Source organism: Bombyx mori, chromosome 10 (genome assembly GCF_030269925.1).
Source record: "Bombyx mori chromosome 10, ASM3026992v2".
Classification (NCBI taxonomy): Eukaryota; Metazoa; Arthropoda; class Insecta; order Lepidoptera; family Bombycidae; genus Bombyx; species Bombyx mori.
The window spans coordinates 8,791,315-8,905,675 of record NC_085116.1 but is presented as its reverse complement, the minus strand read 5'-3'; the positions used below and the strand labels follow the sequence as shown (position 1 = coordinate 8,905,675).

General features: G+C 36.4%; 9 protein-coding genes and 2 long non-coding RNA genes across 45 annotated transcripts; 4 read left to right on the top strand and 7 right to left on the bottom strand.

Moving 5' to 3' along the window:
* Window positions 1-957: 957 nt before the first annotated feature.
* CREB (cAMP responsive element binding protein) lies at window positions 958-22,381 on the bottom strand. Of its 27 annotated transcripts, XM_062670322.1 has the most exons (8): window positions 22,136-22,381; window positions 11,158-11,306; window positions 10,685-10,852; window positions 10,373-10,522; window positions 9,966-10,131; window positions 6,570-6,641; window positions 3,099-3,221; window positions 958-3,002 (listed from the first exon to the last, which is right to left on the bottom strand). In XM_062670322.1, the coding sequence occupies exons 3-8, from the start codon at window positions 10,835-10,837 to the stop codon at window positions 2,800-2,802; spliced, it is 867 nt and encodes a 288-aa protein (XP_062526306.1). In that variant the 5' UTR covers window positions 10,838-10,852; window positions 11,158-11,306; window positions 22,136-22,381; the 3' UTR covers window positions 958-2,799.
* LOC119629036 (uncharacterized) lies at window positions 13,904-16,342 on the bottom strand. 2 transcript variants are annotated; one of them, XM_062670595.1, is made up of 2 exons: window positions 15,661-16,342; window positions 13,904-15,208 (listed from the first exon to the last, which is right to left on the bottom strand). In XM_062670595.1, the coding sequence occupies exon 2, from the start codon at window positions 15,141-15,143 to the stop codon at window positions 14,241-14,243; it is 903 nt and encodes a 300-aa protein (XP_062526579.1). In that variant the 5' UTR covers window positions 15,144-15,208; window positions 15,661-16,342; the 3' UTR covers window positions 13,904-14,240. The 2 variants fall into 2 exon arrangements, with proteins under 2 accessions (XP_062526579.1, XP_037869408.2); XM_038013480.2 differs by having other exon boundaries at window positions 15,615-16,335.
* Window positions 21,303-34,174, top strand: LOC101741057 (glutathione S-transferase LANCL1). The gene is made up of 11 exons (XM_004924794.5): window positions 21,303-21,325; window positions 22,634-22,702; window positions 23,560-23,630; window positions 26,600-26,637; window positions 27,443-27,622; window positions 27,944-28,101; window positions 28,176-28,314; window positions 28,913-29,053; window positions 31,221-31,406; window positions 31,533-31,679; window positions 33,714-34,174. The coding sequence occupies exons 1-11, from the start codon at window positions 21,303-21,305 to the stop codon at window positions 33,894-33,896; spliced, it is 1,335 nt and encodes a 444-aa protein (XP_004924851.3). The 3' UTR covers window positions 33,897-34,174.
* Window positions 34,175-34,252: 78 nt separating this feature from the next.
* On the bottom strand, window positions 34,253-49,616 carry LOC101740915 (actin-binding protein IPP). 2 transcript variants are annotated; one of them, XM_004924793.5, is made up of 10 exons: window positions 49,261-49,616; window positions 48,617-48,761; window positions 47,140-47,278; window positions 42,533-42,698; window positions 41,663-41,842; window positions 39,969-40,132; window positions 38,636-38,771; window positions 38,351-38,561; window positions 37,648-37,868; window positions 34,253-36,655 (listed from the first exon to the last, which is right to left on the bottom strand). In XM_004924793.5, the coding sequence occupies exons 1-10, from the start codon at window positions 49,456-49,458 to the stop codon at window positions 36,419-36,421; spliced, it is 1,797 nt and encodes a 598-aa protein (XP_004924850.1). In that variant the 5' UTR covers window positions 49,459-49,616; the 3' UTR covers window positions 34,253-36,418. The 2 variants fall into 2 exon arrangements, with proteins under 2 accessions (XP_004924850.1, XP_037869215.1); XM_038013287.2 differs by lacking the exon at window positions 49,261-49,616 and adding an exon at window positions 48,937-49,077.
* A 1,757-nt stretch (window positions 49,617-51,373) lies between these two features.
* Window positions 51,374-56,120, top strand: LOC101740582 (lys-63-specific deubiquitinase BRCC36). The gene is made up of 6 exons (XM_004924790.5): window positions 51,374-51,611; window positions 52,260-52,470; window positions 54,217-54,314; window positions 54,451-54,561; window positions 55,737-55,883; window positions 55,957-56,120. Exons 1-6 carry the CDS (start codon window positions 51,510-51,512, stop codon window positions 56,080-56,082), a joined length of 795 nt encoding a protein of 264 aa, XP_004924847.1. The 5' UTR covers window positions 51,374-51,509; the 3' UTR covers window positions 56,083-56,120.
* On the bottom strand, window positions 54,342-59,158 carry LOC105841433 (uncharacterized). Its single transcript, XM_038013332.2, has 7 exons — window positions 58,797-59,158; window positions 58,463-58,697; window positions 58,065-58,224; window positions 57,648-57,752; window positions 57,011-57,163; window positions 56,170-56,325; window positions 54,342-55,326 (listed from the first exon to the last, which is right to left on the bottom strand). Exons 1-7 carry the CDS (start codon window positions 58,973-58,975, stop codon window positions 55,274-55,276), a joined length of 1,041 nt encoding a protein of 346 aa, XP_037869260.2. The 5' UTR covers window positions 58,976-59,158; the 3' UTR covers window positions 54,342-55,273.
* A 2,702-nt stretch (window positions 59,159-61,860) lies between these two features.
* On the top strand, window positions 61,861-85,952 carry LOC101740449 (4-aminobutyrate aminotransferase, mitochondrial). The gene is made up of 9 exons (XM_004924789.3): window positions 61,861-62,121; window positions 71,925-72,034; window positions 73,687-73,854; window positions 73,928-74,206; window positions 75,576-75,736; window positions 83,216-83,366; window positions 83,452-83,609; window positions 83,707-83,975; window positions 84,956-85,952. The coding sequence occupies exons 1-9, from the start codon at window positions 62,082-62,084 to the stop codon at window positions 85,072-85,074; spliced, it is 1,455 nt and encodes a 484-aa protein (XP_004924846.1). The 5' UTR covers window positions 61,861-62,081; the 3' UTR covers window positions 85,075-85,952.
* On the bottom strand, window positions 67,392-69,368 carry LOC134199524 (uncharacterized). Its single transcript, XR_009974048.1, has 2 exons — window positions 68,482-69,368; window positions 67,392-67,500 (listed from the first exon to the last, which is right to left on the bottom strand). It is a non-coding gene; the product is annotated as an uncharacterized LOC134199524 (long non-coding RNA).
* Window positions 85,953-87,665: 1,713 nt separating the features above from the next.
* Window positions 87,666-102,766, top strand: DnaJ-4 (DnaJ (Hsp40) homolog 4). Of its 6 annotated transcripts, none has more exons than XM_012689201.4 (7): window positions 87,666-90,076; window positions 94,309-94,405; window positions 96,196-96,305; window positions 96,568-96,705; window positions 97,414-97,596; window positions 99,678-99,930; window positions 101,028-102,766. In XM_012689201.4, the coding sequence occupies exons 2-7, from the start codon at window positions 94,341-94,343 to the stop codon at window positions 101,125-101,127; spliced, it is 849 nt and encodes a 282-aa protein (XP_012544655.1). In that variant the 5' UTR covers window positions 87,666-90,076; window positions 94,309-94,340; the 3' UTR covers window positions 101,128-102,766.
* LOC134199523 (uncharacterized) lies at window positions 88,952-91,587 on the bottom strand. The gene is made up of 2 exons (XR_009974047.1): window positions 90,571-91,587; window positions 88,952-90,140 (listed from the first exon to the last, which is right to left on the bottom strand). It is a non-coding gene; the product is annotated as an uncharacterized LOC134199523 (long non-coding RNA).
* Window positions 102,767-104,233: 1,467 nt separating the features above from the next.
* LOC732914 (F-box only protein 21) lies at window positions 104,234-113,502 on the bottom strand. Of its 2 annotated transcripts, none has more exons than XM_012689217.3 (10): window positions 113,484-113,502; window positions 112,332-112,466; window positions 111,374-111,520; window positions 110,537-110,723; window positions 110,097-110,315; window positions 108,661-108,962; window positions 107,624-107,759; window positions 107,015-107,095; window positions 106,303-106,534; window positions 104,234-104,524 (listed from the first exon to the last, which is right to left on the bottom strand). In XM_012689217.3, the coding sequence occupies exons 2-10, from the start codon at window positions 112,349-112,351 to the stop codon at window positions 104,307-104,309; spliced, it is 1,542 nt and encodes a 513-aa protein (XP_012544671.1). In that variant the 5' UTR covers window positions 112,352-112,466; window positions 113,484-113,502; the 3' UTR covers window positions 104,234-104,306.
* Between the last annotated feature and the right edge of the window lie 859 nt (window positions 113,503-114,361).

Sequence of the window (114,361 nt, the reverse complement as noted above, 5' to 3'; positions counted from 1 at the left end):
AAAAGCACCGTTAGTGGATCGGGAGGATCCGAGATGACGTGTTTTGGGCGACGTCGACTGCTTTCCATTCTGTCCGCAGGATCGGGAATGTAGTTACCGGCGGCCACGATGAGAGGGTTCTCGTGTCGTGCCGCTTTATCGAAGTGGCGCATGGACGCCGACTGCAGATACTTACTGATGGACTCTAAGTCCAGGTCGTCATGGAGGTCGACATTCCTGACGAACCACGGGGCTCCGACGGCTATCCTGCAAAAACGGGATTGAATGATTTGAAAGGATTTTAAGTGTATGCGGGCCGCGTGAGCGAACACTACACTTGCATAGGTCATGACGGGGCGTATGCAAGTTTTGTAGAGTGTCACCTTATTTCTAAGGGACATTTTACTTCGCCTACATATCATCGGGTAGAGACGTCCTAGGATGAAGGCGGCACGGTCGCGTACCGTCTTGATGTGGGGGCGGAATGTCATCCTACTGTCGAGGGTGACGCCTAAATATTTGACCTTCGGGGCCCACGGTATGGGCTGGTCGAACATCGTGATTGGGCGAACGGCGGGGGCGGGGGTGTTGACGCGCCTAGTCGGGAGAGGGATGCTCAGCGTGGTGTGCGGAGGGCGACCCCTTTTGAAGAGCACCGCTGTGCTTTTCGTGGGGTTAATGTCGATGCGCCACTTCCGGAACCACTGTCCCATGGTGGTAGCTGCGGTCTGAAGTCGTGTACTTAACTAATTATCAAACATAACCCCGTTATGGTGTGTGAAAACTCTTTAGCGGTTTAGTATGCACGTTACTTTTATATTTTAATCTTGAGATTTGAAGTTAAAAATACATAAATATAGGTATATATTACAGAATTTGCGTAAAAATTATATTGAAACACCGCAATGATGGTGTGACGTCGTAGGACGTGTTTATAAATTATATTAGGGAATTTCCGTTTTTAATATAACTCGAATGAACAGAAACAATGATTTAATATCTTTATTTAGTATTTTCCGGCACTTTATAGAGTATAATAGCTATTGATGGCGTTGACTATTTCTCACTTGTCGAGTAGTCGACGGCGACGTTCCCAAGAATAGTTTGTCAATTAGAACATTGATGTAAAATATTGTTTGACCTACAGCTAATTGCAAGTTGAAGATCATATGAAATCAAGAAAGGTACTATTAAAATGAACAAACAACGGGCATATTTACGTCAAACAGTTAATATTATTATTTATAAATAGCATTAAGTTAACATACAGCTATGTTGGTATAAACTTTATTCTTTCTAATTCAAAGGCACTTTCCACAATTTCTATAAATTATTTAATCTACACGTCCTATCATGGATGATGTGTATGCGGTTTAATTATATAATTACCGTTAACAAAAAAAAATCATGTAAACGAAATAGATTATTTAATGTAATACAAAACGTAAATCATAATCTGTATGGCTCCTACCGCAAAATACATCAACCATGATAAGGATAAAATCTTATATAACTCTCGATTGTTAAAATAAAAATTACCCTTTCTCATTTTCTATAAACTTAACAAAACATGTAGTGGTTCCACATTCTTTTACGTAGACATTTGATGATTTATAACGAGAGGTCGTTCAAGTATTACATAGGGCAGCAGACATAGACAATCAAATATATTCTATATACACAATGGTATCTATTTAACGCAAAAGTCAAGAAACCTTTTGAAAATCAGTTTTACGTTTTTGTTATTTTACTGATACAGCAGAAGAACAGAGTTAATGAAGAGTCTGCTCACTTAATACTTGAACGCTCATTGAATTAAAGAACAATGAGCAAAAATGCTAGTCATTCACAGACACGATAAAATTAAATTTTGAAATCGTCTCGTGAAATACAACAAGTTCTAAAACAGCTATTTTTTTAAATGATTAAAATTTTATACATTAAAAATACAAATTTCGTAATATCACTATTACGCGCTGTCCACTTTCTTCAGTAAAAATATATTTATGTACAATTTCTCTTTTATACAATCTAAAATTCTCTTTATTTCTACAACATGTACAAAAAATACCAATGTCTCTGAAAATCATAAGCGAGACGCACAGCAGAAAATAACTGTACATTACAATGTTGGTATTGCACAAAAATAACTAAAATATTAACTTTGGCTTATCCATTACCAACACCCTGAGTGGTGGTGAAACACTAGACTTACATAGTGTAACATCTATCACTTCAGCATCATAATCACAGTCAACGTGTGACATACACCAACTAAACATCCCGACAAGAACAAAAGCAACAAATCAATAAAATAACCATGCAAGCACAACAGCAAAGTCGGTTTCAATCAATATTGAAGTTTCATTAGAGATTGTTTTGGAAATGGCACCGAAATAATAAATACATGTTTATTATTATACATCTGGAATGGTAAATAAAGCTGTTTTGACTATATTTCATATTTATGATCTCATCAGAAACAAGTTTCTTTTTTTTTTAAAACACCAAGACATACTGGTTGATTTGCCAATAGTATCAAAATCGACTAAACTGATAAAATAACAACAGAAAATAATAAACTAACAAAAAAAAACATTATCAAATCTAACAATACTTTAAGAAAAATATTTTCTGGACCGTCCATGCTTAGTTTTTAAGTGATTTTATTTACAATACAGTTAATAACGAACAGCTTCGTAATTCGTGTTCGGGATTCGAACGAATCGATAATTAATTGTGAATTTTAATACAAGACTCAAAATGTGCCGCTGGCTCTTATCGGCCGGGTAACGGCACACCCAGTTAGCCAGCTTGACCTCATTCCGTTTTCTGTTGGCAATATAATTCCTTTAATGTCTTCAACTCTTCTATTAGCGCTTTATTTTGGTTTTCAAGGACTGCAACTCTGTTTTCAAGGCACTTGATGTACTCCTTTTTCTTTCTGCGGCATTCCCTAGCGGCTTCTCGGTTTTTCATTAGTCGTAGTTCTCGTTTGCGCGTTTGGTCTTCTAGTATGGGACCTACAAAGTCAGTACGTTTATTCATTTTAATTTTTACAAATACCTAATAATTGTATGTTTTTAAAGTTGTAATTATTTACAGGTTACGACACTAACCCGGTACATAGAATTGTCCATCTTGATTCGCTGCATACTGCACTATGGCTCCGCCCCCCGCCGCTCCGGACACGGCCAACGTGTGCAATCCGCTGTCAGTTTGTATAGTTCCAGCTGGAATGACTATACAGAAATAATCATTAGTAAAATCTGAATGCCAAATCGTTTGTTTGTAGATTATGACACTACATAGTGTTTGTTACTTTTTGGGGAAAATGCAAAGACTTTCTAACTAGACGTGTATACAATGCAGACGATAGCCATAGACCAGTCGCATTATAACAATAGTCCATCTATTTATGAACGATGGACGATTCTTCACTGATTTATGGAGTATTTTAAGAGATCTAAGTGGAATTTAATTGTACTGAATCGAAACAATCCCGTTCTAGAAGAAATCGTAAACAAAAGCACATTAACTGCAGTATTTACCATTTTATTTTTTATTTCTTTTATTTCGAGCCATAAAGCTCTCAGATCATTACTTGTACTAACAGAGGCCAGCGACAGCTATCACTCTTACGAAAGTACAAGATCAACAGTACAGTTAATTTTACATTAAACTAGTTGTCGCGTGTTACGAACCATTCAACAGGCAATAACATATTCCGTGCAAAAGAACCTGCTCTAAAAACTGAATTACATTATGTATTTTTTGTGTTAAAAAGACACCGAAAGCATATTGGTCACAAAAGTACAATGTTACACGCGACCTGCATACATACATACGTGCATACGTACATATCCTCTATTTTATAATGGTATTACTCGTAAATAATGCAGTAATCTGTATCGCACTTAAATTAAGAAATTTTTAAAACGCTAATCTGTTGACCATAACCGTACTACTTACAATTTTTTTCATTTTGCGATTTTTTATTGCGTGCTTTTAAGACTTTAATTTCTATTTCTTATCGTAATAATGATTTTGTAAATTAAGGTGAAACCCAACAACAGTAGTGTTCGGTGTTCCCTTTAATATCCTAAGTATTGTCGCAAATTCTGAGAAGAAGAATTCAACAAATTGACACTACTGCGGACAGATTGAAGTCCGCTGCGAAATCTACGTTGTGGTCTCTGGGCTCGTAATCGCTTTATGAGATGGAAGCGTGAGCTTCGTCTGTGAGCGACAAATGTTTACAGATAAGTGAGCACTTTTCTGTTGAAGGTTCTTTAGTTTAATGGATACTAATTTTGTAAGCCCTATCTCCTGAGGATGAGTGTTTGGATTGTCTCAGTAACTATTTGAAACATTATTAATTTTATGAAATAATATACAACTTTAAGTACAAATTAGAAATTTTAAACGAGTAAGACTCTAATATAAAGTAGCTTTGTTATTTAACAACAAATTTATTTGTTGGTATGTTCGTTTGTTAGTCTTCGTTCTCGTTCATGCGCAGTACATCTAATTGAGTGAAACTTTTTTCTTTCTCTTAATTTATATTGCGAGCCGACTTAACCTAATAGGTGTATGACTCTAATAAAGAATAAAAAAAAATATATATATATATATATTGCATACAAAAAGTACAATTATAAAAAAAATCATACAATTGTTGGTATTACGCACAATCACTAAACGTTAAAAAAATGCATATAAAATTAAAAGCAGATGTTCCTTGTTTTGTCATACAACTTTGACAAGGAAAAAAAATTTTTTTTTAATTAAGTGCCTGACTCGAATAGTCTTTCATTAATGCACCTCCCTGACTGCTGCCGTTATTGATATCAGAATCCCTGATAAACATGAGCACTACGATTCATACATTCTAACTCGACGCAGAAGGGATTGCTGGCAAAGTGTTAATTGTCAATCGGTCTTAGGACCGCATAAGATTAAGGTTAAGACTTTTTTTTGTCCTACCTAAGCTGATGGTCTAGAGAGACCATATCAGCGTAACCTTAACTAGTAGGTGAGCTCATGGGGCTCAAACCTGACGATGTTGCTAACACGAACCCTAGCAAGAGCCGTGCTTGAGAAGCGTGCACTGAGAAGATCCGGCGAGAAACTCAGTGAGCTGGGTTTGTGGGTTAATTTACTCGCCGAGCCCTTCGTCGCAAGCGACGGGTTCGACGAGAACGGTAACCTGTGCTTGAAGTGCCTAAAAGAACCGATAGTGGATCGGGAGGATACGAAATGACGTGTTTTGGGCGACGTCGACTATTTACCATTTGATCCGCAGGATCGGCTATGTAGTTTCCGGCAGGCATGATGATTTCTAAATCCAATAAAAAGAGACAAAACATAGTATAAATAATAAAATTCCCTACTATGTACGTTACGCAATGTTTATTAATAAAGCCCTTTGTTTTGTATTAAATTCTCAAGATCGGTGATTCACAAATCTAACTATGAATCATAAATTTGATTCATCAAATTAACTTATTTTATGTTTTTATGTATTGATTAACTTTTAACTCTTTGAGGTGCAGTGTTCATACGTATTGAACATATTAATATAGTCTTACATTACATTAGCCTTAGGACAGCAGCCCTCGTCCGGTTACGCTGATATAGCCTTCAAGGCTATCAGCTTACTGAGCTAAGGTAGGAAAAAAAAAGGCAGCAAATGGTTAATAAAATTTAAAGAATTTGCTTTTTTTTATTTTCTTAAGTTTATTCGTTGATTTAAAGAAACAATAAAATTTATTATAACTTAAAACCAAAATTCATATTATGTATACGCAATATAATTTAAAATATCAAGAATCAAAATTTAGTACAAAGAAATACGCATTTCGAGACATTACGTCATTGTATGTCGTCGACCGGTTACGTCATCGGACCGGCTGGAATAACAAACAAGGCTTCGCGGTTTTCTAAATGACTTAGTTACATGTTTTGTTCGACATGTATTTTCAACATTTTATATTTAATTGTAATTGGCAGAAAACCCGAAAATAGTATAGACGCCGATGTTAGTTAACGTTTCAATGATTTAAACACACAACTAGTCACTACAAAAAAAAAACAAATATGGTCGGTTTATTATCATGTGATATTAATAAAATTATGACTATTGTGTGAATATGAAATTTAACTAAACACACCTTTCCAAATTATGTAAAAAAACAACACAGTTGCTCAACAAGTTTACATCGTCATCAAAATTTTATTCGAATTAGGTACATTCTGTCGATTGTTGCAAACCTTATTGATTTTAGAATTAACAAATTTGAATATCTTGAATATTCTATCTTTGATTTGTATTTTGATTATATATCGAATGTGCTAAGCTATAACTTGTTAACCAAAGGGTCACAACACATAAAACCAATTCAAGTCTTAACGACTCACAAAGTTTAATGATCTCAGAAAAATGGTTGGAAACGTTTGAAAAATGATCACTCCTAAAGGTGGTTAGGCGCCTAATTTCAATGGTCAGTTACTATGAGGTGTCGTAAGTAGTTAGTGACACATGTTGCACACAGAAACATATATTGTCCACGATGGTACATTTAACTGACCTGGTGCAAAAGATAAAGAAGGTGACAGCGACACTTCAGTCTCACATCCTGGTCTAGATCCCATGCGATTGTCTGCAACGTTATTAGCATCTTATATTTGGATTGCTATCTAGTTCAATATCGAAGACCTCTGTTACCTCCGTACTAAATCATATTTAATGCTAGTTGCATTGAAAAGAATAATCGGACATTAAACACAGCAAAGATTATTTTTATGTTGAAATCATGAATTTCGAATAAGTTTAACGGCACAGTTTTCACTCTCATTAATTTTGCAATTTAATTATACTATTTCAATTTAATTTTATTATTTTTGCAGTAAACAGGCCCTGTATTATTTATATTGTTCATTAGGTGAACCGATAGTCGAACCCGAACGCGATTGTTGTAAGTTTGTATATAGGTCTATTCTCAGTCTTACACGATTTACACAATAATTAGTGGACGCGCGGGAACTAAGGTATCGAAGGGACGCAGAGCAAGCACCTCTAACAGCAGTTTTCGCGTTATATTTCTTGTAGCACACGGCCTACCTGTTGTTCAGCGGTTAGCGGACCCCAAAGACAGGCCATCCAACTGAGACATGAAACTTTGTCTCAATTGAATAGTGTAATCGATACTACTGAACGGTCGGTTCGTTCTTTTGTCATCTATTTTATGTATATGTGAGAACGTTCAATTCGTTCCTTGTCGTCTGGTTCATGTCAGTCTTTTAGGAAGTCAAAAGAAGTACTGGCTGCTGCTAGTCACGTGCGTCCTCGTTCCATTTCTCTCTTTATTTTTGAATTCTTGTCAAGTGTCTATCTGAGTCTGTGTCTATGTCTAGTCGTTGTAGGTCTTATGTCCTGTCAAAAAGGTTGCACGCCACGACAACTACCCTTCAAATCGTTCTGCATTCTTCAAACTGCGTTCCGTGTTACTGCTTTGCGGCTGAAATAGGCAGGGTATTGGTACGTGCTCGTGCGGCGCTACAAAAAACTAGTAATCATGCAAATTATAATGATTCCGGGTTCGATTTTTCTATACACGATGCTATTTCTTTATCGTGGAAGTAATTCCTGAACATATGTTAAGTACGTATATCATTAGAATGATTGGTAACTGGTTGCTAATTGGCTGGTTGGAAATTGAAGACCGACACAGTCGCATCACTCGATAGGAGATATACATCAGGCGTCGTAACGTTTCGTTTTTAAAGACACGTCCTTAAAATGTGAACTCAAAACAAATATAATAAATATTAAAAAAAGAAATGAATTAATCGCCAATTCATGTTACTAGTCATCTGGTGATGAATGTTATTTTCTGACTATGGAGTGATGCAGAGTATTTTACAATCAATTTATTTATTTTGTAGGTAACTTAATTATCATTTTATAATGGTTAGTAATTTTTTAATTATAATAATCCAGTAAAGTTTATACTCAGTATTATGAAAATTAATTTTCACTTTTTATTTCGGCTACAAGAGTGGAAAAGTATAAAAAGTTCATAGTACCTATAAAAAGGTCAATAACCATTTCTATGCTATTATTTATTTCAAGCAATTCATGTACAATCTTACATATTATTATATTCCCCGTGGACGGTAATCGTGCCAGATTTTAATTTGTTTTACGGTCTATGCTAGTTTCATTTTAATAAAATTATATAATTTAGAAGTAGATGAAACTTAGACTACGATTAAGACTGCTATTTGCAAATACCTTAGTATTATTATCCTGAATGTAAAAAAGTTTCAACTCAATCAGATCATTTGGAACAAAAAAAAAACTTGCATACTTATACAATGAAGATATTTTTATTTAGTATCAAGATATTATTTCGTTAATTATTTTTATTTTGAGAGCTAAATTGGTTAAATTTGTAAGTTGTATTAATGAACAAGATTTCCTACCAGAGTAATGTTTGAAAGTAAAAATTATTAAACTCAAATTATTCAAGTTTTATTTTTGGATACAAATGGAATGACATTAAATTTAAAGTTTTCAATTTATTGGTCTTTCAGGAGTTTTTTTTAAATTATTTCATTAATGACACAATAAAAGTGAAAAGTATCGTTGTCTAAATGGACTGACCGATTGCCCAACAATTGCAAAAGAAGAAACGGTTACAGCTTACTTCAAGCGTTTTGGTTAGCTTCACATTTAAAAACTTACTGAACAAAATTTGTAGATCATATATTATTTTTTATATACTGTACATACACATGTGTGGAAATTGACAAAGAGTATTAACGAAACTATTATATTTTACTTGTAATTGTATTTTTTTTATCTACATTAACAATTAATAGAGGTGCTAACTCCACTAATGAGTGAAGTTAAATCCTCACCTCACCTCCAAATTTAATGCATTAAGAATTTAGCCAGGCTCAAAATATATAATAATAAGAGAATTAGATTGTAATATATATAAAAAGCCTAATGATATCTTAAGTCAGAGAAATCAGTTTCGTCTTAAATACAAGAATTGGTATCTTTAAGCTACTGCCAGTAATTTCCACCACTTTAAGTAATATCTTGGAGCTCCACAGTGGGAGTGACTTGGTTCTGGCTTTGGTTTTTCTGATATCAATAAACAGCATATAAAACCCTCTTTAATTTTAAATTTGGAATACCATGAGCCCTCACATGGGTATCAGTATTGTACCTATTTCTAGTGAAAAATAATAATGTGTCCGGTTTGACCAAAGGTGGTCATTGTATTAATGCAAAATATTGAACATCATAATCCAATCTCATTCACATTGCAGTTTCTATGAGCTCCAGTTGTCGTTTTATAATATGTAGGCCTTGAGCAAAGTAATGTCAGCAGACAACCAAGGAGGTGGACTGACGATATGGTCAAAATAGCTAGTAAGTACTGGATGTAGATGGAGAAAGGCAAGAGACTGAAGGGAATTGAGTGCATGTGAAGAGAACTACACTCAGTATTAAGTGGACATGGGTTGAAAAAGAGGGGTTGTGGGCCCATCTTAGTATAGAAATATTACTACTAGCTTTTTCGGTGCTATGAAACATTAGTACTAGCGACAATTAACTGTGCCAATTTAGTAGCATATTGATTGATAATAACCAATTTTAATTAAAAATATTTAGTCATTGTGATCAAATTATGATTATTATTGAAAGACAAAATATGACATTGTTATCATAATTATTGCATCTTCATTACTACTGCAGTATTATTAACAGCAATACATTTGATAAATTAGTGCTTTTTCCATATTATTACATTGGTAGCTGATCCAATGACAAAAAATGTAATGATTGATTTAGGTGAATCAAGTTTGCATAATTTATTATTGAGCAGACTATTATTCGCACAATGCACAGCACTACATCTATCACAAGTCTTTATTATACACCAAAACAGTAAACATAGAAACTGTACCTGCAATTTCTGCTCCTCCAAGGTCATTTAAAATTTTTCGATAAGACGGACGTCTAGTCAACATTTCTCTATATTTACGTTTGGGACTTTCATCACCACTGCCACAGCTTTCATCACTACATGACTGACCTTGTGTATTCACAAGTGTATTAGGTTCTGGTTTTATCTAAAATAAGAAATAGGAATAAAAAAAATTTGAAACTTTTGTCTGTTTTAGATATTTAGTATGATTTTATGAAAATTTACAATTGAACCATACTCTAGTTATTGCTTATTTTGGTCATTAAATATGCTATAAAGTTTGATTTCAAAAAATGTTTTTATCCTAACCAAAAAATTAGGCAATGATGGCTTTCCTCAACACTATTGAGTGAATTACTGTAAAGATTAGAGAATATTTAATTTACCTGTAACGTTTGTAATGTCCCTTGCGTAGTGTGTATTACAGAACTGGGTTTACTAACAAGTATAACATTTCCCTTTGGTATCTGTACAGATTGGATATTGGATGCTGTTTGTATCACTGATTGTTGATTAGGTTGAATAACAGACTGCACCTGCAAAAAATTTAAATGATTTATATGTACTATCTAGTCTTAATATTTGTAAACAAAACAAACAGTTTACTGATATTATTGAAAAGGTCCCCTTTTAACTATAATATTAAAATTTTATATTAATTTGATTCACTCAACAATACATATAGATGGAATTCACACCTGTGCAGAGGGAGCCTGACTGGGTAGAGTAAGTTGTACTATACTGGTGACAACATGAGGAGTGGAACCCGGTGTCGAAGAGCTCGCGCTGGCCAGTGGATCCGTCGTGCCAGCACCGCCTGTGGTGCCGTTCTCTTCAACCATCCCTTCCATGCCAACTAAGGTCACCTAAAATTCAAGGTCAACTCTCTATGCATTCTTCATTACTAGGTTTTTATGCGTATTGCAAAACCAATTTGTTTAGCTTGGCTCTATCGTTGCAAGGTTGTTCACGGGATATCCTAAAACGGCATCATCACGTCATAGCCAAAACGCGGTATTTCTTAACAACGCGTTTCATGTAAATGACACAGATTATCTCTGTGTTTGGAACATTTTGAGTGATTTTATCATCATATGGAACATACATTATTTGCGATTCCAAATATATGCGACCGTGACAGGTCGCAAGTTTAGTCTTCACAAGCACTCACCAGTTACGTATTCCTCGTCACCGTCTATGCTGCGTCCGGAGTGGGTGAACGGGAAGGTACGTAGTAGCCACGTCAACTGCGAGAAGACTCGTCACTGGCGGAGACCTATGATCTTGTATGCGTCATCACAATATGGCCGAATTCTTTAACTGGATAGCGCATGCGTTAAAAATTCTCAATTTACAATAACTGTCAGTAATGGATGTTATAAACTTTGAAATTACAATAAAAAATTGTGTTCATAATATGTCTAGGTACATAATCATTGTTTTCGTTTTTTGATTATCATCACTTACACGACATTTATGCATGTTAAAAATATTGTACAAGAAAAAATATTTTTAACTGTCCATATTTTTTTAAATTTCGCAAACAACTTAGTCCATAAATAATCAATGAATTTTAAAATAAATAATGAACCAAAGAAAACACCATTTTGGAGTAACCAGTTATAGTGATTATATACTCTTTGGGAGTAACTTTCTGTGTTGAAGCAATTTTATACTCCCTAAATCCTATGTGGTATATGATGACGTCAGTCACGTGGCTGCATATGCAAGCTACTTTTGCCTACATTGTATCTTCTTATTGTGTCACATATTGCAAGTGTCACGACTTTTTCAATGTAACTGTCACAAAACAAAACTCAAAATCAAACATATTTTTTTTTTTTTTTTTTTTTTCCTTTATGGCAATAGTTTTAACTTTATGCCAGTTTCAAGTGAAAGGTAGGGAAACTACCCGCGACAAAGTCATCAAAAGGAAACAAAAGGATAAGCTAGTTAAAAACAAGACATGAAAAATAATTAATAAAAATAAATTAAATATATTAAATAATAAATAAACATATTAGAGATCTGAAGAGGAGGAAGTCTGCGGCTAAGACTAAGTATAAGTTGCGCCCAACCGAGTTTAACCGAACACGTTATGTTAAGATCAGAAATCGTTGCAATATGGTGTGTAGAGACGCTCAAAGACGTCACATTCATGATTCCGTTAAAGTTGAGGATCCAGCAAAAGTCTGGAAATTTCTAAGGTCATTAGGAGTTGGTAAATCTCGTCAAGAGTGTAATTCTACAAACATTAACATTGATCAGATGAACATTTTCTTTACTTCTTCGTCTTTATTAGATGACGTTGTTAAGTCATCTACCATTAATTCTCTTTCTAACATTACCGCTCCTGACCATTCTTCTTTTAAATTTCGTCAATTCACAGCTTGTGATGTTCGAAGGAGTATCCTTTCTATAGCGTCCAATGCTATCGGAACAGATAGTATAAGTCGTAATATGGTCATCCCATTAGTTGATATCCTGCTTCCTATTCTTTGCCACATCCTTAATTTTTCAATTTCCAACTGTGTGTTTCCTTCTGTTTGGAAAGAAGCACAGATAATACCTCTGCCAAAAAAACCTAACCCTAAATCCTTTTCCGACTATCGACCTATATCCATTCTTCCTTTCCTATCTAAAGTCCTCGAACGCCTTATCCATAACCAGTTGAGTTCGTTCCTTAATAGTCATGATCTCCTGAACCCCTTTCAGTCCGGTTTTCGTCCTGGCCATAGTACAGTCACTGCTCTGGTAAAAATCACCGACGACATACGTCTGGGTATGGAAAACGGTCAGTTAACTGTGTTGACACTGCTGGACTTCAGCAATGCATTCAATACGGTTGATTTTGACATACTACTTGCCGTTCTTCGCTCCTTCAACATATCTCCAACTGTGATTGAATGGTTTCGTAATTACCTGTACGGACGCCGACAGTGTGTTCGCCTTGGTGAATCGATTTCATCTTGGTGCAATACATCTGCCGGAGTGCCTCAGGGTGGCGTTTTATCTCCTCTTTTGTTTTCTCTTTTCATTAATTCAATATCTTGTAATCTCACTTCGTCCTACCACCTTTATGCAGACGATCTTCAGCTGTATTGTCAAGCTCCACTTCCTCAGTTACATGATGCTATTCGAACTATGAATAGCGACTTACGCGTCTTATCTGAGTGGAGTAACGCGTACGGCCTTAAACTGAATCCAACAAAAACGCAGTGTATAATTGTTGGCAGCCAAAGGACATGCAGTAAGATAGAGTGGACACATCTTCCCCAATTGTCTCTTGACGGGATAAACATCCCGTTTAGTGACACCGTTAAAAATCTTGGTGTTATCATTGACCGCAGTTTGTCATGGGGACCACAACTGGTGTCAGTCAGTCGCAAACTATTTTCCTCTGCAGGTTCCTTACGTAGGTTGCGTAATTTTCTTCCAACATCTACTAAAATTGCACTTGCACAGTCTCTGTTACTCCCCATTATTGATTATGCCGACGCCAGCTATCTTGATCTAACCGAGGCCCAGCTAAATAAACTTGAGCGGCTTCAAAATTTTATCATAAGGTTTATATTTGGTTTACGCAAATATGACCACGTCTCTGAGTATCGAGTTAAGCTCAAGTGGCTTCCTATTCGTTATCGCCGGAATGTTCATATATTGTCTCTTCTTTACAGTGTCCTGTTTAATTCCTCGTCCCCGCGCTACCTTCAGGAACGTTTTGATTTCCTACATACTGCAAGCTCTCATTCACTCAGGTCATCGGAGAATTTAATGCTGAAGTTTCCGGCTCACGGGACGTCATTTTATGACCATTCCTTTGCGGTTGAGGCTGTCCGTTTATGGAATGCGTTACCCTTAAGCGTTAAACTATCTTCCTCGCCGGAAATTTTCAAGTCCAGATTGAAATCGCACTACTTTGCTTCTATGATATAACTGTATAAGTTCCTACTTCTTTTGTATTTTATCTTGTATATTTTTAGTATTTATTTGTATTTAATCGTATGTAAGTTTATCTTATATGGTATTTATTTTTCACATGTGTATTTAAGTATATATTTTTATGTAAGTTTATTAAGATATAGCACCGTCCAGTTAACTTATTCCTCTCCCTGCAAGGTTGCCTGGAAGAGATCGCTTTCAGCGATAAGGCCGCCGATTTATATACCGACTTTTGTTTTGTTACTTTACTGTGTACATATTAAGGTGTTATATAAATAAAGAGTTATTATTATTATTATTATTATTATTATATTAAATCTTAATATTATTATTGATTATGAAAGAGGATAATACATTATAATACAATAAAGGATAAAGCAAAAGGCAGGAGATTTTAGTCGGAAACGGAACCTGTAGTAATTGTAAGGAATTCATAAAGGAGGTGCGGTCATATTGGGAACAAGAAAAGAAAATATGGTCGAGATCACCAATATCTTCTCCACACTCACAAATATTGCTATCAACAATACGAAGCCTTGCTAAATGATGAGGTGTACATACATGTCCTAAACGCATTCTGGAAATGATAGAAGTGACAATTTTAGAACTTTTAGCTTTAAAGAACCATGGTTTACTGGAAATCGTGGGTTGAATTTCAGCATAAAGTTTGCCTTTGAACTTGCTGCTTCTCAACCAAACATCATTCCATGACTCCCAAAGATAGGTTTTGGGAAGAGCAGTCAAATCATGACAATAATTAATGTATGGGACTATGTCTCCATCCTTTATAGCTTCTTTGGCAAGCTGATCGGCTTTCTCGTTCCCTTTAATCCCACAGTGACTTGGAATCCATGCAAAGATAATGGTGTGATTTCTTTGAGAACATATCAAAAGCTTATCACGTATTTCGCAAATAATAGGATACCAAGGTTTCATTTGGAATGGAAATTTTTCAATAGTTCGTAGTGCACTTTTTGAGTCGGAAAATATGATTGTTCTTTTAGATTTTAATAAAATAACTAGTTCTACAGCTTTTAAAAGAGCAAAACACTCTCCAGTAAAAACAGAGGATTCAGGAGGAAGTTTAATCTTTTGTATTATTTTATGTTGCCAATGAACTAGACCGACTCCAACACAATCATCAATAGAGATTTTAGAGGCATCTGTAAAAATATAATCACATCCACTCCAATTTTGTTCCTCAACGCTACTCATGAAACGAATATTTGTCTCCAGAATATCTTGTTTACCGACACCTATATCATATCTTATATCCGGAGCTAGAATTAAAGAATTGAATTGTGTCATAAATATGGATAATGATGGAGATCGATGAATGTGGCTGTGTATTGTTAAAAATTTACGAAAGCTTTTTATTAGACATGGTAACGATTTGTGACGCCAATAACGGGATGTCTGAATAATATTGTTCAATTCATGCAGTTTTCCATGAAGAGTATGGTCAGAAAACTGCATAGATTTGAACAAGTATCGATCGCTTAGAAATTGCCTTCTTAATTTTAAAGGAGGATCGCAGCATTCTACTTGTAATGCATTGGTTGGGCAAGATTTCATCACTCCTGTCACAATTCTCAAAGCTTTTGACTGAATGACATCAAGTTTTTTACTCCCCAAGACACTTCCACCATCTAATAGAAATGTGCCATAATCTAGAACAGATCTTACAAGAGCGTTATACACAAGTTTCATAGAAAACGGATGAGCACCCCACCATACACCTGAGAGGCATTTCATGATATTAAGTAGCTGTGCACACTTCATATCAATATGTTCATAATGGGCAAGTCCAGACAATTTTGAATCTAATATAACTCCTAAAAATTTAATTTTTGTTTTATATGGCAAAGATTGACCATTGAAGGTCACATTTATGACAGGAGTTGTACGTTTTTTAGAAAATACGACTATTGAACTTTTGGATACGGATAAATTTAAGTCATTTTTAACCAACCACACATTTAAACTATTAAGTGAATTAGACATGAAATTGCAAGCGATATCTATAGATTTATTTACGGAATAAAAAAGCAGATCATCTGCATATTGTAGCACATTTATGTGGGAATATAAAGATGATTCTAAATCATATGTATAAATGTTATATAAAAGTGGGCTAAGTACTGAACCTTGGGGAAGGCCTTTAAAAACTGTACGCTTTAACTCAGTAGTATTACCGTCTTTCTGAACGACTAATGATATGTATCTGCAGGATAGTAAATTGATGATAAAATGTATTAATAATGTAGGAACCTGTAGCTCTAATAATTTGCGTTGTAAAATAGAAATGTTCACATTATCATAAGCGGCAGCGATGTCCAAAAAGGCAGCTACAATGTCTTCATCGCGCGAAAAAGCTAAGCGAATATCTGTGGTTAATATAGCTAAATTGTCTATTGTAGTAGACATGCGCAAAACATCACTTCCCAATGTAATGTGATATGACATCACTTTTACAGACAGGTGATATTACTCGAAAACATTACACATCACTCATAACATTACTCGGTGCGTTCAATAGATACTGTGACGACGAATACATTGTATCTATACACCCGAATCATTACTTAAGTGATGTGTTGATACACATCACTTAGGTAATGATTCGGGTGTGTCATTACAGTAGTGTATTACAATACAAAGTATGAACTTTGTATTGTAATACACTGTTATATTACTTGACAGAGATTGACTTACTTAATAATATAATCATTTTATTTTTTACTTAATATAATTTATTGTGGGATGAACGGATTTCATATGGCGACTTAGACTGCAAATTGAGCTCGACAATAATGTTAATTAATATATTATACGAGAGCAGTAGATGCATTGTTTCGGCGCGATATCTTCAAAGTGCATCCAAGGAGGACTGTACTTTCATTTAGACGCCGTTATTTCTTTCACTTATTAAACACGCATTAAAACAAATAATAAAACTATCTTCAAACAAGTGCTTAAGTAATTCAAATCAAACACAAAAATTAATATGAAATATTACTAAACAATTACGAGCGACTAGCGATTTTACAAAAGTTGCGAATAAAAAATTAAGTAACTACTTGCGGGGAACTACCGGCTGGCCGCATGAAAAATATAAACACAAATATAATAACCGGCAAACTTCTTGAGCATTTGTTGACGTAGTGGGGGTAAGTTTGCGCATGGTACACTCACGTGCAAAAACATTACTTACTCTGCGTCATAATGCTATTAAATTATTAAAATCAACATATGTATTTATTTATATATTTATTAGAACATCAACAAAACATATAGGTTAATAATTGTAATAATTTAATCTTGGGGTAAAATAGATATTCCTTCTATTAAGTCAAAACTAGAGCTGTTGCCAGGTCTTGGTTCAGTTGAAGCGAAGCTGGTATTTGTAATTTTTTTTTCGTTATCATAATCTTGACCATCATCATCATCACTGTTTTCATCACCCGAGTCGCTATCATCGTGATGACTCGAAATAGGGCTCATCGGCGTAGTTTACAACTCGGTCGATTCGGTCTTCTTTTTTGTCTATAATTAATTATTTTTTGAAGATATTCGATTCGTAGTAATCGAATGTTACTTTTTTCATTTACCAGCTTCCGATTATTTTCTGTTCTTTTTTTCCATCTGAAGCCTAGCTCTTTCATAATTCGTCGTAAGCTTCATTCCGAGCCATTAAAATTTATATCTTCTTTAAAATTTTCGAAGCCTTTCTACGGTACGGAGTTTCGCTGCTTGTTATGTAGTTATTATGATTACATCTTTTTATTACAGATTGAACGAAACTATCCATTCCGGTAACTTTCTTCTTCCCTGATCTTTTCTTACCCGGAGTCCGAAACACGACGAGCAAGCCAGAGCCTTTAGCTTCGTTAATAATGCACCTAACAGTACTCACTGATGTTTTTGTTGCTTCCGAAGTCTGTTTTACTTTTTCCATATCATTCTTCCCCTGTTTTATAATGAAGCAATATACGTCGTACACCAAATTTCTACTCTTTCTTTTAAGTACTACACCAGTTTGTCACGGCATAATGTATGTTTTATAAAAAATCAACAAACACTCAACAAATAGCAATGGCAACAAAGTCCACAAGCAATTATAACAAATAACTTAACGATTAATAACGATAGACTTTCCACTGTACGCAAGCGTACTTTTGGGAGCAAGCGGAATGAGGGCGCGGTGCGGGACGCAAGGTTCGACTGATCTACCAATAACGCGCTCGATACGATTTCCCCTGCCGTCGCGCCTCACCCTCACCACCAAAGTGATCTAAAATTCGGTTCTGCGCAGTCAAGGTCATTTGCTCAAGAAGTTTGCCGATTACTATACCTATATTAAAATTCAGACGTACCATAGGTATAAAAATGTACCTAGCGGCCAGGGCATACGGTTCAAAATCACTAGGAATAATTCCGTGTCTCTTGCTCATTTATTTTGCGTCGATCGGTCTGTCTCGCTCGCTCGGTTCCGTTCGTGTATTATGGAACATTACACGACAAAGAAAGAAACATGTTGGGTGATAGTGTGATGTTTGTTTCCTTCGCGTAATGTGTGATGTTGCATTACATCGTAGGGTAATATTACCCGAGTAATATCACTCGCATTACTTACACATGTCTATATTGTAGATTTTGACTTCCGGAAACCGTATTGACTATTGGCTATGAAATTATTGTTTTCAATAAACCATTCCAAACGATTCTTCACAAGATGTTCAGCAACCTTAGTTAAAACAGAGGACAGCGCAATAGGCCTATATGAGGCAACATCATTGGTAGGTTTGTTAGGTTTTTTAATCGCTATAACTTCTTGAGACTTCCATGTTTCAGGAATATTACCTGTGACCATGACTGAATTTATTAAATTTAAAAAATACAATAAAGCACTATTACCAAGATGAGATAAAAATGAGTACATAATACCATCCTGACCTGGAGATGAATCTTTAACATGTGAAAGCACACCTTTTAATTCATGTAGTGAAAAAGGAGAGTTTAAAGAGGAAGAGTCATCTGTCAAAGATGATTCTAAAGGAAAGTAGATCGATTCATCAACTGATGGAGGAGCTAATCTGTCTAAAAAGGCATTTGTTAAAGAAGGGGGAAGTGAAGATGATGATAAAGATTCTTTGAAAGCAGACCGAAATCGTTTAATACTGCGCCAAACTTCTGTAGGGCACGTAGAAGGAGATAAAGAAGTACAAAATGTTTTCCAGCCTTCCTGCTTTTTATCTCTGAGGAATTTACGTGTAATACAAATAACTTCATTGAGCATATCTAAGTTTTCATTGGACATGTCCTCAGCATAGACTCTCTCAGCTACCTTTCTTTTACTTACAGCATCCATACATTCTCTATCCCACCATGGAGGATATGGAATCTTATTAGATGGATTTCGTTTAACAGAAAAAATCTGATCGGCAGATTCTATTAAACATGTAGCCAAAGCTCTAGAAGAATTGGTCTCACCACCGCTAACTAATTCAGGCAAATCTTTTATTTTAGATTCGACAAGGTTCTTAAATGCAGACCAATCAGCATTATTTAATTTATATTTCACACGAGGTTCTCGTTTTTGATAAGGAGGGCGTCTAATAGGAGAGGATATGATAATCGGGAAATGATCACTGCCAAAAGTAGATGATGAGGTGTACCAAGAATGAGAAGAAGCAAGATCTGGAGTACAAATTGATAAGTCAACTGCACTAGGCTTCTCATTAGGCTTTGTGCGTCTGGTTGGTGAGCCAGTATTAAGTAAACACAAGTTTTGTAAATCTAATATTTCTACTAAATGTACACCATTGGTGTCAGTGGTGCCACAACCAAACATTTGGTGATGACAGTTAAAGTCACCTAATAGTAGGAATGGATCACTAAGAGAAGAGAGTAAATTATTAAAGTAAATTATTAATGCTATTGAGAATAATAAAAGAGGAACGAGCGAGATAAATGGAAACTATAGAAATATTATAAATTTTGATGCCGACAATATTAATGGCATCATTAGAGATTAATGAAGAAAACGATATTCTAGAAAAATCAATTGAGTTCCTGACGAGTAATGCTACACCACCATAGCCATCGTATCTATCATCACGTAAGCAGGTATATCCAGGGACCTTAAATAGGTATCCTGGCTTTAACCACGTCTCGGATAATGCGACAACAACAGGAGAATGTTTATTTAACAAATATATTAAATCATGTTTCTTTGGAACAATACTCCTGCAATTCCATTGAATTATTTTGCAATCCATTATTTTTATTAACATTAATTGATTTTATTTTTTCATTAATAGAGGCAACGTGGGACGGTTTTAGTAAGTTTGAGTTTATTAAAGTACTTAATAAAGCTAGTATCATTTCTAAGACATCAGACTTTTCTTCCTCTTTACTTTTATCTACTAGAGCACAGCCATTTTTAGGCTCTGAAACCTGGAAATCTTTTAATAAATTTTTATGAACAACACGATCATAACCATATTGATGCTTAGGAGGAGAGCGAGGTTTTAAAAATACTGTCTTTTTATAAGATGAATTAGTAAAATTGTTACGAGATGCAGACTTCGGTGTGGGAACATATGCAGGTTTCGGTACTTCTGGAATTGTTGAGCTTAGTGCATCTGCGTATGAAGGCTTAACAGAAGGAAAACATTTACTAGCTTCTGCGTAAGACATGCAGCTCTGAGCCATTTTAAGTTTGATTTCTGTCTGTCTCACAAACTCTGGACATGACTTGTCTATCGCTGAATGAGACCCTTCAACTTTACACATTACACAGTATAGAGGATCTTCATCTGACCTGTCACATGAGACACCTGCATGTTGACCTCCACAGTTATAACATATTGGAGTCTTAGAACGACATTGTACTTTGGTATGACCATAACGACAGCATTTATAGCATTGTATTGTAGGAAAAATATATATCTCTACTGGAAGAGCATTATAGCACATAAAAATCCGTTTTGGTAAAACTTGCCCATCAAACGTTATTACAACGGATTCAGAGGGTTTCCAAGAAACCGAGTCATTAATTTTCACCTTGCGATTCAAACGTCTTATTTTAAGTATTTTGCCGCAGCCTATAGGAACGGATACATTTCGTTGAACTTCCTCTACACTCCAATCTACAGGGACCCCACGAACTAGCCCCATTCTTGTTATGTTGAAAGTCGGAATGAAGGCTTTTAACTTTTTCGTTTCTAAAAGATTGCAGTTAAGAAAGTTATTGGCGTCTTTGTAATCGGAAAAGCCAACTACGCACCTATTTCTTCCTATACGCTTTACACTACCGGGAATAATATTTTCAAATTTGTTCTGCTTTAAAAAATTGCCGAAAGTTATAGGATGGAGAACGGTCCCGTCATCAGGTGAACTTTGTATACGTTGAACGTGTATCAAATAAGGGGAAACATCAGTAAGAACATATTCAGTCCGGCCGATCCAACGGGAGTCTGTATTGGTTACTGTAGTTTTCGTGTTATTTGAATTTCCCGCGTTAGAGTCTTGAGAGATATTTGAATTTCCTGCGTTAGAGTCTTGAGAGATATTTGAATTTTCCGTATAAGATGTTGATGGTTGAGAGGACGTTTTATGTGAGTTAATATTATTTTGCGAGTGTGAAGATGACGTCGATTGAGATATAGGTTTAGAATTTTTAGAAGTAATCTTTTTTATTAAAATTGACTCATCTTCCATATTGCATAAACTTTCGCACTGACAGTAATCACCGCTAGAACCACCTTTCTTATTTCTCCTTTTCGTACACTGCCGACAAAGGCGTAGATAACGTGTTCGTTTACGACTTCCTTCACCTGTCTGAGATGATAACGAACAATCCGTATCCATTTTATCAAATTCATCTTGTGAAACAACAGTTACATATGATCCCACGGGGAGATTCAGGCCAACATAGCCATCATCCCCCCGATCGAGATCGGGGGGCTCGTTCATACAATATTTACAAAAATTACAAAAACTTACCAACTATACGATGACACTATACACAAATATGATACAAAGATTACATATATTACAAAAACTTACACTACCAGCTTATCCTACGCGTTTTAACTATAAAATTAAATTAAATTTTCACCACCGCGAAAAATACGTCTACCATAAACGAAGTTTCCCGCGCTTTTCTCAAACATATTTATTTTATAGAGGTAGGTACCTACCTACTATGAAGGGTAGAGGTAAGGAGAACCGTCTCATATGGGAGAAGCTTGAAAGTGTCCCACTTTCAACACTAAATAACAGTTCAAAAATCCTCCAGAATGGAGCTAGCATAGGCACAGGGTATGATATGAATTGAGCAGTTGTTACCTGATTGAAGTACGCTGAGTTAGGAAATTTAATGTATTTAATGACTAGAGTAGTTAGTGACAGTGTAATATACAAGACCTCACATGATTACGTAGTCCAAACTAATTTCGTCAATATAACCTAGAATTACTGCTGTGGTAAAACGCGGAGATATCGATTGCATTTTCTTATCAGCTTTAAGTAAAATACTTTTTGTGATTTTGTAGTGCTTAGAGTTCTTTCGTCCTTTTTTATTTCTCTATCTTATTTTAATAACTTTCAGCGCCGTTTTTTAAAATTTACCCGGCTGCTACTGTAACGCCTCCTTTATTTAGCAGATTTTAACGGACACTTTTTCACACGCAGAGACGGTTCTCCTTACTTCTACCCTCCATACTATCTACCTACAGTGGCAAGCTTAGACCTTCTAAATGTCGAGGGTAAGGAGCTTAATTTCTGTATAAAAAGTGTCTGTAGAGTAGCGACCCTGTAGCAATTTTATTTTTGATATCCGTATCTCACTCCGTTTTTAATTATTATTGCTACATTTGTATCACACTGATAAAAAATAGTTATATACAGTGACGCTATTATAATGGGTTTTCTCATCATACGAGACTACTTGTCGAACCGTTCGTTCCGATATCGAGTCGAGGGAACGCGATCCCGCCCCCGTCACGTCACAGCCGGAGTCCCGCAAGGGTCCGCCCTCTCCCCGTTATTATTCAATTTGTATATCAATGATATACCCCGGTCTCCGGAGACCCATCTAGCGCTCTTCGCCGATGACACCGCCATCTACTACTCGTGTAGGAAGAAGGCGTTGCTTCATCGGCGACTACAGACCGCAGCTACCACCATGGGACAGTGGTTCTGGAAGTGGCGCATCGACATCAACCCTACGAAAGCACAGCGGTGCTCTTCAAAAGGGGTCGCCCTCCGAACACCACGCTGAGCATCCCTCTCCCGTCTAGGCGCGTCGACACTTCTGCCTCCGCCATTCGCCCAATTATGATGTTCGACCAGCCCATACCGTGGGCCCCGAATATTTAGGCGTCACCCTCGACAGAAGGATGACATTCCGCCCTCATATTAAGACGGTACGCGACCGTGCCGCCTTCATTCTAGGACGTCTCTACCCGATGATATGCAAGCGAAGTAAAATGTCCCTTAGAAATAAGGTGACACTCTACAAAACTTGCATACGCCCCGTCATGACCCATGCAAGTGTAGTGTTCGCTCACGCGGCCCGCACTCACCTAAAATCATTTCAAATTATCCAATCCCGTTTTTGCAGGATAGCCGTCGGAGCCCCATGGTTCGTCAGGAACGTCGACCTCCATGACGACCTGGACTTAGAGTCCACCAGTAAGTGTATGCAGTCGGCGTCGATGCGCCACTTCGACAAAGCGGCACGACACGAGAACCCTCTCATCGTGGCCGCCGGTAACTACATTCCCGATCCCGCGGACAGAATGGAAAGCAGTCGACGTCGCCCAAAACACGTCATCTCGGATCCTCCCGATCCACTAACGGTGCTTCTAGGTACTTCAAGCACCGGTCACCGTTCTCGTCAAACCCGTCGCTTGCGACGAAGGGCTCGACGAGTAAATTAACTCTCAGACACAGCCCACTGAGTTTCTCGCCGGATCTTCTCAGTGGGTCGCGTTTCCGATCCGGTGGTAGATTCTGCGAAGCACGACTCTTGCTAGTAACCTTGCTTTAACCCAAGTATTTTATTTTATTATTACATTCTGTTATTATATGGAAAATTATAGGAAGAAAAATGAAATAAAGTTGATTAATACGAAACCAGAGGCGGATTTACCTATGGTGCAAGGTGTGCAAGGGAGCGTTGCGCCATTACCTAGTCAGGTCATAAGTATTGTCACACAGTAAAAACTTTTCTTTTAGAATGCTGGCCACAAAAAAGTTTATTGAATTCGAATTTCGAATTGTTCATGAAAATAAAAATGTATACTTTTAGAATTTTACTCATTTTTAAATATGGAGTGGACGCTTAAAGAAGACCGTGTTGCAGTTATTGCGTTGCATCGTTGCGGTTACGCGCCAATTCAAATTTTTAACATACTGAAAAATTTGAATATAACCAAAAGATTCGTTTATCGTACCATCAAACGATACAATGAAGACTCTAGTGTAGATGACAGGTCAAGAAGTGGTCGCCCTCGGCCTGTTAAGACTCCAGCAGTGATAAAAGCTGTGAAGGCGCGATTTCAAAGAAATCCCAAACGTAAGCAGAAACTGTTGGCCCTTCAGATGGGGTTAAGCAGAACCACGGTGAAAAGGGTGTTAAATGAAGACTTAGGGCTTCGGGCATATCGAAGAAAAACAGGACATCGTTTGAATGCTCGTCTAATGGACCGGAGACTGAAGAGATGCCGCGCTTTGTTGAAGCGGTACGCGGGAAAAAAATATCGGGAAATTCTTTTTTCGGATGAAAAAAATTTTACCGTAGAAGAGAGCTACAACAAACAAAATGATAAGGTGTACGCACACAGTAGTGAAGAAGCGAGCAACCGTATTCCGCGTGTCCAACGAAGTCATTTTCCATCCTCGCTCATGGTATGGTTGGGAGTTTCTTATTGGGGCTTAACAGAGGTACATTTTTGTGAGAAAGGTATAAAAACGAATGCAGTTGTGTATCAAAATACAGTCCTGACGAACCTTGTGGAACCTGTTTCTCATACCCTGTTCAATAACAGGCACTGGGTATTCCAACAAGATTCGGCGCCAGCTCATAGAGCGAAGAGCACACAAGACTGGCTGGCGGCGCGTGAAATCGACTTCATCCGGCACGAAGACTGGCCCTCCTCCAGTCCACATTTGAATCCGTTAGATTACAAGATATGGCAACACTTGGAGGAAAAGGCGTGCTCAAAGTCTCATCCCAATTTGGAGTCACTCAAGACATCCTTGATTAAGGCAGCCGCCGATATTGACATGGACCTCGTTCGTGCTGCGATAGACGACTGGCCGCGCAGATTGAAGGCCTGTATTCAAAATCACGGAGGTCATTTTGAATAAACTTTAGTGTCATAAGAATCTATGTTTTGTTAAGTTCATTTTGGTATATGAATGGTTACATAATGAATAAACTTGTTTCAATTATTTTACATTAAACATGTGACAGAATTTATGACCTGACTAGGTATGTGGCACCTCTACACTTTAAATGAACTTTTTACATTTGTACTTATTCCATTTTGACCGCGCGCTTACTAAAGGGCACTCGGGTACTGATTGCATACAGGCGCTTCACGCAATAGGGATGCCTTCTTTTTAAGACTGTAATCAATTGGTATGAAATTTATTGAAACGTGATGAGACGGAATGAAGTAATGTTGCAGTAAAATGGTAGTTGCAGGTTTGGGAAGAGCCTCTCTAGCTTCACGGCTTAGTCAGTTTGAAATCAGAAAAATGAAAAAAAGCCACTGGACGTAACTTCTCGGGATCCTCCAAAAAGTCCACTGAAAAATCTCAGTAAATGACCACCATTTTACTGAGATTATATTTCATCCCATATCATCTCATCTCATTTGATTTAATTTCATCCCAGTTGATTAATGTCTCAAATTAATCATCTTCATTTCATTTCATTTCATTTAAAGTTTTTCATAAAAATATTAATATAATTAAAATAAGGCATGACTTAAAAGTCTTAGCTACCAGGTCATAAAATCCCTTAAAAAAACTCTTTGGCGGGAACGCGATGAATGAAGTTGTGTGATTTGTTTTATTTTGTGTATTTAGTGTTTCTTCAGGTTTAAATTTGTAATAATGGTGGTTTATTGACTGTTTAGTATCTGTGAAAATGACCAAATGTGGGAAAATGAAACAAAGCCGCTGGAGGTAACTTCTCGGGGTCTTCCACAAAGTCCACTGGAAAAAACTCATTAAATTACCACCGTTTTACTGAGATTATATTTCATCCCAGTAGATCAATGTCTCAAATTATACATCTTCATTTCATTTCATTTTACTCTTATAATTTTTAATAAATATAAGAATATAAATTATAATAAGAGATGACCTAAAGGTCTTAGTTACCAGATCATAAACTTAAAAACATAATTTTTGTGTTTGTTGAAGCTGTTGTTGTTTTGTAAAATATGTACGGTACTGTAAAAAAATTAACTTTTTCTACATAATACACTTTGTTCCTAATTATTCATATCGGAGTACCGATTGTATTGCCTTCTATTAATAGTTCGGTCTCCGTAATTATTATCCAAAAATTATAAAATTAAAATAAAGTACACCTGAAATGGCACCGAGGGGAGCTTTTGATAATCAATATGATGATTATTCTCCAGATAGTGCCGCTAATGTTCTGGACGAATCTGGTGAACAGGTAAGTAAATACATTGATCTAAACAGCTTCTTTTACATCCCCTTGACCACCAGTTGGAATACAGTTTCACCAACTTTAAGAACCGGAAAGATATTCAGTACTTGCTGTTTTATAAATTTCATACAGAACATTAATGAAATGTTGTTAAATCAGTACAAATAACAGGGATGACAATAGAAGTCTTCAATACCGAGGTCTGCTTATAAATCTAGCTGCACTGTTGCTGTATGGAGCACAAATTATGTCTTATATAGTGATAAAAAATATACTAAGGAGGTAAAATTCCTAGAGCAGTTACTAATGTTTTTAGTAAAAATGTATCATATTTTAACTGTCAACGAGCATAATTTAAAATTGTTTGTATTAAAGTTGATAAGAAAATGAACCCAGGCAATTGAATTGTTTTGGCTGTTTACTTGTTTCCTAATTTGTCTGACTTAAAATAAGCAGATCTAGAAGCTACAATCAGAATTATAATTTTCTACGACCATGACTTTTTGCCCCATAGCATTTAAAGATTAAGACATGTATTTAGAAATATAATTGAATCTTGGATTTGGTATTCATATTGTAGTGTCTATGCGATTTAATAAGTTTAATATTAGATGGGCCATGGGTGATGTCTGCCAATCCATTTAATTGGACTGGGAGATATTGAAGCCAAAATGAATAATATCAACTTAAAATTAATTTTTGGAATAATCTCTACATAACCTGTATTTTCCAGATCAAATTGCTAGTCATTTCTGCCATTACTTATTGTGTTAATCGATAAATAATAATTATAGTAAATTACTGTTTTTAGATTTCGCAAAAATTTAAACTAAAATTAGAAAAGTTCAAGGCTGTAAAGTTACAAACTTTATTATCAAAAATAGAATCTGATATATTTTATGACCACACAGTGTATACAGGTTCTGCTGGTATGGCCTTATATTATTATACAAGCTCTTTGAAAATGAATGACCCCAGTAAAGAATTGCAGGTAAAAAATAACATCTACAGAATAAGGTATGTTAGAATGAACTAATTATTAATGCAGTGAGTCAATAAATGAGTAATGAAATAAATGAAAGAATGGGTGTAGAATTGAAATAAATCAAAGTAGATGAATGTATAATAATTACTTCCTTTAGTTTTATAGTCAAAAACTAAAAAGGCTCCCTTTTACGAAGGTTCCCTTCTAGGAAATGTTTTCTGATATGTTACATTCATTTTTTTAACAGACTATTGTAACTAATACTATAAATTTAATATTGTTATGTCACTATGAGTACATTATATTTTTTATGTAAAAATATTTCAGGCTGCTTTAAAATACATACATTTGGAAGAATTAAAAGGGAAAAGAATAAGTTTTCTCTGTGGAGACGCAGGTCCATTAGCTCTTGCAACTGTCATCTCGTATCGGCTAGGTAACAAGAGACCTGACAATTTACCTGATTACAAATCCTTAGCACAAAGGTATGAATGGTATTTTTATGAAATGAAACAGGATTTTGTGAAATGAGTAATTGTGACAGATTTTTTATTCCCAGGTTAATGAATTTAATTTCATTATTAAATGAAGCACCTGATGAGCTGTTGTATGGAAAATCAGGATACCTATATGCACTTTTATTTGTCAATAAGCACATTCCGGGAAAAGAAATTATTCCTGCTAATCACATTGAAAAGGTATGTCCTCAAAACAAGTTTATTTGTTCACAATCAATTCATTTTTTAATCAGTTTGTGGATCCGCCAATTGTTGTATATTGTGTCTACTCGAACATATATCTTCATTTTTGTTATTTACCACATACCCGCAAAACAGCCATTCATTCCAGGTAGAAGGTTAGGACAACTGTTGCACTATACAATTAGGATTTTGTTACCACACACACAGCCCACTAATATAGACAAAAAAAAACGTTAATATATTTTCTTCTTCTTCTTCTCTGTCGTTTCCTCATTGCTGAGGGTCGTGACCACCTTGGTCCAGTTTTTGCACCAGCTTTCTCCAATGCTGCCTGCATTCGGCCTGCTTAATGGCGCCCGGGACGCTGGTGTTTGTGGCCTCCTTGATAATGTCCGTCCACCTGGTTGGCAATCTTCCTCGACTTCTCTTTCCTTCCACGTGACCTACAACTATTAATTTTTCCAAGTTCTCGGGATTTTGTCGGGCCACGTGTCCGAAGTACTTGAGGAGACGCTGCATGCAGATTGTAGATAGACGGGTCTTGACGTTTAGCTCCTCGAGAATTGATTTATTTACTATATGCAATATTTTCCAGGTTATCAACAGTATTTTGAAATCTGGAAAACAACTGTCGCAGCAAACAAAATGTTCAAGTCCATTGTTGTGGCAATGGCATGATAAAATATATTTTGGTGCTGCTCACGGAATTGCTGGCATACTATATATGCTATTACAGGTAAGTGATTATTCGCCGACGTGTTTTTTTATTATTGCCCTTGTAGGCATACGGCCCACCAGATGGTGAGTGGTTAGTGGCGTTGCCCATGGACGTCAGCAATGCTAGGGGCACAACTAAAGTGCTGCCCACCTTAAATTAAATAAGTAAAGTTAAGTGTTTATCGGCGCCACGATCAGCGGGCCTGACAACACGTGGCCTGTTACTGCAAGACTGCGCTACACCTCTGGTGGCGCTCGGGAGAGATAGCTCGGTTTCCATTTGTGCGCTCCACCCACGCTAGGCTTTGCTGCGCCGTGTCCAAGTCACATACACAATCTTAGCACTCTGCCGTCGGCTCAGCTCGGACACGGTGCAGGCACTCTCCGGAGAAAACGTTCTCGGTCAACACCTGGACCAGTCGGTATATGAGGTGAAGTCGGAATGTGAGGTCAACTGTAGCTGTGGTTATTATCATTGATTCTTTATGAATTATTCACGCCCTTACTATCGTCATTTTGTTCATTAATGGCGCGACGCATAATACAGGGTGGCCCATAAGTCCTTTGAAAAGTAAAATTTGAATAAAACGAACAGGGCGCGCGTGAGCGGTGCAGGGGAAGCGGGGGGAGTAACTTCGGTTTCTGGGAATTTAGTCGCGATGGAGCGTTTTACCGGAGCGGACCGTGCGTTTTGTGTGCGCGAGTTTTATAAAAACGACAATTCGGCAACCGTTGCGGGGCGTAAATTTCGAGAACACAAAGGTTTACACAACTTTGACGACACTCCAACTCTTCAAACGATTAAGAACTGGGTTGCTAAGTTCGAGGAGACCGGTTCGACGTTAGATAAACCGCGGTTGGTTCGCCCAAGGACGTCACGTACGGAACAAAACATAGACACAGTGACACAGTCTATTCGCGAAAATCCGACACAGTCAACTCGTAAGCGCGCCAGAGCATTAAACGTATCCAGGACATCGTTACAACGGATTTTGAAGAAAGATTTACATATGCACCCTTACAAAATTCAGTTGGTTCAAGAATTAAAGGAAACTGACGGTATTCAAAGACAAAATTATGCGAATGAAATGTTGAATCGGTTTACTTCCTTCAATAACATAATGTTCTCTGACGAGGCTCATTTCCATCTTAACGGGCACGTTAGTAAACAAAATTGCCGCTATTGGAGCCCCATCAATCCAAAACTTAAGCATCAGAAGCCCTTACATAGTCCGAAAGTGACTGTTTGGGCCGCTATGTCAGCCCATGGTATCCTAGGGCCTTACTTCTTTGAGGATGGCAGAGGGCGCGCAGTTACTGTTACGTCGGAGCGATATGTGGCTATGATCGAAGAGTTTTTCATACCAGAATTGCAAAACTTTTCAGGCTTTAATGCCAGGACGTGGTTTCAACAGGATGGGGCCACTTCTCACACCTCTAACACTGCTATGCCCGTTATCCGTCAACTTTTTCCTGGCAAAGTTATCTCTAAGAGAGGAGACATTTCCTGGCCTCCACATAGTCCAGATCTGACCCCGATGGATTTTTTTTTGTGGGGCTACCTTAAGGCTAAAGTATACGACACAAACCCGCGGTCAATTGAGGCCCTAAAAGAAAACATCCGCAGAGAAATGACAAGCATTTCAGCAGTGACGTGCCGCGCAGTCATCGACAATTTTAGACGTCGTTTGCAAGAGTGCCGTGATCGCAACGGATTACATTTAGGAGATGTTATTTTCAAAAAATAATTCCCGTTTTTTAAGCTTTTTATGTAAATAAAAATTTAATTCATAATGTAATTAGTTTTATTTTAATAAAAAATTTTTCATATCAAAGGACTTATGGGCCACCCTGTACAATATAAATACACATTAACTATCGCTAATTACTTCAACTGTATTGCCTAATAATTTTGTTCCAGTAATTAAAATCTATTTGAGTATATTTAGTGTCAACTAAATAATATTCAAAATAAGATTTACGCATAGCATTTCGAGGTTCTGAAATTGTTGGCAAAGAATATTGTGAGCCCATAAGCGTCGTTACCAGCGTCATCTATTTTTGTTGTTGGGCTTATTGTTTCCAAGAAAGCCTTGGAAACAGTATGCAATAACGACGTTTTCTATCGTGTTTCTTTAAGTACTTTCCAAATGAATATAAAATCTTTCAATTTTTCTATGTTTAAGGCTCGCTTGTTCGTGAACATTGTCGAGATTCGACGATTCATAAAACCCACACTGGATTGGTTGTTGAGTCAACAGTTTCCGAGTGGAAATTTTCCGTCGTCTTTGAACAGTAGCAACGGAGACAAGTTGGTCCAGTGGTGTCATGGGGCTCCTGGTTTCGTGCCGTTATGCATATTAGCCTATCAGGTACTTGCTGTACTAAACTGTTACTTACACACTGTAAACAAATTAATAATGTCCTTCTCATCCTTCCGATTCCTGAGTTGCGTTCTCGCCCGCGGATATTTTATAAATATTGCTTAAAATTTACAGGTATTTGAAGATGAAAAATATTTAAAAATCGCTTTGCATTGTGGAGAGGTTATATGGCAACGTGGACTCTGTACAAAAGGTTACAGTCTTTGTCATGGAGTCAGTGGAAATGCCTACGCTTTCATTCAACTGTTTCAAGCCACTAAGGTATATATATATTTTATTGCTTAGATGGGTGGACGAGCTCACAGCACACCTGGTGTTAAGTGGTTACTGGAGCCCATAGATATCTACGACGTAAATGCGCCACCCACCTTGAGATATAAGTTCTAAGATCTCAGTATAGTTACAAGGGCTGCCCCACTCTTCAAACCGAAACGCATTACTGCCTCACCTAGAAATAGGCAGGGCGGTGGTACCTAACCCCGCGCGGACTCACAGGAGGTCCTACCACCAGTAATTACGCAAATTATAATTTGAAGGGTGATAGGCTATTTGGTTTAAGCGACATTTATCTTTGTAATTAAAGTTAAGTTTTATTTGGTATTAGCATCAATAGTTGGATGTTTTTAATTGAACTTCAATTAAGTTGACTCCATTCAAATAACTAAATAAGTTTTTTGTTATGGTGTTTTTTCCAAATTTTAAACTATAACTGGTTCTCGTGTAAAGTTACGAAAATGTTCAAACCAAATTGCCTTTCACTCATCGTTAAGATTGTTGTTTTCACGCTAGGAGTATAATAAATTTGTCTCATAAATTTTCAAATGACAGTGATGTCAAGTCGCGAATGTTCCATAGACCTATATAGTAGGGTCACGACATATTGTTCTATACGTACAATTGCTTATATAAATAGCACCCATTTTTAAGGCACACACATAAACATATCTATCTCGTTCTTACTCAGCACTTTAACTCGCAGGAAAACAATATAACAGTATTTCAGTGCGTACATAAAATGAAACATGAATATACGTAAATGTCTCCGTCTCCGTCTAATGAGGCCGAAAATTCGCCATGTTTAGCGCACCAAATGTCATTGTCACGTCAGTTCGAACGTCTGTTTTGGGTTGTACGTTATTTATTGACTTTGATATCGATTTAATATAATTGCTTACCTATATAAAATTTCTTATTTTATCATGCTTAAAACATACAAAAATAATAATTAAAACATATTTTATAGGATCTCAAGAAAGTCGATGCCCCAAAACTATTATCTATATATATTTAAATTCATTATGGAGCCCTCATCCGAAAAATCGGACACCATTTTTCGGTCGGAATCTATTGATCATGACACTAATCATAAATACCTCTTTAAAATATGTCATCAAAACATATTTAGACATTATGTTTAGACATTTCGGGAAAAAGGCTACCGACAAAATCTCTTCGGAACTATTTAAATAAAATAGTTTTATTCCGCAGTGAGTAAAACACTATTGTAAATTCGTTAAATATTTAATAATTAAGTGATTTTAGAGAGGAAGTCACAAGGAATGACGTTTGTAATTAATAAATAAATGTTCTGTAGGTTTTTTTTTCACGCAGTCCCTTAATAAGTCTAAAATTTGAATCACTCTCAAGTGAAAGTGATTCAAATGGTGCGGCGCACCTTCTTTGAGGTGCGCTGCGGCAGTGTGTTACGGACTTTAGAGTCAGCAAAACAATTAAAATAGATTGTAATAGTCTAAGAAAACCACGTACTCAAAATACGATAACATTCAGCATGCTAGAAATGGGCAGATGGCACTGTACTACGCCATATCTTTATGTTTTGCGGCAAACGACAACTTTATAAAATCAGTGTAGCAAATTTTAAAAATCGTCATATCGTTTACTTGGCAAATTTGAAGCACGAACTCGTCTTAGATTTCACATAATATCTAAATCACATCATCTATGCACATAACAATATACTTACTTCCTATTAAAGTATAAATTCTACAAATACATTCATACTCAACAATTTTAAAAATAAAATGAGCCAAGAACGTTTATCGATAAAACCTACTAACATTAAAATCTTCTGGGCAGCACTAAAACCGCCATGTTTTGTGGCCAGATGACGTCAAAGTGGCACGAACTTTTTGTTGACGTTTCATTTTCATAGGTTTCCTACTTCAGTGGAATGTTCCGTCAATTCGCGACCAGTGTTGCCGTGGTAAAAACTCAAAAACCCATGATCATTATTTTAGTATAACTTATTAATGTATCAAAAAACTTTGTTTTTAGAAAGCACTTCATTTGTACCGGGCGTGTTGTTTCATGGAGTGGTGTGCATTAGAGCGACCCGGGACCGAACTACATCGACCTGACAGACCCATCTCTCTTTTCGAAGGTGTAATTGGCCGTTTATATTTGGTGGAAGAACTTGCTCATGCTATGGACGCCAGGTTTCCAGCATTATCAATCTAGTAGATACTGGAGATTAACGTAAAAATGGAGACGATACTAAGATACAACCAAGTCTTAAAGAGGCTGTAAACTGTAAATTGTAGTAGTAAATAAATATCATCCTTGAAGTTAAATTTATGTGTAATTTGCAGTTTATTTAATAAATAAATAAAAACATTTGAGATATTGATATGTACACACCTTTTAGTATTTCTTTTTTTTTATATTATAGGACATTGCATCATAATTTGATATATTTACGGACGCCAACCTGATTAAAAGATTGATTTCAAATTTAATCTCACGCTTGTTTAATTTAATCCTTAATTCGACATTTTGACATAGGAAATTAATCAACTTCATAAAATGAAAGAAAATTTGTTGTGAAAATCATTTAATTATTGTAATATCACCCAATTTAATCCTTGAAAAACCTTTAACAATATCATCTATATATATCAAATATTATTTATGTGTATATAATATAAAAGTTGCAAAATTTTATTTTTATATTATTATTATATTTAAATACGAATACTTTCAAATTCTTTCTCTGTAGTTACAAATCATACAGAGACCATATTTCATTCTTTTAAAAAAATGGGGCAACGCTAGCCTAGCTATTCGAACAACATTATAAAAAAAAATTATGATTTATAACTACAGACAACCCACCATTCAATTTCAGAAAGCGTTACTTAAAGAAAAATCAGTCAAATGAGTTATTCGAAAAATGCAGTTTCCGCATTTTTCTCTATAGAAGATATTTTTGACACCACGGTAATGTCTATAGTTTCTATAACTCTCGGGCACATTTTTCTGGAATAAACAGTGTTGCATGATTTTATAAAACTTTCCGGGTTTTATAAAATGTTGCGAATCCTTTTTTGATTCCATTTTGAATGTCATTATGTACCCATTTGAGATCAGGTAAGGTGAGAGGAATGGCAGAGAAGGAATTATTGCTGAGTAATAGATATATGTAGTACAGTTATGAATACTATGTCAATAAAAGCTAATTTAGAAATAAAATGATCTAACGTAGGTAAATCGCGTTGGATTATACTTGTGTCAGAAATAGCGGTTAAAGTCCGATAGTAAGACTTTATGTTCTTCATCTACAAATTCAAGTGTTATTTTTGAAGACACTTTTCAAATTTTTATTATTAATTTTCAAAGTTAAAATGCTACTTAAACATTAACTGTTGTAATTAATAGAAAGCCTTTTAATAGAGTTGTCAATATAAGCAAAGTTTGCACAAAATACATATTTTTCGAAGTGCTTAATTCATACATTTTTTAACATTTGGCTACACTGATATTTAGGCGTACCCTTGGACCCGAACTACATTTTTGTAAATTCAGGTCAGAAATACTCAACAGTTCATAACAAAAAAAAGACATAAACAATAAAGAATTAAAAAGCATACATCCCGACAATTTGCCGGCTGATGTGGTTATGGTGGAAACGATTGTTCATACCAGAGTATTTTAACATTAATCGTTAGTCTCTCTAAGAATTAGAAAAATGAACAACGGGCACCCGATCGCGGTCTTTACTAGCTACTACTCAATTTCGGCTCACCTGCCTGCAGTAGCGGAATACAAATATATTTAACTTAACCATCTAATTAAAATTTTAAGTACTGTACTAACATTGTGAACATGTAAGCGAAGCAACCCTGAGTTTCATTTTGAAAGACCGATTTACCAATGAAATTGATACTTCATTTTTATGTTTCAAAGTATATAGTTCCAATTATCTTGGTTAGGTAAGTCGTAAGTTGAAACGGGGCGTTTGGCCACTTTGAGGGACGAAAAACTAAATTCAATAAAGATCAAGCATCCTGGTGCTGCTCTTATTTTATTGTTAGAACCCATCAATTTGTACTGTATGTGGTTTCCATGTGCCTATCAGTGAATAACTAAATTAAAATAATAATGTCGTTTAAAATCAATTTTAGGGACTAAACTTATAAAATTATTTAATTAAGTGTTTAAACAAAATATTTCTTTATAAAAATAGAAATATTTGTTCCCTCTCACGACGACAAAACGATATTAAGAAAAGTAAAAAATGTTTCAATAATATACCAACAGCATCATTCTTACTTAAATATCATAACAGATAACTTATATTTTTGGGAAGGATATTTTTTTGGAAATTTGTGATATACATAATATTAAGTTTTAAATGGACCAACCGACCATCGACATCGTTCGAGCTTTTAATATTCTCAAAACACTAAATCTCTTAGCCCACAAACATTTAATCTTACAAATGAGATTCGCAATGACCGTTGAATAAATATTTTTCAAGTCCGCGGGATTCATTTTTATTTGTTAGTCTTTTCTAAATAGCGTGCATTAACTTAAATATTCGGCACCAAACGTCTCCATTTCTGAATGAATATATTCCTTCAGTAGAAATATCATAAGCGATTTAAAAATTGTAAACATAGTCCTTTGTGTAATCGCAAGACACGCGCGGCTCTGTCGCAACAGAGCAACGGAAGATTAGGAACAAAGAGTTTGAGCGGAGGTCAGAGGAGCGCGGCGCCGGCCTCAGCCAGGCCGTGCGGCAGCGGCGCTGCCTCGCGCCAGCAGTTGTCGCGCGGCTCGTACACCTCGACGGACGCCAGCGTGACGAGCGCGCGGTAGAAGGCGCGGTCGGCGGAGTGCTCGCTGTTGCCGCCCGCCGCCACCAGCACGCCGTGCGCCGCGCCCGCCGCGCACCCCGCCCGCGCCGACCGCATCTGGGACACTTCCTCCCACGATTCCTGCCGCACGCACGGACAGATTATAAATTATCAACGAGCCGAATGTACAGAATCAAATTGATGACGATGAAGATATTTAAGAAATTTTAGTTTTTTGTCACGAGTTCTGTGTTATTAGTGTCAAGAGATAGCGTAGATTGAGGATTGCAGAACGAATTACGAATTTTTTAAGCTATTGCATAGCTTTTATCGAGGCCTTTGAGCGCAGCGATCGAATCAAAAAAATCCGTAACGACAATAAAACCTAACACCCCCCACTCCGCCTACAATGTAGCTCGCGTTCAACACATTCACACGTTGCGCTTATGTAGTGTTTGTGAATAAGCGCGCGGGGTGACGTCACACTGCATGCGCATCATGAAAAGTCTGCCCATCTCTCTCTCGCGCGGTCTAGCTTATGAGTGTGAAGGGGACAATTAATGTTTTGCTTTTGTTAATGTTTATAAATATAGCGTTGTCTTATTTTATTATTGTTTTAATATTAAATTATTATTGTCTAATTATAAATGCATAAGTTGATAAAAAATGCTATGCAATAGCTTTACCGCGGTAGTCCCCGAGTGCCACACTTGTTTTTTTATTTTTTTATACCTAAGCTGATGGTCTAGAGTCTCTAGAGAGACCATGTCAGCGTCGCCGGGCTAGTAGGTGAGCTTACGGGGCTCAAACCTGACGATGTTACTAACACGAACCTTAGCAAGAGCCGTGCTTCGCAGAATCTACCGCTGGATCGGAAACGCGACCCATTGAGAAGATCCGGCGAAAAACTCAGTGGGCTGTGTCTGTGGGTTAATTTACTCTTCGAGCCCTTCATCGCAATCGATGGGTTTGACTAGAACGATGACCGGTGAATTACGAAATGAAAGCCCCAACAGCACCGTCATTCACTAGATATATGATTGACATTAAATGGACACCATATTGAAGAATCAGTCTTGCTTTAGCCATAAAGAGCATGAGGTACTGTTATGTAGAATGAAATGTTTTCTTACATTTTCGAAGCTGTATCTCTCGACGGAAGACAAGACGGTCGGGCCGGGCGCGTTGCCGCCGATGACGTAGAGGTGGTGGTCGAGCACCACGGCCGTGACCTGGTTGCGGGCGTGCTTCATGTTGGCCAGGGAGCACCACGCGCCCGTACTCGGGTTGTAGCTGAGCAGGTCGCGCGTGTACCGCCACGTGGGAGTACACCCTCCCACTATGTATATTATACCTGAAATACAAATACAAATTTTATATTTATTTTTATATTAATTTTATATTTCAACTAATTTGGTACAACATAAAACTGGCACAAGGTCATTGTCCAAAGGTAAATTTGAAATACCCAAGGTACCTACAAAATAACTATGGAGATAGAACGTTAAAAAAACGAGCTCCATACTTACTCAATAGTTTACCCGAGGACATAAGACGTGAGCCTATTGCTAAATTTAAAAGTTTATTATAAAAACACTTGTTAAATACGTTGTAACCATTTACGTAAATTAATTGTATTACTATAACCTAACTTAATAACTTATAAGCTCTGTTTATATAAAGCGAGTTACCTGCACACAAACTGCGTAAGCAGTTTTGCGGTGCATGGTTTAAATGAAAGTGTAACTTTTTATGAATAAATAAATTGTATACATACATACATACATAAATTTTATATCTCACGGTTTAATCGATTTAAAGATATCGAATCCACACCTTGATAATTGACAACTCCCATTCCGAAACGCGGTTCTGGCATTTTCCCGATTATCGTCCACTCATCGGAGAGCGGATCGTACACCTCAACGGAAGCTCCCATATCCGAGCCCACCCAGCCGCCGAACGCGTACAGACAGCCTTTCCAAGCGGTGAGGCCGAATTCACAGCGAGCTTCTTTCATCGGCGATATACTTGACCATGTGTTGGTCTGAAAATAAAGCATTGAACTTCATGTTAAAGTGAAACGCGAATTTCTTAGCTGTCACATGAGCGGCTACTTACTTGAGGTTCGTAGACCTCGCCGTTCGCTAAGATCTTACTGCCCTGTTCGCCACCAACGGCATACACGCAGCCGTTCAACGTAACCACGCCGGGCTGTATTCGAGGTATTTCCATCGGGGCTAGTTCCTCCCATTCTCTGCACAAATCATTTATACATCATACCACATTTATAAGTTCCATTTGAATTGAATTGAACAATAGTATCTTATAAGAAGATTTCCGCGCACCGAAATACATTAGAATCCGAAAACACATTAGCAGCATATCTATTAACTACTATTTAATTAAGGATTAATTACGTTTCTTGATGAGCATCGTTCACGAACTACAAATATAGGTTTATACTTAAATATCGAGGGATGTCTCATTCCCGATCCTGCGGACCGAATGGTAAACAGTCCACGTCGCCCAAAATACGTCATTTCGGATCCTCCCCATCCACTAACGGTGCTTTTAGGTACCCCAATCACCGATCATAGTTCTCATCGAACCCATCGCTTGCGACGAAGGGCTCGGCGAGTAAATTAACCCACAGACTCAGCCCACTGAGTTTCACGCCGGATCTTCTCAGTGGATCGCGTTTCCAATCCTAGGTAGATTCTGCGAGGCACTGCTCTTGCTGGGGTCAATGTTAGCAACGACGTGAGGCTTGAGCCCCATGAGCTCACCTACTACTTAAGGCTACGCTGAACTGGTCTCTCAAGACCATCAGCTTAGGTAAGGATAAAAAAAAAAGCTGGAAGTTGGTACCATGACGCTGTATACGTGTACTATATTGAGCAACATAACATACGCCTTTTAACACACCCCCGTAGATCTTATACATACATGTAAATAGTTCTGAGATTAAAAAAGCTGTATATCGGTCGATACCTCAGTTTTACATGGGAGACCCGACCGAACGTCATATTGGGTGAACAATTAGAAATTGTGAACAGACACAACATTAAGTTCGAATTAAAAGGCATGCATGATTTGTTTGCAAATAATAAAATAAATATGTAACATATTATTGGCACTTCTTAAGCAGATTTGTTTACAAGCGACAAAGAATTGCTAAAGTCTGTCTAGGGCTAGTGTTAGTAAATTCTCTCAGGTTGGGACCGGGAACTCACCTACCCGCATGGTCCGCATGTAGCTGGAATAGTCAATTAAGCTACCGGCGAATGGGTAAGGGAAAAAAGCGATGAAAGGGTAAATGAAGACTTGTTTCTAAATTTTCTTAAAAATGGCTTTCTTTAGTTGAGGATAATACTCGAACAGAAAAACACGTGGATATCAAGAGCAAAGCAGGCGGAGGAAAGTGTAATAGCAAGTGAGATTTGCTGCTAACCTTTTATGTAGATCGAATTTAAGCACGGAGGAGAGTATGTCGTCGGACGCGAGGGGCGGGTGCGTGCCGGAGTGCCGACTGCTGCCGCCCACCACCAGCATCACGCGACGAGCCTTCGCCCGCGGCTCCGCGCCCAGCGGCACCAGCGCGCCCCGACCTGTCTTCTGTGATATACCTTATTTACTACTAGCGACCGCCCTCGCTTCGCTTCGGAAACATTAATCTTTATTATTGAATAGTTGAGTCCCGCGATGTTACCCGCGGTTATTGTCGTATCGCGGGTGACGCCGCGGGGCGAAGTTAGTCTAAAAAAAGTAGCCTAAGTTACTCCTTATATCATCAGCTACCTGTCAGTGAAAGTCCCGTCAAAATCGGTCCAGCCGTTCAGGAGATTAGCCGGAACAAACAGACAGACAGACTGACAAAAATTGTAAAAAATGCTATTTGGGTGTATGTACGGTATATATATTCATGCATGTAGTAAAAAGCGGTTTTTTCAATATTACAAACAGACACTCCAATTTTATTTATATGTATAGATTGTGCGCGCGGAGCTAGTTGGTCGCGCCTCAGGTATGTGAGCGGTGGGACGGAGAGGCGAGGGCGCTTGCTGTCATTACTGATATGAGATTTGATACTATGATGGACGAAATCATTATAAACATATAAGATGATTCTGAATCAAGTTCAGAGAGTTCAGAACAAGTGATTCAGAGGATATGTCAGAGTAATTTCATATAAGTATATATTCATTAAATAATTTCATATACTTAATTTGGCTTTGGTTTATATTACTATTAATTACATAAACTTCTAAAAGTTCAATTGTTTTTTATTTATTTATTATTTCATTTATTTATTTTATTTAGTCATCACTGTCTAATCTCATGTGCGTTATGAGCAGTAAGCAACCCGCCCCCTCACCCCTGTCGCCACCTAAGGCACGGCCAACTAGTTCCGCGCGCACTATAACATAAATGAGGCCAGCGCAAAAGTGGCCTAGCCCACGATTCATATTCGTGCTTATGTATTGCAATTTATTTAAAATATAACAAATTTTGATACATAATCGGCCTATCCCTAGTTTCATCCTTAGACAACAAATGACTTTGTAAACATCATTTTAGCGCGTATTTATTTTACCTACGATGTATTGTATAGGTAAATTTGAACCTAATTATCTCCGTACTAACTATGGTATGTTTGGCATGCTTAGGTCACTTTTGCGCTGACGGACTCAAATATACCATTAATCGAATGTCTCAGGCTGTCCTGATCTGGCAATCGCCTTGTTGTCACAAGTTAGGCGGCCGGTCATTACAAACCATGTTTTTTATGGCTTAGATGGGTGGACGAAGTCACGGCCCACCTAGTATTAAGTGTTTACCGGAACCCGCAGACATCTACAACTTAAATGCCGCCACCCACCTCGAAACATGAGTTTTGAGGTCTCCCCACCCTGTCCCACCCTTCAAACCGAAACGCATTACTGCTTCACGGCAGAAATAGGCAGGGTGGTGGTACCTACCCGTGCGGACTCACAAGACGTACTACCACCAGTATTATGTTATGCCGACCCCACTCATATAAGTTTCATAATTTGGGTAGAACAGAGTTATGTATGTAGGACTCATAATAAATTTTGAATCCTATTAATATTATTTACATGCTGTTATTATGCTATTATTATTTACCATATCAACTCCTGCAGTTTTTAAAGCCACCGCAATAGAAGGGTCTTGTAGGCTTTTCACGGCTTCGTCTAAGATATGCGGTGCGATCAAAGGGAGCCTCACGTGCGCGAGCACTTCGAAGCAGTGACGTCTTCGGGCAGCGGGATCGTGTTCCAGCCATCTCAAAGCGGAATATAAGACCTTTAAATATAAAAAAAAAACATAACCGTTTATCTAGAAAGTATATTTATAAAGTTAAATAAAATAAAATAAAACAGACTACGTGTAAAGTGAAAATAATCAAAACCTAAAAATGATTTACATATTTGTATTACAATGATATCAATGGTGCCCCTGATGCTGGATTTTATTTTTCTACGTCGTTGTGTAAACTAGTTCACGGTCTGCGGAGCCAATAGACATCGCAACATGAAACGAAGTTGAACAAGATCGCAAGTGAACGCAAAAAAAAAAAAAAACTCTACCTATGCTGACAGCCTTGAGAGGCTATTTCACCTTCTCCTTGACGTGTAGGTGAGCTCACGTGGCTCAAACCGGGAATGTTGCTAACACTGGCCCTAGCAAGAGCAGTAAATGCAAAATGAAGTCTCAATTGAATTATATAATAACTGCCCCACTCTTCGAATTACAACACATCACGGACAGTCATTGTCTAACTTCAATCTTAAATAAAGTGTATTACTAAATCTCCAATTTGATACAACTTATCAACGGTGATAAAAGTTAAATTTTTCACACCCAACGGCCCTACGAAAGGATAATTCAATAGTAAATCGAAATATTATTTCAATGGTTTGTAAGCTCGCGAGCCCATAATCTATATTTTTATATTATAGTTACATTCATTACTTACACATAAATAAAACTCACTTGTGCTTCCGAATCGACAGTTAATTGTTCTGAAGATAATATTGTTATTAGATGTTGAAATGGTAAGTCCAGTAATTCATCTCCATGGGCTATGTGTTTCCAGTTTCCTAGCGCATGTTCCAGTGCTTCATGTGCCAAATCAGTACAATTATGAGCTTCAGCAAATCTGAAATGTTACGCGGTATCATAAATTTTGTCATTATTGTTTTATTTTAATAAACGTTTTACACACGTTGAGCCCAAGCTAATGCTTCACCCATTGTTATGGGTGTAGATACGAGACAAACACAAGTACACCCAAACTCTATTCCAAGGCATAACGGAACAGATTTTGAAAATCGAAGTTTTGATTCTGCCAACATTAGAATCAGACTCCGGGCCATCACGAAATAGTCGCCCGGAGCCTCGTTCCTGACTCCGAATATAAAATGATCGGGTTTCGTTAGCAGGTTAACGTTCGTGTATCCGCAATCCACTATTTTAGTGTCTTTACAAGCTTTTCTCACCTGTCACTGATGTACTTGAGGATTTTAACGTTTTACAATATAGCCCACCTAATGGTAAGTGGTTACCGTCGCTCATACACGTCAACAATGCCAGGGGCAGAGCTAAGCCGTTTCCTACCGTTTAATATTCTCCACAAGCATGGTTTGAAGAAGGATATGTCATAGCACTCGAGAAACACCATGAAGGGGAGCTCAATTCAAAACCTGATGGTACGTGGAAAAAAGGATCTCTAGAAACGCATTGTGGATGAATGCAGTGGCTTCAGGTAGCATGAATGAACTCTACTCCAGTGGCGGGCGGTGCGATTGTAAAAACGAGATGATGGTATCATCTCAAATAATTTCTCAGAGCATTCCCCATGGAACATACAGTATAAAATACAAAGTCCCTCCACAGACCCAGAAGTTCTTAATGATGTATACTGATGGGCAGTGAAATATTATAAACTTGCATGCTCAGGCAGACAGTTAAACAATGCTGTTATAGTAGAAATCAATACTAATATTATAAATGCGAAAGTAACTCTGTCTGTCTGTCTGTCTGTTCCTCTTTCACGCCTAAACGGCTGAACGGATTTTGATGAAATTTGGTATGGTGATAGATGATAACCTAGAAATGGTCACAGGCTATAAATAATCACGCCATCGTTTTTAGGGGGTAGGCAGTAGGCAGATAACTAAATTGAGTTAGTGATTTTTAGTCGTTTTTGTTGGGACTTTTGCTCTTTCACGTATAAAAGGCTGAACAGATCTTGATGAAATTTAGTAAGGTAATAGATGGTTACCTAAAAACGGATATAAGATCAAAATGATCACGTCATAGTACTTAGGGGGTAGGAAGTAGGCAGAAAACTGAATTGAGTTAGTGATTTTTTTATGGTTTTTGGTGGGAGTTTTGCTCTATCATGCCTAAACGGCTGAACGGATTTTGATGAAATTTAGTTAGGTGATAGATAGTAACCTAGAAAAGGATATGGGCTATTAATATTCATGCTATCGTACTTAAGGCGTAGGCAGTAGGCAGAAAACTAATTAAGTTAGTGATTTTTAATAGTTTGGTTTAAAAGTTTACCTCATTCACGCCTTAACGTCTGAACGGATTTTTATAAGCTATTTTCAATTTTAGAAATACTGATCTTGCGAATCCCGTAGATGAGGTACAAACTTATCAGTCTGGTCGGTATGTCAGCAGCAACGAAGCCGTGTGGCGTCTGTTAGCATTTCCGTTGCACGAATGGCATCCCACCGTGACACATCTCAGCGTGCATTTAGAAAATGGTGAACGCGTTTATTTTAATGAACACAATTTCCACGAACGAATAACTACTCCGCCAAAAACCACACTCACTGCTTTTTTTGATCTTTGTATCAGAGATGAGTTTGCAAAAACTCTTCTTTATGTCGAGGTGCCGAGGTATTATACTTGGGATGCAAGTAGGAAAACTTGGAAACGCCGCATTCAAGGTACTTCAGTTCACGATTGGCCTGGCGTCAAATCTGGAGATGCTTTAGGACGACTTTATACAGTTCATGTTAGTAACATGGAATGTTTTTGTCTACGCATGCTTTTACACCATGTGCAACGCTGGGGAATCCATTTACGGATACCCGGTCGAGGGGGGTAACGGACCGGGTTATGTCGGACTCCGGCGCCTCCTGAGAGGAAGAAGGGGAGAAGAGAAGGACCGAGGTCCTTCACCTCCCCCAATTTCTCACAGGAGACTACGCCTTGAAAAAGGCGCGCGAAGCACTTGCCCCGCAGAACGACTACAGACTAAACCCCATCGAGCTCCACCACACCGACTACACGAAACTTACGGTAACTACCTCTTTCAATGATCTAAAAAAATACAACACACAAGATTATCCTACATTTCGAGAGGCATGTGAGGCAAGAGGATTACTGGAGAATGACAACCATTGGGATGTGACACTGGAAGAAGCTGCTCAATGTAGATCAGCAGGCAAGATGAAAGAGCTATTTGCTGTATTAGTAGCGACATGTGGTCTTTCAAATCCTCAACAATTGTGGGATAAATACAAAAATGATATGACCGACGATATATTGCACAGATTACAAGAGCAAAATCCCAATGTCACGTACAGTGATTTAATTTACAATGAGGGTCTGACAAAAATTGAAGACCAGGTTAAAACAATTTCTAGAAAGGATTTATCAGATTATGGAATGATCAGACCACAGAGAACCGAGGAAATCAGTAGCGATTTAATACGGGAACTAGATTACGATACTGCTTCCTTACAACAACAATTGACAGAGTCTGTTCCACGTTTGATCCCAGAACAAAGGTTAGTATTTAACAATGTTTTCAAAAAAATCGAAGATGGCGAAGGTGGTTTGTTATTTTTAGATGCTCCCGGAGGCACGGGAAAAACCTTTCTTTTAAACTTGCTTTTAGCGCAAATCCGAAAAGATAAAGGAATTGCTGTAGCAGTTGCCTCTTCCGGAATAGCCGCCACTCTGCTCAATGGTGGTCGAACGGCACATTCGGTGCTTAAACTGCCATTAAACTTAGCCCATGAAGAAATGCCAGTCTGTAATATAAGTAAAAACAGCGAGCGTGGACGTATGTTGCAGCAATGTAAATTATTAGTTTGGGATGAGTGTACTATGTCCCATAAAAGAGCAATTGAAGCTCTAGATCGGACTTTGAAAGACATCAAGAGTAATCCAAATATCATGGGGGGGATGGTGGTACTTTTAGCGGGCGATTTTAGACAGACTTTGCCGGTTATCACTAAAGGCACCCCTGCAGATGAAATAAATGCGTGTTTAAAAGCGTCAACGTTATGGGTGCACGTAAAAACGTTTAGTCTGTCTACAAATATGAGAGTGCAACTACACAATGATGTACAATCTGGACAATATGCTGCTGCTCTTCTTAAAATTGGAGAAGATCGTATGGCAAAGGATGGTAATGGCATGATTACATTGGATCGTGAATTCTGCAATGTTGTGCATAATCCAGATGATCTAAATAACTTCGTCTATAGCGAACTGCTAACTAATATGAGGAATAGAGACTGGTTATGTGAAAGAGCAATTTTAGCGCCGACGAATGAAATGGTGGGACAGATAAACGAGCAAATTATGTCACGCGTGGAAGGTGATATTGTTGAGTTTCTCTCTGTAGACACTGTAATGGATACTGAACAAGTAACATCATACCCTGTAGAATTTCTTAATTCTTTAGAACTGTCGGGAGTACCTTCACACAAACTGAGGCTGAAAGTAGGCGTTCCTGTCCTTTTAATGCGGAATTTAGATGCACCAAGACTGTGTAATGGCACACGGTTGCAAGTGACACACCTCGGTCGCAATATTGTAAAAGCAATCATTATGACTGGAATGGCAAAAGGAGAGAACGTTTTAATCCCCCGTATACCCATAATTCCGACAGATTTGTCATTCCAGTTTAAGAGATTACAGTTTCCGCTGAAAATCGCATTCGCTATGACGATAAATAAAGCTCAGGGGCAAACATTAAAAGTAGCCGGCATTAATTTAGAAAAGAGTTGTTTTTCTCACGGACAATTATACGTAGCTTGCTCACGTGTTTCAAGTCCACAGAATCTCCATGTGTTGGCCAGAGAGGGAAAAACAAAGAACATAGTTTACAAAAATGTACTACAGTAATAAGGCCTCTTATTTTTAGCTTCCTACATTATTATACTACTTACATTAAGTTAGTACTTCCTACGCAGACGATGTTACGGATGTCACACTGTCTAACATCGGGGGTTGGCAGGTAGGTAGTTAGTAGTATTTTAAACCGATTTAAATTAATTACTTTTTATATTTACTAAGGAAACATTCGGAGCTATCCATTATGTAGCTTAGGTTGCTTTTGAACAAATTTTGATGTGAAGTTGAGGACTGGAACACGATAGTGGGACATTGTTGCAGGGGGACTTATAGCCGGGAGAAAACAAAAAAACTTATGCGGACGAAGTCGCGGGTAAAAGCTAGTACACTAATACATTTTACTCATATACACACAAAACCACCTACATAAACTTGCAATGCTGTATGGTATGTTTTGAGTAGTCACATACAAAATTAAAATCCTAATTACAAACCTAAAAATTCCAAGAGCATTTGTGTTATGCAGTTCACCCTTCAAGTATTCAGTACAGCCAACAATTAGTTCTTTGAGTTGAAGCATATCAGCTGCAATCAACAGTGGTTGTACATTTATTTTATCTATCAATATTTCACCTGTGAACAGAATATTTTTACTGAATTTTTAACAGAAATAGCAACTAGACATAATTCATTGAAAAAGAACCATATTTTTACATATATTTCTTACTAATAAGTTACACAGTAAACATATTGTTAAGTTGGAACTGGTTTTACCTAATTGTCTGCTTATCTAGTTCTATATTTCTTGTTCTATATCTCTATTAGATTACGTTACTTGATTTAAGTTACTTAAAATAAATTTTTTGGGTACAATATTTCCAAATAATATAAAAAAATTATTAGATAATTAGAAGTACAACTTGCTTAGCTAAGGGTTAATACCTCTCAATGAGTTTAAACTAGGTTATAAGTAATAAGGATTAAGTTATAATTCTTGATAAAATAATATTTTAGGTAGTTAAACGCATGATAGCTAAGAAAGGATTTTGATTAAGAAATACATACATTGTGAAACCTTTAATAACCCTTATATTGGATTTTGCAAAGCCAAATTTTGTGTATCCAAATTTGAAGCAATCAAATATTTTAAGTGAGGAACATCATTATTATATAATGGTTATAAGTCTGTTGTCCTAATCATGATTTTAGTTTTGTTTCTATTATGTTTGTTTTATGAAGTAAGGCCCCAGAGAGAGAGCCATGTCTCTACAATATGTTATATGTGGACTAGGCGTGATACTATTATAGCAAATAATTATATTCTATTACTACAGCTGTTATACTGGAGTCTGATGATAATCACATAATTTAATATGGACACATGTCCAATGTATACACAAAATTGGTTTCTTCTACGGTCTCTTGGAGGTTTTATACTAGTGCTACTTTAGTTGCCTCTTACAGCTTAGAATGAATAAAATTAATTCCTCTGTCTACACAGATTAATAATCTGGTGTCATGTTGGCTTGTGGCTTTCTGATGAATGCTCTTACCCATCTCAAGTTATGAGTTTGTAAGATAGTCAGTAATAGCTATCCTTTCATATCCTTCATAATAAGCATTTACTAATATTTTCCTATTATTGTAAGATTGTATAACTAAGTAACACCTTCCACTTATTTCTGCTGTAGCTCTATCCAGTTTGAAGGGTAGGACAATCATTATAGTGCAATGCAATTGAGACTTTTACCAGGAGCATTCAGATTGTGATGTATATAGGCTCCAGTAACCATTCATCACTGGCTGTGAGTTCATTCATACAATAAATTAAGTTTATGTTACCAATTAGTTAATGAGCAATAAATGAAGTAAAAATTAAGTTATCTAATATTAAATTCTGATTGTGATTTTCCTCAGTCATAGTAGTTACTTGAATCCTACTTACAAATATTTAATAAAGAGAAAGCTTACCTGAGTATATGAAGTCAATAATTATTGGCAAAATATTAGGTGGCACACTTGGCAGTGAAACATGATTTTTCTGACTTTCCTCTAACCCAACACTGAACATGGCATCAAAATAAGCACAACTAGCAGCTAGAACTACACGATGTGCCTGAAAAAATAATATTGTAATCAAAATGAAGCAGAATTTGTCCCTTGCCATTGCTAATGTCTTCAAGCATTAACCGAAAACCAGGTGAGTCCAGTGCTCTACAATAGAGGACACTTGTATCAATTTAAAGATTCCCTAACATTACTCCCCCTGCAAAGTGAATCTTTACACCAACCTTATACTTATTTCCCACTCATTCAAACAGTGTGGTCCACTGATCCAACATGAGTTCATTGCATTCAATTGCATTCTTTGTGTACTCATTGATCTAAATGGGCAGTAGTTAATCTAATTTGACAACTACTGGGTTTGATTCCCAGTAAGAACCACTCAAGATAATTGGTATTCTAGGTGTGTGGGTGTTTCCGGCACACATAAACCAGGTGAAAATCTGAGCTCCGCACCATTAAATGTAGAAGATGTCTTTGTTTAATGTTAAATTAACATTAACTATTATCGGTTATAATTGCAGTAAATAATTGCGATAAAAAAGCCCTACCTCTATCTGGATTTCTCCTGATATTAAAACAACATCACAAAATCTACCATCTTTCTTAAAATTTTGTAAATTTACAGATATTTTACGACAGTAATCCGTAAATTTATAAGGCCGAGCTCCTTCCACAGCCATTGAAATGTTTTTCAGGGTATTTAAGTTTGAACTATAACTTGTGTTTGTGCCAATTAGTGTTATCATTTAGTACATAAACATCTTGATGTATATATTATGCTGGCGATGACTTCACTTCAAAATAAAACATTCTAGACAAACTAATTGACAAACGTGCACAGTTTGCAGTGTTTAGGACAGACAACAACAATTTCCGAACTGCAAATTTAATGACGTTGACATTCACTAGAATATCTTATTTTTTTAAGGACATATGACCTGGTAACTAAGACCTTTAGGTCAAGTCTTTAATTTATATGGAGATACTTGAGTATCGACATTACGTTTTTTTTTTTTTAATAAAAAGTTTGAAAGTTTGATAGTAGCCCACCTTCTAGGTTCACTTTCGAAGGGTTGCAGTTGGACCATAGATTATACACTTAATATATGAGTTGGACCTCACCACTTTACCAGGACAGATGAGTGACCTCGAGAGCTTCAGTAAGAGGCACGAATTTTTTAAGCAGTGCTCGAGCGCTTCCCAGGGAGCCCTAACAATCCAAGAACAGCTGCTTCGTATGTAAATTTATCAACTGATCGGATTAGGCACGTGCTACGATCTGCTGAGAAACTTAGCGAGCTAATTATAGTTATTTGATGAGAGCCAGTAGAGTACCATGACCTGTGTTTTCATTGCTGCTAGCATCAGTATTGTTAGAATCCAACAAAACGAGAGCGGGTCAGGAAGATCCGGGAGGAGATCCCTAAGGTGTCGATAATGGCAGACTGTTGCGTGAGCTTAATCGGAGGTATGGTGACGGCGTTCACGATTAATGAGTTAAAGTTAAAACAAATTACCTACGTTAGGGCGTGTATAAATGTCCACAATAACGGAAAACAATTCATTTTACATTGTATTTTGTTCATTTATTATGTCCGAAAATAAATAAATATGCAAATGAATAAATTTTGAAAATAATCTTCCGGAGGCTATTTTAAATATGTAGTAATATTGAGTGTCCAAGATTAAGAAGTTGAAACGAGCGTAAATTTTTAGAATTCTCCGTGGACCTAAGCTGAGTATCTCTGAGAATCGATCCTGTGAAACGACGGTAATTGCTGATTTGCGTAATTTTCGTGATTTATCTAGGTTTTTATAAAAAACTATTCTTATAAAATAAACAAAAGTTGTACATCTTATTAAGCTTAGGCCGAAATTACACATCTCCCTAGCTTTAAATGGAGTAAAGTCTCCTAATCTCGTTGTGTTCATTTTACCCTAATAAGTATAAAAGTTTTTTTTGTTTTTTTTATTGCTTAGATGGGTGGACGAGCTCACAGCTCACTGGTGTTAAGTAATCACTGGAGCCCATAGACATCCACAACGTAAATGCGCCACCCACTTTGAGATATAAGTTCTAAGGTCTCAGTATAGTTACAACGGCTGCCCCACCCTTCAAGCCGAAACGCATTACTGCTTCACGGCAGAAATAGGCAGGGCGGTGGTACCCACCCGCGCGGACTCACAAGAGGTCCTACCACCAGTAATAACATCTTCACCGTGGAAGTCAATCGTGAACATTTGTTGAGTACGTATTTCATTAGAAAAATTGGTACCCGCCTGAGATTTGAACATCGGTGCATCGCTCAACACGAATGGATCGGACGTATTATCCGTTAGGCCACGACGACTTCAATTAAAATAGTTTCAATTAAAATAGTAAATTAGTGTGAATTGTTTTATTTTGGTAATTTTGTGTTTCATAAAGGTTTAAATGTTTATAGGTGGTTTATTAACTGCTTAGCACCTATAAACCTGCACAATTGTGGGAATATGAAATAAAGTCATTTAATTTCATCCCGATTTATTAAAATTTCAAATTAATCAACATCATCTTAATTCGTTTCACATTTCTTTTTTCATATTGTAGCCCAATTTAAACTTGACTAAAAATTTTCCTTACCATGCGAAAAAATAATACTAAAAAATAATATGTATCTCAAATATATTAAGTGTATAATCTATGAATATGTATTATCTATGCTGTTTATTAGGAATTTAGGAACAATGTTTAATTCTAAAAATATTAAAAAGTGTAACGTTTAACCGCATAACAATTACAAATATAAATTTTGAAATGCTACAAAAGGTCCGTTTATCGTCTGATGTTGCTTTGGTCTGTATGCAACATGCGTTGTCGACAGAGAAAGAAGAAATCATGGGCTTACTTATAGGCGAGGTATTACGTTTTTTTAATGAAATGACTCTACGGAGAGAAAGCATTAGGCTTTAGGGAAAACTCTGAACCCACACGAGCCCAAAGCACGTACCGTTGTACTATGAATTTCTGTTAAGTTTCAGCTTAAAGGGTAAGATGCCCGTTAATCAAATTTTATCGAGACTAATCTCATTTTGCCGGCACTAAGTCTAACAAAATTTATTAGCAAGGGGCAAACTAAACTGCAACCTTCTAGGTAGAACGATTTCAATCGTTTTTATTTATTTTTTATCGCCTGTGCAGGCAGACGAGCATACGGCCCGCCTGATGGTGAGTGATTACCGTCGCTCGTGGACATCAGCAATTCCAGGGTGCAGAGCCAAGCCGCTGCCTACCGTTTCTAACCTAATCTATTTGTAGGAAGCTGAAAAGTGATGAAAAATAAAAGTAACACTGACACGACAGTAAATTGAGTTGATTATGTTTACATTTTAAATATTGGTTTCCTGTAATGATATTAAATATCATTAGTATGATTGCTTAATTAAAAAAACCTCAATTAGTGGTATTTATGATGATTCAGATAAACACTTAACATCGTTTGAGTAACGCCATTGTAAGTACCTACGTTTTTAAAAAACAGCAATACCTATTTTTTTATTTTTCTAGGTTCATGATAATGGTGCACTTGTTTCAATAGTGTCATCAGTAATACTTCGCCGTTTGGATAAAAAACCTGACCGTGTTGAAATATCAGAAGAACAACTGGTTCAAGCAACTGTTAGAGCTGAAGAATTAGCTGCAGAAGTTGGCCAACCTCTTAGAGTTGTTGGATGGTACCATTCGCATCCTCATATAACAGTGTGGCCATCCCATGTTGGTTAGTTCATTTAAGCATTCCTTGATATTTATTTTTATTTGTTATGGTTTTTACAAAGTAATATATCGAGGAGTGAAAGGCTATTTGGTTTAAGCGACATTTTGCTTAATACGTGACATTTATCTTTGTAATGAAATGTCCATCAATGTATACAAATTCACTGTCATAAATAAAAAACATATCAAAGCACCTAAATTAGTATACAGTTATAGGATATATGATAAAAGTTTTTTGAAGATCGAATTAAACTACAATTTGATGGATTTAGTCTTTATTAACCTTTAACTGGTGACACGCCAAATTTATAACACTATAAAGGACATGACGTCTCACAGACTACTACTTTTAAATTCATTTTTATTGTGAAAATCAACTTGAGTGTTTCAAAATTGCCTTAATATTCAATCAACAGTTTATAATGAAAAACACATTAGTAAATCAAACCAAGTTTTTTTATAAAATATCGAGAGAATCGAGTAATAACACTTAATGGTATTTTACAGCCTTAATTGGTATGAGATCCTCATTTCACATTTCAGCCGACCTTATGCGAGAAAAACGATAAAGTTAATATCTTTTACTTAAAATCTAATCTAGAAGGAACGAAAAAACAAAATAGTCATTCCCAAAAACAAAAAATAAAAATTCTGACAATGACTCAATTCAGCATACATTACTGGCAATTTTTGCACAAAGGGCGAGAACATTGCAAACATACGGGATCGCAACACCCGACACACGTGTACACAGTCATTCTGTACAATTTGGGTGGGCAAATCCTGCATGCCTTTCTTTTGCCTTGACTAGTTTCATGACTTTGGACATCTTCTTCGACCATATCGTCACCCAGAATTCGCTTTATCACGAAGCGTAACTCCCTTGGTAATTGACTGCAGACTACGCGTCTCTGAATCCATATTCAGAAACGCGTAGTCTGGTCCCCCATGGGAGAACTAGCGAACGAGCTAGTCTTTAGGAAATCTCCCCTTTCTATAATCTTAGGTTGGTGCATATTGTGCAGTATATGAGCTTTCATGCTGTTCAAATCCAAAATGCGGTAAAACACTACCATTGGCCATCTTCTGGATTTACCACTCTCCTCTGAATCTTCCACTCGATCATTTTCCTGATGGTGTGAATGATTGCTCTCAGCTATAATACAATCTTCGAAATCACCTTCGCTATCAGATTGGTCCGAAGCTAGCAACAGGGAATTTATTTCCTCTTCAAAAGACGGACTCTCTACCCGCAATATTTTTCTTTTTGATGACTCAATTGAACTTGATTTCGGACATTGACGTTTATTACCGTTTTTTGCCATTCTGAACTACAAAGTATCAAAATAAAAAGAAATAGTTCAAAAAAATATTTTGAATGGCAACTAGGGACATGGAGCCTGACAGGCTACGTCCGATTTTTCGATGAGTGTTACTCACGTGTTATACGACCGACAACACGTCTGCTTCCTTCCGTGGTCAATTTACTACTATAACAAAGGCTACTGAGACTCGGAGTCGCGGCGAGCTGGGGGGAGTGGCGAATTCTAAGAATTCGCAAAAAGCACGAAGCCTGTGAGACTCCATGTCACTGGTTAAAGGTTAAACAAAATGTACATTGGGTACACAATTTTTAATAGGCCTATTGTCAGTTATCGGTATATTAGTATTTTGTTTATCTAATAGTGAATATTAACATAATTGTAACTAGACTTTATGCTCCTTTAAACAAAGATGTGATTTTTAACAGATTTGGCTACTCAATCAATGTATCAAAGGATGGATGCTAGTTTTGTTGGAATTATTTTTGCAGTATTTCTTACAGACCAATCAACAAAGGCCCCTTCAGTGAGTCTTTTTAATAAAAAACATGCCATGTTCTTAATATTTATTAAAAATGTTATTTTCAGTACTAGTCAAACCTGATATTTGGACTAAATATTGTGATAGATATTGAATATTCATCATTTAACCATGTTTTTAGGTTCAAATTACTTGTTTTCAATCAATTAATGAAGGAGCTAGTCAAAGTCGGATTGAAATAGAAATGGAAATTGTAACTAACACTGATTCTTTGTTAACAAACAATTTCGAGGTAAGTATCCGTAAAGGTATTTAATTAAGTAATGAAATATCTTAATATATACTCTGTATTAATCATTCTGATAGAGAATTAGTGAAATTATTCCTCTTATCAATCTCAAAGGTAGAATGACATTGCTGTAGTCATAGTTTTTAATTTTAAGGAATTAAAAACATATTTAAATTTTACCCGAATTAGATATAAATTTATAACAACATTATTGTAGTAATATATTAAAAATTAAAGTAAAAATACAGCATGTGTAAACCACTGCTCAAAACATGGTGATCCCAATTATGACTGTGTTAAAAAATTGTCTATTTATTAATCATACATACATTTTAGTTTTGTTATTGCATGTAGGATAAAAATAATTGACACCCAATATACCTATAGAAGCAATAAAGTGTAGTCTGATGCATGTTCTGGAAGTATAGTGCAGAAGTAAATACTATAGAAGTGTTTAGCGCTATAGTTGACTTACTGAATATTTAGTTCTATTCATGATAAGAGTAATTTCCTATTTCTTCTTTGGAACCTATCTTTTTATGACTATTATTTTTCTTAAGTACTTATATAGTCCATACACTTTGCCACTAGTGTATTTTGGCTATGAAGCATGCAAAGTGCTTCACTTTGAACAGTTGTATATACAATTAAAATATAGTTAACAGGATGGCAGCAGTCTTCACATTTTCCGCTCTATAAGCTCCAGGAAGCTCAGCTAGGGTTGTGAGCTAATCCAGTTAGCACATTTTAACCAGTAAAAAAAACATGCTGCAAAGAAATAAAATTGCATTGAGTTGATGTTTCAATAAATTTTTAATTCCATTATTATTAAATTGCTATCACATTAAACAATGATTTCAATGGTTTATTTCACAAGATTTTTCTTAATTTTTTATTGCTACAATAAAGTGATTTTACAAATACACAGGAAGCCTTCATCTTTATGCATTTAGTGTAAAGGAATTATTCCCTAATTCAAAGATACTGATCTGATGGTGATTTTTATGATTAACATCAAAATTATAGTAATGTTGTAGGTACTGTATGCAAACTAACACAATTGAAAATTAATTGGAATTCTGGGTTCAGCAAATACTGTTACGGGTTTTTTGCTGCTGCTGTCTGTATGTTTAAATTATGTTACTTACATAGTATTTTAAATAAAATTATTTCTCCAGACACTAACTCAGCTTCCAACAATTTTAAAAGAGGAAGAAGATGAAGCCTTTAATAATGAAATTAGTTATGATGATACTGATGACATTGTCACTAAGCAACATAATGCTGCAGTAAGGACTATTGCTATTGGCCACATTGTTGATAAGGTATATTTTTGCTGCAGATTTTTTTATAATTCAAATAAATTCTTAAAATATTAATTCAGTTTAAACATTACAGATGTCCCGACCAATGCTAGAAGGTTTAGTGGCCAGAAATTTATTAAACAGTATACGCTTAAAAGCATTGAAGAAACAGCATCAGCAGATGATGTCTAAATTAGAAAATATGACATGCTTGACCTAAACTTGTTTCAAAGATTAAGTAAACCAATTAATAACTAAGTGAATTCATTTTTATCAATAATTTCAAATCCATCTGATGAATCTTTACTTGACATTCGTTTTCTTGTTGCTTCGTTTGTGGTCTTCATCATATTACTTAAAGCACCAGTAAAATTCCATAATGTATTATAAGCACTGTTGGTCCATGTGTTTGGTTCGGATACTTCCAAGGTTGTCTGTAGTTGTGGATCTTTCAGGTGTGGATCTAAACAGTTATAATAAACTAGTTAAATTTCTTCTCAATAAATGGGCGATATTTTTTTATGTCCTTTATATATAAGTTTTCATTTATTATTTTGTATTTATTGATGAAGAATAATTAATTTACGTTCTCAACATTAGTGTCATAAATGTATGTTGTTGTGGTGTGTGTGTATGACTTTGCACGTACTGTGTTTTTGTATGTATAATTTTTTATTTATTTATTAATTGTATATATTTAAATTATTTGTAAAATGTCTATAAATTATAATACATTATATATTCTGGGATCAGAGCCAATAGAAAAAAATACATGCAAATTTGAAAGACAAAAGTCCATCCAATCCAATATTATGTCTCTGATGTCGATCTGATGGTAGATTCTGAGATGCACTGCTCTTGCTAGGGCTAGCGCTCGTATATATAAAAACAAACACCATACAATAGATTTCTTACTTTGGCCGAATATTCCAACCAGGATGACCAGAGTAAAAAAATTTTTCATTTATAGATTGATTTGGTGTAAAATGTTTTTTTTATTAAATTTCATACTATTATTTCGTTAATTATTCGCCCGTATAATTTTGGTGAGTGTTGACGTCTTGGATTCATGCTACCCTACACTTGTAATGCAAAATAACTATTACCAATAAAAATTATAATCTTACAATATTAATTAAAATCATTACCTAGAGGTATATATTCATCTTCACTGGAGTCTGATGTTTCAATATCCTTTTCTAGTGTGTTTATTTTATCAACAGAGAAACTTGTATCAAGACTGCTGTTTTCAGAGCTATCGCTTGCTTCTTCAAGTGGAATATCTTCTGGTTTCCAATAATCTAAACCAGGAGTTTTTCTTTTATTTTATGAGAGTCAGAGAAACATATAGGATATGCAATGGAAGCCTGAATAATAATTTAAAGAGAAATCATGGGACTGTGGTACTTATCATTAGAACTCATGTCTCAAGGTGGTTGGTGGCATTTAAGTTATTGATGTCTATGGGTTCCGGATATAACTCAAAATTAGATGAGCCTACCATCCCATCTACCCATCACATAAATAAATAAAAACTTACAGTAAGAAAGGCAGTATGAGAACTACTTTCAACATGACATTGAATTTTATCATTAAATCAAATAAAGGATCAAAAAACTATTAATTATGAAATTATGAGTTTTAATGATTAAAAATGTCCATTAACACTGAGGGGTCAACTTCTCTGTTCTCTGACTTCTCTGTGTCAATAATAACCAATGATGAAACTGTTTTATTACTTAACCTAACGTCCCCTTACACCTAAATTAATAAGTTTTATGTTACCATAACTTTGCTTTTCATCAATTTGTTGTTCAGCTTCAATCGTCAATAGTTGTATATCAACATCTGATATTTCAGGAATTAGACCCTCAAGCTCGCTCTCAGACTCTGAAAGTTAGGAAATATAATTCATTCAACAATAATTAATAACTACTTGCAAAGGTGCCTCTAGTCCATGCAGAGCCTGTAGGCATCATTACTCTAGTGCACTCTAGTAGATACGCAATCAAAATGGAATAGGTACAAATGTAAATTTAAGCCACTTTTTGCTACTGGAGTTCTCTACGCAGTTTTAAACCTGCAAGGCATTTCATTGAATCTCTTTACCTTTTATGTTCATTTGGTGTAGTTTATGTTTATTCTTACGGGACAGTTAAATTATATTACTTATAAAAAAAAAGGTTTTTAAATTAAACTTGCCTAAATCCTGTTGAATATTTTTGAAGATTTTTATAACTGGATATATAACTTTGTGTGAAAGACACACAAACAAACACATTGAATATATTAGCATGTAACCATTTACATACTTTCCAATGAAGAAAATGCATCCCAGTATTATGTTGGCCAGCAAAAATGCCTGAAAATATTAGTCACTATTTTTTATATTAATTATGCTATAATTTAAAATACCGAAGCCTAGATACTATGAGTGAATGAATGTATCTGACTTTATCAACATATCTACACGAGGTTTCTAGGAAACAGTCTCTATAACCCAAGAATTTTTCCCTAAAAATATACTTCATCAAGGTTGATAAAAAAGAAATCTATTTTATTTACTTATTAAATTATATAAAGTAAATCAATTTACTTACTTTGGTATGATTAGTTTGCCTTATATAAATGAATTCACACCATTTATTTACAAACCAATCTTTTAACTGTTTTGTGGCTAATATTATTTTTTTTCCATTGTAGGTTGAAAGTCTTTCCAAACACGCAGTTCTGTGTTTGTATTTTAACCAAGCTTCAAATCCATCCAAACAAAGCAATGTGATGCACAGGCATATCATAAATTTTATAAAATTTATTTGGTGGTATACACATACTCTGTAACAATCGAATTGTGAATACATGTTTTAATGTAAGCCATTTTTTAACACGGCTAAACGAAAAGTCGTATAAAAAAGTAATGTATTTTTTACTTACAAAAATATTACGCTCTTGATTATTATAAATGATACGGACAGCCAAATTTGTTTCCATAGAATTATATCTTCAAATAAACCAATAAAAGCTGGTAATATAACGTACGATTGATTCGTTAGATTTTCTTGGCATTTTGCTAATTTAGCCCATGCCAACCTTTTTTTTAATGAAGCTAACATTACTAATCGCTTAAATAGCTTTTATTAAAAATAAACATTAATTTATTGAGTTATATGTATCTATAATTTCGAACACTTTCTTCTATTAAAGGATATGTATATTTTGAAAACAAAATAAACAATTATGAGTAAGACTGTATTTTTTTTTTAAATATTACCATAGATTATACACTGAATATAATATAATTAGCTTGGAAACAAAGTCCTTTAAGCAAACTTAGACTGACTAGCCTAATTTTTTTTTATGGGATCTTATGACCTGGTTACTAAGATCTTTAAGCCATGTCTTTTTTTAAGTTACCTATGTTGGAGTTTGAATATAAATGTAATGGCAGGCAACACTTGACACATTTCGAATTTTAGAACATTGATTCACACAGATTTCGAATATTAGAATTATTTTAAATGTTTAAAAAACAGATGATTGCCTTCTCGTAAGAAATAGTCAGACTTCTCATCTAGACACGGTCAAAGAAACATGTAAGAGTTTTATAAAAAATATAAAGATCATAATTTTATAATGGTGTAACAGTGTTCAAACTATCTGCAATTTATTTATAATGAAGCAGTGTGTTTTTAAATAGCCCCTCATCACCTACAGAACCCAATCCCCTCAAATTTTAACCGTCCAACAACCTATATTCCTTATTTTTATGAAAAATTATGAAATTAAATTAAATGAAGATGATTGATTTGAGACATTTATCAACTGGAATGAAATTAAATGAAATGAGATGAGATGATATGGGATGAAATAAAATCTCAGTAAAATGGTGGTCATTTACTGAAACTTTTTCAGTGGACTTTTTGGAGGATCACGAGAAGTTACGTTCAGCGGCTTTGTTTCATTTTTCCCATAGACCTATATAGTAGGGACACGACATATTGTTCTATACGTACAATTACTTAAATAAATAGCACCCATTTTGAAAGCACACACATAAACATATATCTATCTCATTCTTACTCAGCACTGTAACTCGGAGGAAAACAATATAACAGTATTTCAGTGCGTACATAAAATGAAACATGAATATACGTAAATGTCTAATGAGACCGAAAATCCGCTAAACATGGCGCACCAAATGTCATTGTCACGTCAGTTCAGCTGTCTGTTTTGGGTTGTACCTACATTATTTATTGACTTTGATATCGGTTTAATATGATTGCTTATATAAAATTTCTTATTTTATCATGCTACCCCGCTTAAAACATACCAAAATAATAATTAAAGCATATTTCACTAACATGACACTAATCATAAATACCTCTTAATAAAATGTGTCATCAAAACATATTTAGACAGATTTTTTTTGCCTATTTTATACTTATTTTCTATTAATTCGTTTGTTCATCATTTGTTCATGATTGTTCACTGTTAATAATTGTTTGTTCTGCGTTTATTTATTTAAAAAAAATATTAAAAAATATACCTACAAGTTAGCCCCTCTAATGCAATTTTTAATATTTTTTCATCCTTAATGACTCGTAAATATTCATTTTCGATTGTTCTTATATAAAACACGTTTGTTCTCTTTCGAAATCACTCGTTTTTTGTTTAATTTACTATTTTTATTAGTTGAATAAATGTATGCAAAATATGTGTACTGCGCATGCGTCAACTATAATGCCTAAACTTTCTACGCGGTTTTAATCGTGAAAAAAAAACAAATATAAATCCTGAAGGAGCACATAATTGGTATACAGTTTAATTAAAAAAATTCAAAAATAAATAAATGAAATAATGTGCATTGGCGTTAAGTTAGACCAAATACATTTTTTCCATCCTCCTACTTATCGTTATGAAGGTATAAAAAATGTGTGCAATTCACACGTGGTAGAAGTGAAACCTTCCAAAATTAAATTCCAATTATCCTAAACGTCTTATATGTAAAATTAGTAAATAATTGTAAGGTAGCGCCCTCTGTGAATTGATATTTTAATTTCACGTATAATCCTAAATTAAAAGTCACTACAAGAGCTTTCATACACACGTTAGTATTAAAAAATCTCACAGATGGCGCTGTATTAAATAGTATGTATATTTCTGTCTCATTCTTTGCTGGCTTCATCCTACACATTTTTGTATTTGTGTCTCTTACCTGTCGTTTTTTCCGTTGCATCCGGTTTGAAATCACAACGATTCTAAAGAAGTTTTCACTTCAAAAAGATAGGGAGTTCACATAGGTAATATAAACAAATAAGTAAATATGTTCATTATTTATCTTTCAAGAGATAATGTAGGTATACATTATAATAACTTTTTTACACAGTCGAAATTATATTCCTAACATTAGTAAAATAACATTTTAATACGATAGGTAATACGATAGTAGGTAGGATGGAAAAAATGTATTTGGTCTAACTTTACGCGAATGCACATTATTTCATTTATTTATTTTTTTAATTAAACTGTATACCAATTAATTGATCCTTCAGGATTTATAATTGTTTTTTTTTTCACGAATAAAACCGCGTAGAAAGTTGAGGCGTTATAGTTGACGCATGCGCAGTACACATATTTTGCATACATTTATTCAACTAATACAAATAGTTAATTAAACAAAAAATGAGTAATTTCGAAAAAGAACAAATGTATTTTATATAAGAACAATCGAAAATGAATATTTACGAGTCATTAAGGACGAAAAAATATAAAAAATTGCAATCGGGGAGCTAACTTGTACATATATTTTTAATATTTTTTTTTAAATAAATAAATGCAGAACAAACAATTATTAACAGTGAACAATCAAGAACAAATGATGGACAAACGAATTAATAGAAAATAAGTAGAAAACAGGAAAGAAAAATTTTTTTGAGGGGCTAACTTCAGTCACCTGATATACCATTCCAAAAAAGATATGACGTAAAGGTCTCAGTCACCAGATCATAAAATTAAAAAAAAAAGGTACATACCAGTACCGGTACCTACATACATTCCGTAATATTTAATCTTACTCTATTATTCCGTACCGTACCTGATAGTGGGGAGTAATAAAATTTTTGCTGCATACTTAGGTACCTACCTAATTATAAATTTGATTTAGAGGTACAGCAGAATCTAGAAGTCCGATCCACAAAATTCTTGATTCTAAGTATCAAAATGTTGTTACGAACTTCAAGAAGTGCTCACGTTTTTAGAGGTAAGCACTTACTTATTGAGAAATAATATTCACAAAAAAATCCTTTCTCCAAATTAATTTAGTGAAGACAACATCATAGATAAATATTTTTTTAATTTATTGTACTTTTCGTTACAATTGTACACCATAGAAAACAATGTATTTCTTCAAAAGTTTAACAAATATTTTATTTCCCTGATAAAATAAATTTAAAAATCCAACTGTAACAAAAAATATTATTATGATACCATCCCACTATTCACTACCACAAAGTTCGCAATAAAATACGCTTCAATAAATTTCGGAGCTTAGTGTAACATCACTTTCATAAAATCAGAACATGATTCCATTCTAAAGTTAACAGTCTTCATAATGCCTAAAAACAATACAATACTTTTTCAATAAAAAAATCAAATATAAACACACTGCAGTACATCAATTATATGATTTATTATATGATAATGTAACAAATTAGGTGTATGAATTTGGTCTATTTCTGTATTAAGTCTGATTATAAATTGATACCTGATTATAAAGTGTTATTTAGGTTATTATATGCTAGCCTTTTCTTCGCATATTTTTGCGTTCACATAATACCCTTTGTCTAATGAACAAATCATGACTAATCACCATAGTTGATCTGCTTAAAAAACTACATTCACTCTACTCACTAACTTTATATATCGCACCCGCTTATACATAAGCTGAATAATTAATTATTTGCAAAAGAAAATTATGACATGTTTAGTCTATTTTGATTTTTTACATTTGTTTCCCTTAATGACATCTAGTTTTCTTTGTTTAAGTCAGTACTAAGTCTGTTATTTAGTTTTAAGTTCAAAACATTCCCAGCGGTGCAATACATTGATTTTATCTCTCTTAGGAGCTTCTGAAAAGAGTGTGTTCCAAACTATGTGGACTTAGCTAATATTATTATTGTTGGTCTAGTGACCCTAGTTATTGGACATTTTTTTTTTCCCTACCTATTCTAGAAACTCGAGAGGTTATTCTAGATTCACCAAACTAGTAGGTGAGCTTGCAGGGATCAAACCTGACGTTGTTACTAACGTGCTAACATGAACCCTTTTTTTTTTTTTTTTTTTTTTTTCCGGGCCGAGGGCCGAACCTCCTACGAGGTCCCCGCGCCTAGGGGGCGCGCGGGGTATGTGAGACTCAACGATCTGCAGGTGTTGAGAGCAGACCGCTGGCCCAAAGAATTTAGGGCCCACCCACTAAACGACTCCCCTGCACTTTACACCCGGCGTCCGATCTCCGTCCGGGGTCAAAACCCGGTCAGAGTAGGGGGGTTCCCGCGGTCAACACTACAACCAGACACGCGGCGCCACCCCGAGGACGCCCGACCGACGGGTCGTCGAGGCGATAGTCGACGACCAAAGACGTCAGTCTCCGCGGTACGGCGGCCCTTCAGGCCGCCCGGGCGATGCCGCTGGTGTTCCGGAATACCCCGCTGGGCCAGAACCAGCCTGCCGGGTCGGAACGCGATACACCGCCGACCGGGTTGCTCTTCCACAGTATGTTCGGCGACGACAGCGACGACGAAAATGCGGACCGCATCGCAGTCCGCAGCCGCCGACGCGTCGTCCCGTCCTCCTGGTGCCAGCGCGCTAGAGTGACGGTAGCGTGCGGCGCAGTCTCAGCCCCCTTAGGTCGCCCCGTGACCATCACCGGGAGGAGACTGCCTCCTCATAGGGGCCGGAGCTGGACAAACGCCCTCCTCCGACCCCCGGCTCGACGGCGGCGGCACGGCGCCGAGAGGGAGGAAGAGTTCTCCCTCTCCCGTTCCGCCGCCTCCTTCTGCGAGATGGTGGACTCGCAGAAGTCGAGCATCGCCTGCCAGGACTCATCGCTGCCGAGCATCGCAGCCACGACGGTCGGAAGCGACAAGTCCGGTCCTATTTTTGCAACAAGGACGCGGCGCTGCTCCGCGAAAGCGGGGCAGCACGCGAGCGTGTGCTCCGCCGTGTCCACGTTGCAGCCACTGCAATGATGGCACTTCAGCGTCGGCTCCCTCCGGGCGACGAGGTGCAGGTAGCGACCGAAACAGCCGTGTCTCGTGAGCACCTGCGTCGCTCGGAAGGTGAGACGTCCTCGGTCGCGATTCACCCAGTCCGAGAGGACCGGGCGGATCGCCTCGACGGTCCGTCGCCCGTAGGCGGGGTCCGCCAGGCGGCGAGACCACGCCTCGAGCACGGCACGCCGAGATTGAAGCTTCCGCGCTCGAACTTCCGCAGCGCCTACATGAACCCTAGCAAGAGCCGTACTTCGCAGAATCTACCACCGGATCCAAAAGCGACCCACTGAGAAGATTCGGTGAGAAACTCAGTGGGCTGTGTCTGTGGGTTAATTTACTTTCCGAGCCCTTCTTTGCAAGCGACAGGTTCGACAAGAACGATGACCGGTTGGACTATAAAGTCTGTCTGAGTTTATTTGTAAATGAGTTATTGACAATTATTCTAAGAGAAAAATTGTATTGGTGCAACGTCTTAAATAGCTCATAGGGCCCCAATCCGTAAAAACACAATTAAAGAAATAAATAAATATTTTAAACTGAATATGAAAATGAATGACAATTTAATAAAAGTGATTGGAGTGTATACTTCACTGTCTAAGCTCTTATTACAATGAGTAATAATATTGATGGACACAATCAATGAATCAGGAGGTCAAATCAATTCAAATCATTCAGGATCATATGCTTGTGGAAGACAAACACCAAGTTCCTGATATATATTTATTAATTTGATCAGTTATCAATTTTCATCAGTGGCCTTGGCTCTCCACTCTGTACTTATAGTCATGTGATTATAACAACCTTCCAGTCACTGATTACCTGCACAAGAAGGAGCCAACAATGGTGTGTCAATACTATGACATCCAAGACATGGCATAGCACACATTTGCAACTCATCCTACATGAAATGGGCTGTGCAGTTTTTGTGCAAGTACAACCTAACCAGCCTGGGTTTAACACTTGAATGGAATGAATTGTAGCTGGTGACGTTAGACTTCTGGGAGTACAACTTTTTGCAAGAAAAGAGAAAGTTTTTCACGCCATCCCAATTCCCTTCCGGCTTAACAGCAAAGGACAAGAGAAATTAGGTCTCTCGCCTCAAACGATTTATGCTTTCCCAGCCTGTTGTGTTTCGGCACCCTTGAGAGTCCAAGAAAGCGAGGTACTAGCAAAAGAACAACAACGTGATCCATCCTAATTTTTTGGATTGACGAATCGACGACCGTACATTGATTGACAGCCAGATCGTCTAAGCGGTGCCGATGGCGTTCCGGTATATTCCGCTGGACCACAATCAACCTGCCGAGTGGCATCGCGACACACTGCTAGAAAGGGAAAGTGGCGCGTTACCAGAACTTTCCTTTCTGCCAGGAAGCAGTCATGCGTTCAGGTTTTCGGGCTAGACTAGTTTTGTGGCGGTAGCCATCATACAACGCAAGATAATTGACAGATGCCTGAATCTTGCTTACTACATTTTCAAGATAAGCTTGCATATATACAAGTTCCGAACAACAACATTTGGACCGTCGGTCTACCGAGCAATATCACCAGCTCGGTGTGGAAGATCTTCCCTTTGTCCTTTAAGCTTCCCAAAACTTAAGCGTTACTCTAATGAATTTGAGCTTTTTTTGTACACACATATCAATATCCAGGTTGCAACAAAGTCTGAAAATGTCTGACTAAAAAAATAACTAGTTTTTTTTTTACAAGCTAAAAAAATTACGTTAGTCCATTAAATATCTCATTATCTCATGTTAACATATTTTTTTGAATTGTTAGAATATCTCATTTTAGGTGTGAAGGGCGTAAACTCTTTTGTCACCTCTTAGTACTTAGTACTTAGAACCGCGGGAGACGGCAAAGTTAGTTTTCTCTCGACTAGCGATAGAACGCGGGAAACGAGTACAAAGTAAAGGATTACGCATTAGCTATTGCTGGTGGGACAGAAAGCGACTACCTACCGATGGAATAAAATTGGGACCAAAGAGATAATATGTCATAAAAATAAATATCGGTAAAATGTATTCTTTGAAAAATATTAATTACATCAAAAGATCTAATAGATGTCTGTCTGATGATTGTCTTACGCAGATTTGACACGAAAAACTCCCAAGAATGCTTCACCGTGCGATTCGATGAGAAATTAGCCCACTGAACAAGTGATACTTATTACTCATGACAGCATACCTCAGAACATGTTTCAAAAAAGATTTAAAGTCGTCGTCGTCGTTGACGACAAAAATTTTCTATAATATTATGCCGGCCACTGACATGCGCGCAAATATTCGTACATTGTACGAATGTTTGCGCGCATGTGAAGGGCCGTCAAACATTCATTCGCAAACCTAGCGGCTGTGCAAATGGGTTCGCATACTCAATTTGCGAACCCGTTTGCGCTTCCTCCTACACTTGTTTACGAATGTCTCACGAATTTCTCCTTCTTTTTAATTCGTCAATAGAACATTAAAGAGAAAAAGAGTTTTGAATTCTTTCCCAGACATCATTAACAGCCATGCTGTTTTTATGGGATTTCTTTTGATGATTTCTCGTGACGCTACACAGTAGACTATGAAAATGGCGATACGTCCGTTACCTTCGCAATCGTCGGCGCAACTGGGCAAACGAATGTGTGGGAGACTACGCGAAGGTTCGCGGTTCGCGCGCTTTGATGTCTGTTAAAAAACCGACACAGCTTGAAAAACAACGAATGTAGCGAAAACTTTGCATAATCATTTGCAAATGTCGTCCTACACTTGCGGGTTTCCGTATTCGTGCGCATGTGAGTGACCGGTGTTACTAGCTGACCCGGCAAACGTTGTGTTGCCTTAAATAAGATTTCTAGGGAAATTGTAGTGTAGAAAAAAAAACCTCATTCAACCCTACGAATAAATATTAAGTCAGGAAATGTAACTTGCGCTCTAAAAATTACCCAACAAAAGTCGTGTCCAAGTAGGCGGGGCTTAAAAGTCGTGTCCAACGCGTCATCAGTCGGATATTGTTCTTGAAAGCCAGCACATCTCTTATTTTGATTTATTATTGTGTTGTCAATAATCATGCCAGCGTGTGTTGTGAAGTGGTGCAGGAACCATACAAGGCTAAAATAGCCAGGGATCACTTTTCACTAGTAAGTAGTAGCAAAATTATAATTATATTTCATGATTTGCAAAAATGTTATCAAGCCGAGATGGTTAACACTATGCAACATGAAATCAGTAAATTTTTGATTGTATTTTATCTCGGTGAAATATTGAAAAGTATATCGATAAAATATTTTTTATTATAAAATAGGTATATTTAATTTGATAATTTTATGACGATAATGGATTTTGCTTAATTTGTTTTCTTTTAGTTTTCCTGCCAATGGAATTCTGCAAAAAAATGGATAGCTGCAGTTAAGTTTAAAAGACAAGAATTTTTTTTTTTTTTTTTTTTTTTTTTTTTTTTTTTTTTTTTTTTTTTTTTTTTTTTTTTTTTTTTTTATTGCCTTTGTAGGCAGACGGGCATACGGCCCACCTGATGGTGAGTGGTTACCGTCGCCCATGGACTTCAGCAATGCCAGGGGCAGAGCCAAGCCGCTGCCTACCGCTTAATATTCTCCATAAGCCTCGTTTGAAGAAGGACATGTCATAGCGCTCGGGAAACACCGTGGAGGGGAGCTCATTCCATAGCCGGATGGTACGTGGCAAAAAAGATCTCTGGAAACGCACTGTGGATGACCGCAGTGGCTCCAGGTAGTATGGATGAACTCTACTCCGGTGGCGGGCGGTGCGATGGTAAAAACGAGATGTTGGTATCATCTCGAACAATTCCTCAGAGCACTCCCCATGGAACATACGGTACAAAATACAGAGGGAACCGAAGTCCCTCCGCAGACCCAGATGCCTGTGAAAACCAGCAAAGTATGCTCTATTCACGCTATCAAACATGCTGGACGCTAGCCTTCAATTGCCAGAAACAGTGGAGCAAATTGTAGTGTTGTTACTAACCTTATACTCTTTGCTATTACGATATTTTTACTTGTCAACATTTAAGACTGTCGCACAATAAATGTCGTTGCAACCACACGCAGTTTTTCTTTACGGATAGTACGCAAACCAAATTGAACCCTAATAACATCATTCATGTAGGCTATACAGCCGGCTTTGTAAGCCGAAAACTGCAAGCGAAAACCAACTGTCCAGAATGCTATCATTGCTACCTGCTAATGAAAAATTGTATTTTCACAATCTGATTAGTTTAAAAGATTTCGGTGCACTCTCGTACCCATCTGTGGTGTTGTATAAAATATGTACACGCACAGAAACACTAAGACAGATAATAAAAATACGTAATAACGGAAAATCACTTACTCGAACAAGTATTCTGTCAGTAATATCTACAGTGTTTTTCTAAAATAATTGACAATGAAGATATTCTGCGCTTACAAAAAACAGTCACCAGACAAATAATGACCATTCCATTTTGTTTTAATATTATATAAAAATCAGAATCCGTCTTCCCTACATTGCGAAAAAAGATTATTTTTTAACGTCTTCTAGGCAAAAACTTAACAAATTAAAAATATGTCCAGGGACATAATTATATTGTTTCATTATTAACTTTGTCCGGTCCACTTATTACATTTGTTATATCGTCTACGCTGTCATGACTCTGCTGTCATAGCAGACATTGCAGCAAGTGCATGACCCAATCCCTCCTTTGGTTTTGAAATCAAACCAATCACAAATGATGTTTATTTCCAACCTCGGTTGTGATTGGTTTTTGTTTCATACGTCGTTTTGGTTTGAAGTGGGGCCACTTTTTTTGTGAAATTTGTTCCGAGTTAGACTTCCTTACTTATTATTTATTCGTAGATTCAACCACATAAAAAATATTATCCAAAAAAAAAAATTATAATAAATGTTTGGTGTGGACAACCCTTATCACTTAGGGGTATGAAAAATAGATTGTAGCCGATTCTCAAACCTACTGAACATACTATTGATACACAAATAAAACCAAAAAAACATGGCCGAAAAATGTATAGCTCTCAAATATATACATATAGTGAATAAGTAAGACAGGAGACCGGCTTCGTCCTCATCCCTACTACGTGATGTTTGCTGGATGAGTGGTAACACCTGGCGGGGATAACTGATCGATTGATAGTTGATCAGTAGTCGACCGACGAGGGCGGGAGATCAAATTGAATTTAAAAAAAATCATAATTAAAGGAACTTGAAATTATAAGCTCTGAATAAGAATTTATCGTACTACAATAATTATAATATTTGATTGCCATCTTGCAACCTTAGTGCGGATCTGCGCATAGAATAAAAAAAAATATATCGGGATGGAAACATAGGGGTTGATCGTATAAGAGTGAAAATTGAGAGTAATATGATTTTTTTTATTTTAAGTCATGACAAAATAAAAATAAAAATATAGCCAAAAAAATTAAAGTTTATAATTAACAAATAAAAAATAGGGGTTGATCATAGAGGGATGACAAATTGAGAGTAACATCAGATTTTTTATTTTAATTCATGACAAAATAAAAATGAAGATCTTGCCAAAAAAATTAAAGTTTATAATTAACAAAAAAAAAAATAGGGGTTGATCGTAGAGGGGTGAAAATGTTAGAGTAATATGAATTTTTTTATTCTAAGTCATGACAAAATAAAAACAAAATTCTTGCAAAAAATTTAAAGTTTTTAATTAGCAAATAAAAAATAAGGCTTGATCGTAGAGGGGTGAAAATTTAGGGTTGTATGTATTTTTGTATGCTGTATCATAAAAAAATGAAAACATTAACAAAAAAATTGTCTAAAAAATAAATAAAAAACGACTAGACGACGGCCAGTCTTCAGCTCTGATGAAGTCCGAAACGTTCGTTTCCAACCAAGACTGCGTAGACCGAGCTTTATGACCTGGCGCCGAGTCTTGCTGGAAGGACCATTCTTGATTATTGAACACGGTGTTGTTAAGGGGCTTCACTACCTTCTCAAGAATGGTATCTTGATACACTTGTGCCGATGTTTTGATACCTTTTTCAGAAAAGTATGGCTCAGTCACTCCTTCATAGCTAATACCCCACCAAACCATCACTGAAGTCGGATAGTGCCCACGTTGCACTCTGTCGACTAATTGGGAAGCTTCCTTAGAGCTTTGATCATAAATACGGTCATTTTGTTTGTTAAAATGTTGCTCAATTGTAAAAAAATTGTCATCCGTAAACAAAAAATTTTTATGACCTCCCTTTGCGTACCGCTGCAGTAGTTGTTTCGATTTTACCACCCTAGTCTCTTTTAAATTATCAGTTAAGAAATGACCAGTACGTCTCTTATAGGCTGCAGTCATCTAGGTTCTAGGTGCTATCCTCATCTCCCGAGATAAAATCTTTTGCTTTCGGACAGAATTTCTTCGAATTCTTTCCCTTACTGCTTTGACCACCTTTTTCGTACGAACACTACGTGAACGGCCAGTTCTTTTTCTGTCACAAACAGAGGAGGTCTCATTGCACCTATTAATAGCCCGGTACACAAACATTTTACTAATACCAAGCGTATGGAGAGTTTTAAAAATTGCGTTTGGCTCCATACCTACTTTGTGTAATGCAATCACAGCGATTCGGTTCTCTTTATTACCCCACTCCATTTTAATATCGCAAAATATTGTACAATGTATTGGCGCCAAAATGAGAAAACTCAATGAGCAATCATATAAAAATGACAGATTCAAAATTCAAATGTAATACAGGGTGGCCCATAAGTCCTTTGAAAAGTAAAATTTGAATAAAACGAACAGGGCGCGCGTGAGCGGTGCAGGGGAAGCGGGGGGAGTAACTTCGGTTTCTGGGAATTTAGTCGCGATGGAGCGTTTTACCGGAGCGGACCGTGCGTTTTGTGTGCGCGAGTTTTATAAAAACGACAATTCGGCAACCGTTGCGCGGCGTAAATTTCGAGAACACAAAGGTTTACACAACTTTGACGACACTCCAACTCTTCAAACGATTAAGAACTGGGTTGCTAAGTTCGAGGAGACCGGTTCGACGTTAGATAAACCGCGGTTGGGTCGCCCAAGGACGTCACGTACGGAACAAAACATAGACACAGTGACACAGTCTATTCGCGAAAATCCGACACAGTCAACTCGTAAGCGATATGTGGCTATGATCGAAGAGTTTTTCATACCAGAATTGCAAAACTTTTCAGGCTTTAATGCCAGGACGTGGTTTCAACAGGATGGGGCCACTTCTCACACCTCTAACACTGCTATGCCCGTTATCCGTCAACTTTTTCCTGGCAAAGTTATCTCTAAGAGAGGAGACATTTCCTGGCCTCCACGTAGTCCAGATCTGACCCCGATGGATTTTTTTTTGTGGGGCTACCTTAAGGCTAAAGTATACGACACAAACCCGCGGTCAATTGAGGCCCTAAAAGAAAACATCCGCAGAGAAATGACAAGCATTTCAGCAGTGACGTGCCGCGCAGTCATCGACAATTTTAGACGTCGTTTGCAAGAGTGCCGTGATCGGAACGGATTACATTTAGGAGATGTTATTTTCAAAAAATAATTCCCGTTTTTTAAGCTTTTTATGTAAATAAAAATTTAATTCATAATGTAATTAGTTTTATTTTAATAATTTTTTTTCATATCAAAGGACTTATGGGCCACCCTGTATTTTGTTTATTTTTAATTGTAACAGTATTTATGGCCAGACTAAGTAGTTAAAGATACGTTAAAATTAAAAGTATCTAAGGTGTATATCCAATTATACTTTATTTAATTATATCCTTTAATTGGTTTTCAGGTGTTAGGGCTTATTCGGTTTTGCAGCATGAACCAGATAAACCCAATATTCAAACAGCGATTCCCGGGCCCAAGTCGCAGCAGCTGCTGAAAGAACTCAACACTCTACAGGTATTGTTAAGTAAAGTTAACTTATTGATTGTTCCTAACGGTAATTAGTAAAGTCGCAGGTTTTTATCAGTAGTGGCCTGTGATGTCGAAACGAATTAACTTACAAACGAAATCAAAGTTTTTTGTGTTCGAACAGCTACCAAAAAATAAAACTGATTAAAAAATTTAAAATTTCAATCTATGTATACATTAAATTGATTAAGTAAGGCAAGGAAATTGGTGCGATACACAAAGATTAGATAGACTGATTTAAGACTAAAAATTAATTTTGATTTACTAATCTGATTGGATGATAATTTTTATTTTTTATTGCTTAGTTGGGTGCCTGGTGCTAAGTAGTTACCGGAGCCCATAGACATCTACGTAAATGCCGCCACCCACCTTGAGATATGAGTTCTAAGGTCTCAGTATAGTTACAAAGGCTGTCCCATCCTTCAAACTGAAACGCATTACTGCTTTATGGCTGAAATAGGTGAGTTGGTGTTACCTACCCGTGCGGACTCACAAGACGTCCTACCACCAGTAATTACTATTTGATAGTGATAGTTTTTCGTAATTACTTGCTGGTAGCCTAATGGGCTATTGCAGCTACTCTCGGACTGTAGATATCATCGAAATTACGTACCTAACACAAGTTCACGATCAGTATTATAACAAATTATTATTATTATTTAATTTCTATAGTATGTTTAAAATAATATGCTGCACGATGGCGCAGTAGTTAGCAACCTTGACTGCTACGAAGGGTCGTGGTTTTGATTCCCACGTCAGGTATACATATGTTTGATGAATGGGTTTGTTTGTTCTGTGTCTGGATATCCAATATTATTATATGTATACAAACGCATATTAGTATGTACATCAGGGAACCCTTTCCCTACGCCAGCGTAAAAAAACCGTGTCTCATTTATAACACGTTGTTATTTCACCATCGTGGAATTTAAGTGTAAACTCGTTTAAAGTTCATACTTGTTCCCTTGTAAAAAAATAGTTCAACGAGAACGTTGAGTGATCCCAATGCATTTGCATTCCATGAATTACGTGTTACACATCTAAGCTACGAACTATCATACCCGATCCTGTGGACCGAATGGTAAACAGTCGACGTCGCCCCAAACACGTCATTACGGATCTTCCCGATCCATTAACGGTGCTTTTAGGTATCTCAAGCATTGGTCTCGTTCTCGCCGAACCCGTCGCTTGCGACGAAGGGCTCGACGAGTAAATTAACCCATAGACACAGCCCATTGAGTTTCTCGCCGTATCTTCTCAGTGGGTCGCGATTCCGATCCGGTGGTAGATTCTGCGAAGCACTGCTCTTGCTAGGGCCAGCGTTAGCAACACTCCCGGTTTGAGTCCCGTGAGCTCACCTACACGTTAAGGCGAAGCTGAAATAGCCTCTCACGGCTATCAGTATAGGTAGGAAAAAAAAAAAATCTATTGAATCTTTGTGCCTTCTCATCTGTTCTCTCTGAAACGGCGAACATTATTGTTATTAATTCGTCTTGGATGCCAGTAAATAGCTTTAAACTTAGAACGACTAACATCCAATATGAAGTAAAAACGATTCGATTTCAAAGAGTTCAATCGAATAGGGATTTTATCCCGTATGCCATACTACAAGTTAAACTGGAATACAATTATGCTTTTAGCAAGCGGGAGCAGTTCAGCTTTTTGCTGATTATGACAAAAGTATTGGAAATTATTTCTTTGACGCCGATGGTAATGCATTCCTAGATGCTTTCACACAAATATCTTCACTTCCCGTGGGGTATAATCATCCTGAATTATTAAGCGCATTTGAAGATCAACACAATCTTGTACGTAATTTCAATGTTATTTGAATTAATTTTGTGTTATTGATTTAAACTAATATTTTGTATACTATTTCAGAAATCTTTGATTAATAGGCCAGCTCTGGGAGTTTTTCCTTCAGCTGATTGGCCAGAGAAATTGAAAAATGTGTTATTATCTGTTGGACCCGTTGGGTTGGACAACATAGCGACAATGATGTGTGGCTCCTGTTCTATTGAGAATGCGTATAAAACTGTATTCATATGGTATCAGACCCGGGAACGCGGAGGAAAACTGGATTTCACACCCGAAGAAATTGACAGTTGTATGTTGAATCAAGTTCCTGGATCACCTAAACTGTCAATATTATCATTTGAGGTATGATTACATCAGAGTTTATCATCCCGCACAACAGAATATTGTTAACTAGGCACGTACCTAATTCGAAGTGGGAGGCACATTTACATTCACTGCTATTATTAACACTTTGATTAGCATGGTATGTATGTAACGGAAACGATTTGGATTTAAGCTTTGCACACTTATCAAGGACCGATGACAATACGATAATAGAAAAATTAAATTTAAAATTATACTCTTATCCTGATTAGGGTCTTCAGGATCAACCCTTAAAAACACGATAGTGTCTTGCGCCACGTACTAAGGTGTACGCGCCTGCTGTCTTCCTTGAATATGATAGCTGTTTCTCAGACTCCTCAGGAATTGAACCGCAATTCTCCTTTCCAACTCCGGTAGGCACAGAACCTATCACCGAATAGAAAGATCTTGGTCGCTCAAAGTGGGAGAGTCCCATATAATGGTAATGCATTGGATGAAATGGTTATTTTTAAATATATTTTTTTGTGTCTAGATGGTAGACGTGCTCATGGCCCATCTGTTGTCAAGTGGTTACCATGTGGTGGTTTAGACATGAGATCTAGTCCCATTTTTACAGTACAACGGCTGCTTCTACCTTCAAACCGAAACGCATTACTGCTTCTCGGCTGCGCTACTGTCCGGGCTCACAGACCGACCTTATATATACTAATAACCTGTTTTCACATATGGAGCATTAAAAAGCCAATTTTTGCTTATTATAAAATTATCATCGTTAAGGTCAAAAGAAGCAAATATAAATAATAGTTTAAAAAAAGAGTGATTAAGAAAAAAAAAACGTTTTATCGTGTCGGTAATAAATGGGCAACATCAAATGAAATCACTCCGATTATTTATAAATCTGCTTACAATTAAGTCAGGTTTATATAGAATTGGGAACGCTCAGAGGCGGATTATCCGTAAGGCAAACTAGGCACGTGCCTAGGGGCGTATAGTTTTACAAGGGACGTGCGATCTCAGAATTTTTAAATAAATAAAGAAAATAACATATCGACGATTAAGAACTAAATGCTGATGCTGATATGATCTAAATTTATAATAGATTATATGGCACAAGCATCGATATACTCGTATTATGCAATATTGCGGGTTTGTTTGTATTTCATTCGCGCATTAGAGTAAGTACAAGGGTCCTGGTCTACTAAAGTCTAGGGTTTGATGATACAACGTCATCGTAATTGCAAAAACAACTAGTTAAAATTTATAGTATTATGAAGGCCATTTATGGCCGGTACAGGAGCGCCGATAAAGTGATTGCCTAGGGCGCTCTGGACCTTTAATCCGCCACTGGGAACGCTATGAGAACGGGACTTTACAAAATATATTGTCATGTAGCTTTGTTGTTAAACAGGGAAGTTTCCACGGTCGAACATTTGGAGCTCTGTCTACTACTAGATCGAAGCCATTGCATAAGTTAGACTGTCCAGCTTTTGATTGGCCGGTTGCTCCGTTTCCCAGATACAAATATCCCCTTGAAGAAAATATTAATGAAAATAAGCAAGAAGACAAGAGGTATCATTATAATTTTACTCTTACAGGTTTATATACTTAACAATTTGTTTCAAAATCTTTAGTGATCTTTATGAATACCTTTCAGAAAATAACATTACATTTATTTTGGTTCACGCCACATATAAAACATACTACCATAATAGAAGTATTAGAAGTAAGTAGTATTAGAAGCATTCATGCAATACTCGTCGAGACTATATAAAGGGACAGGTGACGGTGGCTTATAATGTTACTAACAGATTTTTATCAGTGTTAATAACAATTTTATAGTAACCGGCAAACTTCTTGAGCAAATGACCTTGAATGCGCAGAACCGAATTTTAGATCACTTTGGTGGTGAGGGTGAGGCGCGACGGCAGGGGAAATCGTATCGAGCGCGTTATTGGTAGATCAGTCGAACCTTGCGTCCCGCACCGCGCCCTCATTCCGCTTGCTCCCAAAAGTACGCTTGCGTACAGTAAAAAGTCTATCGTTATTAATCGTTAAGTTATTTGTTATAATTGCTTGTTGACTTTGTTGCCATTGCTATATGTTGAGTGTTTGTTGATTTTTTATAAAAAATACACTATGCCGCGACAAACTGGTGTAGTATTCAAAAGAAAGGGTAGAAAAATTGTGTACGACGTATATTGCTTCATTATCAAACAGGGGAAGAATGATATGGAAAAAGTAAAACAGACTTCGGAAGCAAGAAAAACATCAGTGAGTACTGTTAGGTGCTTTATTAACGATGCTAAAGGCTCTGGCTTGCTCAACGTGTTTCGGACTCCGGTTAAGAAAAGAGCAGGGAAGAAGAAAGATACCGGAATTCATAGTTTCGTTCAATCTGTAATAAAAGGTGTAATCATAATAACTACATAACAAGCAGCGAAACTCCGTACCGTAGAAAGGCTTCGAAAAATTTAAAGAAGATATAAATTTTAATGGCTCGGAATAAAGCTTACGACGAATTATGAAAGAGCTAGGCTTCAGATGGAAAAAAAACAGAAAGTAATCGGAAGCTGGTTATTGATAAAAGTAACATTCGATTACTACGAATCGAATATCTTCAAAAAATAATTAATTATAGGCATAAAAGAAGACCGCACCGACCGAGTTGTAAACTCCACCGATGAGCCCTATGTCGACTCATCACGATGATAGCGACTCGGGTGATGAAAACAGTGATGATGATGATGGTCAAGATTATGATAACGAAAAAAAATTTCAAATACCAGCTTCGCTTCAACTGAACGAAGACCTGGCAACAGCTCTAGTTTTTTACTTAATAGAAGGAATATCTATTTTACCCCAAGATTAAATTATTACAATTATTAACCTATATTTTTTGTTGATGTTCTAATAAATATATAAATAAATACATAATATGTTGATTTTAATAATTTAATAGCATTATGACGCAGAGTAAATAATGTTTTTGCACGTGAGTCTACCATGCGCGAACTTACCCCCACTACGTCGACAAATGCTCAAGAAGTTTGCTGGCTATTATACTAATACTATGTAATACATAATGTCCGGTTTATAAGGCGTGGCAAAGGTGTTAAGTGCCCTTTATAAATAAAACAAGTCAGTTCCGATTTTACTCTGTATATTGTCACAAGTGTCTGACTTGTCGGGCGGGCTATGTACGATTTTTTTTAAGGGATTTTATGTCTTGGTAACTAAGACCTTAGGGTCATGTCTTATTTTAATTTATATTCTTATTTTTATGAAAAGTGATAATATGGAGTGAAATGAAATGAAATGGAGATGATTAATTTGAGACATTAAGCAACTGGGACGAAATTAAATGAAATGAGATGAGATGATATTATTATGGGATAAAATATAATCCCAGTAAAATGGTGATCATTTACTGAGATTTCTTCAGTGGACTTTTTGGGGGATCCCGAGAAGTTACGTCCAGCGGCTTTGTTTCATTTTTCCACATTTGTGCACTTTCACAGATATTAAACAGTTAATAAACCACCGTTATTACACATTTAAACCTGAAGAAACACTAAATAGACTAAATAAAACAAATCACACAACTTCACTCCTCGCGTTCCCGCCAAAAAGTCCGCTATGTACGACTAACTACAACAAGCGATGTACAACCGCATGCGCTACACAAACTTTCCCTACATAAGCCCCTCCCCCTTTTTTAACCGAGTTCAAAAAAGGAGGAAGTTCTCAATTCGACTGTTTTTTTTAAATGTTTGTTACCTCATAACTTTTGACTGGGTGAATCGATTTTGATGATTCTTTTTTTATTAGAAAGCTGACGCGCTTTCCGTGTGGTCCCCACTCCCAGTCCAGTTTAGTCCAGTTCTGATAATGGTTTCCATGAGAAAACCTTATAAGTCTTAAATTTGCATTAAATACGTGCGCGACAAATAGATGAATAACTCAATATGAGTCGACTATTATCAAAGCCGGCAATCTGACTTTTGGACAATGATTGGTAAATCAGAAAAACGAATTATTGACTTTGTATTCCATTGGCAGTCACAAAACTCTTCGGAACGACATCTTAGATAAATAACAGGTTAACTATTAACCTTTATTTAATGCAGGTTTTGAACTGTATTCTTTGAAGGAGACGATTATATTCAAATCAATCTGTATTGACATATCAATAAAAATTTTTTGTCCAAATTCACAGATTGCCACCTTTGATAATAGACGACTCATATCACGCCAACCGATTTCGATGATTATTGTTTTTAGTGTCTAATAATTTGTTTTGGAATATCTTATTTTTCTATTTGAAGTCGGTTTTTGTTAAAGCATGTCTATTTACAATTATAAATACGTACATTTAAAAAAAGGCTACATTTTATAATTACATACTTAAACTAATTTCCAAAATTTGCATACACAATAAACATGACACAAAAATAAAACAATATAGAAAAACAAGAGAAAAAAAGAAATATAGAATTTCAGAAAAACATTAATTTATCCGTACGTAAATTACACAAAAATACTTTTATACGAAAACACTACACGAAAGCCGAACTTCTTGTTTCCTGAGGTTGAGGTTTAGGTGTGACTTCGCGCAACTGGATAGTGGCAGCTGACGAACAGCTCATAGGTAAATTGGTGTCGATATCGAGTTTCAAATAATGAAATTCCTCAGCCTCAGTTAACAAATCATACAGGTTTTCGTACCTGCCTACTGCTACGTGAGTATGTAGGAGTCGGAGCGACACTACATTGTTTAGACACTGGCACATTATAAGGCAAAAAAATATCGTCCATAATGGGTGGACATAAGAACGATGTCGCAACGTCCTCCTCGTTGAGATTATGTGCCGGTTTCAATATATCTATCGACACACGCGTCTGTCTATGCGGAAAATGAATTTTTAAAACTTTAGACCTTCGCCGTAAAACTTTTTATGGTCCTGAGTAAGAAGGTTCAAGAGACGAACGCTTAACCTCATTTCGTACAAAAACAAATTAACACGTATTCAAATCAGGGTGTACAAAAATAGATTTTTGATCTCTGTCCTTAATTGGAACAGGTCGAATTTTATGAATAGATTCCCTAATTTTCCGAATTAACTCTGCATCATTATTACATTGTTGTTTTGTGTTATCACAAAACTCTCCCGGTAACCTGATATTATCGCTATAAACCATTTGTGCAGCGCTGACACCTGTGTCGCTACGTGCAACAGCGCGTAACCCGAGCTAGACCGTAGGTATCTGATCAATACATGTACTGTCCGTGCATTCTAGCCTCACTCGCAAATATGTTTTGCGAGAGCGATGCTAACGCTCGACGATACCGTTGTGCTGTGGGTGGTATGGGGTAGTTCTCTCCTACACTACACCTAAGTACTTTAGAAGCGTGTTGTGATGGGTACCTTGGTTACTAGTTAACCTTACGGGGCACACAAAATGTAATATACAACCTTCATAAAACTCTAGCTACCGCGTCAGCAGAAAAGTCTTTTAAAGGGAAAGCCTCAGGCCACCGTGTAGTTCGGTCGATTAACGCCAACAAGTACCTATAACCTTGTGACGTCGGCAGTGGGCCGACTAGATCTAAATGAACATACTCAAATCGATCTACCCGCTGAAATTCGCCGAATCGCGAGATTGTGTGTCTTGTGACTTTAACCTTTTGGCAATGAACACATGTTTTGGCCCAGAGACCTACGTCCTTGTTCATATTAGGCCAATAAAATCCTTCGCTAACTGATTTCCGGGTCGATCATATACCTGTATGGCTTAGATTATGCAAAATCTGGAATGCCTTACGCCTAAAACTTTCAGGCAAATAGGGTCGAATACGGCTAGTTGACACGTCGAAATAAATAGCTTGGTCAGAATCAGGTAGTGATTCTTTTTTTAATATTACAATTAAAGTTCGTGTCCGGTAACTTTAACAACTCCGACAATTCGCCGTCAGCATTTTGCACTTGGAATAATTCTTGGTAGTCGATGTTCGTGGGACAAGTTATTGTTTCTGTGCGCGATAAGCAGTCTGCGACTACTTTCTCGGAACCGTTCACATATCAAATATCAGTCGTGAACTCACTGATAAACATGAGTTGTCGAGTACGTCGTGGAGTATCTTTCGCGCTAGGTTTTTGTCTAAACGCAATGAGTTAACGGTTTATGATCTGTTAGCACTGTAAAAGTGCGTCAAATCAAATCAAATGAAATAATTTTTTTTTATTTAACGTAAAGTACACACTTGTTGAACGTCAAAAAGAACTACCGCCAATTCACAAAAACTAGTCTCCGTCCTGAGAAGAACTGACAAGAAACTCAGCGGGTATGTCTTTTTTTTTATTTTTTTTTTATTCGATTTTCTTAAATATTCATTTTTACAAGATGTAGATGCATATACCTAAAATGTTGTATGCCGAGATAGATAGCTAACAGTTCCCGATCGTAAGCGCTATACTTACGCTCCGTATCCGTCATACGTCTAGAAAAGTATCCTAAAGGTTTTAAAGAACCTCGGACTTCAGTTTGTAGCACCGTGCCTACGCGATCATTAGATGCGTCCTCCATGAGACATAAGGGAGCGTTCTCGCTTGGATAAGTTAATAACGCTGCCTCTTGTAAGTCGCGTTTACACTGTAAAAACGCACTATCCGATTTTTCGTCCTATAGTATCTTCGACTTATTCTTTATGGCGCCTTTTAAAAATTTATTGAGCTCTGTCTGCCGCTGGGCTGCTTTTGGGAAGTGAGCTCTATAGAAATTCAACATCCCTAAAAATCGTCTCAACTTGTCAAGGGTTTCGGCCGAATTCGTCAAAACGCTTAAAATGCGCGTCCAGTTGTGACTTATGCTATTTGACTAGCGGCGATTACGTCATCTAAGTAACAGTATAAAAATCAGAACCTTCAGTAATGTCACCGTCCGAGTTCACAACTTGTATTCCCCGCAACACCGAGTTATTCATAAATCGTTGAAAAGTTTGGGCTGCATTGCTAAGGCCAAAACTCATTCGCGGAAATTCATAGAGAAGACGGCAATTATAGAGACCGAACGGCGTAATAATTTCCGTCTTCTCTAGGTCGTCGGGGCTCACAGGAATGTTGTGATCAGCTCTGCAGATGTCCTGAGATGTGGTGTGTGAAGTATATTCCAGCACTTGGTCGGCGAGTTTGGTGAGCTGCGCCAAGTCGTTGGTCTCGGATACGGTGAGGACTGCGCGTACCCACATCGGGAGATGTCTTTTCCACAGCAAAGACAGAGTGTCTTCGTTCACCTTCCCCCGCGCCAGGTCAGTCATCTTCGCCAACAGCTGGGATGGGCCCTGGTCACCAAGCTCCATCTCACCAATCAGCTTGTATAGTTTCCCGGACTCTTCAAAAACTTGAAGTAATTTCTCCTTCAGAGCATTATATCTATTTTTGTCCGGTGGCTTGGCCAAAAAATCGGTAACTTGGGCGATGGCATCCTTGCTTAATTTCGCGATTACCAAATTGTACTTTGGCTCGTCGCCTAGCTTCTGCGGACACAGGATCGCCTCAATCTGGATGAACCAAAGGCGTGGTTGATCCGTCCAAAACTCTGGTTTGCGTGATGATACGTTGGTGCTTGCCAGTTAGAGAGCAGCTTCCGGAGCCATGGTTTGTTTGACAGTAGCAGGTCGCAATCGCAATAGTAGGTCGTACCGGTCCAAGTTCCAAAAACACTTTCACAACACACAAAAACGCACGGTATGAAGTTCGAGTCCTCGGGGTCACCACTGTATGGTTTATAAGGCGTAGTAAAGGTGTTAACTGCCCTTTATAAATAAAACAAGTGAGTTCCGATTTTACTCCGTATATTGTCACAAGTGTCTATAATAAGCGATGTACAACCGCATCCATCATCACTATAGCAGTCCACGGCTGATTTCACCTCTCAATTGCTAGCCACTGAGCACGATACTCTGCTTCTCTCATCCAGCTCTGACCAGCTATTCTGCACAGATCATAACTCCATTGAGCCTGAGGGCGTCCTGCACTGCGTTTTCCAATTTGCGGTCTCCACTCAAGAACGAGTTTACCCCAACGGTTATCGGTTGTCCGGCTAATGTGGCCAGCCCAACCAAGTCAACGGCCAGTACAACCGCATGCGCTACTCAAACTGTGTCCCTACACATAATATAAAGTATAAACACACTGAGTTTCTTGGCGGATCTTCTCAGTGGGTCGTGATTCCGATCCGGCGGTAAATTCTACGAAGCACAGCTCTTGGGAATGTAAGGCAACCAATCATCGGAGACGTAACTTTAATCAGATCTATATAGTTTAATGTATTATTTATTATTAATTATTGGTTTGTAAGATTTAGACCACCGTGATTCTATACAATTGTCTTAGATCTCATGCCCCAAGGTGGGTGGCGTCAGTTTTATTGTGATGATCATGGGTTCACGTAAATTTTGATGACTTGTCACTTCATTTTAATTTTTATGTCACATTAGGTGCTGTACACACAATATTAGAAAATTATTATTTTTCGTTAATGTTTTGTATAATAAAAAAAATAATATTATAGTGTCCAGCGTTTCTACGAATGTTAATATTGCTTTAATAACAAGAAATGCAATCACAGGCTTAACAAGAATAATAATCTATACATATAAATAAAATTGGAGTGTCTGTTTGTAATATTGAAATAACCGCTTTTTACTACATGCATATGAATATATACGGTACGTACACCAAAATAACATTTTTTACAATTTTTGTCTGTCTGTCTGTCTGTTTGTTCCGGCTAATCTCTGGAACGGAAGGACCGATTTTGACGAGACTTTCACTGACAGGTAGCTGATGATATAAGGAGTAACTTAGGCTACTTTTTTTAGACTAGCTTCGCCCCGTGGCATCACCCGCGGTACGAGAATAACCGCGGGTAACATCGCGGGACTCAGCTATCATCAATAATAAAATTTAATGTTCCGTAGAGAAGCGAGGGCGAGTCGCTAGTAACTAATAAAGCTATAGGCACGATAAATTAGTAACTAAATTGCAGATGTCTTGAGCAAGTGGCTGACCTAATTGAGAAGTATAAAAAAAAGGGCAATCCGGTTGCTGGTATTGTTGTGGAACCAATTCAGTCCGAAGGAGGTGATAATGAAGCTTCACCGGAATTCTTTCGAGACCTTCAAAAATTATCTAAGGAGGTAACTAAAATTAACCCATACGAAGTGAATACTGGTTGTGATCTTTAATATTAAAATACTAATCTCTTATTATAAAAAAATGCAGAAGGCGGTTGCATTTATTGTTGATGAAGTGCAAACCGGATGTGGTCCAACCGGGAAAATGTGGTGTCATGAACACTTCGATCTACCGACGTCACCCGACGTCGTCACCTTTAGCAAGAAAATGTTGACTGGAGGATTCTACTTCACTGCTGATTTTAAGTAGGTGTCGTAATAACGATGACGTAAACGAACAATAGTTTTTTGCTAACCAAAATTATATTTATATTTAACGTGTTTTCTCTCAATCAACTTTCAGACCTCCGCACGCGTACAGAGTTTTCAACACGTGGATGGGGGATCCAGGTAAATTGATTTTACTCGAGCGCGTTCTCAAGGTCATCAAACAGGAAAACTTGCTGGATTTAGTCAACAAGACCGGAAACGTTTTGAAAAATGGCCTACACGATCTGGAAAAGGAGTTCCCTGGAGTAATACATAGTGTTCGTGGGCGAGGCACGTTCTTGGCTTATAATGCTCCCACTACTGAAACAAGGGATAAGATAAACGCCGGATTAAAGAAAAACGGTAAGAATGTATTTGTGTTATATTGGAGTAAGCGAATAAAATATGTCCAAGGTCCGTTGGGCGTTAATTGTTTACAACGTTGCCTGTAAACAACACATCGAAGATGTAAATCGTGTTCTGAATGCCTTAACACTTTCAAACTTGGAATGTAGGGTTGTTACGAGACAGAAGTGTGCAGGATGGTGGTTCCTAAGTGCATGCTCATAATACGCCCAGCAACTATTCCTTTTTCAGTTTTTGATGATGCCATCCAAAACCAGTTGATATTTGCTGTTATCGCAGCTCATAAACATTGAAATGTTAATTCCACTCTCAACTCTCAGACCTAAGCCTAAAGTTTGAATCATCTGTTTTAAACCTAAAAATATAATTATCTCGTATCAGAAATAGCCAAAATAATATATCTAAACTTGCGATCTTTTTTACATCAAGATGCTACCATCAACATAACCATCAGTATCTATAGGAATTAGGGATTTAGAGGATACTGTTACTGCTCAGGCTCAAGAAAGCTATCGAATATCAATATAACCTGAATAAGCCAGACAGATTGCTATTATCTTGATATTTTGAGAAATTGTTAAAAATTTGAGAGAGTACAAGACATCCGATCTCCGCCTGGGGTCAGAATGGGGCTAGAACCTGGTCAGAGCCCGATCATCAGGTCGTCGAGACGGATAGTCTACGTTGGCCGTCCCGGTACAGCAGCCCTTCGGGCCGCCCTAGGCGATGTCGCTGTTGTTTCGGTATACCCCGCTGGATCAGAACGCGATGTACCGCTACTCGTTTACTCCATAGAATTGCTCTCATGCAGGGTGCTAAAGTGCAGGTAGCACATCTCGTGGTGCACTTCCTCAGTTCGCCCCGTAACTTTCACCAAGGGGGGTCGCCTCATATAGGGCTTGAGCTGGACGAAACCCTTCTGCGGCCCCCATCTTTCAATTCTACTGTATGTGAATTGCACAAATGTATTTTTTTAGGTGTTTTGGGGGGAGTATGTGGTGTACGTGCAATTCGTCTGAGACCAGCATTAATTTTCGAACCTAAACATGCTGCTATTTATTTGGATGTTCTGCGGAAGACCTTGAAAGAAATATAAGTAGCGAGTTGGTATTAGCCATCCGTAATTCCAATGTATTTTATTGTATAATCACTAAAGACTGTTAAGTTTGTACTCGACAGCTCAAAAAAGGGACATTTTCAGATTTCATATGTTTGGGTTTCGTTACTGCACTATAACTTTTAAATGTTTGAACAGATTTGGGGTATCGTTTAAATCCTTACATCATCCTGAGTGGTACTGGGAACTTTTTTGCAGCTCAATCGTTTATTTTTAATTTTAATAATTAAATTGTTATTTTCTTATGTAAGTATGTATAACTTTTCTAAGAGTTTGCATAAAGCATTTACAAATTAGTGCCATAAGTTTGATGTATTATTAACCAAATATGTTTATTTATTTTTAGAAAATGAAAATAATAAAAAATAGCAACATCCAATGTTCATTTAGCAATTCATTTAGCATTCAATGCTAATTTTTTTTGTCTTTTGGCTTTAAATTAATTTCACATTGCAGTGTCTATGGACTCCGTAATTAGATCTGCCGGAGGTCATCTTCACAAAACTGTTAATTTAAAAAATGTGATAAAAAGTTAGTAGCCCTTTTTCTTAGATAAACTATATTGCCTTAAATTTTGTGTTTGTCATTCAAAGTGCGTGTAATCAAATACATATATGAAAAAACAGTGAGCAATATTGCTCTCTAAATAGACGGACGAAAATTTAAACAAATCTTTTCAAGCTTATTTACGAATCAGTACTATCCGTTTCATTTTATATACTTTAGAATACTTTAGTATGTATTGTGTGTAGTATTGATCTATCAAAATGTAAACAAAAGTTTTAGGCCTTTATTTAGCTACATACTAATTAAGTCTTAACGATGTCTTCCAAATAAAATAACGTTATCGATATAAACGGATTTATCATTTATTTTATGAATACTTTTAGACAGCTAATGCTCACCAGGGGTGTTAGAGCTTAAACCTACAACCACCGCGTAATAACGAACAGTGTAATAGCGGCTATCATCATTTTCAAACTGGGTCACATGATTACTTCGGGGCAGAAATAAACAAGTACTATGGCACCAAAGGAAAATACGGTAATGATATTCTTATTATGAATGGATATTGATGAAGAAGCGTTGGCGGCCAACTGAAGCCATGTTTGCATCTCTTTTATTCTGACCAGTAACAGATTAAATTTTATCTACACTTAATGATTGTGAATAAATTGTTCAAGTGTCATTTATGCTACTGTATTGTATTATTATTAAGGTAACCTGAACTATGTTTATAAAAGCCGAAAACAAAGACGAGGTCATTGTTAGACTTAACATTGGTTTTTACGTCGATGTTGTCAATCTCACGACACAGTCTGTTCAAATCGAACCAACTCCCAACGCTTAGGCGGAAGATCGCTAATTTTATACTAACAAAAAAAACAACAACATCGAAGAACAACAAAATTAAATGCGGAACTCAGAAAATTAAAATTATCTATGATCCTAGATGTCGAGTCCATGAAACTGAGAGTTTTAATTTGATTTTAGTTTTTGACCTGCTCGGAGGAGATCTCGAATATTTCTGCGTGTGTATGTTAACAATATTTTTTTTCATTTAAATCATTTGAAATGCCGTCGTATTCTACATTCTGACACTGAACCGTTGCCAAAACTGAAAAGGAAGTAGTTTAAATGATTTGAATAGAACAGAGGACCAAAATAAATTATTAGGGTACGTAAGCGATCACCTGTATAAGGAAATTTTTATCATTAAGACGGCTACGAAAAATATAACGTCATTATTTGAGAACTTCGGAGGTGAATTCGGAAATAGATAAGTGAAAAATAATATTTATTGTCTATACTGAAATCGGGCTATAAGTTTTTAGGTATACTAGAGCGATTCCCTGATTTCCGATAATAACGAGATGTTCTCATTAGTGCTTTTTTTTTTCTTCCTAAGCTGATAGCCTTGAGAGGCTATATCAGCGTCGCCTCAACTAGTAGGTGAGCTCACGGGGCTCAAACCTGATGACGTTGCTAATACGAACCCTAGCAAGAGCCGTGCTTCGCAGAATCTACCACCGGATCGGAAACGGGACCCACTGAGATGATCCGGCGAGAAACTCAGTGGGCTGTCTGAGGGTTAAATTACTCGTCGAGCCCTTCGTCGCAAGCGACGGGATCAATGAGAACGATGACCGGTGCATTAGTGCAACACACAGACGAGGCTTACATTTTTTAAACTTTATTCTTGGCGTGAATTCGAAGACTGCTCTTTTGCCTATCTACCTTCATCTATTTTTAGTATAGATAGGCAAATGATTATGGGTGATCTTGGGTTAAGCCTTTACCGGGGCCCACAGATGACGTTACATGAATTCCACAGCTCATCTTGAGACATGAGATGGAAATTTTTAGCATAAATGGCATTCGAATAACGACCTATAATCCCAACCAGAACGCTTGATGAGTTTAGGTTCATAAAATCAAGTGTGCTTTGTAACCCGTTCAATTTAGGTCAATTAAATAGCACTAGATTATTAATGTACTCGCTTCGTGTAAATATTATGAAGTACAAGTTACCAGACGTTAGAATAACGGCATCCTTGACGTGGCGACTGCGGTGACTCAGGGCAGTAATGACAAGGTACGTCACAATGAGTGGGTATTCTGCACTACGTAAATGCGTAGGCACTTGGCTAATTAGTTTTTGTAGCCAACTAACTCAAACTTACGGTACCTAAATACTTTATGCATTTTAAATCGACTTCAATTTTATAAAGCGAGAGGACATTCTCAGTCTGGAATTTAGGGTGTATTTTTGTGTATATAATCCGAGGTATGCTTTAATTATGAAATTACTCATATCAAATTGATCAATTCTGTGTTTGATATATGGTATGAGATGATATTATGAGAAATAGCTAATAGGTGTCACTGTGATTACTATGAAAATATAATAAATACAAAAAAATATGTGAAAAAATCATTTGAATATCACGGTTTGATTTAAAAAAGAATTTACAAATAATTAAATTTTGTTAAAAATGAGTATATAACTTATATTTGTGATTTTCAACTCAAATACTTTGGTTAAGTAAATTATGATAAAATACTAGAATTATTTTCAAAGAATTATTTCTAAACGTTATGATCACGTCTCGCCCACAGCCACTGCGAAGCTATTTACGTATCCAACGATTTAAAATAGATCGTCGTAGAAATATTTTTATGCGATGTTCGTTCTAATAGTGTAACTTATTAGAGCTTTCCAATAATTTTTAGTATTTTAGATTAATCAGCTTTTTTATAAGGGTTCTGCTGTCAAATACAAGAAAACGGAACTCTTATAATTTCGTCATAAATCCGTAAGTCACAAAAATTTGACTTTGACTTTACCAAAACACAGCCTTATAAAGTGTATGGCTGTGTTGGCCTCGAATACCACCACCTCATCTCTTCCAGTGAGAATCGTAAAAAGCAACTAAGACATTCACGAGTTAATGGGTGGTATCGTTATTTTAGCAGTTATACTAACGTACTGTCATAGCCATCCTCTATTTTCTGGTAGTAGGGCGTATTGTAAACTCGCAAGGCTAGGTAACAACGCCCTGGCTATTTCTGCCGCGCAACATGACGGTGTTTCTTTGTAGGATAAGCCAGGCCTTTTAGAATTGGGACTATCACCTCGTACCTCAACGTGGGTGGCAGCATTTCATGTCTATGCGCTCCGCTAGCCGGTCAAGACCAGGTTGACCGTCACCTCGTTCAATCACGTCACGCAAAAAAAATATTTAAAACTTACTAGTAACTATAGACAAATTTTGGAAATCACAAAAAAGGTTGGTCTTTATATAATTGTACCAAGTATCTAATGAAATATTTGGGTCCAAATTAAAAAAATATATTTTGCTGAAATTTTAATTAACTTACAAAAATTATGAACGAAATATACAAAAAATACATTTTTTATGGTTCCTTATTGTTGATCGGATTTCCTTAAAGAAATGTCGTCTGTATCTGTAACTGTATCCTACATAAATTTTGTAAAGGTCCAGGGCATCATTTCATAAAAATATAAAAAAATTATAGTAAAAACAGCTTATGTATAACATATATTTATATATAAAAAAATAATTTTTGGAGAGCGCATTACCTCAGCGGTTCGTACTTAGTGAAATGCTTCTTCAATACAGTTTATTTAAACGTTTTTTTCGTTAATAAAACAAAAATAGATAAGATAAATTAGAAAAGTCGATTCAATGTCGTTAAAAACAACGATTCAGTATGTTGTAAGGCTATTGAACGTGAAAATTGCAAAACCTATAATTTAGGCCCATTCATAAAATTATGACATGGTTTTATTTTTCAACGTTAAGTAACTTGTGTTTCTTACGAGATGCATAAATTATTGTTGGATACAGAGATTCGTTTAGAAATGATTATGTATTTTTGATAACACAAGCTCTTGTATATAATGTATTTGATAAAAGAAAACTAAAGCAAGTTTTGCTGAATTTCAAAAATTGTATGCTTGCGATGCTGTGATCGCGATATCATTAGCTCATAGTTTAGAGTGCTCGTATTCTATTCGTAAATGTTCGTGTCTCTGAATGTCAGTCGATGCATAACAGGCGTCCGAGTTGTTAGTATGTGGTTATGTTACCACTTGCTGCTTCCCACGCTTTGTCTACAATTAAATTAAAGATATAAACTTAAACAATGAAAGATATTAATGTTATTTTGTGAACAAATTTATAGCAGTGCAGTATTTAAAATTATTTTTATGCTACTAATTGAAAAAGTGATTTAAAAAAAAATTGAATTTATAATTGAGAAAAGGTGTCATTGATTCGATCAGTCAACCATTAAAAGTGCAAGTGCTACTACTTACTGTACGAGCTCTGTGTCATTGTGTGATCTCATGCTACCAACCAAACGGTGTTCACAAATCCGAAAATCGTATTTTCCATTGTGGTTTCAAGGTTGACACCAGTTGTATTTTACCGGAAAAGCCCGATGTTATTTTAAGGTTTGTATATCACTCCTACATACCTATTCTATGTTATTTCGGATTTATCGTACAATCATAATGCCTGTAAATGTGTACCGTGTACATACTATATAAATCTGTTATATTCTTCAGAGTGCAATTTCAGTTTTGTGTGGGATCGACTTTAGGTAGATCGTTACGAATGGACCATAAATAAGACTGTGTGGGAAAAGTTAGTCACAGTCTCCAAAAATGGAAGTATTCAAAGTAGAAACAGGTTTTAATTTTATGAACATTATATTTAAATTAAGTATTGAGAACATTTCTTCTATGCTTGTTTCGAAGATCATTCGATTATTTTGAACTTTTTAATAATAAAAAAATTTTATTTAAATAAGTCACAGAACAATGTTTCCGTCAATAGTTCCGATATCTGTCTAAGTACATCCAATTTGAAATGTGGTTTGACGAGTGGAGAAACTAATTAATTGACTCACCTCACTCTCAAACAATTACAATACTAAAAGGCTTACCTTCTCACAATCTAGGTGTATTGCTGTACACCAATGTGAACACGGCGGAGCACAAGTTCGCAGCTTACATCGCTCGGAAGAAGCGACATAGTATTCTCGTTGCTCAAATAGGACCGGACTCGTCGCTGTCCAAATTCTTAGATACGGCACATGGCAGCGAATAATCCTGGAAATCGCCACTTCTGCGAGTTTACCTCTCACAGAAGTAGGCGTTGGAGCCTAAGAGATGAGCTAACGCCCTCTAGGGCGTTGCAGAGTTGATGCTAAAGAGTGATCGGTTGGCGGTACATCGCGAGCACCTAGCAGACTGGTTCTGGTTCTGGGAGGTATTCCGGAACCACAGTGGCAAGGCCTGGCCTTCTTGATAAGCTGTCATCCGAGTTGGCCGACGAAATCGTTTTCGTCGATGTTTTTCGTCGGCCGAACATCCTCTTGGTGGCCACGTGACTGATCGCAGTGCAGACCGCAGTCGCCCCCCAGCATTTCGAGCGTAATTTGATCATTTGGGCGAAAAGTGCAGAATAGACATTTAGTGGGTCGCTTCGGCAGTTCCACAGGATCCGGGCATGCCACGACGCGGATATTTTTTAAAAGAAATTTTTATACCGTACTGATGCTGGTTATCATAAATTTGTAATTTTATAATTTTTAAGTTTCATTTGTTATTTATAAGTACATCATTCGTTTCTTGTTTTCGGCCTGTAAACTATCTTTTTGCAAAATGTTGATAGGTCCCAAACATATGCTTCAAAGGAGGACACTAACAAACTCAACTTCGCACTTAAAATATGGGTAATAATTTTAGCTTTGAATGTAATAGGGCGCGTTGCTCCCGACAGCAGGACTGTCGCTTCGACAAGCACCCAGTTTCCTATTCTTACGTTTTCTTTAAAAATACCGATAATTATAGATAAACTATAATAATAGAAAAAATATTTACTAGATCTCCTATTTATTTATTTATTTATAAATTATTTGTAAGAAATGGCAATATAATTTAAAATAGACGAGACGATATAAAAATTATTACCTAGTAGTAAAACATTTGGTAACTGAAAAAAAAAAAAGATTTTACTTTAGGCTAGACGTATATACTTAAATACATTTAAATATAATCTATGCAGATAATATTGGATAAGTACATACATACTTGTAGATACAGTTATAAATTGTACCAATGCAGACAATTGAGACAATTTCAATCTTAACCGCAATGTGAATAAAAAATTTTTAGCCCTAAGCTCACAGCTCTGATAGGCTATGTCAGCGTAACCTAACAAGTAGGTGAGCCGGCGAGAAACTCAGTGGGCTGTGTCTGTTTGGTTAATTTACTCGCCGAGCCTTTCGTCACGAGCGAATTCGACGAGAACGATTACCGGTGCTTTAGGTACCTACCTAAAAGCACCGTTAGTGGATCGGAAGCATTCGAAGTGACGTGCTGTGAATAGTGGCATTCACGTTATGCTGATCATCGCCTTCGGGATGAGCTCAGGAAGGTCAAGAGCTCATGTGTTCATATCAAAATAAAACACTTAAAGTAATCGCTTAATGTTTTCGTTACCGATCGTGATGTTTTTATTTTATCACTTAACTACGCTTTCACCCACAACTTTGTGTGCTTTATACAAATATCGCACGGGTGGAGCCTTGTGCTTATGGTACATTGGGCTGACAAATTGGAATCTATTCCATAAAAGCAAAGCTTTTGTGACAAAGTCGAAGCCAAGTTTCTTATATATATATGGTAGAACGGAACATTATGGAATGTATTCAAATTGATTAGGTATTTAATTAAATGAGGTAAAATATAATAATTTGGTAGGCGTTGAATAAGATGATCTGAAATAGCCTCTCAATAAAATGTGGAAATTTACTAAAGTTTATGTTAACTGATAATACGATTACACGGCCTTATTTCTGCCGTGAAGCAGTAATTCGGTTTGAAGGGTTGGGCAGTCGTAGTGTAAAACTGAGACTTAAAACTCTTGTTTTCAGAAAGTTGGCGCCATTTATGTTGACGATGTTTTTGTAGTCTGGTAACCACTCACCACCAGGTGGGTCGTGAGCTCATCCACCCATATATGAAATAAAAAATGCATTAAAATACTTGATTTACAATATTTTTCCTTGTTTAGTAAATTGAAATATTTTCGTGTGGATATGAAACTACCGGTATCTTTTTTTTTTTTAAGAGATTTTATGACCTGGTAACTGAGACCTTTATGTCATGTCTTATTTTAATTTATATTATTCATATTTTTATGAAAAATGATATTATGGAGTGAAATGAAATGAAGATGATTAATTTGAGACACTAATCAACTGGGATGAAATGAAATGAAATGAATTGAGCTGATATGGGATGAAATATAATCTCAGTAAAATGGTGGTCATTTACTAAGATTTTTTCAGTGGACTTTTTGGAGGATCCCGAGAAGTTACGTCCAGCGGCTTTGTTTCATTTTCCCACATTTGTGCACTTTCACAGATATTAAACATTTAATAAACCACCATTATTACACATTTAAACCCGAAGAAACACTAAATAGACAAAATAAAACAAATCACACAACTTCACTCCTCGCGTTCCCGCCAAAAAGTCACTACCGGTATCCCTAAGCCCTGTTCACAGATTAAACACTACTGTATAAGATGGTCATGTTGATTTTCTGTGGTTTGACTGATGGTTTGACGTGAGGTTTGACGTTAGTTCGACGAAGTTAGATTAGTCAAAAACTAAAACAGATCATACATTAAAACGGCTTTAAATTTTCCATTGAAAAACAATAGAACTATAGCAAATTGTTAAGTGATTTCTTGACAAGTAAGTAAAATAAATCTCGAAATAATAAACGGGTTTCTAAATCTAAAGAGTCGATACAATTCCCCTACTGTCACAGAAACTACGTGATGTTGTGTTTATTCCAGAAAAAAAATAGGTAACCTTTAATCTTTACAAAAGCTATCAGTTTTAATTATCCAAAAAAGAACAGTCGTTTTCGAATCGCTCATTTCTATTCATTTAGTCATTAGTAGGTACAGGTAAGGTCTTTCGTTTTTAAGTTAGGCTTGCCGTGCTAGAGATTTTGCAAGTTTGCTAAATGTCGAAATGTATATGCTGTAAATTACGCAAAGTTTGTTTATCCAGTATAAAATCATCATAAGTAATAGTAGGTACTGTATCCATATTTTTAAAGGTTTTGTATTTAAACTCGCACCTGTCCCTTATGAATCATAAAATATGTACCTTGACATTTTACAAATTGAAGTATTATCGCATACATTCAAATATCATTCATAATAATTATCTATTAGTATTAATTTTAAAATAATTACTAGTATTATTATTATACTGGTTGTGGTGATTGTTTGTCTGTTTGCATATGTCAGTATCTCATTCTACACATTTCTGCTATGAAACGATATTATGAGCTCTGGTTTGAAAGATAGAAGGGATATTATTTGATTGCAATTAAGATGGGCGTCAAGTCTCTAGAACATCAAATGTGGACTACATGTGCTCAAAAAAAAATTAATACCATGTTCGCTAAGATCTGCAGTTGGTAATCTTCTATTGAAAAAAAGTAACCACCAAAAAACTGTGAACAATGCAGTATAAACAAAGAGATAATATACACTTCGTTGAAGACTTTTATATATATATATGTATGTATATATATGTATTTATATTTGTTTTTGTTTATTTATACTTATATATTATATAATGATTTTTTTCAGATCTTAGAACCCCTTGAGGGAGAGACACAGCGATGGTGGACTACTACAGGGTACTTGGTGTAACTCGAACTGCTACTGACACTGAAATAAAGAAAGCGTAAGTTGTTAATTACAACATTATTAATGTTTCTAATTATACAAATTTTATTTTAGAAATTTAAGATTGTAATGACATTATTGTTTATTTGCTTCAATTTTTGGGACACTAATCCTTTGATTTTGGTCCCAAGGTTTTTTTTTATTGCCTTTGTAGGCAGACGAGCATATGGCCTACTTTATGGTTAGTAGTTACCGTCGCCCATGGACTTCAGCAATGCCAGGGGCAGAGCCAAGCCGCTGCCTACAAGGTGGGTAGTAGCAGCATTTACATTGTGATGTCTCATGGCCATTAATGTAAGGAAAGTTGTAAGATCAACTGCAATAAAACTGAAAAAAATATGTTTAGCATCTAAATGAGTAGAATTGTTTATTCAGATATCACAAAACTGATGTTTGAATATGGGCCTCCTAGTATTTTTTTAATTACACAGAAGATATTCACCATATGCAGTGGTGTACCTGTGCTACTATGACTACTCACTGTATCTATCTATCTATCTATCAAATATCATATAATATTATCTAATACAAATATGATTATTCTGTTTGATGATGACAAATACAATACAAGAATATATATGAGAAAAATATACCTGTCAATACAAGGTAATTTGTAGGTTCTTCAAATTTGTACTATTTGTTACTATTATTTTTAAGATCCCACAACTCAACTCTATGCTAAACAGTTTTACATTGTTTTATAATATTGCATATAGACTGGCTTATAAACAAATGAATTTCACTGGCCTCACTTGGTTTGATCCACTTTAGATGTGTAAATTTGAATAATGTTATTGTTGGCATTTGCCAACAAATTGAAGCCTTGCAGTAACAACAAACATTTCAAAGGAAGGGAAACATTTCAATGAAAGTTGCTTGGATTGGTGCATAAACTTAAGAAAATATATAAACTAATGCTTCATTGTAGTAAAATATAGCACATAGAATTCAAACTCAAGGAATAGTGTTATTATTTCATGTTATGAAGAATATATGAGAATAATAAAAACTGGACAATCATAAATAATGAACTAATGATATAATGATCCTTTCATCTAAAATCAGTTATGACTCCCATTTATTTAAGTATTCCCTAATAAGAGCATTGTTTTTTTTACAATATGTGGGTCGAGCTATAAATTTTTCCAATGGCGCCAGAATCACTCTTATTGCACCCTCCAACATCAGCATAGCAAAAAAAGTAATTTGGAAACGACTGTTTTAAATTTATATTTTGTTACACATAATGTTTATATTAGAGTATTCACAAGTTGTCCATACTGTTTTTATGAACACACTTTAATACAGATATTTTCGTTAAAGTTATAATTATTGGTTTCTGTTATTATTGTAATGTAAATAATTCAATTGCTTAATGTACTTGTTTCCTGTTTTTGATTTGACTGATTTTTTTGTCTTTTTGTTTACGATTTCATTTTAGCCTAGTTTTATTATGGACTTTGTTATTTATTATTACTATACTATGGCTGTGTTCTCTTATAATTGAGGGAGCATCCATATTTAGAATGATGCTTGCAGCATAACCTTAGATGAAAAGAAAAACAAAAAGACAAAAAGAAGAAATAAACAAAAAGAATGTCTGTTGATGTCATTGGAAATTCTTTCCCTTCCATAAGTCTAACAGACATTGATTCCTCTGATTTATTATAGTTACAACGACTACAAAGACGATATGAACAAAGTGCTGTGCTTCTAGTATTTAACTTCCTTACATATATTATTAAAAAATTAAAAAATATTTTTAAATGTAACTTTTTTCATCAACAGGTACAGAAAACTAGCACTGAAATGGCATCCTGATAAAAATCCTGACAATTCTGATGAAGCTAATCGAAGATTCAAAGAAATTTCTGAAGCTTATGAGGTTCTTTCAGATGGTTTGTCTTGAATTAATATTTTGACAGTAATTTTGAAAAGTGCTAGCAAATAGAAATGCAAAAGCTAGAACAATGTTTTCAATTGTAATCATATGAAATAGAAGTGGGGCTTAAAAATAGCCAAAACACTTCTATATTCCTCCTTAATTTCAGAAATCTCAAAAGCAGCAAAACCTACCTATGGTTTCATTAGAGCTTTGAAATTATAGTAGACTACAATTTTGGAAGAAAATAAGTTAAATAGTGTTTTGTTGTTGGGTAGAATCCAAGCGGAAATTATATGATGCACGTGGCTCCAGTCATCACGGTCACAGATATCAAAGCAAGAATGGAGTCAATGGTCATCGACACTTTAGCTTCAAAGGGTTCTTTGGAGATACACCATTCCACCGCTTTTTTGGTAGTTGACAATTTAACAGAAGATTTTCCAATTGTTGAGTTGTGAATATGATGAGTTCATACATTATATTATATGCTTTTTTAATAACGTAATAACTTGAAAACGAAATTCATAATGAACAGTGTTTAGAGTGGTGCAAATAACATTGAATTTTTACTAACATGATTTATCGTAATTATTTTAAAGTGTTATTTTTGCTTAAATTACCAGTGGGACCAGAGCTTGAAATACTGAATATTATTTCGATGCCTATCTAAGTATTTTACAAATTGTTTTTTTCTCTCGAGTAAATGATATAGCTTATAGTTTCCACTTCAATCACTAGATCATCATCTTTAAAACATAATTAAACCTATAATATGACATTATATAATTAGTTTTGTATCAGTGTTATATTACTACTGTTAATAACTATTATGCTATTTTTATTAAATTTTGTTAGGGGGTGCTAAAATACAGTTTTTGAATGTCAGCTTTTTCCACACTAACCAGTATTGTTTTATTTGCTTATTTTTTGGGTTTTATGTAATTTCAATTCCTTTTCCAAACAATATGACTTAGATGAAGGTATTAGAATTCGTGAAAAAAGGTGTTTTCTAAATTAATAGCTGAAAATGAATATGATTTTGGTTGTGATTTCTATATCGATCGAAATAATTTTATATCATAATTTGATTTGAAGACTGATCGTAAGATTGTTGTACGCAGAGAGAAAACGCAGAGTGTATGACCAGTACGGCAAGGAAGGATTGAATAACGGAAGGGGTCGTCGCTCTGCCGCAGACGAGGACTACGAATTTGGCTATGCAAGCTTCCCATTCACATTCCGAGATCCCGAAGAAGTATTCAGAGAATTCTTTGGTGCCTCATCTTTCGGGGATTTATTTGCTGGTAAGTAAATTAAGCAATCCGCAAAGTATCTTTTTTTTTGTCGTCTCTTAATGCAGACATCGTTATTTGCGATTAGTTCGTACATGTTATTTTGATGTACACTAAAGCATTTCTCTTTCACTTTCTCCGTTGCTCACAGTGTTAACCAGTATAAATCAGTGTGCTTCGTGCGAGTATTTAAACGCTCTCGCTAGCGTAAAAGTTAACTAAAATTTGTATACAGTTGGAACAGCGCCCCTAGCGGCAAACCTAGGCAAACGTTCCAACTACATATTACATCCACTGCAATCTGCAGGCCAAAAGCTTAAGACCACCTAAATTAAAGTAGGAAATTAAAATAAAACTCCAATAAAATATTATTATACATGTGTAATTAAACTGCTTAATCATGTAAACACTGATTGACAAACAAACAAATATACTTTACAGTCCATGCTAAAAAAGGTTATAATAACGAAATGGATTTTTCATCAAAAATTAACCTTTACGTTCTATGACTTTTTTCACAAGTCTCGGCATACTAAACTCAGATAATAAGAAGTCAGAAACACGTGTTTGCAGAAACTAAATAATCCTAATTATTGACCAATGCGAAACAGAAGCAAAGTAATTAGTTATGAGCACATCATAAAAATATTATTATGACTCTACCACCTGGCTTTAGCGCAACGATTGTTGGTATTTGAAAAGAATATATATTTATTGTCCAATAACTTGAAAGTAAAGAAAAGAATGAATTCTTTAAATATTAGATATTAACAATAGAATATGCAGATGTGCATTTCTTTTATTTATCTTATGGGATTTTATTACAATAGATAGATGTTGTTTATTTGCGGTGTTAAGCTTTTCGCCGGCAGTATATTTGAGTTAACTTTTACGCTATCGAGAACGTTAAGGAACTCGCACTAAGCATACTATCTGTATTCCTTATACATATTATGTTATGTTATGAATTAAATTCAACTTGTTTATATATATAATATTACAAAAAATCACCATGTATTTCTGCCTAGTCTTGCAAATGGTATTTTTTTCACTTGCGTTAAATCTATATATATATAAAAATGAATTGCTGTTCGTTAGTCTCGCTAAAACTCGAGAACGGCTGGACCGATTTGGCTAATTTTGGTCTTAAATTATTTATGGAAGTCCAGAGAAGGTTTAAAAGGTAGATAAATATGAAAATGCTCGGAATTAAATAAAAATTACAATTTTGTTTTTCCTTTGATCTGTCCCACATCGGACGGATTCCTTTTGTTTGTTATAAGTTTACTTTTTTCAAAAGTTTAGGTCTTTTATTTATCGGTTGAGGCACTACGAAGTCTGCCGGGTCAGCTAGTTATTACATAAATGCTTAAAAAATGGATGAAGTTGGCGTTTTACAATACTAGCCATTTGAAACGTAATTTATGCATGGCAATAAATTTAAAATTTAAGGTTGGGTGCCCGACTGCCATGAGACTCTTGGGTTGTCAGTTCCGGTATCGACCGGGGACGCGTATTTTTCGCGTCGAAGTCTGGCGCGCACTAACTGGGGGTGCAAATGGTGCAATAGATGCGCGGGCGCAGGTAGCGCGGGGTGGGTCGTCGCGGCACGGACCTGAGTAACAATCCCTTTGGCTACTGTTGCCCCGCGAAACGGAACGCTGCGTTACAAAAGGGATTTTGTTTATTGTTTAGTTATTAGATTAGTGTTTTGATTTCATTACACTTTTCAAAACAGACGCTAGGAGAGTTAGGATTGGATGTTTTGGGTCATCCACCGTACTCACCAGACCTTGGGCCTACTTTTTCCAAATTTTGGACAACTTCTTGGCTGGAAAAGAGTTTCGATACCCGAAAGGCACTACAAAATGCCTTTGAAGGGTTTGTTGAGTCCCGTTTGTTGACTTCTTCGAGAAGGGCCTTAAAATTTTACCACTGCGCTGCCAGAAAAGGGCTGCATATTTTGATGGATAGAAAAAAAAAGCAATGGACCTACTTCTTGCTAACCTCTGCCGGGGAGCAGCGATGAAATTATAATATTCAAAGGAAAACGCTGCCGAGATTAATATTAGTACGATATAAATTTTTTTCAGAAATCAATGGTCACGGACACCATCCGAGGCACAGTCGACGAAGTCACCCGAGCACCTCCCTCACGTCGTCCATGTTCAATCCGTTCGGGTTCGGGATGCAGGGGCTGGACGACATATTCGCTCACACGAACGGGAACACGTTCACGTCTTTCTCGACCTTCAACAGTTCGCTGGCGGGCCCCGGCAGCGCCAACATGAGGAGCACCACCACAACAACGCGTACTGTCAACGGAAAAAAGATCACAACCAAGAAGTACGTACCGTCGTGCCACGTACCATCATTTCAATTCAGAATTTGCGTAATTACTGGTGGTAGGACCTCTTGTGAGTCCGCACGGGTAGGTACCACCGCCCCGCCTATTTCTGCCGTGAAGCAGTAATGCGTTTCGGTTTGAAGGGTGGGGCAGCCGTTGTAACTATACTGAGACCTTAGAACTTATATCTCAAGGTGTGTGGCGCATTTACGCTGTAGATGTCTATGGGTTCCAGTAACCACTTAACACCAGGTGGGCTGTGAGCTCGTCCATACATCTAGGCAATAAAAAAAATTAATAAAAAATAACAATCGAGACCTTCGTTGTGACGTCACAATTTCCATATATATTGCCTATATCGATAACTAAAACAACAAAATTGTAATTATAGTTTTAACCAGTTTTTTTAGTAACACTGTGAATTATTTATCATCACACCTCCCGCCATCGGAGCAGAGTTCATCAATATTATCTGGAACCGTCGTGTTTATCGAGAGTGCGTTTCCAAAGATCTTTTCTGCCATGTACCATCCGACTTTGGAATGAGCTCCCCTCCACGGTGTTTCCCGAGCGCTATGACATGTCCTTCTTTAAAAGAGGCTTGTGGAGAGTATTAAGCGGTAGGCAGCGGCCTGGCTCTGCCCCTGGCATTGCTGCGGTCCATGGGCGACGGTAACCACTCACCATCAAGTGGGCCGTATGCTCGTTCGTCTACCTACAAGGGCAAATAAAAAGTGAGCTTTATTAATGAATAATCATAATTTCGATATTTTACAACAGTCGCATGTTGACTCCCATGGTTAAAGCGTAAAGTGTATGGATAAGTTGACGAAATCACGGCCTGTCTTGTTAAGTGTTTACCTTACCTCATATTCATCACAGCGTGAATCCAGGATACCTTGAGACATGAGGTCGGTTGGTGAATTGTATTATATATATGAATGAAAGGCGATGGATATAAACATAATGTTGATAGCTACCCGCGTCGGTTTATAAATTTTAACAAAACTAGACCAGAAATTCTGGAAAACTCAGCTGCACACGAGTATGAGGCCATATCATAGTTAGATCTAATTATTTATTTATTTATTTTCAGAGTCACAGAGAACGGACGAGAGACAATAATGTCTTACGAAAACGGGGTTCTAAAGTCAAAGACTGTCAATGGAGTACCTCAATCGCTAACGTACAGTTAATTTATTGTATTTTTGTAACCAAATTTGATCCAAATGTTATTTGTATTCAACGTAATGCGATGTACGCGAGTTCCGATTTTAATTTTTATTTTGCTTTTAATAGTTTAGCATTCGATACTAAATTTAATAAAACTAAAATTGTGATTACACGTAGGTAAATGATGCTTTCGAACACAACAAAGTGGATGCGAGGGCAGACTTGCTGCTCAACATATCTCTTAGGTTTAATAATGTCGTCGACTCACTCGACTGGATATAAAGATGATTGATTCAAATTGATCGCTACTACGACGATAACGTTATTTTGCTGCCAATTTTTTTTTTAATCTTTATTTTAGGGTCTAGATTTTAAAGTGTTTATCACATTAATTGTAGATTAGCAAATGTTGGAACAACTTCTTTATTTAGGTACCCAACTATCTGGGAACGTTTGTACGAAAGAATCCTTAGGTTACGTAATTTTCAGTTTACGCATTTTGATTCGAAACTATTGTTTAGTGTATGAGGGTAGGAGCGCATTGGAACTATTCCTACTACCTCTTGACATAAACTCCACCGTTCCTCTAAGTCCACTGCGAGCACGCGGTGGCCAATACCCTATAATACTACCAAGTGAACGATGCATAACGCTAAACTAATATTTCTAAGACACGTACATACACTCGAAATTGGTATCATTATCATCAATAAAATAGACAAAAACGGGCGCAAGTCATTCGTGCGCGTCATATTGTCAACGAGGATTTAACATTTGTCATAAATACGATTGCCATTGCGAATATCTACTGTTTTTTCTAAAGTCAAAATATAGTAGGCTTAATAACCATTGAAAATTGATAGAAAAAACATTAGAAAACTAATTCTTGTTACAGAAAGCTTTAAAAACTTTGTGCTTTATGTAAATTTAATTTTCAAATTTACGAGGTTCGTTATTTTCTAAATATTAAATTAGTATTTGTGTGTTTAGGGGAAAAACTTAGACAATATGCTATTCTTGTTTTTGCTATTAATAAAAGCGAGAATATGTATTTTTGTAATGCGTAATAAATTACTTTCGAGACTTTGAAGTAGAATTTCTATCTCGATTCTTGTTCTCTTTTGTTCTTGCGACCCATATTTTTGAAGTAAATAATATCATTCCTACATGAGAACACAAAAGGTACAAATTTTTATTTTATTTTTAGGAGTTTATTTCCAAGTCTTTGCCAAAAAACAGCTTAGCTTTATAATAATAATGTTTAGCAAATTGTCATTTGATGTTAAAAGTTACTTTGTACGTTTTCATTTTGGTTTATGATTATAAATTAAATCGATGTTTGAATGTGATTATAACTACAGTTTATTGTGTAATTTAAGCACTAGACGCCTTTTCTACTTTTACTGCATTACCAATATGTAGTATTCATATAATGTACTTAAATTCTGTTGGTTGAATTATTGAAATTAGGTACTTGGAATGTAACTAAATTAAAACAAGTCAGATTCTTAAGATGCTGTAGTGCCATCATTATGAAACAATTTTAGCACTCAATTAACTTTGTATATAATAAATTTAACTTCAAGATCTCGTTTCTTAAATTGTCAGCGACTAGAGAGCACTACAACGGAAAAGATACCTAATAAAATATAATTTATAAAATATTATTTTACTTCCCATTGATATTAATAAACAAAAAAAAATGATATCTTCAGTTATACAGTCAAAATTGATGCAAACTAAAGATCAGGCGGACTCTGGGATTCCATTAACACAACCCACTGAGCTTCTCGTCGGATCTGCTCAGATTTGGTAGTAGATTTTGGGAAGCATTGCCCTTGCTAAGGCTAGTGAAAGCAAATTCTCTTAGATTCTGTCCGTGAGCTCACCTACCCGTCCGCCTGTAGCTGGAATAATTCCCTGGGCTACCAGCGAATAGGTAGGGGGAAAAAAACTGTAATGACTTTGTTTGGGGAGATAGATTCTCTTAGATTGAGTCCGTGAGCTCACCTACCCGTCCGCCTGTAGCTGGAATATTTCCCTGGGCTACCAGCGAATCGGTAGGGGGAAAAAACTGTAATGACTTTGTTTGGGGAGATAGATTCTCTTAGATTGAGTCCGTGAGCTCACCTACCCGTCCATCTGTAGCTGGAATAATTCCCTGGGCTACCAGCGAATAGGCAGGGGGAAAAAACTGTCATGACTTTGTTTGGGGAGATAGAATGGTTACTAAACTTCTAATAAACTTCGATGAATTATGATATTAACACTATTTATGAATTTTTCACTCTAGATAATTTCATGGAATTAACCTTCTGATTTACAAAATTTGTAAGGACACCCTGTTAAAATTTCGTTCCAGGAAACATTCTATAATACTGGATATTTTTGAATGGTTTTGAATTATTCTTATTCGTGTGAACGAGCTGAGGGCCCACCAAGTGTTAGGAGTTTATGGAGTCCATAGATATAAACATTTACGTATTCCCTGCTTTTTAAAAGAAATACAGGGGATCGAAGGGCTCCCAGTCCGGTCCACTCCGGTCTCCGACTCCGGCACGACGACCGCACGACCGTTTTTTACACCGGTTGGCGGGACAGCTTCCCGGGGCGGAGTTAAGTAGTGACACCCGGTTCAGGTCCCCAACTGACCGGCGGGCGGCGGCGGATACCGTTTCACTAGGTCTCCCTATACGGTAGGCAGCCGCTTGGCTCTGTTCCTGGCATTGCTGACGTCCATGAGCGACGGTAACCACTCACCATCAGGTGGGCCGTATGCTTATCTGCCTAACTGGGCAATAAATAAAAAACGTCCGTCAGCAAATTACGTCCCGCGGGCTCGCGAGCACGTTTGTCCCGCATTTTTCAAGTATCACCAAGACTTACCCCCAACAAGGAGAAGGAAAGGATAGGAGTAGATCTGGCTTTCTAACCCACACGCCGGAACACAGGCCATTTGGCGGCGGATTCTAGTTAGGGGATGGTCGCCAGCCAGTCGGACAAGGTCCTACCACCAGTTGTGTTTTCGGTTAGGCGTAATATGGTTTATCTTTTCAAAGTATCATAATAGCGGCCCGAAGAGTTAAAATAATTTTCAATATGTAACATTGCTATATTAAAACTCAAATATATTTCAGTAAATTGTATTGAATATTGTATATATCATATAGGTTGGGTATAATATCCAGTGATAATATAAAGATTAATATTGTACAAGTTTCTTCTTGTCCTGATTCGGCTCTCCGTATCTAACTTCAACGCAACTCCGAAACATATTGCTAATGTGCATATCGTCTGGATACTCCATTCGTTTCTCGTCGTTCGGTTCGTAAGCGTAACCATTGAAATGTGTGAACTCTCGCGCGATCAAATCTTCTAAATGCGGCATCCGCGGAGGAACAGTCAACGCCGAGAGGTTTTCTAAAAAATATATTATTGCTTTAAACCTTCTGATTTTCCTTATGAATTTAATATCTATATATATAAAAATGAATTGCTTTTCGTTAGTCTCGCTAAAACTCGAAAACGGCTGGACCGATTTGGTTAATTTTGGTCTTGAATTATTTGTAGAAGACCAGGTTTAAAAGGTAGATAATTATGAAAATGCTCTGAATTAAATAAAAATAACAATTTTGTTTTTCCTTTGATGTGTCCCCCGTCGGACGGATTCCTTTTGTTTGTTTTAAGTTTATTTTATACAAAAGCTTAGATATTTTATCTATCGATCGAGGGACTACGAAGTCTGCCGGGTCAGCTAGTATGGTATATTAATTTTATTGGATTATTATTTAACGAGTTACTGTGAATTTCCCGATATTTGGGCGCGATGATCACGTGTAGACAGAAGAGATGCTAGCAGACCAATGTTTACCCTCTTTTTACAATAGTAAATTTTAGATATTATCGCTAGAGCTCGTTGACTCGACCAGGTAATGAATACTTACGGTACCGGTAAAATGGGGCGATTAGGGATTGAGAGGCGAATCGGGAAAAAACCGGGAAAATCTTTCGACGCTCAATATAAGTTTTATATTCGTTGCAAAATCTTCCATTTTTTGTAGTTTAATAGTAGAATGTTGAAAGTTCACAAAACAACTCTGAATATGCATGATAATAGCTGCTAACTTATAAAAAATCGCGTTTCAAATTAACTTCCTGTGGTGGTAATTGTTTTAGTGCTAGAAACTTTGCTCTCTTTTATTTATTTGATAATAATAGAAGACGACTATGATTTATAAACGTTATTTAGTGTTTGAACCAGCATATATATTAAAGGTAAGTCTCAGTTGTTATTGGTTTTAATGTATTTGATTAAATAAAAATACATGTAAAAATCTGTTGTTTTTGGGGATATTGGGGACGTCTTAGGTATTAATAACAACGAAAAAGGGGTCAATTGGGATGAGAATACGTGAAATGGAAACGACTTAAGTATAAATAGGTACAGGTTTGTAGGGTTGTCTATATAGTTATAACAATATTTTTTTAATTTGTTGGTAAAAATCTGGTTTATTCGAAGCGAAATTGGGAATAAGTCTTAAGTTGAAATAGATAAGCAATTTAATATAAGTAAGTCGAGACATGTAACAAGATCAATGAAATCTCAAGGTGGACAAAAATGTCTAAGTAATACATAATAAAATATTTAATATTTGTTTAGAGTGGGGGTATTCATCTGATTAATCCATGGAATAACCGATACACCTAATCTCTCAACCCAGATAGAAATATCAGCACTGTCGATTGCACCTATAATTGAGGTGATGTCTGCCATGTACTTTTGTCAGTTTTTCAATTTTTTTTATTGATGATCACTTTGTTGGTGCAACTAAATAAATAAATAAATTAAAACTATATATAAAAATAAAAGTAGTGCCAACCCTAGCAAATTTCTTATTTCGTCCCAATTAACCGCAATTTTCGGGTAAATAGGGATTACACCTATTTTTGCATTTTTTGCTTAAACTGGAATGCTAGTTGCATAATTTTAAATTAGACAACAAAGATGCTCCCAAGACTCAATCATTTTGATCCTGATATAGCATTATATACATCAACAACTACCTTAAAATTGCTCATAAAGTTGGAATTTGTCCCTAATCGCCCCATTTTACGGTACCGACAGCTTTTTTTGAAAATTTTGGGAACATTTCATCATAATTAATGCATAAACAAACACCCTTTAATATAATTATTACCTTGGGCCACATATCTGCTGGATTGATTAGCAATGATGAGGTAGTAGAATGGCTGATTGTGTCCAAATTCTAATCTGTTTAGGGCCTCGCCGTGCTCTTTCCAGTCTGCTGCCCAAATGAGATCCCAGCCGCGGATTATTCCCGTATATTTATGTTTCTTGTGAGTGCATATCATACCAACTGCATATTTAATGTAACTGTTTCGTTTCTTAACAACAACATGAGGAAACATCTAGAAAAATAACATAGTTGTACTAGTTTTTAAATGTGAATCAGTGTGAAGAAAGCAATATTTTAAAGGATGATTTACACAGAAACCTTGGTACAACTGGTACAAGCATTCTGGTTATTTCTACTGAAAAGCGATAACGCGTTCCGGTTTGAAGGGTGGGGCAGCCATTTAACAATGTTTCAAGGTGGACTAGGTATTAGTGTTGTGGTGCGTGTGGCCCCTATAACTTAACACCAAACCTCCGTAGCCTTCGTTTTTCACCCATCTCTACATTAAGAACAAAAAAAAACCTAACTTATTACATTGCGGAAACTAAACAGTTTGTAAAAGTTTTGATGAGTATGTTTTAATATAATCAACAACCCATTCGGGCGTAGCTTACTTAAATAACCACTCAGGCTACCAGCGAATAGGTAGGTAAATAAAAAAAATACAATATAATATAAATTAATTACTAATATTAAATCGGCATGTACTTACATATCTATCGGAGGCCGTTATGTGGATGGTATTAGCCAAATACGACAGGGACGATAATAATCGCGCGTGAGAACAGTGAAGCTGTAACGAGATTTAAAGGTTAATCTAGAAGATTCTAGAAGTATGTTTTTTATTTATTTTTATTGCTCAGATGGGTGGACGAGCTCACAGCCCACCTGGTGTTAAGTGGTTACTGGAGCCCATAGACATCTACAACGTAAATGCGCCACCCACCTCGAGATATAAGTTCTAAGGTCTCAGTATAGTTACAACGGCTGCCCCACCTTCGAACCGAAACGTATTACTGCTTCACGGCGGAAATAGGCGGGGTGGTGGTACCTACCCGTGCGGACTCCCAAGAGGTCCTACCACCAGTGATTACGCAAATTATAATTTTTGCGGGTTTTGATTTTTATTACACGATGTTATTCCTTCACCGTGGAAGTCAATCGTGAACATTAAAATTTGTTGAGTACGTATTTCATTAGAAAAATTGGTACCCGCCTGCGGGAATCGAACACTGGTGCATCGCTACATACGAATGCACCGGACGTCTTATCCTTTAGGCCACGACGACTTCAAAACGAAATGAACAAATTGTTTACTCACGGCATTGTAGCTTAGTTCAGGATAATTTGCTAAGTCAACTTCATTGCGCAAGTAACTTAAGTGACTCTGGTTCACGTTGTCGAGGTTCTGGGACGGGTTGAGCAGGTCCACTAGACGCAGACTGTTCTGTGTGGTCCTGCAAAACGATCACTATGTTAAAACTGAAACCGATTCTTAAATATTAAAATACAATTCGTTTTAAATTGTGAATAAGATTTTGTCGAATAATTGTATTGAACCGACATTTTTTTTATTATTATATAATATATATTTTTTTAAGTAGTTGCGGAAATATTATTTTTAGGAAATATAATTTTTATTTGGAAATAGTTGTGTGCAAAACGGGTATGATTTACAAAAATATTATTTGATAACAGGGCAAGTTCCTAAATACGTACTAGTATTTATATCCGTGTTTAAAAAAGAAATCAGCGTGCTTTATCATTAGTAATGACTTGTAGCCTCTAAGCCAGAGGATTGACAATAATACCGTCACACGAGTTTTAGCGGTATGCTTACTTACTTATGTCATATTGTTTAATAAAAGAATGGTAAGTTAAGTAGAAGAACTCAAGTGACGGCATAGCGCACACCAGTGAGGGTTTTTGGTGCAGAAACATTCTAGTATATAAGTAATGAATCGGCAAGCGCAGTATGAGATCAGCGCGGAGCTCTAACGCCTTGATCAAAGTCGTAGCAATAAACCGGACACAGACTCCTCCGACCTGTCGCTTCGGAAATCTAAGGGGTAAGTCGATGTTGAGGAATAGACATCCGGTGGCTGAAATAATTATAACGATAATTCAAACAATGAAGATATACACATAAATAATATACAATGGCGGCAGTAATTTCCTAAACAAATAGATAATTTAATTAATTAATTTCAGTTAAAAATTAATTAATTTAATTATTTAAATTAATTAACTAATTAAATAGCTCATTATAAATTAGTAATTCATTAATTAACTAGATTAGTTAATTCATTAAATTAATTAATTATTTTCATTAATTAATTTAAATTAAACCAAACGCACCAGTTGTCGTGTACCCCCATTGAATTGAGATACGAAGAGAGTATTTGCTGCAACAACTTCTCTGGACAGTATCTGCGTATATTTTTCTGGTTTGTTGGACTCGCTGAAAACGGGCAGCGCCTCTTCGACTTTAACTCCCCATTTTCGAGGTCCACTTTATATTCTTGTCCATCAGTGTCGCGCCACTCCAGGAAGAAATGATTCGGAAACGCAACCACATCGCAAGCGACGCCGCAGCGCTTCGCTACTGCGTGATAGATGCACGCCACGGCTAAAACGCTCCCGCGTTTATTTAGTAAGATCTGCAAATATTTATTATACGTATAAAGGCAGGCAATAATGGATACAGAGTATTTATTTCATGTTGAAATTTCTTTATATTGTCAGTTTAATTGAAATGATTGATTCAAAGAAATAAATAAACAAAAAACTTAATTTGGCATATTAGCTTCCGATTAAAGAGCACTTGAATGCAATGAATAAATTATTCCAAGATTTTGACGTTTTTGGCCAAAAAAGTTGAATCATTGGAACACTCATTCGACTCGATAGCGTGGGCACTGTGGTAGCTATTTTAGATAATTATATACTTGGACTTGGACGGCCTTCCGGACGAACGCTTCCATTCTCAACGAGCTAAAGGTTGACCAGAGGCTTTCCACTATACAGTACCTATACAGTGTTCCAATATTTTGGTCATATAGCAAGAAAACCTTCTGACAACCTGAAGAGACTCATAGTGATGTCACCGTGGAAGTCAATCGTGATCGATTGTCAAGTACGCGTTTCATAAAAAAAATTGGTACCCGCCTGCGGGATTCGAACACCGGTACATCGCTAGATGCGAAGGCACTAGACGTCTTATCCTTTAGGCCACGACGACTGTAAAAGGGTGAGTGGGTTTCTCTTTAACTAATATAGAAGAAGTAAATAAGAGTTCATAATTATAATATTAGAATAAGATTTAGGGGTGACCAGCCGCAGTCGCTGTGCGTGGGCTTTATTGAAAATAGCACTAGTGATCCTATTTGGTTTTGTGTTGTCAGTCTGCAAGCACTATCTCATGTCTTCCCGTGAGTGTCGTAAAAGGGGGGGATAGTTGTTATACAATATAATTGAGACTTCACCCTCATGGCTCAGGGTAGATGTCTATAGGGTCTACTAACCAGATGGGTCGTCAGTTACTTCTCCCATCAACGTAATAAATAAATAAATTATAATGAACTTTGTCGTTACAGTAATAGTGACATTTAAGACAATTGGATATTCAGTCTGTTAACTTGTCTTATAATTTGTTGTAAATTGTGGAGGTTCTTCTTTAACTGTATACAACAGTAATGTTAACTACACTGTTTCGGCTTGATATCCTCTTCCCGTGACACCCAGTAGAATATTAAATGAAATCAGAACTTACAAATAGAAGTCTGAATATGTACCTTAGTGATATCCAATGTGTCCAAATTAGCAGTCGCGGAAACTTGTATACATTCCTGTCCATAGATGACGTAAGACACAGCAGCCAGTACTTGTCGCTCAGTAAGGAGACCTTGCGAACATTTTTCTTGGGCAGTTAGAGTCTTCCATTGTGTTGAATCAGATTTTGAATATTTCTTATCTGACAGAATAGCTTCAACTTTATCAACGAGCGCTTGAATCTGTTGTTTGAAATAGACAATTAATATATTTCTACTTCACGTCTGGTTTTACTATAATATATTTACATAGAATACAAGCGTAAATTTGCAAAATCATTATGATGGTGTGGCCTGTATTTGGACATAGGGCTCTTTATCTAGACTTTTTTCAAGAAGTTAAAATATATTATCCACATAAGTCACAAAATCTATACTTAAAATGTAACAATATAGAAGTCTACCTTCTCTGCGAAATCTTCATCAGAATGCATTTTATCAATATCAACCCACTGGACGAAAAAGTTTAGAACAAATTCTGGATCTAATTGATCTTTTTTTTCTAGCTGCACCCATTTAGAAGTTATGAACGGATGTATTAAATGGCGAAGCAAAATTCTGGCATAATGCATTTCAGTCAAAGTAAATGGTCTGAAAAGAAAGATTTGTATTTGATAGGTCCTTAATTCAGGGTGGTTATTGTCAATTTTATTGTTGCATGCTGTATCAACAATGTAAATGTGACAGTATGAACACTATTTTGGCAATTGTTTAATTGTTAGAAGGGTAACATTTCAATTATTATTATGCTAGTATAATACACTGCCTCATGGGGGACTGCACTTTATAGAACGTGGGGAGAGTCCTGTGCTAATCAGTGGGTTAAAAGGTAGCTATATTCTTGGGTAGGTTTGGGTAGGGTTGATACTGTTTTCATACTGATTTTTGTCAAAATCGGTTCAGTAGTATGTATGTAAAAATATAACAAAGTTTTTTTTCGTATCAATCTTATTATTTCCCATGTAGCTCGTGATGTCTAACAATATAAAAGAAAGAAAAAAACTTTAAACCAGGATATCAGATTTTGTGTATGTATTTTCTGCTCTTAAGTAATCTGTGCTGTGAAAGCAACATTTGAATCCATTTGGTAATAGCAGAGATGTACACGAACCAGCAAACAGATTTGACCTATACATGAATATTACAGAAAATAATACTAAAAATGTTTGGCCTATGTTCTGGGGTACTAGGGGTTTTATTATACATATATATTGTTAATATATGTAAAATATTTAACTTACTTTTTGCATGCATATGCATCTGCCAGTTCACTAGTTATTTTTATAAAATCTTGAAGAATGTTGATAGCATAGGCCAGACTCATTTTAGTTGAAATTGCAACATTAAAGAAATCTCTGACATCCTGCTTTGTTAAATCATCCCGTTTGCTGAAAATCATTATCATTTTATTACTGGTGGTACGACTTCTTGTGAGTTCGCATGGGTAAGTATCATCACCCTTCCTATTTCTAACTATACGGAGACCTTAGAGCTCATATCTCAAGGTGGGTGGCGGCATTACCGTTGTAGATGTCTATGGGCTTCAGTACCACCACCAACACTTAACACCAGGTGGGCTGTGAGCTTGTCCAACCAAATAAGAAAAAAAAAAAAAAAATATGCATGTAATTTTGTTTGAGTACTTGTCATAAATAAAACTTTACATAATGTAAAATGTGACTTCTGGAATATGCTACTTGTTTTTTGTTATAAGCTGTAAACTTCTTTATGTTTTTGATACAAAATAGTGATAAGTTATATTTGGTTAGAATTATTGTAAAAACAATTCAGAACTAGACATCAATAAATATATTTTATCAGCATTAATGTTTATGAGAGCTCAGGCAAAATCTTTGAGGTTTTTTCTATGTTTGAGATATTACTGGTGGCCCAGAGGCCTCTCCAGTTTCACCAGGACAGGTGGGCGAGGCTCAGCCAGGAGGGGTAAGATTTGCTAACAGCTGCCCGAGGGCCTCCAAAGGACACCTAACAACTCAAGGGCAGCTGCTTCACGAATGAATCTACTACTGGATCGGATCTTTGAGGTGTCAAAGGGTCACTCCCTCATAAAATAGACTTATAACATAAATCTCTCAGGTCTTATCCTTAAACAAAAGGTACTAATTTTCTCTTATGAAAAATATGTATAACACATGCTATTACAGAGAGTTGCCTACCATAACTAGACCAATTTCTTACCAATAATGTGTTGGTGACATTGTTTTCAATTCAGAAAAAACATAATTTTTTATATAGTAGAAACCTTTGATCTCTTCCAACCAGTCACCATCATGACAATCTGACTCTACTACAACAAAAGCTGCATCAGGTATTCTGAAATAAAAACAATTAACAGCATATTTTAAGCCAAGATTGGTAGACAGCTTCTTAATGATAAATTGTTATTAGGGTCATTATTATATAAAATTCATTTCACAATGTTATTCCTTCATCATTCAAATATTAATGAAAATTTATCAAATACATATTTCGGTATGATACCTGATTGTAAGATTTAAAGCCCCAGCATTGTCACATCACAAAATGTGAGTGCACCAGTGCTAAACATTCGAGTATCATACATATTAAGAAATACTCGAAACATAAATTAAGAACCAGTAAGTGATGATTAGTTCATCAGCATTGTTCTGCTTTCAAGTTCTCAGTAAAATTACTATCTAAAGTTAAGCTACAGGAATTGCATTTTATTTTGCTAGCTTCATAACAATATTATAAAATGAACTTACTAAATCTTCATAATTTAGCTTTAACATTACTGTAGCTTTGTAATAATGTACAATTGTTACAAATATTAAACGTTTATCAATTAACTCATTGCTTTCAAGCATTCATCCCTAACAAGTGATCAGGTGGTAGACTGATGAGATCAATACAAAAAACTTACAGTTCTTTCAATTTTTCTTTCCACAACTGTTGGTCAGTGTTTACTAATTCATTAAAATGTTTGCAAGTGGAACTAAAATTGAGTATTTCTTGGCAATCATTATTTTTCAGTATTATAGAAATTACTTCTGCTGGTAAGGAATATATTGAAAGTTCTTCATCCATTATATGTATTTTTCGTAAATCTTAGCTAGTTGTAGTTATTGATTTGGATGACCACCCACTTGTAACTGCTAGTAAATTGTACAATACACTGCAGAATTTACATTTTAAACATCTTATGTAGGTAAAAAGTTTGCAAATTCTTTGAGTAACAATTACAACAAAATGTACTGTATTGTACAGGTACAGCCTTTGATGGATCAATAATCTGAATCAAATGTTAAGTGTATAATCTATGATCAATACTCTAGATTAGTGGTGATATGACTTAAAGGTCTCAGTTACCAGGTCAAAAAATCCCTTAGTGATGTGATAAATTCACTTAGATCCATGGAGTTAATAAGTACCTACAACTGGAGTGCTGTCTAATGCCGAGAAATCGGTCTCGAAAGAGAATACTTTTTGGTCGCGGTGTCCTTGTCTAATGTGGTGACCATATAAAATTTATTTATAGGACAAAATTATACACAAGCATCAGTTTTGAATTTACCTTAAGTAATTCTGTGTAGCCCTATGTAAATACAAAACACGTGCTTGCAACAGTTTATTTATGTAAATTCAATTCTAAACATTGCTTCGTCGTCATGGTGACTTTTTTTGACGTTTTTTTTTGGAAATTGCTGCGTTGTCGAAAATCTAGCACTGAGTTTTATTACAAACATCATTACCTCAGTTCTATTACTTAAACTTCCTCAAACTCATGTTTAACGTCCGAATACTCAACCGCGACTTAAATATTATGTTGAACTTACATATTTTTTTTATTGCTTATATGCGTGGACGAGCTCACAGCCCACCTGGTGTTAAGTGGTTACTTGAGCCCATAGACATCCACAACGTAAATGCGCCACCCACCTTGAGATACAAGTTCTAAGGTCTCCAGTATAGTTACAACGGCTGCCCCACCCTTCAAACCGAAACGCATTACTGCTTCATGGCAGAAATAGGCAGGGTGGTGGTACCCACCCGCGCGGACTCACAAGAGGTCCTACCACCAGTAAGTAATTAATTACGCAATTCCTACTTTAATGTACTGGCTAAGTGGGCCGTGTAAATTAATATTTGACACACTGAGTGAGACACTGTAACACACATGGTCTGCGCGTATCGGGTGCTCTTTTCCTACATTCACATTTTGAATTGATTTAAAATTGCTTGTATTT

Excerpts from the sequence above, each read along its gene's own strand:
- CREB (XM_062670322.1), bottom strand. The coding sequence starts at position 10,837 with ATGGAAGGGATGGTTGAAGAGAACGGCACCACAGGCGGTGCTGGCACG. Across the intron at positions 10,132-10,372 it reads GGACATTACAAACGTTACAG|ATAAAACCAGAACCTAATAC; the intron begins GTAAATTAAATA and ends TTCTTATTTTAG. Across the intron at positions 3,222-6,569 it reads TTCTTTATCTTTTGCACCAG|TCATTCCAGCTGGAACTATA; the intron begins GTCAGTTAAATG and ends ATTTCTGTATAG.
- LOC119629036 (XM_062670595.1), bottom strand. The coding sequence starts at position 15,143 with ATGAGTAGCGTTGAGGAACAAAATTGGAGTGGATGTGATTATATTTTT.
- LOC101741057 (XM_004924794.5), top strand. The coding sequence starts at position 21,303 with ATGGAGAACGGTCCCGTCATCAG. Across the intron at positions 28,102-28,175 it reads TACAAATCCTTAGCACAAAG|GTTAATGAATTTAATTTCAT; the intron begins GTATGAATGGTA and ends TTTTATTCCCAG. Across the intron at positions 29,054-31,220 it reads TACTATATATGCTATTACAG|GCTCGCTTGTTCGTGAACAT; the intron begins GTAAGTGATTAT and ends TCTATGTTTAAG.
- LOC101740915 (XM_004924793.5), bottom strand. The coding sequence starts at position 49,458 with ATGATAACACTAATTGGCACAAACACAAGTTATAGTTCAAACTTAAAT. Across the intron at positions 47,279-48,616 it reads TATTGACTTCATATACTCAG|GTGAAATATTGATAGATAAA; the intron begins GTAAGCTTTCTC and ends TTCTGTTCACAG. Across the intron at positions 38,562-38,635 it reads GCGAGGTCTACGAACCTCAA|ACCAACACATGGTCAAGTAT; the intron begins GTAAGTAGCCGC and ends CTTTATTTTCAG.
- LOC101740582 (XM_004924790.5), top strand. The coding sequence starts at position 51,510 with ATGCTACAAAAGGTCCGTTTATCGTCTGATGTTGCTTTGGTCTGTATG. Across the intron at positions 51,612-52,259 it reads TGGGCTTACTTATAGGCGAG|GTTCATGATAATGGTGCACT; the intron begins GTATTACGTTTT and ends TTATTTTTCTAG. Across the intron at positions 52,471-54,216 it reads AGTGTGGCCATCCCATGTTG|ATTTGGCTACTCAATCAATG; the intron begins GTTAGTTCATTT and ends GATTTTTAACAG.
- LOC105841433 (XM_038013332.2), bottom strand. The coding sequence starts at position 58,975 with ATGTTAGCTTCATTAAAAAAAAGGTTGGCATGGGCTAAATTAGCAAAA. Across the intron at positions 58,225-58,462 it reads GGCAAACTAATCATACCAAA|GCATTTTTGCTGGCCAACAT; the intron begins GTAAGTAAATTG and ends TAATATTTTCAG. Across the intron at positions 55,327-56,169 it reads AACAAGAAAACGAATGTCAA|CATGTTTTTTTTACTGGTTA; the intron begins GTAAAGATTCAT and ends ATTTCTTTGCAG.
- LOC101740449 (XM_004924789.3), top strand. The coding sequence starts at position 62,082 with ATGTTGTTACGAACTTCAAGAAGTGCTCACGTTTTTAGAG. Across the intron at positions 73,855-73,927 it reads TTGAAGATCAACACAATCTT|AAATCTTTGATTAATAGGCC; the intron begins GTACGTAATTTC and ends ATACTATTTCAG. Across the intron at positions 83,367-83,451 it reads TTCAAAAATTATCTAAGGAG|AAGGCGGTTGCATTTATTGT; the intron begins GTAACTAAAATT and ends AAAAAAATGCAG.
- DnaJ-4 (XM_012689201.4), top strand. The coding sequence starts at position 94,341 with ATGGTGGACTACTACAGGGTACTTGGTGTAACTCGAACTGCTACTGAC. Across the intron at positions 96,706-97,413 it reads ACCATTCCACCGCTTTTTTG|AGAGAAAACGCAGAGTGTAT; the intron begins GTAGTTGACAAT and ends TGTTGTACGCAG. Across the intron at positions 99,931-101,027 it reads AAAAAGATCACAACCAAGAA|AGTCACAGAGAACGGACGAG; the intron begins GTACGTACCGTC and ends ATTTATTTTCAG.
- LOC732914 (XM_012689217.3), bottom strand. The coding sequence starts at position 112,351 with ATGTCACCAACACATTATTG. Across the intron at positions 108,963-110,096 it reads ACACATTGGATATCACTAAG|ATCTTACTAAATAAACGCGG; the intron begins GTACATATTCAG and ends AAATATTTGCAG. Across the intron at positions 107,096-107,623 it reads CTGAACTAAGCTACAATGCC|CTTCACTGTTCTCACGCGCG; the intron begins GTGAGTAAACAA and ends ATCTCGTTACAG.